Genomic DNA, 136,379 nt, shown 5'->3' on the forward strand with positions numbered 1-136,379 from the left:
CCTGTAATAGAAGAGGAAGCTTTCAGGTCAATAACCTAAGGTTCAACATCAAAAAAATAGGAGGAAAAAGAACAATCTAAATACAAAGCAAGTAAAAGAAAGAAAGTTTTAAAGATTAGAAGAGAAATCAATGAAACAGAAAACAGGAAATTTTTAAAGAAAGATCAATAAAATCCAGATTGGTTCTTCAGAAAAGATCAATAAAGTTGATAAGTATTTACCTAGACCTATGAAGAAAAAGTTCAGAAAAGATACAAATTTCCAAAATCAGGAATGAAAGAGAGGCCACCATTACTCATTCTACAGAGATTAGAAGGAAACTACAAAGCATTTTTGAGAAAAATTAAAGATCTAAACAAGTGGAGAGATATCTCATGCTCATGGATTTCAAGTCTCAATATTGTCAAGATTAAAATTCTCCTTAAATTGATCTGTAATTCTAACATAATTCCTATCAAATTCCCAGTAACTTTTTTTTTTTTTAAGATTTTATTTATTTGACAGAGAGAGATACAGCGAGAGAGGGAATACAAGCAGGGGGAGTGGGAGAGGGAGAAGCAGGCTTCCTGCCCAGCAAGCAGAGAGCCTGATATGGGGCTCCATCCCAGGACGTTGGGATCATGACCTGAGCCGAAGGCAGAGACTTAACCCATTGAGCCACCCAGGTGCCCCCCCAGTAACTTTTTTTGTAACAATTCACAAGTTGATTTTTTTTTAAATCTACATGAAAATGCAAAGGACTGGGGCACCTTGGTGGCTCAGTCAGTTAAGTGTCTGCACCCCTAGTTAAGCATCTGCACCCCCAAAACAATGTTTTTAAAAGAAGAACAAATTAAGAATTTACATTTTTTTTAAAAGATTTTATTTATTTATTTGACAGAGAGATCACAAGTAGGCAGAGAGGCAGGCAAAGAGTGAGAGGGAAAGAGGCTCCCAGCTGAGCAGAGAGCCCAATGCGGGGCTCAATCCCATGACCCTGAGATCATGACCTGAGCTGAAGGCAGAGGCTTTAACTCACTAAGCCACCCAGGCGCCCCAAGAATTTACATTTCTTAATTTAAAACTTCCTTTTGGAGTGCCTGGGTGGCTCAGTCGGTTAAACGTATGACTCTTGTTTTTGACTCAGGTCATGATCTCAGGGTCATGGGATAGAACCCCACATTGGGCTCCACGCTGGGCATGGAGCCTGCTTAAGGTTCTCTCTCTCAAAGTAAAATAAAATAAAATAAAATAAAACTTACTATAAAACCACACTAATCAAGACAATGCGGTATTAGCACAAAGAAAGACATATAGATCAATGGCAATGATTAAGGGTCCAGAAATAAGCCCTCACATGTACCATGAACTGATTTTTTACGAAGGCTCTAGACAATCCAGTTCAATGATAAAAGGGTAATACTTTCAACAAGTGTTGCTGGTCCAATTAGATATCCACATGCTAACAAAAGGAAGAACTTAGACTCTCATCTCATAGCATAAACAAAAAAATTGGCCCACAGTGGATCATTGGTATATATAAAAGCTAAAATTACTGAACGTTTGGGAGAAAATCTTTGTAAATTTAGTTTACGCTACACATTTTTATAAATGACACCAAATGCAAGATCTATAAAAGAAAAAGTTGATAAATTGGACTTCAAAATTTAAAATATTTGTACTTCAGAAAATACCATTAAGAAAATGAAAAGACAACTCAGACTGGGAGAAAATATTTGCAATAATATATTTGATAAAGAACTTCTATCCAACTGATATAAAGAACTTTCCAAACATGTTAATAAAAAAGCAAATAGTCCAATATAAAAATGGTCAAAAGATTTGAAAAGGTATTTCACCAAAGAAATTACACAAGTGGCTAATAATCTCATGAAAGATGTTCAACATCATTAGTTACTAGGGAAATGCAAATTAAAACCACAGTGAGATATCACTATATAGTCACAAGAATAGCTATAATGAAAAGGGCAATAACAAGGATAACATGGTCAGAGAGAAATGTAGCCCTCATATGTTGCCAGTGAGAATTTAGTATGGTGCAGCCACTTTGGAAAACAGCCTGGCATTTTCTTAGAAAGTTAAATTTTCCACTTGACCCAGCAATTCCACTCCTAGGAATCTACCCAAGGGAAATGAAAACATACGTCCACACAAAGACATGTATGCAGACGTTCAGAGCAGTATCACTCCTAACAGCCAAAACTAGAAATAATCCAAATATCTTAACTGGTGCATGGATAAGCAAAATGCTTCATATGCACACAACAGAATAGTATTCAACAAAAAAGGAAAAAAAACTACTGATACATCCTGTGACGTAGATGAATCTCAAAACAGGAGGCTAAAGTAGAGTGAAAGAAGTCAGACACTAAAAGCTGATTATTGTATGATTCCATTTGTATTAAATGTCCAGAAAAAGCAAATTTATAGAGACAAAAAGCAGATTGGTGTTACCTAATTAACCTAATTAATTGCAAACAGGTATGAGGAAACTTTTTGGGCTAATGGAAATATTCTAAAACTGAATTGTGGTGATAGTGACTGAACTCCATAAATTTGTTAAAAATCATTGAAACGTACCCTTAGAATGAGTGAATTTAAAGGCATATAGATTATGCCTCAATAAAGCTGCTTAAAATCTTGAAAATATGAAATATAGACACCTAAAATTCAACTACAGTCCAGTTGGCACTCCTTTGCTGTGAATCATCTCTGCTGCTGAAGTAAATTAGAATTTGGAATGATTGTGTAAATTTAATTGATAGATCTCCAAGAAGATTAATTTTATTTACCTAATGATATTTAAAGACACAAACGTTCAGTAAATTTTGTTATCTGTTTATAGCTGTCTACTATTTGTTATGCTCTCTTCAGTGCAAGCTGCTGCCCTTCTCAGGGGGCATTGCTATTCAATATAAGTAGTAATTAATTAAGAGCTCAGCTCCTACACTAGAAGCAAGCAGAAGGGCAAAAAAAGCCAAACAGATGTCCCCAAAATGAGTTCGGTTCTTCTAGCTAGTTTCCTAATTACCACTAATACACACATGTGCTAAGGATTGGAAAATACCCACTTCCTGTCAAGAATAGCAGTAAAATAATCAGCCAGAAAAAGAAAACCCTTTAATTCTTATTTATTGGCAGTTGAAATATATAAACATAAAAATCAGCTCAGACGCTGAATCAACTTTGATCATTATGACCAAGTAGGAAGGTGGTTTGGTTGATATTTAAAGAAGAATATAAGTTGGCATGTGGGGAAGGGGGAAAGATTTGCCCTATCAGACATCAGGACTTACTTTGGAACACTAGTAAAATTAGCATTGTGATAGATGAATAGACCAATGAACCCAGAGAGCCAGAAACGGAGCCAGATAATGTTCTATAATATAATGAAAACCCAAAACATTGTACTACGTTAAATGTTAAAATACCAAAAGCTGGGGCACCTGGGTGGCTCAGTGGATTAAAGCCTCTGCCTTCAGCTCAGGTCATGATCCCAGGTTCCTGGGATCGAGCCCCACATCGAGTCCCACATTGGGCTCTCTGCTCAGTGGGGAGCCTGCTTCTTCCTCTCTCTCTCTCTCTGCCTGCCTCTCTGCCTACTTGTGATCTCTGTCTGTCAAATAAATAAATAAATAAAATATTTTAAAAAGAATAAAGTAAAATACCAAAATCTAAGAAAACAATTGAAAAAAGGTTTCAGCAAACTTTTTCTATAAATAGCCAGATAGTAAACACTTCGCAGGCACATAAATCTCTGTCCCTTCTTTTCTTCCTCCCCCTCCTGCTTTTGTTCCTTCTTCAAGCCTCATTCTTGTTCAGTTCAAGGGCTTACAAAATGGGGCATAGAAAAGGGGCATAGTATTGGAAAAGATAATTTCAGTCAATATAAACAACAAAGGATTAGTAATTAAAATATAAAATGGTCTGTTACAAATCAGTAACAATATAGGTTGTTCAACAAGAAAATGAACAAATGATATGAACAGGAAATTGAATAGGTAATAAACATACAAAAACAAGCTCTTGCATGGAAAGTGGGAAATACAAATTAAAACATAATATTATGAGATAATATTGCACACCCTTCAGTTTGCAAAAAAAGGTTAGTCTAAGTATTTCAAAGGTACAGCTCAAACTGAAATTCTTTTACTTCTGGTGGGAGTGTAACTTAGTTCAACCACTTTGGAGAGCAATTCTGCACTATGTAGTGAATTTGAAGATATGCACACACTGTAATGCAATAACTCCACTAATAGTGCTAAGGAAAAAGGTGGGAAATCACTTAATATGCATTACTGGGGTAATGGATAACCAATTATGGCAAATTTATAAATATTATATTATATTATATATATTATATATTATATATTATATATTATATATTTATTATATAAATAAAATTTATAAATATATAAATATTAAATGCATATAATTTAAACATAAACAAATGGCAGTTTAAAAGAATTTTATATATATTTATTTATTTACATAGACAAACCCTATAAAATTTGTTGTACCAATAATTATATTGCAAAATGAAACAAGATGGGATCGGGAGGGAGACAAACCATAAGAGACTCTTAATTTCACAAAACAAACTGAGGGTTGCCAGGGGCGGGGGGTAGGAAGAGGGTGGTTGGGTTATGGACATTGGGGAAGATATGTGCTATGGTGAGTGCTGTGATATGTTAATAAAAAATAAGAAATTAAAAAAAATTATATTGCAAGTTAAGAACTGAGAATAGTGAAGATAACTGTGAAGAAGAAGCTAGGGATACTAGTCTCCCCAGACATCAAAACTGACAACAAATCTATGATGGTTAGGACTGTATGGAATTAGTGCAAGGATAGACAGACAAACTAATGGAATAAAAGAAACCTAGAAACACACCCATGCACATCTGGAAAAGAATACCACTGCAGATCAGTGGGAAAAGGATAGACTTCCAAATAAATGAAACCAGAGCAACTGGTTACCTATAAAGAAAAAATTGGAATTTGATCCTGACTTTACACCATAGTACAAACCTCCATTTCAGGTAGATTAGACATTTAAATATGAAAGGCAAAACTTTAAAGCCTAAGAGGAAAATGTAAGAGAACATCTTTATGACAGTATAGAGGTTTTCTTAAATAAAACCCCAGAGTGTTAACCATAAAAGGAAAAGACTGATAGCTTTGACAATGTTACATTAAAATTGAGAATGCCTCTTCATCATAAAACAGCATTTAAAATATTTTTTTTAAAGATCTTATTTATTTATTTGACAAAGATCACAAATAGGCAGAGAGGCAGGCAGAGAGAGAGAGGGGGAAGCAGGCTCCCTGCTGAGCAGGGAGCCTGATGCAGGGCTGGATCCTAGGACCCTTAGATCATGACCTGAGCCGAAGGCAGAGGCTTTAACCCACTGAGCCACCCAGGTGCCCCAAAACAGCATTTAAAAAATGGAAAGGCGGGACGCCTGGGTGGCTCAGTTGGTTAAGCAGCTGCCTTCGGCTCAGGTCATGATCCCAGCATCCTGGGATCGAGTCCCACATCGGGCTCCTTGCTCGGCGGGGAGCCTGCTTCTCTCTCTGCCTCTGCCTATACTCACTCTCTCTCTCTGACAAATAAATAAATAAAAAATCTTTAAAAAAAAAAAAAATGGAAAGGCAAGCCACAAACCAGAAGTAGATATTTGCAACATATATAACCAATAAAAGATTAAAATGCAGAGTATATTAAAAGTTCTTAGAAATCAATAAGAAAAAAGACAAACCCAATAGAAAAATGGACAATGGATGTAACAGTCACTTCACAGAAAACAACTCCAAATAAGCAATAACTGTATGAAAAGATGATAAAATGGAAATGTAAACCCTAACAAGATGTCATTTTGTCCCCAGCAGATGGATAGATGTTGAAAAGACCATGAAACATCCAGAACACTTATACACTGTTGGTCAAGGAATAAACTGCTCAAAACTTTGGGGGGGTGCATAAACTCATAGAACTATTTTGAAAAATGATAATAATAAATATAATAATAAAAGGAACCAGAAATCCAACTCTTAGGTATTTCCATAGAGAAATTCTTGCATATGTGTACAGGAAAAAAATACAATACTATTTGTAACAGCAATGTTTGTGGTAGTAAAGACTTGAAACAACCTAAATATCCAGCGGCGATACATGGTATAGTGTGTTCATCCAATGGAATACTAGGCAGCACTGGAAAAGAAATCAACATGGATGAACTGTGCAAATATATGAGATTGAAAGAAAACAGTTTTGGAAGAATACATACAACATGTATTCTGTACAAAGCTTAAACACATTCAAATCTAAATAATATGTTTTTTCAAGATTACGTATATTATAGCAAATTGTAAAGAAAGGTAAAGAAACGGGGGCGCCTGAGTGGCTCAGTGGGTTGAGCCTCTGCCTTCGGCTCTGGCCATGATATCCGGGCCCTGAGATCAAGCCCTGCCTCGGGCTCTCTGCTCAGCAGGTAGCCGTCTTCCCCCTCTCTCTCAGCCTGCCTCTCTGCCTACTTGCCATCTCTCTCTGTGTCAAATAAATAAATAAAATCTTTTAAAAAAAAATGTAAAGAAACGATAAGCACTCAGTTCAAGGAAGCAGTGGCCTCCCATGGGAGAGAGGAGGATGAAATTTGGGAGGGACACACGGGTCCTTCAGCAGTACCAGCCATAGCTCGCTTGTGAGTGGTGGGCGTACAGGTGTTGGTTTTTGTTATTATTATATATTTCTTATGGGCAACATATAAAATATTTATATCATATCTTTTATAAGTTTAAAATGAACAAATTATGTGGCAGAAAGAACGGTACAGTAAGATACCACTTATATAAATTTGTAAAGCACAAAAAAGCAAAGTAAGTATATTTTGTTTCTAGATACACACATGTGGTAAAGGCAGAAAAACACCCCCAAAACACTAAAATAATAAATAGGAAGTTTCACTGGAGGAGAATGGCAGAGTAGAGGGAACTTGGGGAAAGTTACAAAGAGATTTCAACTGTGATCTGTAACTTTCTATTTAAAACATAAAAGTAGGGGCCTCTGTGTGGCTTAGTTGGTTCAGTGTCTGCCTTTGGCTCAGGTCATGATCCCAGAGTCCTAGGATGGAGCCCTACGTCGGGCTCCCTGCTCCTCGGGGAGTCTGCTTCTCCCTCTCCCTCTGCGCCTCCCCCGCTCCTGCTCGCTCTCTCTTTCTTGCTCACTCTCTCTTTCAAATAAATAAATAAACAAAATCTTAAAAAATAAAATAAAACATAAAGATAACTGAAGCTAAGATATAAGACACTTTTAAGTCTGAGTTGAGTACTTAGGTGTTAGGTTTAAGGTTGCCAGACCGAGCACAAAGAAAAAAGACGCCCGGTTAAATTGAATTTCAAATAAACAACAATTTTTAGTATAAATAATTTTTTAAAAAGATTTTATTTATTTATTTGACAGACAGAGATCACAAGCAGGCAGAGAGGCAACCAGAGAGAGAGGAGGAAGCAGGCTCCCCACCGAGCAGAGAGCCTAATGTGGGGCTCGATCCCAGGACCCTGAGATCACTACCTGAGCCAAAGGCAGAGGCCTAACCCACTGAGCCACCCAGGCGCCCCTAGTATAAATAATTTTTAATATAAACATGTCACATAGGGACTGTCTGTGTTTTATCTGACAACCCTAGTTAGTTATATTAATCTCCATATCTGAAATATCTTATAGGAAATGTACATTTGTCCTGTATATTATATATATGTATATTATGTATATTTCATGTATATTATGAAAAATTAATCAGCAGTCACATTTTTAGTAGGCACAAAATGAGGAGAGAAGATTATACAATACCTACAGCTGGTATTCTCAAACCATTTTCTCTGATTATTTAACTCTAAAAACTGATGTACTTACTTAAAAACCATGATTACCACTTATTATATGTTAAGGTGTTAACATTCATTATCTCATTTGATCTCCATAAAAACCCAGTCCTAGTACCACTTTTCTTTGTTTTCTTATAGTTTCTGGTACTTCCCCAAGGCTCAGAAATTGGCCATGTTCTCAGAAATAATGTGTGGTTCCAAAGCCATTGTCCCTTCCACCTGATGGACACACACACACACACACACACACAGAGAACAATCTTTTCTCAGTCCTTCATGGTCTCTCCCTACCTGGACTTCTATATCATTTTGTATCTGGTTCCTCCTTTGGCAGGAGCACTTATTAGCCTTGTGTTTGTTATCTTTCCAGAAACAAACCACCCACCTACTTAGATTGCATACTTCTTTGCTGATCACTACCCAGCCCCAGCTCCAAATCTCTGACTAACTATTGTCTTGTGGGAAGAAGGTGCACAGTACATATTTGTCAGTTGACTGGTCAGCATTTTTCCTAAGGGCCTTTTGGAAGGCAGCAGTGGACTTGGCCATTTCCACCAGTCATACTTAATTTTTTTTAGTTAATTAATTGATTGATTGATTTAAAGTAAACTCCGTGCCTAGTGTGGGGCTTGAATTCACAACTTTGAGATCAGGAGTCCAATGCTCGACCAACTGAGCCAGCTAGGTGCCTCCACCGCCCTACTTTGAACACAAAGTTTCTTGGCTTTCAGTTTTCATATTAAAGTGCTCTGATTCCTTCTGGCCAGCACAGAGCATGACAGAGTCTTGAAGCCCTCTAGATAGACACCACCTGGGGAAGCTCAGAGACAGTTTTCTTGGGAATGTCCACATAAACAGCCCAAGTCCATGCCTACTACTAATTTTTAAAATGCCCCAACACAACCCCTTTTTGTTGTTTAGAAGAGCAGGCAAGAGTCCCTTCTGCCCCACAGAATAACAAAAGACCAGTTGGCTTCCTGTCAAATATGCTAATTGCCCAGCTTCCAAGTTTCAGCTCAAGGCCCATTTTTATGCCTGACTTAAAAATAAAGTCCTGACAATAAGGTCTTGAATGGAAATGCTGACAACACTAACTGGTGAGAACAAACAGCTATTCCAGGAAGGGAAACAATGCAGGGAGGCAGTGAGCACCCATTCTAAGCTCCAGCCGGCCTTGGTACTCCAGGCTGCCCAGGGACCAAGCCTGATTTCTTTACTGGGGGCTTGAGGAAATGTGATCCTATATCTTTGTTCTCTGAGTTTAAAAGTGGAATTAGCTTTGCCTTTTTCGGTTAGGTTGGAGGGACAGTTTGGACCCCTGCACTTGCGGGGAACTGATTCTGAAACTCAGGACAATCAGTGTGCAGGCCTGGAGCTGGGGTACAGGCCCCTGTGCACCTGTGTGCAGTTTCCTTGCTCCCAGGGAATGTCTGTGCAACATTCAAAACAAGAGCCACAAATAAACAGGCCTGGATGACCAAATGGACTTCACCAAGATGCTTTCCCTGGGTGGCAGTGATCTAGGTCCCAGTCCTCATTTTAAAGATTATTTATTTATTTACTTATTTGAGAGAGAGAGAGAGAGAGTACAAGACTGGGGAGGGTCAGAGGGAGAAGCAGACTCCCCGCTGAGCAGGAGCCTGTTTCAAGGCTCCATTCTGGGACTCCGGAATCATGACCTGAGCCAAAAGCAGATGCTTAACCAACTAAGCCACTCAGGTGCCCCCCACCCTTCTCCAAGTCCACATTTTAATAGCTCCATCTGAATAGCAGCCTTAACATTCTATGTCAGTGGAGGCTGCGCCTCCAATTCTAACCAAAATAGGGGAAAAGCTACTCCATGGTATCATCTCCTTTCATTTACATTCACCAGATGAGGATTTTACAGATGAGGATCCTAAGCCTCAGAAAGGGTAAACCATTAAGTAAGACCACATTGTTAACAGATGCTAGACTTGAAATGTAAACCCAAGGGTGTGAGATATGATGAAGTTCAGGACACATTACCTCAAAACATGGCACCTTGGCCTACTGGATACCTAAGCTGAAGGAATTTGAGGAAATGGCAGATGCAAAGTTGTGCTCGCTTTCCCCTGGTCCTTCTCCCCTGAAACAGGCCATAAACACTTGTGTGAGAGGTGCTCTCTCTATATCCGGAGGAAAGTAACACCCTCTGTCCAAAGGCAAAGGGACACCAAGAAGAATCCCAGCAAACAGGCCTTGCTAAATTCCCCATTTACAACACTTACCTCATACTCTTTGACCTACCATATTTCTACATGAATGCCCACTATTCATCATACCTCACATAAAAAATACTCAGGCCTGTTTCTTCAAGGCTCCCATGTCATATAAAATTTATATTAAATAAAAGTGTGTGCTTTTCTCCTATTAATTTGTCAGTTTGATTTTCAGACCCAGACAGAGACTAGAGGGTTGAGGAAAATTTTTCCTCCCCTACAGATCCCACGCTTGCTACTCAAAGAGTGGTCCATGGACCAGCAGCATCTGGCATCACCTGGGAACTTGTTAGAAATACAGAATCTGATAACTTGCCTTTTAACAAGATCTCCTGGGCTTCACATGCACAAGAAAGTTTGAGAAGTGCTGACTCATACCCCAGCCCTTCTCAAATGACCCTGCTCCACAATTGAAAGAAATGAGGATGGAACCATAAGTATCTTGGAAGATAAAACTGGGTGTGACATAAAGGTCCTAAGGAGAGTGGAGTGTCAGGTGGAAGGAAATGAAGGATTTAGGATAGCAGTTACATTATGTCTCAGAGGACTGCCTCAGATGCAGTGCAGAGAAGAATAAGGTAATCTCTATATTTAGGTATCTTCACATCCTGGGTCTGCCATTTACTAGCTATAAAACCTTGGGAAACTTGTTAAATTCCCTGAGTCTCAGTTCATCTCTCAAACGAGGATAATGCTACATATTAAGTTGTTCTGATGTTCAGTGAGAATCGTGTGTGTGTGTGTGTGCATGCACGTGTGAATATATATAATGTGACAGGAATGTCATAGGTCATCAATATGGGTACATAGTAAATATTAATATCCACATTAAATATTATGTCATCTAGAGTCTGAGGGGACTTTAAAAAGAGTTTTCCTGCAAGCAACAGAAACCACTCTGGTTAGTTCAAGGGATTCATTACCGAATATTACGTCGTTTACAAAATATCATTGTAAGGAGCTGATTCAAGTGAGAGCTTCCAGGAACAATTCCCAGGCTCAGAAGCACACTTGCACCGCACTGCAGAAAGCCTTCCCATGGAATTCATTGCCTACGCAGCAGTCCAGTGCTGGCAAAATGACTGCCTTACCCTCTGCCCTCTTCACCTTGGTTCAGGTTCAAACTGAGTCTCGTGCTTTGGTGTATCTCATTAGAGGAACCTGGATCACAACCAAAACCCTGGTTGCAGGGAAACCTGGAAAATGTAGTTGTTAGCTTTCCAGTGGCTACAGAACAAGGAGGCACTCTGGAAGAGGCTTACAATGGATGAGAGGGGACAGCCCATAATGTCCATCACTGGGGGGTTGCAAGGCTTTACTATGCCCTAAATACGATGATCTGATCTAGGGGTCAGGGCCTTATTTCGGGGCTACGTGGGGATGGGGGTAAGGATAGATCAACAGATGTGAATAATACCTACCAGTCAGGGGTGCTGCAAGAGAGATTCAGGCACTGTGTGAGTGCTGGGCCAAATGGCCTGTCAGGTGCTTATATACTCTGAAATTCAGGGCTCCCTTGAGGCACAAGGGAGGTAATGTCTTACTTCCCCAGAAGAAGCTATAATAGGAAAGAAGTATGACACACCAATAGGGAAGATTTGGACTGAGAGCTCTCTATCATGTGCAAATCTCTGTCAGAGCAGTGTCTGCCTCCCTACTTTACGTAAGGACCTGGCCGAGGGGCTTCTTAGGAGGAGGGGACAGTGCCCCATCCTTGTTAGACAATTAATGGCATTGTTCTGTATGTTACTTACCTGAAACAGTTAATGCTCTTCCTTCTGAAGGGGGCCTGCCATTGGCCCTGAAAAGATTAGAGGGAATGACTACTTTTACCAACCAATAAGAGGTGACCTATGAATAGATTCTTTCTGTAATATTGTGAATACCTGTGGACCAGAAATATTTGAAAATCTGAAAAGACAAAACGACAGAATCATGTGTTGTATGCAGCAGACAGAGTTATTATTGTTTCCCTCCTTCCTCTCCTCCTTCTTCCCTTTCTTCTTCCTCCTCCTCCTCCTTCTCCTCCTCTTCCTCCTCCTCTCCTTCTCCTCCTCCTCCTCCTTCTTCTTCTTTTGGATTTCTGCCAATATGTTTTAAAGTTCCTTTGTTGACTTCAGAATAAGGAATCATTTCTCTGGAATTAAAGGATATTTCATGAATCACTATATTAGGAAGATGCAGAGGTGTTTCTTAATTTGTCTCATTTTGTCTTTGGCTGTTAAAGGCCACCAGTGAGACTGAAGGCCCTGGGGCTGTGTAATTCCAGATCTGAACTGACAGAGCCTCAGACTCCATAGTTTACCATCTGCGTGTGGTCTCCATTTTGCTTGGTTTGGATTGATGTGCCTAGGTGAGCAGGCTGGTTTGAGGTCTTGGTATCTGTACAGCAGCAGAGAGGACAAAAGGCTCTGGGGCCTCTTCCTTTTCTACACAAGCAAAAGTATTCTTTCGGAATCCACACACTCTGGTTCTGACTTCTAGATAAAGATGGTGGGCTGAACACCTGCCTCTGACTTTGATCTCTCCTGAAACCCTACCAAACTATGATAGAGAAAGTGAGCAAGAGAGGAGGCAATGAGGTTTTGGAAGCTGGAAAGCAGGCGAAAGCCAAATCTGGCAGTGTAGAAAGCTGAGATCTACACAGTTTATAGGATGGCAGCAAGTGTTTCTGGAATTGGGGGTAAAGGAGGTCTGCTGGTGCCCCCTTCCACTCCATATCACAACTGCTTCTCCCCAACTCTGTCAGGAGACTGGAGATTTGGTCTATGGAGAGAGCACATGGGGAGACTAAGAACTGGGACTATCAGGCACAACTGAGGACAGGACCCTGTACTAAAAGGATGGGGAAAATGACGTGTTGTGCCTACTCAAAGCTGTGGTGGGCAGCCTTCTTCTCTCACACAGCTCCCAGACAAGCAGGTCTTCACCCTCTCAGAGGGTGCTGGAAACTTCTCCTCAGGGACATCAGATGGCCCAAGAAAGTACTGACATAAGGGATTCCCCAACTCATGGCCCAGGCTGGTCACCTCACTGAGAAACTAACAGTTAACAACAGCCTCCAACCCCAGTGCAAGACATCCAGTCAGCTTTTTACTTCCTTACTCAGTCATCTCCCTCTCCCACTTCACTCCTCCAATAATCTGGGACCTGTGTGTCTTTCTGCCTCAGGCTGGTGCTCCTCCTGGGCTCTAGACCCATCCTCTTTGGCCTCCCCAGTAAGGATATATTGGACCTCTTCCTGTCAGATAATAGATCCTTCTAATCAGCATTGAAACCCAATCTGGTCTCCTCCATCTTGCAGAACCCCCTTCAGTCCCAGATTGTCTCCAGTCCCCCACTCCACCTCTTCTGCCCCTCAGAGCCAAACTTCCTCACCTTCCACTGACTTCCCAACCCACTCAAGATTGTCTTAGCCTCACAACGCCACAAAATATGCCTTTCCAAGGAAGGGCATGGAAGTTGGTAAAACAACAGAGCCATCTCAGTCCTCTTCTTGACAGCAGCATTCACCAGCGTTGACTACCACCTTCTCAAAATACTCTCTCCCACAGATTTCCATGGCATCCTGTTCTCCTGATTTCTCTCCTACTTCACTGACCACTTCTCAGCCTCCTTCACTGCTTTGTCCTCCCTTACTCAACCTATAAATGGTGTTCCTCAGGGTTCAGTCCTAGGCTCTCTATTCTTCTCACTCTCTTGAGTAATCCCATTCACTTGTTCCCAAATGTGTATCTCCAGCTCAGACCTCGCCTGTATATCCAATTTCATCTTTGGAAACCTTGTAGATATCTCTGAATTAACTGTTCACACTAAACTAGCCATCCTCCCCAAAACTTGCTCCTCCTCTAAAACCCTCCCCATTTTTATTTTTATTTTTTTCAAAACCCTCCCCATTAATGGCCAACATCTGCAGAGTTGTTCATGTTGAACACCAGCAATCATGCTTGACATCCTCTTCTCCATTCTACCTCCAAAACATATCACAAATCCATCTCTTTCTCTCCCATCTCTGCAACCACTACCAGAGTCCAGGCCTCCATCATCTCTTGCTTCTAGACTACTTGCCCCACATTCATTCTTGCCCTCCAGTATCACTGCCCTGCTTCAGACCCTACAGTGGTTTTCCATTGCTTCTGGGACAGAACAAAATCCTTCTGTTAGCCTCCAAGTTTCAGGCTAATCCAGCCTCTCCTCCTGCTTCCACTTTTGCCTTTCTACCAGGGTCATTCTTTCACTTCCTGCCCCTGGACCTTTGCACCTGTTGCTCCCTCTACTTACAATACCCACCTTCTTTCCCCCCATTCTCAGTGTTATGTATTGAATGTTTGTATCCTCCCAGGATTCATTTGTTAAAGCCCCGATCCCCCAGTGTGACTAAATTTGGAGACAAGGGCTTTATGGAGGTAAATAAGGTTAAATGAAGTAACAAGAGTGGGGCCCTAGTCCAATAATATTCATATCTGTATAAAAACAAGCACAAGAGAACTCTACTTGCCCCTCCCCACCATGTGACATAGCAAGGAGATAGCCAGCTACAAGCCAGGAAGGATCCTAGCCAGAAACCGACTCAGCTGACTTTGATCTTGACTTCCCAGCCTCCAGAACTGTGAGAAATAGATTTCTGGTGTTTAAGCTGCCCAGTCCAAAAGCATTTTGTTATGGCAGTTCTACCTAGCTAATCATACTCAACTGGCCTCTACCCTTCAAGTCTCTGTCTAAACCACATTAAAAAAAAAAAAAATCAGAGTCCCCATTCCCACCCCACATTCCCATTTAAATAGGACCTTTGACATTCAATCTTAGAGCAGTTGGGTTCTCCTTTGTAGCACCTGTCACTATAGCATTAATTAATTCTGAAAGTGTTGCCTTCTCCACTAGACTATGCTTAATAAAGGTTGAGACAGTGGTCTGTGTTGTTCAGTGATGTAATGTCAGCATCTATCACAGGGTCCAGAACACAGTAGGTGCTTAGCAAAAATTTCAGTGTGTGATCATGAAAGTTATCTTTGATTTTGAGGAAATCTTGAACAGTTTTTTAAAATTCTATTTTTCACTCTATAATCTTACGGGAGAAAGGAACCAAACCTTATATTCTATATGACCCTTTTAATTTGCAGTGCTTAACTTGTCAGATCTCAAATATACATTTTTGTGTTACAGTAATCAGTGCTGCCTTACATCCTGCCTGTTTTTACTGCAGTGGAAAGGATGCCAGGAAAATCTTCCTTTTGGGACTTGGGCGTTCAGTCAAATGCTGCCTTATCACATGGCTTCTTCCCTTTAATCACCAGACTGTCCTTAAAGTAGTTCGAGCCTGTAGGCTCTAAGTTATACATAAAATAGTGTAACATGTAATTGTGTGGTAGTTTGAATGTAAGTTCAAATGCTAGATCAGAATAAAAAGTCTATGATTGTTAGTGATGCAGTCTGAGGAGACAGCAGTTCATCTATACATGTGTGGGCTAGCCCCTGAGAGCCCAGCCTGTCTCCATTAGAACCACAACTACACCCAGTGAGTCCCACAAAGGAAGCAGCTCTCAAGCCTTCGCCTGGCCTGGGCTGTTTCTATACAATGCTTAACAGCTGCTGGTGGAATTTTTCCCTGCAACGGACTAAATATCTGTGTCCCCTCAAAACTCCAATGTCGAAGCCAAATTCCCAACACAATCATATTAGAGTGAGGGTATTTGGAAGGTAATTAGGTTTATGAGGTCATGAAGATGCCCCCCCACCCACCATGATGGGATTAGAAGAAGAGACCAGAGCCCCCTCCTCTCTGCCCTATGAGGATACAGCAGGCAAATGGCTGTGTGTAAGCCAGGGAGAGAAACCTGACCAGGAACTGAATCTGTCAGCACTTTTTGAGGACTTCCTAGTCTCCACAACTGTGAGAAATAAAAGTCTGTTGTTTAAGCTACCCAGTCTGTGGTAGTTTGTTCTAGCAGCCCAAGGGGACTAAGACCTCCTCCAGTTCCCTCTCCCCATAAGTCTGAGCTCTATTCTCCCTGATGGAGTGACTGCCCACTTCCTCCCAGGGAAGGTAGCTTTTGAGTTTACCTTTGTTCAATCCCTACCTGATGGCACTCTGATGTCTGTAGAAAAGCTCACTTAGAGGGGAAATAACCTGCCCCTAGTGTTATTCTCTAGATCAGAAAATTAGTCTGTAACTAGAGAAAACGTCATTAACGTGACTTCACATGCACAGATACAGGCAGAGGTCACACTTTCCACCATTTGTAATGCCCAGCTATTATACTTATACCCTGAGTCGTTCTCTATTGTTGAGCCCTCAAGTTGTTTCCAAGTTTTCCCCTGCTACAAATAGCAGTGCTCAAAACATTTTTTACGCTGCTTGCTTTTTTTCTTTTAGAGTTTTCCTCAGAGTAAAGTTTCCTGGTTAAAGCGTCTGAGTTATTTTACAGCTCTTACATAAAGTCTTATTGCTTCATAAAAGCCACAACTCTATGTAGGCTACCAGCAATGTGCAAATGAGCCTCCTCCCTCACAGGCCTGCCCATTACTCCTTATCTTAACTAGTTTAATAGATAGATAATGAGCCTTTAGATTTATTTTATTGTTCATTTTGTTCTGTGAGAGTTGCGTATGTGCGATTAACAAAATGCTAACACTCAGAAACTCAGTTATCATTCTGCCAACAACCAGAAATCTCTGCTTGAAGGCCCACAGTTTGAACTCTGACATGGCACTTTCCCCATTCTCAAATCCACAAGGTATTGTTAATATGAGTGATACTTCAAGGGATTTATGAGGACAAATGGTGGAAGAGAAAGCAAACAAATGAACAAATAAGCAGAGAAGTATTTCCTCTTTCAATCTGGGCCTCCTCAAAGTCACTGTGTTAGTTGAAGGCCATCTAGTGGACCCAGGAGGGAAAAATGCACAGTGGTGTGGGAGGCAGGCCAGCTTCCCAGGTACACACAAATGTGGGGTGGGGGGGCTTTCAGGATGAATGCTGGCTCAGAGTCCTGTTTCTTCTTAGAAGGAAGAGCTGTAGTTTTCCCCAACTTCCATCAGCTCCCATGTACTATTATTTCACATTTCTTGAGGAAATTATAGGCCAGCTTCTTCCTGATGGAGGTGTGTGGAAACCAGATGGGAATGAAAAACAGTTGTCACATCTACTAAACTGAGTTGGGGACTCAGTTAAAGAAATGAATTTCTACTGCATGAGTGCGTGTGTGCGTGCACGCATGTGCACACGCACACGCACACACACACACACAAGCAAACCACGATTCCCATAAAGTAAGGTGCCAACATTACAGGTATCTGTTCATCCACCAAACATTAGTTGAGTTCCCAGTATATGAGCACTGCCGTGCTCATTCTATAGATGGCTCCAGCTGAGACTGATAGTCTAGAGAAAGGGAAAAGACTTAGCTGTGAAAAGTTAGTTAAGGTAGAAGGCAATGAGACTTGAAGAGCATGAGGGATCACTCCGCTCTAGAGAATCAGAGAAGCTTCCATAGAGGAGGTGGATTTTGGGTGGTTTATTTTTGCTTTCATTTAAACAAAATAATACATGCTTGTATTATTGAAAAAAATACAAAAATTGGGGGGAAAAAGTGGACTTTTTTTCTCACTCCCATGTGCTTCCATTCTTGACAGGAAATCACTGTTTAGAGTTTGTTTTGTATAATTCTGGGAGGTAGATTTTAACCTGGGCCTGAAGAATGAAAAGATCTGGTCAGTGGAAGGAAGTGGGTTAGGAATGATAGGGTAGGACTCTCTGGAATGGGAAGGGTTAACTCTAGATAGGCACCTAGCCCTGTTATCATTGTGATATTTTAATTTTCTGATAGTCTCAGGTCTCTTGAGTTTCTGGTAGTACTCATAATTTTAAAAAGAGAGAGAGAGAGAGGAAAAACGAACTAGTTAATGCATTCCAGATACCTGGCTTCCTTCAAACTCCCCAGATTTTTTTTCTTCTTCGGTTTGACCACGAAGTGAACCCGAGAGTATGAATCATAAGCCTTCACCTCATGAATGTTCTATTCTAAGACCTTTGACTTTTGGAACTTTTTATATTGCATTGAGATCCTCAGGCAACTTAATATTTCCCGCTCTTGCATTGATCTCTAAGAGTGGGGGACATTTGCTGCACAGAAACAGGTACTTAACTCCCAATGCAGTAACTAGCAGTCTAGTTCTTTGTGAACCTTGCAGACTAGTTTATGTGACTTTCTTCTGGATAACCTGGACTGAGGTCTGTAAAAGTACTTAACAATCCATATTGTAAATTGCTATTAATTATTCAGCTCTATGCAGACCATAATATTCATGAAGCCTGTCTACTCACTGTGGTAGGCTTGGTGCCTGGGATCTCAAATATTTGCAGAATGAATGTATGAATAATGACCAATGTTCCACAAGAAATTCTCTGTTCTAGGCGTGGCCCCAGAGTAAGTGCATTAGCTGCTAGACGTGTGTGATAAAATGATAACTCACCAACAGCTAAGCACCGCTTCCCACACAGGAAGTCAGAGTTATGCCTCCTTTGTGGATATCCCAACTCACTCATTTTTGAAGAGAGTGAGAACTTTCCGGGATCAAACTGCTCAGTGCATGACACACATTCTTCCGGACCCTTTTCCTGCCACCACTTCCCCCATCAGCAGAGCCTGACAGTCAGCATTTGCCACAAAATCACCATTAGCATATCTCCTGGATGGTGTCACTGCACGGCTTTACCCAGTCTGGACCTTCAGAAGGAGCCAGCCTACAGCACAGAGTGTGTAAAGTCCAACCACAGACAAGGGTCTCCCCAGACCCTCTTGCCACTTGACCTCTTGATCCACATTTCCTGTTTCTCTTTTCCAGAACTCTTCAGTCCCTTGATGTCCTCGTCGGCCTCCACATACCTGCCTCAAGTCCTCTGTGCTAGTTAGTCAGGAGAGGTGAGGTGCCCTTACAGTAACTATCTGAAAAATCTTAGTGACTTAATAATGGCAAGAGCTACTTGTCTACTATGGGTCCTTGGAGGACTTCTGCTCACTACAGTCATTTTTAGGGACCCAGGTTGCTGGAGGTTCCTGCTCCCCACACAATTTCATGATCACTGCCGATGGAAGAAGGCAACATGGTCAACTACAAGCTCCCCAAAAGCTTCTGCTCATGTTTCATTGGCCAAAGCAAGTCACATGTCCGTGCCTCATTTCAGTGGGTGCGGAGAAGTACAGTCCTTCCATGCACCAGCAGAAGAGAACTGGAATATCTGTACCTGGCTTTAGTGAGTACCAGACTCTCCTTTCATTGACAATGGAATTGGACCTGTTTGACAGCCATGCTGACCTTGGCTGTCCTGCCTGATCCACACCTTTGCTTGCTCCTTCCGTTTTAATCTACCACAGTCGCAGGGGAAAATTTCTGACTGAGGAAACCAGACCACTACTTCCTGCCAGAGGAAGGAATTGATCATCATTCATGTGAGATCAGAGTTGAAGTATTAAACAAAATTCCCAGAGAGTTTCCAAACACCTTCTTAACCAGTAGCTTGCATTCAGCCAGCCAAGTAAGCTCCACAAATATTTCTTAAACCCATAGGATGTGCCCTGGGAGATGGAGGGGTTACACCTATCAACCAGACACACTTGCTGCTATGAAAGAACAAACACGCAGGCAAGCAGATCAAAAAATGTCAGAGCAAAGCCTTGCCTCCTTTACTGTCCCTGAGGTAGTAATGGAGCCAGAAGAAGGGGAGCTGATGGGAAACTCAGCATCAGGCAGGTCAGCCTTGCTGAGGCACAAAACTGCCAGTAGTGGAAAGGGGTTGGCCTACTCTGTTGGCTTCGGCAGAGATGCTGGAAATCATGGAGCTGCCCACCCTGAGACAGGGCTAACAGGAAAAGCAAACAAACACATGAACATGTTGCTTTCAACAAATGAAGGCTTTTCTACACGTTGCCAATTAGTGACATGGCTAGTGGACTTGGCGTGGGTTCGAGTCTCAGCTTCTATATTCACAAGTGTGCCAACTCATTGGGCTGCTTCCTATCTGGAAAATGAAGATTTTGTGCGGCTTAAATGAGATAATGTCTACAAAGCACTTACCACAGTCTCCCGAATGTGGGAGACAGCCAGGAAGTGTCAGCCTCTGCTAATGTTATCTGAAGCTGGTCTAAGCACCTCAGTGGCTACCCAGGTCATGTGATCAGTTTTTATCCCTCTCCCTCTTTTGCAACAAGCTATGTTTCAGCAATAATCATGAAATGGAATAAGTAATGTTAATGGCCAGAAAAAATGCAGTAAAATTTTCTTATTGAGCTTTCTATATATAGTTGTGACAGTAAAACAAAATAAATACCCAATACAAAAAAGGAAGCACGTTTTCAGTACAACAAAGGAAAGAAACAATGGATTAGTGTTTTTAATTACAATAATTTTTTTAATATCAAGGAGAAAGATGTATACTTAAAAATTGGTCCATCACAGTAATGGACAAGAGTGCAATTTAATAGCCACAGTAAGGTAAAATATATATATATTTGAATTTTAAATACTCACATTTTCAAAAATTACTCAAATTTAATCATGCATTTTGTGTATGGAAAATTTGCATGTATCAAAAATATCATACCTTGCCCTTGGCATGGTTTCAATTTTAAATTCGAGAAGTGAAAACTCTGAATGGTCATATAGAAAGAATAGAAGTAACTCGTATTCTGTTTCTTCATCTTTGCAATCATTCTGTTATCATTGTTTATTTCTTATTTATTTCTTATTGTTATTATAGATTTATTAAATCTACTGTTTAAATGCAGGAATATGTATTTCAACAGAGAATTAGATGTGAACTTGAAGTGAACCCACTCAAAAGGAACACAAGGCAGGTTTGCTCTCGAATGAGTATAGCTGAGTCCAGGCTAACCCAGGGCCCACTGTATAATTAGAAGTTCTCTGAATTAACGTTCCCTGGTACATAAAGTTTATTAAGGACTGTGGTGGGCAGGACTCAAAGGTGACCCCATGTTCCAGCCCCTGGTGCACAGACATCTTCTCCCATTATTCAAACACTCACCTAGGCACTCTCATGAGAGACTCTGTGGATGCAGTTAAGCTCTCAAATCAGTTGAACTTGGGAGATTATCCAGTTGGCCTAATCACATGAGCCCTTTAAATCTGGTTGTGGAGGTCAGAGACATAAGAAACCCGAGATGTGAAGCAGGAAAAAATTTTGATGCTTTGTTCCTGGCTTGAGGATGGAGGGGGCCACATGGCAAAGAATGTGAGTGGCCTTAGGAACCAAAGACTCAGGCTGGCGGACAATTTGACTTCTGTCCTGGGACCTAGAGAAGCAGCTAAGCCACACTGTACGGGACCTACGTAGCTGGGAGCTAATAAGTGGGTGCTGAGTTTTTTGTTTGTTTGTTAGCTTTATTGAGGCATAATTAACAAGTAAAATTATGTATACTTAAGATGTTGAGACAGCTTGATGTTTTGATATACACGAATATACTGGGATATGATCATCACAAGCTAATTAACATATCCATCATCTCACATACATTTTGTGTGTGGCGAGAACACTTAAGATGTACCTTCTTAGCAAATTTCAAGTATACAATATGGTGTTTTTCTTTTTTAAAGATTATTTATTTATCTGACGGAGAGATAGAGAAAGAGCACAAGTAGGCAGAGTGGCAGGCAGAGGAAGAGGGAGAAGCAGGCTCTCCACCTAGCAGCAAGCCCAATGCGAGGCTTGATCCTAGGACCCTGGGATCATGACCCAAGCTGAAGGCAGCTGCGCAACCAACTGAGCCACCCAGGTGCCCCTACAATACAGTATTTTTCACTAAAAATTTTTCACTAAAAATTTTCATTAAAAATACAATACAGGGGACGCCTGGGTGGCTCAGTTGGTTAAGCAGCTGCCTTCGGCTCGGGTCGTGATCCCGGTGTCCTGGGATCGAGTCCCACATCGGGCTCCTTGCTCAGCAGGGAGCCTGCTTCTCCCTCTGCCTCTGCCTGCCTCTCTGCCTGTGCTCACTCTCTCTGACAAATAAATAAATAAAATCTTTAAAAAAAAATACAATACAGTATTTTTAATGTCACAGTGCTCTGACATTAGATCTCCAGATCTTATTCATTCTGCAGAACTGAAACTTTGAACCCTTTGACCAACATCTCTCCATTTCCTCCATCCCCCAGCCCCTGACAACAACCTTTCTATTCTGTGCTTCTGAGTTTGACTAGTTTAGATTCTATGCCTAAATGAGTTCATGCAGGGTTTGTCTTTTTTTGTGTCTGGCTGCTTTCACTTAGCATAATGTCCATGCTGTTGATAAGGCCCGTGATTCATCCGTGTTGTCACAAATGGTAGGATTTCCTTCTTTTTCATGATTGAACAATATTCCAGTGTGTCTTTCTCTTTCACATTTTCTCTATCCATTCATCCATCAAAGAATCTTAGGTTGTTCCCTTATCTTGGCTATTGTGACTAGTGACAGAGGAGTGCAGATATGTCTTCCAGATACTGATTTCATTTCCTTTGGATAGATACTAAAAGGAAATGTTTAAACCACTAAGTTTGTGGCAGTATGTTATGCAGCAATAGAAAAACTAATATAATGAGTAAGTAATACAAATATGCTAAAGTTGACATAAATATTATTAAAAAGCTATAGTAATTGCACCAATTGTTTAAAACTTAAACCAAAAAAGACGCTCAAGTGAGGACTTCTTTATCACTAATTTTGTTTAGAGTTGCTAGGGCACAGTGATGATAAAAAGCTGGCTGACTTTTAGTGGGTTTTATTATTTTAAAATTCTTTACTGCTGGTGCTTCCCCTTATTGCCTGCAGCTGAGCCGGCTGCTCCCTCTGCTCTTTTCTGGGTTAGCCCCTGGGTACTTGGAACCTAAAAAGAGGAAGAACCTTCTAGATCAAGCAGCTACTTAGCCGCTTCAACTTAGAACAGAAATCCAACCTCAGGCCCTGTGACTCCCAGTCCTGCTCCTTATTAAATTAAGGCTGTAGGTGTTCTGGGCAGAATTAGGCCAAGTCTTCTGTAAGTTTTCCGGTAAAATTCTTAGTAAGGTAACCAGCTGGGATCCATCAGTAATCACTAGCTAAAGAATGCAAACACTTGTCCTAAATGAACACCTATTTGACTTAATGCTACTTATACCAAATAGGGCTGCTTAGGTTGCCATCTGTCTCAGTCTGCTCAGGCCCCTATCACAAAATGCCGCAGGCTGGGTGGCTTAAACAACCGACATTTATTTCCCACAGTTCTGGAGGCTGGGAAATCCAAGATCAGGGTGCCAGTCGATCTGTTCCTGGTGAGAGCTCACTTCTGCCTTGCAGACATCGGTGTCTGTGTCCTCATATGACAGAGAGAGCGCTCTGGTCTCTCTTCCTCCTCTTATAAAGATGCTAATCCTGGGACGCCTGGGTGGCTCAGTTGGTTAAGCAGCTGCCTTCATTTCAGGTCATGATCCCAGCGTCCTGGGATTGAGTCCCACATCGGGCTCCTTGCTTGGCGGGGAGCCTGCTTCTCCCTCTGCCTCTGCCTGTGCTCGCTCTCTCTCTCTCTTCCTCTCTCTCTCTGACAAATAAATAAATAAAATCTTTAAAAAAAAATGCTAATCCCATCATGGGGCCTCACCTTCATGACCTTATCCAAACCTCCAAATACCATTACATTAGGGGTTAGCACTTCAACATATGGATTTTGAAGGGACACAAACATTCAGTCCATAACAACATCATATGCCTCCGTGCTGTGATTTGATTTCTTACATTTTAAAGGACAAGCTATTTCAGAATTGGACAGCTGGAAACCTTGGAGATCTTACACTCTAGGTTTCCAGTTCTGAGCCCACTCTCCCTCACCATGTTTCCTTTTAATTAGCTCATCGGTCACACTGGTCATGAGAGGGTCATATATCCCACTTAGTTTGGGGACACAGAGGAAGCCCCAGAGTGCCAGGTGTCCCAGGACATGCTAGCCATCCCTCACACAGCACATGGCTGTAACACATTTGAATTTAGAGATACCATATTGGTTTTTATGTTACAATTCATACTCAAGGGACATTTGTGGTTTGTCAGTTGTATGTACTTTGAAGATATTACCCATTTAGTATGTAGCAACATTTCTCAAATCTGTGAACCTGGTAACACCTAAGGATATATCCCTGGCTCTTAATTAGAGAAACCTTATGGTACGAATTAAGTGCCATATCTTCCAGTAAACACGGTGTGTTCCAGTAATGTACAAAGACATAGTCATTGAAATCTTTGTATAATACTTGGTTTTCCAGATAATCCGGATATGTATATTAAGTCCTTTTTGGATCACTCTTCAAAGGATAACAGATAACACTCGTGGTGTGCTCACTATTTGTTGTTGATTGTCTAATTTAATCCTCACAGCTACTGGCTGGCTTGGTAGATTTTTATTAATGTTTTCCATATGAAAGACATAAACCACAAAATGACCAGCTGTCTGTCACACAGTTAGTAAATGGCAGGGTCAGAATTTGAACCCAAGGGGAGAGCACCATTCATTATGGGAGGCAAGTGTCCACGAGTGCAAGTGGGGAGGGGATTACTCACCATCCACGGAGTCCCAAGATGATACTTGTGGGAGGAAGAATGGGGAATGGGGAAAGGCATCAAACAGTAAGAGGGAAATAAAGAAAAGGAATACCAGCATTCCACCTCAATGACCTCACAAGTTTACCAAGAGCATGCCCGAACTGTTTAAGACTAAGAGAGCGAGTCAAGAACACTATATGCCCCAGAGGAAGTATGATGGGCAGTCTAGGTGGGTGGGGATCAGGCTAAATGAACTTCACAAGTACTCCAGATTTCCAGTGTTCTTTCCAATCTTGACTCCCTTACCATAGAAAACCAACTAATACCAGTGCTTTGGCTATAAATCAGGGGCACCATGTAGATGATCCATGTGAACTGCTCTACTGGGTGCTGACAACCCCAAGATAAGTTAAATGGACAGAGGAAGCTTGTAAGTTGTGTAACACCAACCTCTCTTCTACCTCCCTCTTCGAATTCTAACCCCCTTGACACCTGAGACTCATATATCCTCCAGAAAATCCATTTTAGGATCCATTTTGAGATGATCCAGTGGGTCCAGATCCAGCCCGCACCTGGGCAGTCTCCCCTCCTAGCCTCTTGTCAGGTGGGAGTCAGATATCAGTACCCTTGGATGCACAGTCATCTCCCTGAAGCCTCTCTATCTCTTTGTTTTCCTGGCTCCCTGCACATTCAACTGTATATTGCATTGGCTGCCCCTTGAGATCCCCATTGCTGTGGCACCTTTCCCAGACTTTCCAAATAGTTTGGTGAGGATGCCTTGGGTTAATTTGTACTCTAACCTCTTTCCCCACTCAGTATCCTTCTTTTCTCAGCCTTCTCCTCTTGAATTTTCTGCTCCAGCCCTTGCCTGTGCTAGCACATCAATACCTTGATTGGCTGTCCTCTCTGTTGCCCAATACCCACACCTCCACATGCCTGCTTTTGGCATGATGCTGGGCTGCCATCCATGCTGTTGAAGTCACTTCTCCCTCTAGCTAACAGCCCTCTACCAGCAGGGTGCTCGTGTATAAGACTGTTTCTGGGACATGGGCATGTGTAGAAATGCCTGTATCTCCACTTGAGCAGAAACGCATTATTACTTCATTCCCTCTGCAACTTTGGTGAAAACTCAGTGACAGATATTTATGGAGGAGATATGGCTCCGTATTTGAGGACACCTGGGAAGGATACTTTCATAGCTGATCCACATGGTGGAGTCACTCTGGCCATTAGGAACCTTCAGATGGGTCCCTCAGATGGGCTGTGACAAGAACAAACCCTAGGAAGTATACATAAATTCACAGTCCCTAATAAATAATGGGCTCTCCTCTTGCATATCAAATTTCATCTAATTCAGGATGAGTCCCCTGCATATTCAGGCCACATCTCCTCCTCACAAATCTTGAAATGACTGAGGCAGGCAATTTCATGTAACTTTCTCTGCTTTGAGTCTTAGTCTGAAATGAATCAGTCCTGAATGCCCTTTTTATCATTTCATAATGGCTGTGGACCCTGGTGCAAACAGAACTCCTGATAGCTGCTTTAATATCTTAGGGTTTCCAAGTTGGATATGCCAAGTAGGTGTTCGTCATGATCATCATAAACAGGGATTCCACACTGGGCTTGTGGATCTTCAGAATACCCCCAGGGAATGGGGACAGAGGATTTCATATCTCCACCCCTATGACATATGGCCTCCATGGTTGTAAAAAGGAAAATTTAGAAAATTACTGTGATGGTTAATTGTTTGTGTCACCTTGACTAGACCATGGGGTGCCCAGATATTTGGTAAAATATTATTCCAGATGTGTCTGTGAGGATGTTTCTGGATGAGATTAACGTGTGCATATCTGGACTGAGTATAGTCAGTTGCCCTTCCCAATGTGGGAGAACCTCATCTAATCCTTTGGAGGTCTGAATAAAACAGAAGAATCTGAGTAAGAGAGATTCATTCTCTCTGCCTAATTGTCTTTTGAGCTGAGACATCCGTCTTTTCCTGCCTTTGGACTCAGAATCACGCTGGAGCTTTATACCATCAGCTCTCCTGGTTCTCAGGCCTTCAGACTCAGAATGGAACTATACCATCAGCTCTCCTGAATCTCCAGTGTGCTAGCTATAGATATGACGTGTATGTATATGTTATATGATATACATATAGTCCTACTATTTATAGGACTATAATATAATATATATAGATATAGTATGTAGTATATAGTGTATTATATATAGCATAGTATATAGTATGTTATATACTATATCTTTTATATGTATACTATTTATCTATATCTATATATATCTTACTGGTTCTGTTTCCCTAGGGAACCCAGACTAGCACAATTAACCAGATGATATCCATTAATATTTCCAGCTTTCAAATTGTTTGGGGGATGTTATATTAATTTTCAGTCTTTATTGAGATTATAATGATCATGGATCAATGAGTTAAAGACTGTTACAATAATTCTGAGGGACCTGTAAATTCATTGGATCAAAAGAATTTTGCTTTACTGGATCAAGAGACCTCTGTAGAAGATCTCTTGGGCTTTTGATAATAGAGGGATCTTAATTTTGATAGTATTTATAGTCATGAAATTTGACTTTCTTCCTGTGAAACAAACATTTACCCTGGGTCATTAGAAAGGATTAATGATTTCACTGCCTGTGTTGCATTTGAGACCAGACAGCCACAAGATCTTAGACTCACCTCGTTCCCAGATGGAATTTCTCTTGTTTGGATATTTCTAGGTGAAGAAAATTAGGACACGTGTTAAGGTCCCAGGTTTCAGAGAATAAGCAGTATGTAATATCAAGGAGGAAACAGGATGATGTTCAGGTGAGGAAATGATGTTATACTCAGTTTAGAAAACAAAATTCAAAAATACTTAAGTCTTTAGTAGAGTGTTATTTTAGTTTAGCTGACCAACAATTTCATTGTCTTTTTTTTTTCTTTTAAGTTCCTACAATTGAGTGTGCAAAGATTTAGGAGCCCACATGACCTAGGTTTTACATGGGTCTGACCAGAATCATGAAAAAGAGATCCATCTTATAACCTATACCAGCTGTTCTCAAGCTTTCTGGTCTCATTCTTCGAAATTATTGAGGAGCTTTTGTATATGTGAATTCTATCTTTTGGTAGTTACCCTATTAGTAATTAAAACTGAGAATTTAAAAAGATATATTTACTCATTCACTTTAATAGCAATAATAAATCCATTAAGATAAATAACAGAGTTTTGTGAAAAAAAGGCTGTAATTTTTAAAACTTCAATGGGGAAAAATTTTTAATGGGAAGAGTGGAATTGTTTTTCATTTTCCCAAATCTCTTTAGTGTCTGGCTCAGTAGAAAACAACTGGATTCTCATAGCTACTTCTGAAGTCACGACTTGAGCCCAAACCAAGAGTCAGTCACTTCACCGACTGAGCCACCCAGGGGCCCCTCTCCTCACTGCTTTGTATTCAGCCAGTCCCGATACCATATGTCTCATATCTTCTAGTAACCTTCACTGTACACTTGTGAGGGAATGAGAGTGAAAAGGCCAATTACAGCTTAATATTCTTGTGAAAATACTTTTAAACAGGCTTTGCAAGTGTCTACAGATCACTCAGCAATCCCCAGGGCACAATTTGAGAAACACCGGCCTGCATGACACCTTCTAAAACACGCTTTTCCTCCTCTCTCCTGCTAAAACTGCTCAGGAGTTCTCACCATAAGACCATCCCATATCCTCAACAGCCAGCTCTCTGGGCTTCCCTGCCCTCCACAGCCCCTGGATTGTATTGATTTAGATGTACTTAGCTTTCGTCTGGGGTTTCTGGGGCCTCTGCCATCGCTCAGATTGTCTCCCACATGGGGAGCAGGGAACACCTCTCAGAACCTACCTCCCTTTCCACCCACCTCTGCAGGCTACCATCCATGCCTTTCCTCCCATTCTTCATCACACAGTCCAGAAACTGTGACCAAAAAAGCAGTTCTTTGAACACTCCAAAGTAAAACTCCTTACACATTTAGCAGTCACTCCCCATTTGCCTTCCCCTCAGCCCCTACAACCACTAATCTACACTCTGCTCTCTAGCGATTCATCTCGTCTGGATGTATCACATAAAAGGAATCATACCATATGTGGCTTTTTGGGTCTGGTCTCTTTCGCTGAACACAATGTTTTTGAGGACATTGGCATTGCAGCACGTGTCAGAACTTCATTCCTCTTCAGGGCTGAATCTTATTCCATTGTAAGGAGAGACCACACTACTAATTCTTTATAAACCCATCCTTGGTCCTGACTGCCTACCTGCCCACCTTCCTATTTCCTATCTTTGTCTTCCCCAAGGGCAGGAACTTCACTGCCCTTTTCCCAGCAAGAATACCAAGAATACCAAGGAGATAGTGGGTACCCTTGAATATTTGTAGCCTGACTGGCCAGCTGACTTTTTTTCCATCCCTTCACACCTTTGCTGTTCTGCTTCCTTCCAGCATTTGCTCAGCAGAAAGTAAGTATCACCATCCAATCTCAGGGGCGGGCTTGGGCTGGCTCCTTTCAGGCTCCCCTCTAAATGAGCTAACAGTGCAGGGTGGGGTCACCTTTGTTTGCAAAGCCCCAGCTTCCATCCCTTGGGCTGTTAGGTATTTGGAGGCCCATCTGAAGGGCCAGAAATAGGACGGCTGTCCATGTGGGGAACAGTGCACTGCAGCCAGCCAAGCCTCATGAGCACAGAGGAGACAGACTCCTGCCATGTCCGCAGCATGGGATGGGAGTAAGCAGACCTCCCTGATTACCCCTGGGCCTTGGCAGTGTCTCCATACTTCTTTGGTGCTCCCTTACATTCTCCCTCTGTGTGCCAGGCTCTGCGCCTCTTAATGTCTCTCAGATCTGGAACATCTTTTCTTTTATAGGTCAGTTATGGGGGCAATGAAAACCTATTCTTGTTCTTGTTACTTTCCCTCTAAATTTTGTCTGTGCCCAAAGCCAGGAAACCCCTTTACCACCTGCTAACCCATCATGTTCATCAGAACAGCCTGTATTTGAAGGGAAATTTGTGCATATCTCAAAAACAATAAACTGCTTCAAGAGTCTTTTATGGATTATATTCTGGAATAAAATGGTGACTGGGATCAAATCCCTGCCATCAGGAACTATTTGAGCTGGGCTTTTTATCTCTCTTGACTACCCACCTCTCCAGCTTAGGGTAGGGCCGCTTACAGCAAGTCAGTTTACCGTCCACCTGACCAGTATTTGACTGTTTGGTTCTGATAATTGAATTAGACATGTTTTCTTCAAAGGTGACAGACAGCTTAGCCTCCCAGCTCCAACAGCTCATTTTCAAACTTCTCTCTAGAACATTATTTCAATATATGTAGCGCAGAAATGCTTAAATTGCACTTTGTAAAATGATGTGAAAGATTCTTCTATAAATTGGCTAAAAAGAAGAATTCTCTTTTTAAAAAAGCAATAGACATCCTCATATTGCCACCCACATGACACAGGAGAATGGCTTTCAGAAACATTTTCCCCAAAGCTTACAAAATACCTTGCATCATAGGTGGCTCTTTGATTTGGTAATAAAAATGGCCTATTAATTTACAGAGACTAATTCAAGCCTCGGGATACAGTCTAGAATTTTGTGGGCAGCTACTAACAGCTGCAAAAAACCCCCGTGCATCCTAGGCCAGGAGAGAATCACCATAAAAATTATAGCAATGAAATCTGCAAGGATTAAGGAGCAGCAGTGCTGCAACAGCAAAAGCCAGACTGATTTCCGCCAGAGAAAATACATCACGTAGGTGACTAGCCTTCCTGGATTTAATTTCAACTCAGGAAACCATGTGAGCCTCTATTATGTGCCAGGGATGTACATAGACCATAAATACAAAACAGCTGTGATAAACTCAATCTCAGAAAAAAACACCTTCCTTTTAGAAGCACAGTGGGAGAATGTAATCTTCACGGGGGGTTGGGAAAGTTCTTCAGAACAACTGTCACCTGTCCATCATTTGGATACAAGGCAGGGAAAGGAGAAGGGAAGAAGCCCAGATAACTCAAGGCTTCCTAGCTTGGCTATCAGGACAGGTGAGAGTGGACTAACCAAGATCTCGGGGGTAGGCTTAGAAGGTTCGGGAGCTGAGTTTGAACCTGACATTGGAGGTGCCTGAAGAATTTTCATTTGGCTCTTAGGGAATACGGCAACAACAATGACAATATAGTTTATCTTTTCAGTTCTATTTCTTTCTTTCTTTGTTTTTTAAACTACAAACACTCCATTTCACACTCTTTTAAAGACTGATTGCTAATCTTTTAATCACTGGAGTTTTTTAATTATTCTTGGCTATAGACTTGGATTTGTATGAACTTAGAGCTCTCCTTTGTTTTCTCATCCCATGCTGGGGGAACCCAGATAATTTCTGGTCACAGCTGCAGATCTGTGGTTGTAACTGATCCCCTGGAAAATAGCCGTAAAGTTGCTGAAATTATCCTTTTAAAATTTTTACTTCATTTCATGACATAAAATATTTTAGCTTTGTTCTTGTGGCTAGATCTCCATTTCTAGCATTTCCCCAACCATGCTGTATTATCAAAGAGCTTCATGCATTTTTAAACAAAATTATCCTACTTTACAGAGCCTTTCATTTCTTTTTCCAAGGACTTCAACTTTTTAAAGATCAACTACACTTGCAAAAAAGTCCAGAATGTAGCTAACTGTTGCTCCCATTAGCTACTGCATTGCATGTAGACTTTTTACTTCTCCTTAAACACAGTGATAGAAATTGTATTCAATCTTTTGTTTTTCTGGTAAGATCTTTTTTTTTCTCAGGATGTTGTTGTTTATTATTATGTAATTGATTTTTCCTTACATACCTAAATGTGTTGCTGCTTAATAATTACCTAACCTCCACAACATACAGAATATGTAACATCAGTCCCGACCTTCTAAGAAGTTATTCTTTTAAATATCAGCTGCAAAAGTACATGTATTACTTTATCTTGATACTTGAATCAGAAACTATATTTTACAAATTTTAGGATTATTTGCTCCAGCTCTTTGAAAAATACTGGTGGAATTTTGATCGGAATGGCATTAAAAGTATAGATTGCTCTGGGCAGTATAGACATTTTAACGATGTTTATTCTTCCCATCCAAGAGCATGGAATGGTCTTCCATCTTTTTGTGTCTTCTCCAATTTCTTTTAGGAGTGTTCTGTAGTTCCTCGAGTACAGATCTTTAACCTCTTTGGTTAGGTTTATTCTGAGGTATCTTATGGTTCTTGGTGCTATAGTAAATGGAATCGATTCTCTAATTTGCCTTTCTGTATTTTCATTGTTAGTGTATAAGAAAGCCACTGATTTCTGGACATTGACTTTGTATCCCGCCACATTACTGAATTGCTGTATGAGTTCTAGTAGTTTGGGGGTGGAGTCTTTTGGGTTTTCCATATAAAGAATCATGTCATCTGCGAAGAGAGAGAGTTTGACTTCTTCCTTGCCAATTTGGATACCTTTTATTTCTCTTTGTTGTCTGATTGCTGCTGCTAGGACTTCTAATACTATGTTGAACAAGAGTGGTGAGAGTGGGCATCCTTGTCGTGTTCCTGATCTCAACGGGAAGGCTGCAAGCTTTTTCCCATTGAGGATGATATTTGCTGTGGGTCTTTCATAGATAGATTTGATGAAGTTCAGGAATGTTCCCTCTATCCCTATACTTTGAAGCGTTTTAATCAGGAACGATGCTGGATTTTGTCAAAAGCTTTTTCTGCATCAATTGAGAGGATCATGTGGTTCTTCTCTCTTCTCTTATTGATTTGTTCTATCACATTGATTGATTTGCGAATGTTGAACCATCCTTGTAACCCAGGAATGAATCCCACCTGGTCATGGTGGATAATCTTTTTAATGTGCTGTTGGATCCTGTTTGCTAGGATCTTGTTGAGAATCTTAGCATCCATATTCATCAGTGATATTGGTCTGAAATTCTCCTTTTTGGTATGGTCTTTGCCTGGTTTGGGCACCAGGGTAATGCTGGCTTCATAAAAAGAGTCTGGAAGTTTTCCTTCTGCTTCAATTTTTTGAAACAGCTTCAGGAGAATAGGTGTTATTTCTTCTTTGAAAGTTTGGTAGAATTCCCCAGGGAATCCGTCAAAATGGATAAAAGACCTCAATGTAAGACAGGAATCCATCAGAATCCTCGAGGAGAACATAGGCAGTAACCTCTTTGATAACACCTACAGCAACTTCTTTCAAGATATGTCTCCAAAGGCAAAGGAAGCAAAAGCAAAAATGAACTTTTGGGACTTCATCAAGATCAAAAGCTTCTACACAGCAAAAGAAACAGTCAACAAAACAAAGAGGCAACCCACGGAATGGGAGAAGATATTTGCAAATGACAGTACAGACAAAAGGTTGATATCCAGGATCTATAAAGAACTCCTCAAACTCAACACACACAAAACAGACAATCATATTAAAAAATGGGCAGAAGATATGAACAGACACTTCTCCAATGAAGACATACAAATGGCTACCAGACACATGAAAAAATGTTCATCATCACTAACCATCAGGGAGATTCAAATCAAAACCACATTGAGATACCACCTTACACCAGTTAGAATGGCCAAAATTAGCAAGACAGGAAACAACGTGTGTTGGAGAGGATGTGGAGAAAGGGGAACCCTCTTACACTGTTGGTGGGAATGCAAGTTGGTGCAGCCACTTTGGAGAACAGTGTGGAGATTAAAAATAGAGCTTCCTTATGACCCTGCAATTGCACTACTGGGTATTTACCCCAAAGATACAGATGTAGTGAAAAGAAGGGCCATCTGTAACCCAATGTTTATAGTAGCAATGGCCACGGTCGCCAAACTGTGGAAAGAACCAAGATGCCCTTCAACGGATGAATGGATAAGGAAGATGTGGTCCATACACACTATGGAGTATTATGCCTCCATCAGAAAGGACAAATACCCAACTTTTGTAGCAACATGGACAGGACTGGAAGAGATTATGCTGAGTGAAATAAGTCAAACAGAGAGAGTCAAGTATCATATGGTTTCACTGATTTGTGGAGCATAACAAATAATATAGAGGACAAGGGTAGATGGAGAGGAGAAGGGAGTTGAGGGAAATTGGAAGGGGAGGTGAACCATGAGAGACTATGGACTCTGAAAAACAACCTGAGGGTTTTGAAGGGGCAGGGGGTGGGAGGTTGGGGGAACCAGGTGGTGGGTATTAGGGAGGGCACAGATTGCATGGAGCACTGGGTGTGGTGCAAAAACAATGAATACTGTTACGCTGAAAATAAATTAAAAATTTAATTAAAAAAAAAACAAAAAAAAACCAAACAAACAAAAAAAAGAAACTATATTTTAAAAGATCAACTACAAAAATTACAGGACTTGCACATGGTAAAAAATCCACCAAACAATAAAAAAATAAATTAGCTACTTCATAAACAAAGAAAAGGAGAGGGAAATATTTGCCAGATATCCAACTGAAATGGTTAACATCCAAATTACAACCTTTACCAAAGGAAGGGCTCTCATGAATCAATAAGAAAAAGCCAAGCACCTTAATAGAAAATCAGGTAAAGAATATAATTAATCAATTCACAAGAGAAATTCAAAAGCCATGAAACATGAAAAACAACTCTCCTAATAATCAAAGAAATAAAATTTTAAATAGAAATGAGAAAAAAATGGATTAGATTAGCAACATTTTTTTTAATTGACTTAAAAAACAAACCACAAACATCTAATGTTGACCAGCATATGAAGAAAGGGGAAGGCTTTCTCAATCACCGTGTGTTGCAGGAAAAATAGGAGGAACTTTTCTATAGAGTAACTTGACAGTATCTGTTAAAAATGTAAACATGATTTCTCCTTACCTCAATGATTCCATGTCTAGGAAAATATACTAAGAATCATCCACTTGTATAGAGAACTCTAGAATTTTATTCATTGTTGTGTTGTTTAAAATGAGGAGATGGGGCACCTGGGTGGCTCAGTCGTTAAAGTGTCAGCCTTTGGCTCAGGTCATGATCCCAGGGTCCTCAGATCAAGCCCCACATCTGGCTCCCTGCTCAGCTGGAAGCCTGCTTCTCCCTCTCCCACTCCACCTGCTTGTGTTCCTTTTCTCACTGTGTCTCTCTCTGTCAAATACATAAAAATCTTTATAGATAAATAAATAAATAAATAAATAAATAAATAAATAAATAAATAAAAAAAATGAGGGGACTTGGGGCATCTGGGTGGCTCAGTCAGTTAAGCGTCTGGCTTTTGGTTTCTGCTCAGGTCATGACATCATGGGTCATGAGATGAAGCCTTACCTCAGTCTCTGCGCTCAGCAGGGAGTCTGCCTGAGATTCTCTGTCTCCAACTCCCTTTGCCCCTCTTCCTGCTCTCTCTCTCAAATAGATAAATCTTTTTAAAAAATTAAAAAATAAAATAAAGTGAGGGGACTGGATAAAATTTCCTGTGCGATAACAAAAATATATTGCCTTAATATTAATAACAATAATAATATATTGCCTTTATGATAACAATAAAAGACATTGCTTCTTATAACAATAAGAAAGCTATTACTATCGAGAAGAAAAATAGTGTGTGAGCGAGGTTTTCCAAAAAATAAATAGAATATCATTCATTTAGGGTCTCCTGGGTGGCTCAGTCGATTAAGCATCTGCCTTCAGCTCAGATCATGATCCCAGGAGCCTGGGATTGAGCCCCATGTAGGCTCCTTGCTCATTGGGAAGCCTGTTTCTCCCTCTCCCTCTGCCCCTCCCCCTTACTCATACTCTCTCTCACTATCTCAAATAAATAAATAAATAAATAAATAATCTTAAATAAAGAGTATCATTCATTTATATACCATATACCATTTATATGTACATCATAGAGGCATTTATGTACCATAAAGAGAAGTATTCATTTGACATAGGTTGGGGAACATGGACTTGACTGGGTGCTGGGAGTGTCTTTCAAACATTAAGGGAACGTAAGAGTCCATTTAAACCAGCATACTATTGATAGCTAAGATAGTATTATGGAGTTGAGGTTCAGTCGACTCTATTATTGTCTTTTATGCCAGAATCATTTCTAAGTAGACACATGAATTGCTCGTGTGAAAATAGCTCTTACAAATTTAAACTGATACAGAAAAAGGTAATGTTAGTTGCTCAAATCCATTTTTCCCCACAGTACAACGTTTAATTTAAACCTGTGAACAAAATAATGAAAACTTAATAATTTGAATTTTATCGTGACTTTTAAAATATACACATAAATTGAAAGAGGCAATAAAATAGTTTCAATGTTATTAAATGGATTTTTACAAATAACCTAATCCAGAAGAAATTCTGTTGAAATTCTATTGCGTGAATTCACAATTTCTTCAGTTTACATGATTTAGCATTTAATTCCCTACCCTCTTGTATTTTCACTTATCTGTTTTTATGTTTTGTTGTATTTGTTACACATGTTAAAAAAGGCAAACTATGCAAAGTTGGGATTACAATACAAGGGTGACTGCATTTCCTTTCAATGTCATTTAGGGACATTGTTGAAGAGGTCAACTCAAGGATTATTTAGGGAATACAGCTTTGTTTGAGTTACTAATTACTACTGATTTGGCCTGGATTCTTAATTGTAGATTTTTATCTAGTTAGGTTTGTAAATATTCCTGTCTGGTAAAGAAAATTACCCTCAAAGTTATGGTTTTCTTGCCCTGTTAGGACATTAACTTGTTTTGTCTCTAACACAAAGTGTTAAAGTTTGTCCATAACATGAAGTGTTATGGGCTGAATTATGTCCTTCCACCCCCAAATTCATATGTTAATGTCCTAACTCCCAGTACCTTATGGTGTATTTGAAGACAAGATATTTGAAGAGGTAATTAAGCTAAAATGAGATCATGAGGAAGGGCCCTAATAATCCGGTCTGATTGGTGTCCTTATAATAAGAGATCAGGACACAGACACACAGGAAGATGGTCCTGTGAAGACACAGGGAGAAGACGGCCAGCAACAAGCCTTGGGAAAACCAACCCTGTCAACACCTTGATCTCTGACTTTTACCCCCACCATCATGAGAAAATAAATGTAAGCTACCCACCATCATGAGAAAAAATTCATCATGAGAAAATAAATTTAAGCCCCCAGTCTGTGGTATTTTGCAGTGTTAGCCTCAGTAAAAAAAATACACTTTGCAAAGCCATTTCAGTAGGCCATTCCTGACTACATGAATTCTTAAATTCCACTTTGAAACAGCTTTAATGTCATACCGAATCTCTCACTAATGTGTTAAATAAACCTATATTTGTATGAAAGTCAAGTTTTTAACATTTTGAACGTTATACTTTGACATAAGTTTTGTTAAGAAGCTCATAACATTATCTCCCCATTTTCCTAGTTGACATTTATTCCATCTGCGTATTCATCTCCAAATGTTCTATTGTTAATTCTTTTGATATCTGATAACATATTGATCAATTGGTATGGCATACACCAATATTCCCATCAGCTTTTAGTCCTTGTTTTGTTTCTAGTGTCCCGGAGGGACTTCAGCTGAACTGCCCTATGGCCAGGCTTCTTCTAGTTCATTCAGATAATTCTACTCCCTTCTTTGTACTACCTTAGGTCAGAGCGAGCTGAGAGATTGGCTCTGAAGTGCCCATGCCCTGAAAGACTTTGTAGATTAAAAAGAGCAGCAGACAAGGGAAACTGAAGCTTTTTGTGGCTTAAAAAAGCTGTTGAGGAAAAGTCAGTCTGGCCCATCACTGACACTGCTCTGCAGGGAGGGCAACATTGGATATTTTGTATCACATTTTTCATTGATGTTAGCAGACATAAAATCTAATAGAACTCTTGCCCAATTCATCTGGGACTTTATCTTTAATCTCACCAGTCAGAATCTGACACTTTATTCACAGCAAGGCATCCCTTATTTATATTACTAAAACAGCTATTCCACATCACCAGAGTGGATTAAATTGCTTCCATTTACCAAAGACAGAGACTAGGCCTTCTCTTTACAAGGAGATAGGAGATAGTCATTTAGAAAAATATTAAATAATTTTCAGTTAGAGAAACATGTATTAGCTTATTCAAAGCACTAGGAGCCAAGAAGGAAGCACTTAGCCCAGTGTGGAGAATCGTATCACAGTTTTCTTTAGGAGTAACAAAAAGGTTCCAAAGTTGATTGTTGTGACGGGTGCACAATTCCACGAATATGCTAAGAGCCATTGAATTTTACCCTTTAAAATTTCTGCTGGATTGAGTTTTCTGCCCCAAGTGGGGGATGGGGGGAGTGATCATTCAGCCAGGATTCTTTTATCTTTAACAACATGGAGTAGCAGGAACTCTCCACAGTGCTGATGGTATTGTCCATTACTATATAACTCCTTTGAAAACAGCTTCTTATTTGAATAAAATTGAAGAATTATATAACTTATGACCTAGCAGTTCCACTACTGGGTATTTTGGGGGCAACCAGAATGCTTTCATGTGTGTACCAAAAGACATTTCATAGAAGCATTATTCAAAATAGTCCCAAACTATTGGAAAGAACCTAAATATCCATCAGTAATAGAATGGATAAATAAAGTGTCATATAATGTGTATGGCAATACAATCCTATGGGATATTATATGGGAAAGAAAATGAATTAACTATAGCCATGCGGCAACATGGATGAATCTGAAAAACATAAGTAAAAAGAGTTCTGTTGCAAAAAATTAAGTGTTTTCATATATGATAATTAAAACTGGTAAAACTAACTATATTGTTTAAGGATGCATACTTAGGTGGTAAGGCTTTAAAGAAAAGCAAAGATAGAATTATCATCAAAGTCAGTATAGCAATTATATTTATGAGAAGGAATTATGATTGAGAAGGTCCAAGAAAGGCAATATGCCATTTCTTAACTCAGTTGATGGGTACAAGATTGTTTACTTATTCGTATAAACTACTAAAGAGTTAGTGAACTACAACCTGTGGGCTAAATCCTGCCTACCACTTGTATTTGTAAATAAAGTTTTATTAGAAGACAGCCACACTCATTTGTTTATATATTGTCTGTGGCTGCTTTTCACTGCAATGACAGAGTTGAGTAGTTGAAAAAGAGACTGTATGATCACAAAGTCTAAAATATCTACTAACTTGCCCTTTACAGAAAACATTTGCCAACCTCTATTTTATACTAATTTGTTAAGCTACATTTTATATTCAGTGTGTTTTATGTAGTGCCTTATATTTCACAATTAAAAACAAGATTAAAAAAGAATGTAATGTCATAAGTACAGTGATAGCACCATCATGTGGATAGGCTTTGAGGTCATATGGGCAGGGCTTGGAGTCACATGAGAAGGGCTAGGAGGATAAGGAAATACTTTGGGGAGTTGATGCCTGAATGTGTCTTAATGGATGAGTAAGAACTGGTCAGATGAAAATGGTAGACTTCTACTTCTGGAATTCAATGGGCCAGGTTACTCAGAATAATACTATTGCTAAAAATTAATGAGAATTAATATTGGAAATATTTTAACATCTTTTTTTACCCACTCCTTTTACCCAGATCCTTTCTAGAGTCTGATGAGCATTAACATTGGGCACCTTAACCCAGTGTTTGGGTCATCCCACAGTGCCAGTGCAGTTTTCCAAAAGTGGCCAACTAGGTAATCACATGCGACACCTGGCTCCATGCCAGTGTGCTAGGCTTCTTACCCATTTCAAGTCTGAGAATAGGTTCAGATTGTTTCAGCTCCAAGACTTCTGATAATTTTAAGTTCACTTTTACTGTATATTAAAATCATCAAATAGCTAACAAGATAATAAGGAATTACCAAAACGGACATCTAAGTGGAGACCTATATAATTAAGTGAAGCTCTGATGTTCTTTCTGGAGCATCTGCCAACTGGTCGGAATTGAGCTTGGGTTTTTTTTTTTTTTTTTTGCCTCATGGGACAATGGGAGAAAAGTCAGTACCTAGGGCATGCCTAGGATGGGGTTGATCTTAGGAGAGATCCTCCCTCCATAAAGCTGGGACCCAAAAATTTCTTAAGCAAACATCCACAAGAAGACTTGAGGAAAATTGAATCAGTACTGAACAGAGTATGGGAAATAAAAATTTCCCTAGAATCATAACCATAAGCTAGCCCATGTGTGGGTTTGCAGTCCATAACCATATCACCTGATGGCCCAATACAACTCTAGGACTAGTAGTTAGTGTCCCAGACTACTGGCAAAAATAAGCACAGATTCTTTTGGGGGATAGCATCTTCAGCCTCAGGCAGATAAAACTCTAAAGATAGTTTTTAAAGAAGAGTGGCCAATAGATAGCCCAAGCAAACAAGCATGAAAAGTAACTAGACATCTTGAGCAAGAACAAGTAAAATAGTAGATTAGAGAAACTAAATTTTGAACTACAAATAATTCTCAGACAGAATATAAAACAAATAGTGTATTTTTTAAAAGATTTTTTTATTTTTAAAGTAATCCCTACACCCAACATGGGGCTCAAACTCACGACCCTGAGATCCAGAGTTGCACACTTCAGTGACTAAGCTAGTTAGGCAGCCCTATGTAGTGTATTTTTTTTTAACTTTTTATTTATTTTTTTAAATTTTTTATCTTTTATTAACATATGATGTATTACTAGACCCAGGGGTACAAGTCTGTGAATCACCAGGTTTACACACTTCACAGCACTCACCATAGCACATACCTTCCCCAATATCCATAATCCAAACACCCTCTCCCTTCCCCCCCCCCGCCCCCGCTCCCCGGCAACCCTTAGTTTGTTTTGTGAGATTAAGAGTCTCTTATGGTTTGTCTCCCTCCCCATCCCATCTTGCTTCATTTTTTCCTTCCCTACCCCCCAAACCCCCCACTTTGCCTCTCAACTTCCTCGTATCAGGGAGATCATATGATAATTGTCTTTCCCTGATTGACTTATTTCGCTCAGCATAGTACTCTCTAGTTCCATCCACGTTACCGCAAATGGCAAGATTTCATTTCTTTTGATGGCTGCATAGTATTCCATTGCATAAATATATGCCATGTCTTCTTTATCCATTGATCTGTTGATGGACATCTAGGTTCTTTCCATAGTTTGGCTATTGTTGACATTGATGCTATAAACATTCGGGTGCACGTGTCCCTTTGAATCACTACATTTGTATCTTTAGGGTAAATACCCAGTAGTGCGATTGCTGGGTCATAGGGTAGCTCTATTTTCAACTTTTTGAGGAACCTCCATGCTGTTTTCCAGAGTGGCTGCACTAGCTTGCATTTCCACCAACAGGGTAGGAGGGTTCCCCTTTCTCTGCATCCTCACCAGCATCTGTCACTTCCTGACTTGTTAATTTTAGCCATTCTGACTGGCGTGAGGTGGTATCTCATTGTGGTTTTGATTTCTTTTCCCTGATGCCGAGTGATATGGAACACTTTTTCATGTGTCTGTTGGCCATCTGGATGTCTTCTTTGGAGAAATGTCTGTTCATGTCCTCTGCCTGTTTCTTGATTGGATTATTTGTTCTTTGGGTGTTGAGTTTGATAAGTTCTTTATAAGTTTTGGATACTAGCCCTTTATCTGATATGTCGTTTGCAAATATCTTCTCCCATTCTGTCAGTTGTCTTTTGGTTTTGTTGACTGTTTCCTTTGCTGTGCAAAAGCTTTTGATCTTGATGAAGTCCCAATAGTTCATTCTTGCCCTTGCTTCCCTTGCCTTTGGGAAGGCAGAAGTTGCTGTGGCTGAGGTCAAAGAGGTTGCTGCCTGTGTTCTCCTCAAGGATTTTGATGGATTCCTTTCTCACATTGAGGTCTTTCATCCATTTGGAGTCTATTTTCATGTGTGGTGTAAGGAAATGGTCCAGTTTCATTTTTCTGCATGTGGCTGTCCAATTTTCCCAACACCGTTTGTTGAAGAGGCTGTCTTTTTTCCATTGGACATTCTTTCCTGCTTTGTCAAAGATTAGTTGACCATAGAGTTGAGGGTCTATTTGGGGGCTCTCTGTTCTGTTCCACTGATCTATATGTCCGTTTTTGTGCCAGTACCACGATGACAGCTTTGTAATAGAGCTTGAAGTCTGGAATTGTGATGCCCCAACTTTGACTTTCTTTTTCAGTATTCCTCTGGCTATTCGAGGTCTTTTCTGGTTCCATATAAATTTTAGGATTATTTGTTCCATTTCTTTGAAAAAAAAATGGATGATATTTTGATAGGGATTGCATTAAACATGTAGATTGCTTTAGGTAGCATAGACATTTTCACATTTTCACATTTCACAATGATGGCAATAAATGTCAGTCAAGATTTCTAAACCCAGTGTACACACCTTTCTAGAAAGTGAGCAAAATAAGGATATTTTTAGAAATAAAACCTGAGAGAAGTTTCCAAAAGTAGATAGACCTTCAATAAAGAGAATTCTAAAAGATAATCTTTAAGTAAAAGAAAAGTGATGCCAGGTGGAAATACTATGATAAAAGAAGGAACAAAGCACAAAGCAAAAGAAAATGGAGTGTACATAGATGAGCCAACCAAACCCTGCTTGTATAAAACAAAATCTTAATGCGGGAGAGTGGCAAAAAGAATTAAAATAAATAACGGCATTTACTTAGAAGGAGATAGAAAGGGAAATGAAGTTAAATGTTTTTAACCTTCTATTGTCGAGGAGTAGGCTAAATATATTGACTAATGTAGACTCTGAGAAGTTAAATATTTATGTTGTAATTTCTAGAGTAATCTTTAAAAAAGTAGGCACAAGATATTACCTCCAAATTACTAGATGCTAAGAAATGGAATGCTAAAAATAATAAGTTAATCCAAAAGAAATCAAGAAAGGAGACAAAAAGGATTTTTAAGTTCGTCGTGGGATCAGAGGGTGCTCAACAAATAATGAAACTAGTAACAGACATCACACAGTAGGAGATTAGTATTAATGAAATGAAAGCAGGCACTGTCAGCAGTTAGCAGAAGAAGGTACAAGATGAAAACGGGGACAGAATCTCTATTGCACCATCAGCACAACCATGTGAGATTCAGTGGGCCCCCAGCTTCCTCCAAAACATCTGATGACTTCATGGTCTATTTTTAAACTTGTCTATTGTCCAAAGATGCTGTAAGTCATAGCTGTTGTCCATCTCATCCTCACAACTGAATGGGTCCACTCCTCGGTGGGATTCTGTCAGTCCCTCCTCCCTCCAGTAGTCTTTTGGGTTCACAAAAGTCCCTCACTATCAACCTGTATTGTGAATGTTCCTCTCATTCCTGGCAAAGCTGCTTTATCCAGGAAGAAGAGTTGCCTTTGTTGGATTTGAGGAGCTCTCTTCCTTGTATAAGACAAATAGTTTTTTCAGCAGTGTGAGAGCTGAGTTTGGGAGTCATTGTTTAAGCTTTCCTGTGCTGGGTTTTGTGATAAATTGAGACTTTTGTTTTGTTTTGTTTTTCTTCCTTGCAGAGGAAATCAAATGCAGCAGGCCTCCTTATGGTGGGCTGTATCTGATGTGGCAAAGGCAACAAAGTCAGGAAGTTCAAGTGATGGCTCCTAGGATGGGTCCAAGGAGAAAGGCCACCCCCACCTTATGAAATAGAAAATATTATGCTGAAGCAAACAATGCAAGAAATGGTTCTTTTTTTAAGAAACACAAAACTCAAGTTCCTTACCATCTCTTTCTAGAGGACATTTCTCATTACTTTAGTCATTCAACAAATATGTATTCTGCACTTACCAGTGTCTGTCCAGCACTGTGCTCATCAGTCCCTGCCTTAAGGAGCTCACCATATAGAGGAAGGTCAGCTGAACACACAGTGTTAGACCACAGCCTAAACAATGCTATGACAGAATTGAGCCTGGGGTGGGGGGTAGAGGAGAGCACTGGGCAACCACTCACTTAAATTGGTTGAAGGAGAGGGGTCTGGAAAGACTGCCAGGACAAGGAGAGATTAAGCTGAAATAGGCTGGGCAGAAGTTAGATGGGAGAAGATGAACAGAAGCCTAGAAATTCCAGGCAGAAAGAGTAGGTTGTGCAAAGGCACTGGGAGAGGCAAATGTGCAGGAACCACAAGTTCTGTGCTTTGGGGAGGTGAGTGAGATGAGGCTAGAGAATGAGATATTCAAACCTACATAATTTCTGTATGAATATTTGAAACTATAGGCTCATACCTATAGAGAAGGAAAATCCTCAGGTGTGTGGTTACATCACTGCAGTCATTTTTGGCAAACTGAGGATCCAGAGTATGACGGAAATGTTAATGATAGCAAAAATTTAGGCCACAAACTTAGTTGCAATACAAATTGCAACTGTACGATCTTGAGCAAACTGCTTAACTTCTCTCTAGAGAATGGGTTTTGTTTTGTTTTTACCGACATAAAAAAATATTCCATAAATGGATGGACATGAGAGTGTTTTATGAGCTTTACGAGCAAATGTGATGAAATAGTAACAACAACCATGTTAGGGATTAGCATTTTTAGTATTGTAATGCTCATCGTCGACACAAGATTTCCTTAGTCTCCCAGCCCTCCACATGATGAGAGACCAAAGAAAGGAAGGCTAGAGAAGATACAGTGGAGGGAATGGTGGAGAGGAGCAGGCTCCAGGATCTCAGAGGCGCTGGGGGCCCCTGACAGAGTAAAGGATGAGGAGGAAGGTGCGTGCAGGTGTTTGCCTGGGCAGCACAAGGGTCAGGAAGGGGAAGTGGCTAATTGTCTGGTGGGCAGACAAATAAAAAGTGAGTCTGTGAATCAACATTCTATGACTCTCAGCATATTTCTTGAGCAATTGTGATCACACTCTTTTTATTTTTATTATTTTTTTTAATAAAACTTCCAGAGCAAGGAAATGCCAAACTGATCAGTGTGTTCAGTTCTCATAGGGCTTTTCCATGCAGGGCTCAAACACAAGTTCAGGTGCTAGTGAAGAGGAAGAGCAGAGAAAATTCATTTGCATCATATCAGATGCAGAATGTATAAAACATGACTGCATGTATATTTTTAATTTCCTATGTTATCTCTCCTTGGATAGGACCTGACTTGGATCCTGCTTGCCATCAGAAAGCCTGAGCTGTGTGAATGGTGGGAGGGAAGAATAGGAGCTGAGCCTCCACCCAGAGCCCCAAGGAACCAGAATTGTTTCTCTAGCCTCCCGTTCACACCACAGCCAAAGACGCTGCTCCCCTGGGAGAGGAGTGCGATGTGCTCACGAGGCCACCCCTTTTTCTTCTCTGGGTATGTGGCCGTTGGCAGTTGGGGCCAGGGGAAGGAGAGAAGGGAGAAGAGAAGTGGACAAAGGAAGCATGAGACAAGGACACTAAACTTCCTTTTTTGCTAAAACTCTGGAAACCATTTGTTTAACAGCCGCCTACACTTCCTGGACAGCCCACATAAGATCTGACTTATTCTGTGATATAGCTCATTCCTGGACACCCCATAAGATCTGGCTTATTCTGTGATATAGCTCATACCACTGTTTCCCAAACTGAGTTCCATGCAACCAGTATCCTTCAAGATATTTATCAGTGGTAATCAGTCTTATGTGAAAACAGACAAATAAATGGGGAGGGAGTGGGAATCTGTAGACAATTAAACTTGTAAACACTAAATTAAATGAAGTTAAACAGGCATATCTACTGCAGGACTGCTCAGCTCCTTTAATATAATCTGTGACTCACCAAGACAGAAGACAGAACTACAGTGTTGGGAAGTTTCCAAAGAAGAATTTTTTGTATGCATGTACAGAACACTTAGTTGCAAGGCTGTTCTACAGAACACTAAACCAGAGTTTAAATAATTGCATATTGATAAAATACTAGTGTTAATTATACTGTTAATAATATACTATGTTTGCATATTCTACATGCTGAAGGGGGTTTTAGGCAGATCTGAAACTAGTGTGGGTGTATGTGTGTGTGTGTGTGTGTGTGTGTGTGTGTGTGTCTTTGTCTACATGTGCATCACCCCCCAGAATATAGGTTCAAATATATATACATATACATACTTTTTATTGTGAACATTTTAAAAAGATTTTATTATTTATTATTTATTAGGGAGAGAGACCACACAGGAGAGAACATGAACAGGATGGGGTGGGGCAGGGACAGAGAGTGAGGGATAAGCAGACTACGGCTGAGCAGGGATCTTAAGCCGGGACTTCATCCCAGGACCCTGGGATCATGACCCGAGCTGAAGACAGACATTTAATTGACTGAGCCACCCAGGCATCCCTATTATGAACAATTTCAAACACACGAAAGTGGAGAGAGCATATAATGAACTTCTCAACCCCATGGCCGGGCTTCCACAGTCTTCAGTACCTGCCAATCTCCCCTCTTCGTCCCACTCCTGACAACTGGGTTATTTTGAAGAAAATCTCAGATATCCTCTAATTTCATCTGTAAATATTTGAACGTGTATATCTAAAATGGATAAGGAGGGGCATCTGGGTGGCTCAGTCACTTGGGCGTCCCAGGTCATGATCCCAGAATCCTGGGATAAAGCCCTGCATCAGGCTCCCTCCTCAGTGGGGAGTCTGCTTCTCCCTCTGCTCCTAACCCCACTCTCATCCTCTCTCTCACTCAAATAAATAAAATAAGTAAGTAAAATAAAATGGTTAAGGATTCTCTTTACAAATGTAACCATAATAATATCCCCGTGCCCAAAATTTCAAAATAACAATGTCAAATAAATGACATCATTTTACCTATTTCTTTGCAAGGAAAGTTGTAAGATAGGCAACAGTAAAAAGTTTACTGAGGACTTACTATGTACCAGGCACTGTGCTAAAGGCTTTATTGACTTTCTTTCTCCCTCACAGCAACACTGGATGGTAGCTACTTCACTGCCCATTTTGTAACCAAATCAACTGCCACTTAGACGTTCCCCTGTGGAGTGGTTAAGCCTGTGCCCCAGGTGTTCTGCTACTTAGTGACTGGATGACTTTGGGACAAAGTCACTTCACGTCTCTTCTTGTTGCCTTTCCCCCTGTGAAGTGAGGCAACTACTATGCTCCTCTCATGCTCCTCTATACGTACAATCATGTAGAAGACCCTAGGGAGGACTGCTGTCTTCTGCACGTGTTAGGTACAAGGGGGGAAATCTATATTTTAGTCCAAACTGCTAAAGCGAGTCCAATGTAATGCTACAGTCTGTCCTCTGAGATCATGCCCAGTCTCTTTAGGGAAACATGATTTATCTCTGTTTCATTTCCCTCCCCTGTTTTTCCCCAAGATGGCCCCAAGCCATAGGGGGAAGAGAGGTGCCTTACTGGGTGGGAGAACCACATAACTCATGGTATAAGGCAGGGCACTCTTCAGAATGGAGAAGAGAGCAAGAAACAGTCACACAAGGGCAGCAGGTATAAACCGGCACTGTTCCAGGCAAACCCCACCCGACATGGGTCCCTTCTCAGGTCTTGTCCTCTTCCCTGGCCCCTCTCATGCGAAGCAATGCCCTTGTCTTCATGAGTGCTTCCTGCTCTGGTGGCAGCATGGCCATCATCTGTAGCTGGCCATGGTTAGGCCTCAGTCACCCTTCCTCCAGGGAGGACTTGTGCCCCCTTTTTCCTGAGGGCCTTAGGGGCCCCTGAGCTCTCGCTCCATCTTCCTATGTTCCCTGCCATGAGGCCCACCCTATGACCCTGAGTTATATGTCCGTTCTAACAAGGTCCCTAGCCAGACTTTCAACCACTATCTAATGTGTTCAATTCTGCAGACTCTTTTGGGGTTAGCCCTATTTTCATTTCTATGTCTCTGTCAGGATCAGTGATTGCTCTGGGGACCATGAGGGCAGGTACCATTGCAACATGTCCTTCCTGCCCCAGGCCCTGGCATGCATATGGTTCACATAGGTGCTTCATAAATATATATATTGAGTGAAAGGTTCAAATCTAGCCCTCCCTCTGCTTAGCCATGATATACCAAGTATACTTCAAAATGATCACCTCGAGGTTGGTGTGGGATTACCCTGCTTTTCCCAGAATCCTCACTAAAAAAAACAAAGGATAAGTATTAGAAACACATCCATTTGTGATAAGAAAAGGAAATCTGCTGACACTAACTCGTGTGAAAGGGCAGTCCATTGGAGAACACAGAGGAATCTTGCAGATTTCAGGAGGGACTGCAGAGCCACTTGGGATCTAGAAGTTGATCGGGCATCTGCCCCCTATAGGTCCCCCTGGCTCCATGGCCTCTCACCTCAGCTTCTCCTCAGTCATCTGCTTCCTCTGCAAGCTTCTAAGAAGTGTTACAAACTGAGTGGTCTGGCTGGGGAATGAGCGGAGGCAGGTGGGAGAGGTAGGGCATGGACCACTTCACTGCAGACAGGTGTGGATGAGAGGTCCTGGCCCAGCGACGGCATGTGAAGATTGTATTTGAGAACGATGAGCTCGACAACTGTTTGCACTGTGGACTAGCTCTTTGGGGTCTTCATATTAGTGGTTTTTAACCCAGATGAAAAAAAGCTTCTATTCATAAGACATTCTTTAACAATCTTTAGGCGCCTATCAGGATGTGTTTACTTTCATCCTGCAACAAAGCATATAGGCAGATGCCTTTTTTAAATTATGGCACTCTCCTTGCCTCTCTCTGCTGGGGATTCAATTCCTACTTAGCAGAAGGGGGTCACACAACCAGTTGAAAAGACACTCTGCTGTCCTTTAGCTGCTTTCAGAAAGATGTGTCAAACATGTGTTTTGATGCTTTAGTGAAATTCATTTCACGGTGGGGATATCATGAGATAATTCCATGCAGAATAGCTTGGAGCAAACAGCTATTGGAGTATGCTTTTACCAAAGAATAATATGAACTGTGAGGAAAGATGAAGGTCTGTCACACCAGAAAGTCAGCTAATGCTACCAGTGTAAAACTGCTTTTCCCAAAATAATTCCTCCGTGCTCATAAAAACCTTTAAAATAGTATTTACACAAACCCAAAATGAATTGCATTAGTGTGCCTTTATTCATTCTCTTAGAAAATTATTAAACAAATTAAGGTGTGATTTACAATTCTGTACATGATTATGATTTGAACAGGTGCCGTTTGAGGTTATGGGGCAGCTCAAATAGGATGACTTATTTAATTCCTACTGTTCCTTTGCAAAAAAGGAAGCCACTTTTTGCTTTGTGTTTGCTTGGTTTCCTCTCGGACTTGAGAAAAAGCCCACTTTTAATGTAGCAAGAGTTCAAACATATTCCTCTACAAATTATTATTCACGAGCATTCTGTGATGAATGAAGGCTGTTCCCTTCCATTCCATACATTCTCTGAGTTCCTCTGCAGATAATACTGTTTGTTATCCTTCATGTGGCCAGCTTTTCACGTGACCTGTGCAAAAGTTGGGGAGGGGAGAGACTGTGAATTGGTAGCAATTAACCTCTACAGAAATGGTTTTGTCTCCAAGGTGCTCCAAATCATGGGTTTCAGATCAAGAAATAGCAGATACGTGCTTTGTGTGGAATTTCGTTCCCAGCATATTCATGCCTGTGAATGTGGTATACCCAATCAATGTCAACTACAGCAGGAACCAGACACTCCGTAGGTGAATCTAGACCAATGAAAATTTTAACATATGATAGCAATTTAGAATCTCTCCAATGAGACTCTTTTGCTCCAGTATAGTTTGAAAGTCTCCACGGCTTAATGATTTAGAGCCCAGCGATCTTCGAAAGTCTCTTCCAGGTGACAATGAAACATGCAGTTGTCTGTTCTCCGAAATGCTCTGTCCCTGCAGATACTAACTACATTGTATATTCTTGACCAAATGCATTATACTCATTAGCTTTATTTAAAAATACATCTATTTCCTGAAGACACCTGGTACATCCACAGAAAGTGAATAATTGCAAGGATTGAATGAAATTAAGCACCCCAGATCAGAGATTGTTTTGTGCAAGGATAAGGCACAGCTGGTGCCCTTTTAGAAGGTGAAATAAGACTAATTGGATAATCTAGAAACCAATTAGACTGAAGTAGGCAGAAGTCACTGTTCAGCTGAAAGATATATTCTATGGCAGAGGGAGGAAAAGCTTTTTGTGCATAAAATATGACATGAGGAATTGGAATTCTGTTTGATATGAACTTTAAGGTTTCGGTTCCCTGTAATGGTATAGGACATTAGCCGTCTGGTGCTGAACCTGAATTAGAGGGAGACTGTACTTTTCAGGTACAAGAGAGCATATACATGGGTCTGGCTGTCTCATTAGTGAAAGCAATAAAAGGAAGTTTTTTGTTATGTCAGTTGCAATTAAACATTCTTTGAAAATAAAATGAATTTTAGACCTAATTCTACTCCATAGTCTATGTGGCTATATGTTCAACCCAAATGAAAACCTTAATTATGTTGCTAGTAAAAGAGTCACATGCAGAGGTAAATGTCTTTTGTACATTTACCACATTAGGGAGGCATATACTGTGAATAAATCTAAAAGTGTTGTTGTATTAGCACATACCTACTCAGAGTGCATCTAGAAGAGGGCTGGTCAAAGTAGGCACACCAGCTGTCACCTGTCATAGAAGAAATTAACTGGTCCTTTGGGTGGAGGGTATAAAATTGACCCCATGGCCTCATGTCTATAGTCCACTAACCAACTGGCCTCAACAGCTTTGGACCAAGGCAAAGTAATGTTTGCATTTCATTGCATCTAATATTTGATGTAGTAAACAGCAGAGACCACTGGTCAACCAGAGGGTCAAGGTGTTCCATTATATTTCCAAGATCTGTTCCAGTGCCTGGTACTGACTGGAGCAAAGTAAATATGCAAATATTACATAATCATCACAATGACATAGTAAGACCTCAAGTTGGCCCTAACAAGTTGAACCTAATAACAGGAGGCTCTTCTCTTGGTTATTTCCAGTCTCTGTAGAAATGAGTGAGCCTCTTGGGAAGTTTCTTGGGTGGCAGGGAGCTACTGCAGGACCTGCATGAAGAATGGCAGGAGCCAGACTCTCAGCGTCCACAGGCTGCTGAGAAGGACCTGCCCCCATTGCAGGAGGCCCAGGGTGTGAGCACTCAGGGCAAAGCAAACCCATTGAAGCAGCATATAGGTCCTGAGGGCTCCTGCCCGAGGTCCTGAGACACCTACCACCTCTCTAGAAACAACCAGAGAAGAAGGGCTGAACTCAAGAAAGCTTCTTTGGAGAACCTTCCATACCTTTGGTTGTTTCATCTCCCCTCCTGCTAGTTCTTCACCGTAGTTACCATTCAGCTTTCCCTGTTCAGCAGAGTCTCCTGGCACTACGAGAAACAAGCTGTTGCCAATCTGCGTGTCATTTATCGGACTGATAATCACAGCCTGGGTCGGTTTGCTGACCTGCGGAGTCTGAGTGACTGAGCCCCGGCTGCAGGCAGCGGATCAGTTGGGGCTTGCCGGGGTTTCGGACACCTGTTACCCTATGACAACTTCGTGAAGGGTTGAAGCAAGACGAGCTAGGCAGGAAGAGAGAGGCAGATAGTGTTCAACAGTCGAACCCACATGCATTCAGAAGGTGCGGAAGAGATTCTCTTCCATGGGCCGGGTGACCGGGGACAACATGTGGGCCCTGGGGCCCGAGCATCTGGCCCCTGAGTGTAGCCAGAACCGCCTTGAACCTGTCTATTCTGTCCCAGGGGCAATTCCAGCGAGCGAGCACAGCTCCCGGCAGGACTGAACGCGTGGTGTGAGCGGGAGCGCAGCCGCCACTTCCTCGGGGGTCAGATGGGAGAACGGGGCGTTCCTGGCATTGGCTTCACCGCTCTGCCCTGGGTGGACCTCGGCTCCCAGTGCCGGCCTCAGCGTGCTGGCGGTCAGGCTGAGCGCTGCTGAGGCCTTGGGGCGGGGGGGGGGGGGGTGGGGGTGGGGGTGGGGGTGGGGGGGTGGGAGTGGTGCGCAAGCCCCGCGCGCCCGGACGCTGCTCCCTCTCCAGGCCATCGTGTGACTGCCGTAGCCGCCGCGTCTGGCAGGGACCGAGCTGAGGTTGGCGCGTCGAGGTGAAGCCTTTTCCAAAGAGCCTCCTGCGTGTGGATCCCTGCGCGGCGGGGGCCGCGTCTGTGTTTCCGTCCCCCCTCTGTCTCCGCACGGCGCCGTGGCATCGCCCATGTGATCGCATCTCAGAGCCGCATTTGTGTCCTGCTCCCTCGGAGTGGCTCGCTTATGGTGACCCTGCGGCTTGCGTTTGATGTTATGTGTTCGAGGTAGGCTGTAAATTTTAATAAAATGATGCTTTCATGTGAAAAAAAAAAAAAGAAAGAAAGAAAGAAAGAAAGAAACACACCGTTGGCCTCCTATCATTGCCAGGTCATAAAGGAGTCTCTCCACATGCTCTTCCCCTTGGGTCCTGGCCTGAGAGGGGCCGATGTAATGTCAAGTGTCCCCTACTGGATGGGTTTTTAAAACCGCCAGCCCTGAATAAGGAAATTCAGCTGAAAAGATAAAAAGGGCAAACATTGGCCTCCATCACTTATTTATAAGTCCTTTCCGCTTTACTACCCACACCTACCCCCCTCCCCTGGAAAAAACACCCTCCCCAAGTTTTCAGAACCAGGCTAATTCCTGGTGCAGCTCCCCAAAGTGGAGTCAGATGCCATCTGGTGTTGGTTCCATTGACCTGGCCAAACTTCAAGGCTCAGGTGCGTTAATGAATGTCCTGTGATCTCTCCTCTGGAATTGCTTTTGGAGCTTTGTCTCTGATACCCTGATGATCGTGTCCCCACTGGAGGAAGAGTACTCTCCCTGGAGACCTCCTGATATGCCCCAACAACTACTTTGTTTTTTTTGTTTTGTTTTTTTTAATTTTTTTTTTTAAGTAGGCTCCACACCCAGCATGGAGCCCAGTGTGGGGTTTGAACTCATGACCCTGCGATCAAGACCTGAGCTGAGACCAAGAGTCAAACACCCAACAAACTAACCCACCCAGGCACCAACAGCTATTTTCTAGTGCTGTCACATGGAAGGCAGCCATTGCTGTTTTTTGAATGAATGTCAGCCCTGCTTCCAAAAGTGGTTCCCTAAATGTGTTCAGGTGGTATTAGTGGCAGGGGTGGGCATTTTTTTTTTTTTTTTTTTACTCTTTTAAAGTAATCTCTATGCCCAGTGTGGAGCCCAACGTGAGGCTCAAACTCATAGTCCTGAGATCAAGATCCAAGCTGAGATCAAGAGTCAGATGCTTAACTAACTGAGCCACCCAGGCACCCCCGGGTATCTTTTCTCTTTTCTTTCTTTCTTTTTTTTTTTTTTTTTTGAGGCAGATTTTTAAAAAATTGGTCAAATATGCATAACATAAAATTTACCACTTTAACCCGTTTTAAGTGTATAATTCAGTGGCATTAAGTACATTTACATTGTGCAACTATTGCCATTATTAATCTCCAAAAATTTTCCCTCATCCCAAACTGAAACTCTGTACTCATTAAACAACATCTCCCTATTTTTCCTCTCCCAGCCCTTGGTAATTACGATTCTCTCTGTCTCTCTGAGTTTGACTATACTAGGTACCTAATAAGTGGAATCATACTTTTGTGACTGGCTTATTTCATTTAGCATAATGTCTTCAAGGTTCATCTATATCATACCATGTAATAGACTTTCGTTCCTTTTTAAGGCTGAATAACATTCCAAAGTATATAAATACAAATACTACATCTTATTTCTCCACTCATCCATTGATAGACCTTTGGGTTGCTTCTACCTTTTGGCTATTGTAAGTAATGCTGCTATGAATGGGGAGTACAAATTACAAATATCTGTTTGAGTCTCTGCTTTCAGTTCTTTTTGGGTACTGAAGGGATTCAGTACAAGTCTCCCCAAAATGTGCCACTTAGGCATTGTGGACTGTTTTAAGCTGGAGACAATTGAGACCCTGTGGGCTCAAGAGAAACTTCACTCCTCCCTTAATTACCTAGAAGAGTCTATACTGGGGATCTTTCCCAGAATAAAATTACTACCAGAGATAAATTTTATCTAAGTGACCCATCCAAATGGCAGGGCAAATTCTAATTACCAAACATTTGCCATTTCTTATTGTCCTGTGAATTGCCCTATTCCCCTTTGAAGCCCCAGACTCCTATCCCATTCCTCAGCTCAGGATGGCATATATACCTCATCTTACCTTTCTGTCTTTACACCACTCGTGTATGTGGGGTTCCCATTCTTACAAAATTAAATCTGTTTTTCTCCTGTTAATAGTCTGATGTAAATTTAATTCTGAGGCCATCATAAGAATCTTTGAAGGGTAAAGGAAAATTTTTCTTCCCCAACAGTACATACCCAAGAAGTGGAACTGATGGATCATATGTTAATTCTATTTTTAATTTTTTGAGACACCACCTGGATTTATAGCAGCGGCACCATTTTACATTCCCAACAGCCATGAACAAGGTTCTAGTTTCTTTACATCCTCACCAACAGTTTTTATTTTCTTGTTTTTATTTCTTATTTTTAATAATGGCAACCCCAGTGAGTGTAGAGTGATATTTCATTGTGATCTGGGTTTGCATTTCACTAATGGCCAATGATGTTTAGCATCTTTCCATGTGCTCATTAGCCATTTGTATATCTTCTTTTGGAGAAGATATTCAAGTCCTTTGCCCATTTTCTAATTGGAATGTTTTGTTGTTGCTGTTGTTGAATTGTCAGCAAGTGTTAAGTGTCTTTTTAACCTAGATGAAGAAATGTTTATGAGAGAACTTTGAAGCAGTCAGCAGCCAAAGTAGCAGTTGCCTGACTGAGCTCTTCATTCCACATGCCCTGCATTTATTAGGTCACTTAATATTTACAATAACCACACAATTCCTTGGTAAACGACATTAGCTTGGGAGACAGTAAGCAGTTTGACATCACAGATCAGTGACGTGAACATACAGCTCCTGAGGGCAAGGACGGCCTGGTCCCAGCTGCAGGTTTGGGGAATCACTCCAGGGCAGCGGTTCTCAGCCCCAGTCACCACTGGAGTAATCTGGGGTCGGCCTCAAAAATCCTGATGCCAGTTCCCCTCAAAATTCCCAGGACCAGTGGTTCTCAGTGCCGGGTGTACACCAACATCATTACACTCCTGGGGAGCTTGTAAAAGCCCATTTGCCTGGGCTGCTCTCACCCCCAGACAGATTACATCAGAACCTCTGGGGTTGGCTCTTGGGCGTCAGTATTTCTGAAAACCGCTCGGGTAATTCCAAAGTGCAAGCAGGGTTGAGGACCACTGCTAGTCACCACTGCTGTGACGCGATTTGAAACTTACACATTGGTTTGTATTTGTTGCTTCCTCATTTGTTTCATGGCTTGGTAGCAAGGTGGGAAGAGCGCGTTCTGTATTTCTGTCTTTCAATCTTTTTTTTTTTTTTAAGATTGATTTTATTTATTTATTTATTTATTTATTTATTTATTTATTTGTCAGAGAGAGAGAGAGAGAGCGCGCGAGCGCACAAGCAGGCAGAGTGGCAGGCAGAGGTGGAGAGAGAAGCAGTCTCCCTGCCGAGTAAGGAGCTCATGCGGGACTCGATTCCAGGACCCGGGGATCATGACCTGAGCCGAAGGCGGAGGAGGGTTTTATCTGCTGAGCCACCCAGGCATCTCTGTCTTTCCATTTTTTGATCTAGGGACCCAGCGACCTCATCTCCCCCAGTTCCTCCCCCAACAACCTTCACCGCAGGGCTCAGGGCGCAACCCAGCAAGCAGCCTCCGCCGCGAGCCCGGGGCTCCGGCCCGGCTGTCTCGGCTGCAGTCCCCGAGCCCCTCTGCGCCCCCCGCGTGCCCCGCGCGCCCAGCTCTAAAGTAAACACCGAGCAGCGGCGGCGGCGCCCCGACGGGTGCAGAGCAGCCGCCCGCTCTCTGTCTCGGTGCGGCGGGCGCTGGTCGGAGCCATGGCTGAGGAGGTGCCGGCCTCCCCATCGGGCGGCGGGGGCACCCGGGGCCTGCACAGCGGCATCATCCAGTGGTGAGCCGCCCAGGGCGCCTTCCCACCGGGCCGGGTTTCGCGGTCAAGGCTGGGAGGCGAGGCAGTCTGGCCCGATAGATTGGAAAAGGTGGGGCAGGGAATGGGGGAAACGTCACTCCCTCTGCGGCTGTCCCCAGGACATCGGGCCAGTGCCCAGTGCGAGGAGTGACCGCCGGTGCTACAGGAGCCCTGATAAATAGCGCTAGAAGGACAGGCCTACGCACCCAGAACCAGTGCATTTTGATAGCGGATGGAGCTGGAGACACACACATGCACACGCACACACTGTAAAGGCCTCCTGGTGTGGGTTTTCCATGTGGGGGCTTCCCTGCTGGTCACACTAACAGAGGGAAGCAATCCAGACTGGCCCCACACTGGGGGGCCTGTTGCTTGGACCCACTCTTACATATACATCTGAAGGCACGTGGGCGTTGGCCAGGAGAGGAAATGTTTCCCCTCAGTATGAGATCCAGAATGGGATGTTTTCTAACTTAAAGCAAAGCAATTTTTAGCTTTAACAATGCATTCCACATTGTTTGTGAAATTCACTTCTGGCTATTTAAATAGGGGCAGAAAAACTGGAAAGAAAAATATCATTAGCCTCTGGGACTGATGAACTCATGGGTTTGTAGCTTCTCATAAATAGGAAAATAATTGAAACCAGTCCTAAAATCTAAAACCTAAGTTTTATAAGGTGTACAAATAGCAGATATCTGATTACTTTTTTTCAAAGGTTTTAAGGAATATTTCTCAGGAAAGATTTTCTGAAAAAGTTATGTGAGCAAAATAGAAAAATGAAGGGTGTGTTTGTGATTATAACATGAAAAGGCCTAAGGTTTTACTCTTTTCTTCCAAGAGAAAATTTTTGATATATTTTATCTTGCATAAGAGAAAAAAATCAAAAGAATACATATTAGAGCACACATCAAGTTTTCAGAATACTACGACAGTGCTTTCTTTCTTTTACACTCACTGACTCAGATCCCTCAGCAGAGTGGCTCTTTCTTAGAAGAAAGACCTATAAGGATGCCTTTGTCAACCATTCCAGGTCACTGTTTAGTAAATTAGAGTTTCTGGATTTGCGTTCTATTCCAGAGACTTGAAAGAATGATTGGAGATTCAAACATACCTGGACAGCCTCCTGAGGTTGTCCGGGACATAATGCAGGCCGCCCACAGTGCAGGTGCCCTAAATCACTTAGGATGGTGCAGACCATTTTAGCAGTGAGCCAAACTAATTCAAGTCCTACGCCATGAATTCCTACCCACCCCTACAGGCCTCTAAAACGCAGAGGTCAAGCTCTTCAAGTTTGGGAAGGAGGTGCAGAAATTGAGGTGAAGAGGGCATAGCTGCCTGTGGAGGACTGCTCTTTAGGTATTCAGTCTATGAGGTGAATGTTTAACAGATCATTGGTACTGGTGGTTTTAACACTGGCATTAAAAATATAGCCCAACCACTTTACACCCATTAGGATGGCCATTATCAGACAAACAAAAATAGAAAATAACAAGTTTTGTCAAAAATGTGGAGAAATTGGAGCCCTTGTGCTCTGCTGGTGGAAATGTAAAATGGTGCACCCATTATGGAAAACAATATGGCGGCACCTCAAAAAATTGAAATAGAACTACCATATGATTAGCAATTCCACTTCAGGGTATGTATCCCCAAAGAATTGGAAGCAGGGACTCAAGCAGATTTTTGCATACCTATATGTATAGCAGCATTATACGCAATAGCCAAAAGGTGGAAACAACTTTTTGTACAAAATGTGATACGTACATACAATGGACTATTACTCAGGGTTGAAAAAGGAAGGAAATTCTGATACATGCTAAATATGGATGAAGTTTGAAGACGTTATGCTAAATGAAATAAGCCAGTCATGAAAGGACAAATACTGTGATTCCAATTGTATGAGGTACATAAAGTATTCCCATTCATAGAGGCAGAAAGTAGAATGGTGGGTGCCAGGTACTCAGGGAAAGAGAAGGAAGAGTTAGTGTTTAATGGGTATAGGATTTCAGTTTTGCAAAATGAAAAGAGTTCTTATGGTTGGATGGTGGTGATGTTTGCACAACAATGTGAAGGTGCTTAATGTCACTGAACTGTACATTTTAAAATATAAATTTTGTCAGGTATATTTTATCACAATTAAAAGATAAATATATATTTAAAAAGCCACATACACACACAGTAGAGCCATTCAATTTGTAATCCAGAGCCTTGGCTTCCTGGTAGGTGTTAGAAGATGATCAAGGAGACCAGTTTCCTAGAAGAGTGGCAGTGGGTACTAGTGGGCGAGCTGTCTAGACACTCTGAGTGGAAGAGGGGGCTGGTTATTGTCACATGGAAAAAACTTTCCACTTTTAGCATTGTTTCATTTCTTCATTTTCCAGTCACTGGTTAGGTCCTCAGCATTCCTTGGAGACTTTAGTGCCGCTGTCCTAAACACGATAAATTCTCCAAGGAGAAAGGTCCTGCAAGGAGCAGGACAGTCTTCAGGAACAGAAGTAACAGACATTTTCTGTTTCACAGACAGGAAGGACTGTAGGAATGGAGAGAGAAGTGATCAGACCTTGGGGGGAACACAAAGGGATGAAGAGCAGTGATTTGACTTCCCCTGCTGGGGAGTGCAAACCTAACAGGTCTGACATGGTGGGACCCCTGGCTTCAGACCTCAGATGAAACCACAACACATCCTCTAATCCCTATGCATGCTGAGCTTGGCCATAGTCTAAAATAACTGTCTCCCACATATGACATGGCTTTTTCAAATTTCTGCAGACTGTTGAAATTAATGAAATGCAAATTTATTTTGAAAGATACAGAATTCATAGGAGCTTTTTATCAGGCTGAATCAGGATACTATAATCCCCAGCATGTGTAATTCCCAGCATTACATTTTTCTTTATCATGGAAAGGAGCGCTCAGAAAATGTGAGAATTGCAGGGCTAGGTATGTGCGCTCTGATGTGGGCTACTATCCAGTTGTCCATCGCTCAAAACAAGGAGAAGAACATCATGAATGTTTTTACAATCTTAGCAATCAACTTCATCTGACGGTGCGACCTGGTAAATACCGTTCTTAGGCAGCTAAGCAAGGAATCCAGTGATCTGATTCATCCCACAGCTTTATAATCATGGATCACCAAAACACATTTTAGTGACACAGAGTAAAATGCTTAACCAACCTCACCTGCCAGTAGTTCAGCCCAGCCTTACTGCCTACACAATCCCCCACCGCCATCAGCCTCTCCTTAGACCCACATGTAGTTGAAAGTCAGGCTCATTTACTGCAGATATTTCTTGAGGCCAGTCTACAACAGCGACGTCTTGCTCCTCTGAATATTTTGGAGGTAGACACTAAAACGACACCGAAAAGAGCTTCCGTGTGCCAAGAAGTGTACTAGGCACATCATGTGCTTTTTTTCTAGTCACCAAAGCTCTAGGAGGTATCTCAGAGTCAGAATACAAGCCTATCTGTGCGGTGCAAAATCCAGGGTAATACTTGGGATCATAATTTTGAGGGGCACCTGGAAGACTCCATTAATAAAGCACTGTGACTCTTGATCTTGGGGTTGTGAGTTTGAGCCCCACATGGGGTACAGAGATTACTTAAAATCATTTACTTAAAAAAAAATTCATAGGGGTCCCTGGGTGGCTCAGTCTATTAAGCATCTGACTCTTGATTTTGGCTCAGGTCATGATCTCAGGGTCACGAGATCTAGGCCCAAGTCAGGCTCAGTGCTCAGTAGGGAGTCTGCTTGAGATTTTCTTCCTCTTCTTCTGCCCCTCACTCCCCCCACTCATGCGTGCTCTCTCTCTCTCTCAAATAAGTAAATAAATCTTTTTTAAAAATCATAATTTCCTATGCGTGTGGAGACTAAATGCTGAACCAACTACTATTTGAGCTGAAGTAAAGGCATGACCCAGAACAGATGCTCTTACCAGACAAACTAAAACCTTCTTTCAAACCTTCCATTTTTCCCGGTTAATGTATGCTGGCTGCCCACCACAGGCCAGTCTCTGAAATCTGGCTGGGAACTTTGGGGAACCACCAAAGGCATGGCCAGAAATGATGTGCAGCCAGGATCAAAGCAGCAAAGTCACCATGTGGCGGTTCAAGACTTCAGACCAGAAGGCAGTCCTGTGTTTAGGTGTGTGTCAGAGAAAAGACTCCCATCATAGACCTTTACTGTCGTTCTTACTGATAGTATTATTTGGCCTTGTGTACCCAGATAACAGGCTGACTCAGTAATGTCATTCTGAAAGAGAAAGACAGCTCATAGAGGCCTAGAACAAATGAATTTCTGTGACAAGGAAGAAGGGTCGGCAAAAATTTAAACTAGAGTTCATTTTAAGGAGTGAGTATTTTGCATGTTTCTTTTTTAAGGAGACCATTCCATGACTAAATCAGTAGTAGCTATAAATAAACCACAGTGAGTTTGAACTTAACATCTATCACATTTTCTGGCAGCTCCCCAAGTGTAGCTATCTTTTGTAATACTTCAAGCATAGGCTTTTCATCTATCAACGAGTGGTTTCTTAACAAAATAAATATAAAAATCACCTACTTGTATGAATTTGCCTCTCCCCTCCCCACCAAGAGACATCATCCTCTTTCAATGTGGAGCCAAATAATTGGTGCCATAGCAGCTATATTTAAACCATGAAAGTATGTCAAGCGGCATGTTCTCACAACGATGTCAAGGAGACCCTTGGAAAATCCCCCCAGGCCAGGTACTGCGTTGTATAGTGTCTCCCCAAAATACACATCTTTCTGGAAGCTCAGAATGTGACCTTATTTGGAAACAGAGTCTTTGCAGATGTAATTAATTAAGAGATCATACTGGATTCAGCTGGGCTCTAAATCCAATCACTGGTGTCCTCATAAGAAGAGGAGAAAGGATGCTCAGAGAAGAGAAGCCTCGGTGGAGATGGAGGCAGACATGATGCTCAGAGAAGAGAAGCCTCGGTGGAGATGGAGGCAGACATGAGTGTGACGCACCTACAAGCCAAGGTTGTCCAGTGACCACCAGAAGCCAGGAGAAGAGCATACAACACTTTCCCCTCAGAGCCTCTGGAAAGAACCAGCTCTACCAACACCTTGATTTTGGACTCTCAGCCTCCAGAACTGTGAGAGAACCAATTTCTGTTGTTTTAAGGTGCCTGACCTGTGGTAATTGGTATACCTCAGTATACAGGGTCAAAGATTCCCCCCACCTCCCAAGTATTGGTTTTTCCTTTTACTAGGAAGTCGTTGGGGTTAACGATTGTGTCTTTAGCTCTGAGGGAAAGTAAATTTGTGCCTCCGTGTGTCTCATCCCAGAAAATAAACTGCTTATCATCAATGAGAAAGGAGATGTATTGGTAAATGTCCTACTAAAAAATTCTTCTGTGTTTATAAATTATATTGGCTTGCTCTGCATATTTCTCTAAAAGAATGAGGAGAACTCTGAGAGTCTCTCCTCAACCAGTAAAGGGAGGGTTGGGATCAGCTGTGACTGAGGACCACACTTTCTGACGTCAGTCTTCCCCACTTTTTGCCCCACACGCAAACCAGTTGCAGGAACAGGGACACGGCTGTCCCCACAGGGCTGGCTGTGGGCTGTGAGCCCCAGCCAGAACCCCTTATTGCCAAGGGACTGCCACCTCCCCCCAAGTGTGGGAGCACTTGATCAGTTGAAGACCCCACCTCGAGCAGAGGCCCAGAATGCTCCAGATCACATATAAATGCCACTCAGCTGGAGAATGAAAGTGTATTGCCTGTATCTTGGTGTCTTGCATTTTACATCTTCTTTCAGTTTAAAGAACCAAAATATTGTGGCCTGCCCTAAATGACTCAGATTTTAAAATTGTGCAAACAACTGGGGGAGGGAGACAAAGCATTGCACATGGGCCCTGGGTCACAGGCATAGAGGGACTGGCAAGCCTACAGGGATGGTATAGCTAGTAAATAATCACTTCACAGCTACAGAGATCTTGGCTGCAACCTTTACAATAGGACATAAAACAGTGTCTGCTGAGCCAATAATTTAGGCTTCGTTTTAAGATGCCTACATGCCCAAAACAAAAGCAGACCAACCAAGCAACAAACAAAACAATAATAAAAGCCCACCATGTTGATTATCTAAAGACCCAAAATCAGAATGCAAACCGGCACAGTCACTGTGGAAAACAATATGGAGATTCCTCAAAAAGTTAAAAATAGAACTATCCTATGATCTAGTAAGCACACTATTGGGTATTTACCCCAAAAAAACCCAAAAACCCTAATTCAAAGGGATACATGCACTCCTGTTTATTGCAGTATTATTTACAAGAGCCAAACTATGCAAGCAGCCCTTGTAACCATCAATAGATGAATGGATAAAGAAGATGTGGTATATATATACAAATGAAATATTATTCAGCCATAAAAAAAGAATGAAATCTTGTCATTTGCAATGACCTGGATGGAGCTAGAGGGTATAATGCTGAGCAAATAAGTCAGAGAAGGACAAATACCATATGATTTTCTCCTATGTGGAATTTAAGAAACAAAACAAATGAACAAAGGGAAAAGTAAAGAGACAACCCAAGAAGCAGACTCTTAGTTATAGAGAATAAACTGATGTTTCCCAGAGGGGAGGGGGGAGGGGCTGGATGAATTAGGTGATGGAGATGAAGAATACACTTAAATGCTGAGTAATGTATAGAATTGTTGAATCACTATATGGTACACCTGAAACTTATTATTAACAGTGTATGTTACTGATACTGGAATTAAAATTAAAGATATAATAAAAAAAAAAGACCCACAATCAATATACTTATCTCTAGGCTGAGAACAAAAGGTACCTTGTTGATGCTGGTTGGTGAGCCTTTGCATTCAGTGACTTAAACAGGTTTCATTTCCTTGGATCCCACACCTGTTGATTCTTATCAGAATTTTCCACCCTAGAGAAACTGATGCCAATTTCCTCTGCCTTTTCTTTCTCTCCCCCAGGTTGGTTGACAATTTCTGTATCTGTGAAGGGTACAGTGTGCCTCGCTGCCTGATGTATGAGATTTATGTGGAGACCTGTGGTCAAAATGCGCAGAACCAAGTCAACCCAGCCACATTTGGAAAGGTAGGTTGTGAAGAAAAAAAGTATGCAAGTGAATTGATGAGGCAATATTAAAATTGATTTGGGTCTGATGGGTTCTCAGTGGGAATAATTGGCTTCACTCTGGGAAGCCAACCAGATGGGTAATATACTCCTTCATCTTCCTTGAAAAGCCATTCTGTCCTTTGTCCACGCTTTGCAGTGAGGGGCCAGGAAAGGTAAGGAATGAGTGGTACCTAAGAAAATACAACTGTGGCAGCTCCAAATATTTCAAAACTCAGCCAGGTTTGCTGGGCCACTATTCCCTGCATAGAAATGCCAACACTTGGGGTGCCTGGGTTGTACAGTCAATTAAGTCTGACTCAATTTTGGTACAGGTCTTGGGCTCAGGTCGTGAGATGGGGCTCCATGATCAGCGGGGAGTCTGCTCTGGATTCTCTCTCCCCATCCCTCTCCCCTTCCCGCTCATGCACACTCTCTCTCTAAAATAAGTAAGTCTTAAAAAAAAAAAAAAGAAAAAAGAAAAGAAATGTCAACATTCAGCACCACACAAACTCCAAGAGCCACTTGTGGTATCAGAGAGCTTCCTACAATTTGGTTGTACTTAGAGAATTCATTGGCTATCAAATATCTCCTCTGGAGGTTCAGAGCTCTGTCAGGAACTTTGTGTAGATCATATAAGATACAGCAAACACTTATTAGCACAAGAATAGTCTGCTGAGACCCTCCACATACAGCAAATATTTATTGAACAGCTGCTCTGTGCCAGGCACTGTTACAGATGCTGGGAATACAATAATGAACAAGACAGAAAAGTTCTTGCCCTTACTAAATTTATTATAGCTGGAGGAGACAGATCCATAAGATAAAATACATAGTATATGAGAGTAGTATAAATGCTGAGGGGACTAATAGAATAGAAGGAGATAAGGAGTATGTGTGTGTGTGTAAGAGTTGTAATTTTAGGGAATGCAAACAGGGAAGGTCTCCCTCAGAAGTAACATTTGAGTCCAGACTTTGAAGAGATAATGCAGTGAGTATGTAGATATGAACAGAGTAACGCAGGCAGAGCCAGTGCAAAGGCCCTGAGGAAAGAAGGAGCACAAACAGCAAGGAAGCTGCAACTGCTGGAGGGAGGCATACAGGGAGAGAACCAGGATGGTCCTCAGGACCTTGAGGTCAAATCAGTCAAATCAGGGAGGCAAGAGGAGCCAGGTGTGCAGAGAGTGGGCAGGGAAATAGAGATCAAACTCTGGATATATTTGGGAAACAGAGCCAGTGGGATTTGTTGATGGAAATAATTAATAGAATCACAGGACTTAATCATTATTAAAGTAACAATAATAATTTCCAGTCATAGAGTTGTATTTATTTTCAAGGCACATTTCCAGCCAGTTCTTAGAAATAAACAGACAACATCTGGAAATAAGTTAAAAGGAGAATTTTTTTTTAAAGGAAAAGGGATATCTCATTAAATACTATTGTAAAAGAGATATCTCATTAAATACTATTGTAAAATACTATTGTAAAGTTTAGGCTTCATGGAGTCTAGTCCATTGCTGTTCAACAGAAATGTAATGGGAGCCACAGATATAATTTAAAACATCTTAGTATCCTCATTTTTTAAGGGTTTTAAAAGGTGAAATTAATTTTTTATTATTTTGAAATTTTATCAAAAATATTCAAAATACTATTTCAACATGGAATCAATGTTATGAAATCATTGAGTTTTTTTTTCATTCTTCATGCCAAATCTCAAAAATCTGGTGCGTATTTTACATGTAGAGCCCATCTCAGTTTGGACCAACCACATTTCAATTGTGTAGTAACCACATGTGGCTGGTGATTCCCATCTCAGACAGCTCACAACTAGATTCTAAGTCACCAGGCCATCTCCTTCCTTTCTCTCTAGTATATCCTTAAACCACTGGGTCTCTGCTTCTCTCCACTGGCCTGCCCCATGCCCCTTCCCAGAAGCCAGCTTCCTTCACTGGCTTCCTGATTTCTCATTATGGCTGCTTGGATGGTGCTTTCCATGATGTTATGCCTGACCTTCCGCCCCAGTGACAAATACTGTAACAGTCTGTGGGCAAGAGAGGCCTGCAGGAAAGACCTATGGGTGGGGAGGAAACAGTTGGCATCTTTAATGCTTTGTCTTGTGTCACAGCCATTGGCTGAAGCAGGTAGCATTAGAAGTCAAGGAAACAAACCAGGACCAGTGAAGGCTGAGGATCGCTCAACTAGTCGCAATGCTTGGGTGGTGTTTTGGGGGAAAAAAAATTTTCCTCTACTCTTGCAGATTCTTTTGTTTGGCCTCAGATTTAAATTGACAAGAGACAAATTAACAGGAGAAAATCAAATTTAATTCTGTATGCATGGGGGCTCACTATGTTCTACCTGGCAGTCAGGCAGTTGAAGCTTCTATACCATCCAGAGCCAAGGAGAAGAGGGTAGGAAAGTGGGACTTCAAAAGCGAAGGAATACAATTCATAGGAAAATGAAAAATAGTTAATGTTTGGTAAGCAAATGTTAGCTGGGCCATACAGAAACAATGAGAGGAATTTTAACAAACAGATTTTGCTAAATTCTTGTCTTCCACACCTCCTTCATATTATACTGTAGTTATCTACAGTGATACCTCCTTTAGAAGATAGCAGGTCCTCTAAATTCTTTTAGGCAATTAGGGGAAAGGTCAAAGTTTCTTCCTGAGCCTTCTCTTTCTTAAAAATAATCAGTCAAGGGGCGCCTGGGTGGCTCAGTCTTTAAGCGGCTGCCTATGGCTCGGGCCATGATTCCATGGTCCTGGGATCTAGCCCCGCATCGGGCTCCCTACTCATCGGGAAGTCTGCTTCTCTCCCTCTCCCACTCCTCCTGCTTGTGTTCCCTCTCTTGCTGTCTCTCTTTTTGAAATAAATAAATAAAATCTTTTTTTAAATTAGCCTAAAATAATCCACATGCCAAAGTGATTCATTTCTGGATGGCAAATTTTGCGCCCTTCCAGTGTCTCCTGAATTGTGGATCAGACCTCTTTCCACTTGTTATTCTCTCAAAAATATCCTTGAGTTCAAAGAGAGCTTGGAAGTCACCTGGTCCACCTCCAAACTCAGTGCAAGATCCCTTTGAAAGTACCTCTGGCTGGAAGTTTAGTGAGAACAAAATGCACTCTCTGGGCAGAGACAAGTCACGGGGTATAGAGCTGGGTGATGGGGCAGCACACTTCTGTGTTCTTCCTTTGGGCAAACACAGTCCTGCCCCAGGATCTTGCTTGGCAAGTAGAGCACAGGCTGATGAGAACCTGCTCGACTCCTCCTCAGGGACCTTGGGGCAGCTCACAATCTGCACAGCCATACTGCTTTGGGTAGCCACCTGGCTTGGGCTGAAATGATATGGGTAACCAGGAGCTTGCTGACTGGGCCACAATTATGCCAATTCAGTATCTTCCATCAGTCCCTTCAGTCTTCCTTTTTATGTGTGCCTTCTCCTTCTTTTTGGTGGCCCTCGGGTGGACAGAACTGAATTAGTTCATGACACACTGTCATCATGGGTTTATGCATGGCCTACTTCCATCTAGGTGTTTAATTCTTATCAACAATCTGGTAAACATCTGTGAGCCTACCACCCCAAATGAAGCACCACACCAGTTGCCCCATACCCCATCTCCCTGCCCTGCCCCACTGGTGAGAACCATCAAAAAAGAAGTTTTAGTGCATTTGTGTGTGTTTTTTAACCCTTTAACCACCTTTACCCCTTTTGCCCACTCCCAGTACATGCCCCTTGCCTCTGCCCACCACCAACCTGTTTTCTGTATCTGTGAGTTTGTTTTGTTACTGTTTTGTTTTTTAGGTTCATTTGTAAGATCCTATTTGACTTTCATCTAACTGATTTCATATATATATTTCTAAAAAGCATATTTTAAATTTTTGTTGCTCAGCTTTTTAAAAGGGGGTATGTTATTTGTCATCTTTGGGACTTTGTCCATTTAATATTGTATTAAGACTCATCTTAGATTCATTTGACCATTGGGTAATAGTTTCCAATTTACTCATCTGCTGTCCTACTAATATCCATTTGGGTTATTTCCAGATTTTGCTGTTGTGAATGCTCACGTGTGTATTTCCTACTATGCACATAAAGATGTTCTCTTAGGCGTTTATGTCCAGAGATGAACCTTGCAAGCGAAGGAGGTGTGAGACTGTGATGTCTGGGGATGGGGCCAAACTATTTTCCAAAGTGACTGCTCCAGATCATCCTCCCACAAGCAATTCTATGGATTCCAGTGTTGTTTCCAAAACATTTACATTTTTAGATCCACTCCTCTAGCCCAAATCTTCATCCCTGAAATGGAGTCATTGGTGGAAGTCCTGAACTTTTGGTAATAATAAAATACTTAGGAGAATTTTCTAATATAGCAGCTGCTCAAATATATTGGAACCAAGTTTTTACATCTGCTTGTCTCCCCTCTCCACACTGAATATTCCTCAGCTCCCAAATTTTTACCTTCCTGCCCACTTGTTTCATTATTACTTCAATTTACTGATGTTCTTCTTAAAATGTAGGTAGCCCCAAGGGTACAACCCGGTGCCTTAGGAGTGCTCAGATGACAGGGGTTCTTGTTTTTAGGGGGGGGGCAGGGGGCTACTATTGGCTTTTATCCTTCTACAACACTTTGTTGGTTTCATTTTAAGGTTGCGGTCAACAGAAATACCCTTAAGTATTTTTCACATGAGTTAAATACAAAGTATTTGTATGTATTTACATAAATATAAAGTATTATTCTCAGATTATTGTTGTTATGCAGGTAACTATTTGAACCTAGGAGCGGCCACTCTTATTCCTGTATTTTAGCTTCTTAGTTTCAACCTACAGTTCTGTTCACCAGTATCTTCTTGACTCTTGTAGGTCATCCAGTCTTTTCCCATATTTGAAATGCATATCTCTTATCCCTCATTCAAGAAATGAAAGCAATAGGAGTACATGCAAGACATTGAGTACACTCTGTGCTTGCAAGGTGTCCCTGAATAAGGTTTTCCAGCCAGCCAGGCAATCCCTCGGTTAGTTTATCAGTCAGCCCACACCTGGTCATTTCATCACAGGGCAGCCTGGGACACTTCCTCAAGGGGACCCAGTCCTGGGTAGCCTGGCTCTACAGCATTTTCTTTATCTATCTGCCCAGCAACTTGATCAGATGGAAATAGTGTGACTTGAGCATGACATGTTTAGTCTCTGTAAGATCTCCATTTCCTTTTCTAAGAAATCAAAGCCTATTTTTCAAAATCTTTTTCAGAGTTTCTTATAAGTTGTGTTACCTCTAGGGTAGTCTCATGGCAGAGCATTCCAAAGGAAAACTTAAAAAGAGACTCAACTGTGTAGCAATGGGGCATTTATTTAGCATTTTTCATCTGAATACTTGCCTTAGAATCCATTCTTCAAGACAACTAACTTTCAGTTCTCGCTGGGGGTTTGCCTGAAAAACAGGCCATTCAGTGGAGTCCCTGTTGGGAAGGGACCCTTACTGCCGAATTTGTGACTAATGGACTAGGGAGAGGAAGGGGAAAAGGATATGATCCCAAAGCATGTTTATAAGAGAAACAACAAAATACCCAATTCTCATTTCCTCCCTCTTCCCCTGGGAATGGAGTTGATTCCACATTCCACATCAAGTTCCTGTGCAGATGTCGGAATGTTTCTTGCCCTTTTTGGCAGCCCCTGGCATATGATGGGTAGTGTTCATTCTTGGTGCAAGTGATATCTCACATGGATTAGGGAATTTCCATAACACTGACTTCCTTTTTAAAAATAACATTTACTGATGTTTTTCTGATTGTAAAAGTATTACAGTCCCTTTATAGAAAGTGTAAAAATTAGAGAAGATTATAAAAAGAGGAAGATAAATACTGGCTATAGCCTCATTCTCCAGAGCTGTAGCCACACACATATAATTTATTTGCATGCTTGCACACACATGCACACACGTGTGACCAGCAGGAGCTAAGGGACTAATCACACAGTGATTTTGCCTTCATTTCCCATGGTCCTTTGAACCTGCTCATTGGGTGGTTCTTCCTTCACTCCTGAATGAGCACGTGAGCACGAAGTGTGACCTCTCTAGTCCTTGCATGATACAACGCCCTGTTGTCACTCTTGATTTACTATACAGTATCAGTCTGATGCTTAGTATGTCCAGTTCTGTATAATATCAAAACTGAATTAAGTTTAAAGTGTAATCTTTTTCTTATCTCCTCCAGGACAGTTTCTTGCCTGTAAAGAACTAGGCATTGGGGCTGCTTCTTCCCTCCCTACCCCTCCTCCCCAAAACATGCTGGGGAGTTTTACCCCTCTGGAAGCAGGGGAGGTAAAAGTGGCTGGAAGGTTCCTACTGCTCAACTTCACACTTTGGGGGCCAGGCAGACTGTTTCCTGGTCCCTTTGGTGGTTTCTTCAGAGCAGCCTGTGGGAATGTTCTAGTATGCATTCCTTGTATTGGTGAATGACTCTTTCTGTAGCCTGGCTGTCCCTTCTGGGGGCCTTTTGCTGGACAGAGTCTGGGCTCTCCCACATGTTAGCTCTTTCTCACATGTAGACCACTTCTGGCCATAGGAACTACTCAGCCATTCTTGGTCTAAACAGCCTGTGGTTGTGCCGGCTGAAATCAGGGTGGTAGCAGCTCTCCTCTGCCTGTCCACCAAGTGCACTGGCCAGCCTGTCTATACTCTATTAGGAGTCCTATGCCATAGCCACTAACAATGGGGGCCTCCCAAAGAGTTCAAGTGAATCTGTGAGCCTTCTTCTGCTAGACCTGAGTCACACTCTGTCTCACACACCCTTCACAAGTAAGAAGGTTGTCTTGCCATAAGAAATCCCATTAGATCTCTTCTTCTCTCTATTTCATCGTGAGCGATTTGAGTTAAGGACTTATCAGGGTTTTAAAAAATCAATTTTAGCTAATGCGTGTCTCACAATTCACTTTGCTACCTGATGTCTGTTGTGTGCATGTCTCATCCTGTTGTAAAGATACTACGTGGATGAATGGACTGAAAGATTGATGTATGGATAGGTGGGCCCAGAGGTGAATGGACAGGTGGATAGACAGAAAGACAGCACGTAATATGGTAATTTTTATGATTTTTTCATCATAATAAGTATACTCTTTAATTCCTATTCCCTTTTTCCCCAACCCCCTACCCACCTCCCCTCTGATAACCATCAGTTTGTTCTCTACAGTTAAGAGTCTGTTTCTTGTATTGTCTGTCTCTCTCTCTCTTTTTTCCTGTGCTTGTTTTGTTTCTTAAGTTTTACCTATGAGTGAAATTTGTCTTTCTCTGACTGAGTTACTTTGCTTAGCATTGTATGTTCTAGCTCCATCTAAGTCATTGCAAATGGCAAGATTTCATTCTCTTTTTTTAAATTAAAATATGATGTATTATTTGTTTCAGGGGTCACTAAATAATATTCCATTATTAGGCTGCTCCCATAGCTTGGCTATTATAAATAATGCTGCAGTAAATATAGGGGTGCATATATCCTTTTAAATTCATGGGGTCTTTTTGTTTTTGTTTTTGTTTTTTGGGTAAATACCTAGTAGTGTGATTACTGGATCATAGGCTAGTTCTATTTTTAACCTTCTGAGGAACCTCCATACTGTTTTCTGCAATGGCTGCACCAGTTTGCATTCCTACCCACAGTGCACCAGGGCTTCCTTTTCTCCACAACCTCGCCAATACTTGTTTCTTGTGTTGTTGATTTTGCAACATAGTATACTTTTTAACAACACTAAGTCTGGAATCCAGCTAATTAGGTTATAACCCTGGGCAAGTTATTTCATCTTTTTGTGCCTCGACATCATCAACTGTAAAATGAAACGATTCATAATGTTAATAACAGTACCTGCCTTATGAGATGTTTTTAAGAAATAAATGAGAGAACGCATATAAAAAGAATTGAGTGGTCCTGGCACATAGGAAACACTCAAGAAATAATTAACTTTTATAATCACATAACCATTTATCTAAACTTAGAATATCATAAACATTTTCACACTAAAATATTTTAAAGTAAATGTTGTAAAATGGTTCCAAATACTCTTTGGATGTACCAGAATTCATTTAACCATTTCCCTTATTGGAAATTTTGGTTGTTCATAATTTTTGTCTATTCTACCATAAGTCTCCATCTGTATGTGGTAACTTCCTTAGGAGGGATTCTAGACCATTGTAACCAATACTTAGCCCTCGTGGTAGTTCCCGATATTCTTTTTTTTTTTTTTTTTTAAGATTTTATCCATTTACTTAACAGACAGGGATCACACGTAGGCAGAGAGAGGGAGGGAAGCAGGCTCCCCACTGAGCAGAGAGCCGGATGTGGAGCTCGATCACAGGACCCTGGGGTCACGACCTGAGCCGAAGGCAGAGGCTTTAACCCACTGAGCCACGCAGGTGCCCCAGTTCCTGATATTCTTAACCAAATCCCTAATATTTTTAACCTAGAAAATTTGTTAGTTAAGAACTATATTTAGCTGTTTACAGTGCACTTGGGTGGCTCAGTTGTTTAAGCCACTGCCTCTGGCTCAGGTTGTGATCCTGGAGTTCTGAGATCAAGTCCCACATCAGGCTTCCTGCTCAGCGGGGAGTCTGCTTCTTCCTCTGAACTTCTCCGTTCTCATGCTCTCACTCTCTCTCTCTCTCAAATAAATAAATAAAATCTTTTTTTTTTTTAAAGAACTATATTTAGCTGTTTCCACTTGCACTTATTGGATGATTAGGGAAGGTAAGCACTTTTGCATGTGTTTTGGTCATATGCATCTTGTGTGTATACATATTATCCCCGGACTACTTTCTATTGCAATATTGTTGTTTTCCCATTAATTTCTGTGAGTTGTCCATCTATTAAATATATACATTTCTTACTTATTACATTTTTTGGAAATAATTATCTCAGTTGGTTTTTAAATTTAACTATGGTGTACCTGATCATAAAATGAAATCACAGGATAGTCTGGGGTTGGAATTACTCAATAAAATAAAATGTGCAGATTATTATACTGCCAGGCAACTAGGCAATTTCTTTCTGCTTCTCCCTCTAAAACACCAGATTATTTCCCAGGGCCTTGAATCTGAGCCTGCTGCATAATTTATAATAATTCTTTTAGGTACCTACTATTTTACAACTAGCATAGAGTGAAGGTGTTAAGTGATTTTCTTAAGAGGTGATGGAATTTTTAGAATCTGTGGTTGATAGTAGGAATTTTGGGCTTCTAATTCTGCATTTTTAGACTTGCTGACTTTTTCTTTTATCATTTATTCTTCATTTGCACATTTTGGACTTCTTCCCTGAAGGAACCTCTCAATTTGGCTGCATAACCTTGGTGTTTAATTGTACAAGAATTGCCTTTCTTGTTCCTTCATTTTTTCTTCCTCTGTACCCGGGCTTGGGTGGCTTCCCGTAGGAAGAGGTAGGGCCTAGAACCAGGTAAGAGAAACATTACATGCCACTGTCAAACCCTGCTGCTTAGAAGTTAAGAAAAAAAGAAATAGCCAGGGAGAGGGATGCCTGGGTGGCTCAGTCAGTTAAGTGTCTGCCTTCAGCTCAGGTCATGATCTCAGGGTCTATGGGATAGACCCATGCATCAGGTTCCCTGTTCAGAGGGGAGTCTGTCTCTCCCTCTCTCTGCTCCTCCCCCACTCCTGCTGTCTCTCACGCTCTCTCAAATAAATAAATAAAATCTTTAAAAAAAAAAAAAGGAAAAAAAGAAAGAGGGATGTAACAAGAAACAAGCAGAAGCAGAAGCTGAATGATTATGGAGGGAACTAGAGAAAAATAGTGGAAATCATTACTTGACTGCTTCAAACACCATGCCATCCATGCTCTGTATTTTTCTAATTCCACCATGCTCCAGGATTTCCACTTTCAACAAGACATGCACTTGGATACCATGCATGTCATGAACCTCTTCTAATTAGGAAACTGGGACAGGCTTCTATTTTTTTAAAATATAATATGTCATAAATATAATGTCAGTGCTGACAAAACACATCAAAAACATATCTGGGAGATGAGAAGTTGAGTCAGAAGTAGCTATGTTATTCGGTATTTTAATAGCGTTTGCTACCAAAACCTTTAAAACAAAAAAATTAGGTAAACAAGTAAATAATAAAAAATGAAAATGACTATCACATTGGAAAAAGAGGAAAATGGTTAAATTATGGCAGCTCACATGCTGGACTCTTATGCAGCTATTTCTTGTTTTTAGAGAATTCTTAATGACAAGGGGAAATGTTTATGGTACACTGTAGAGGGGAGGAAGTCAAAAGCAAAACTGTACACATGCTAATTGTGTGACACCAGTTGTTTCCTGTGCATACCCACAGAATCCATACACATATGGAGGCTTGGGAAAAAAAAAAAAAAAAAAAACTAGAGGAGCGCCTGGGTGGCTCAGTCTTTTAAGCCTCTGCCTTCAGCTCAGATCACGATCCCAGGGGCCTGGGATCTGCCTGCATCAGGCTTCCTGCTCAGCAGGAAGTCTGCTTCTCTCTCTCTCTCTCTGTCTCTCTCCCTCCCTCTCTCCCCCTGCCGCTCCCAACTGCTCATTCTCTCTCTCTCTCTCTCTCTCTCATTCAAATAAATAAATAAAATCTTTGAAAAGAATAAAAAGAAAAAGAAGGGGGGAAAAAAGAAAGAAAGAAAAAAAAACTGGAAAGGGACACCCGGGTGGCCCAGTCAGTTAAGAGACTGACTTTTGGTTTCAGCTCAGGTCCTCATCAGGATCCTGAGATCTAGCCCTGTGATGGGCTCCACGCTCAGTGGGGAATCTGCTTCTCTCCTTTTCCCTCTCCCTCTGCCTCTCCCCTCCCCCATGCATGTGCTCTCCCTTTAAAATAAATCTTAAAAAACTGGAAGGAACCACACAAAACCTCATTTAAACCACACTGAGGTTTAAATGGTAGTTCCCTCTGAATGATATATTTTTGTCCCTATACATGTCTGATTTTTTCCAAATTTTATTTACACGTATTTTCTTTATAAGAAAAAAGGGGAAATACAACTGAAACCTTCTAAGAGGAGGAACTGTAAGTTTTATTTCTAAGTTTTCCAATTGCAGCTTTAAGTCTGTTTTATTCTTTTAGCTTGTGCGTTTGGTTTTTCCTGATCTCGGCACCCGGAGGCTAGGCACGAGAGGAAGTGCCAGGTAGGTTTATCATTTTGTTCTATTTGAAATGTTAGAATAAACAAACATTTTGAAAAATCACAAAATGGGTGACATAAAAATGCAAAACTAAACAAAACAGAAATATCAACGCTACCAAAGAGTTCCCATAATTCACATGGAATCCTACTGCCTGGAATAATTTGAGTGATACTAGAACTAAATAATAGTCTCTACTTTCTTAGTGATTTTGTTAAAATATGAAAGTGTTCTCTTGTTTCAACACTTTAAGTGTTTAGACCTGTAGATGTCCATTGACATTTAAATAATTACACACACAGAGTTATAGAACTGTTTTAATTATTCTTTGAACTAAAATTTCTAAGTATTCACCTAATTAGCATATTTGAATTATTTTCCAGAGACCAGGTACCCAGGCTCTATGTATTTTTAAAACAAAAGGAAATTCCAGTGTTATCAGGTGCATCATGGTGTAATTGTCACTCAGTTACTATGGTTATTTCTTTTAAATCAAGAAAAATCAGGAGAAATCAGTTAGATCAGAAAATCAGTGAGAAGGGATGGAAGCCAAATTAGGAAAAGGGCCTGCTACCCACGAGGGAATAAAGACAGCTGAAGCGTTTGCCAAACTAAACATTGGGTAATAGTTCATTTGAAAAAATTGTGCTCTGCTGCTGTGAGCCTAGACAAGCAGCTGCATTTTCCCAGCTCAGCAGAGTGCCTGGGCTGCAGAGCAGGAACTGACTGCCTTCTTGGGTTTGTGAGAATCTGAGTCTAGTTCTCGGTAGAGGGAATGTGGGAGTCGCTGCCCTTCGCTTTAAAAGGTTCACAGCAGTGGCAGGAGGAGGCTTTCTCTGTCACATGTCTCTGAGATTGGAGTGTCCTAAGTTGGGAAAGCAGAGTAGAGCGTTTGTGATCCCATTTTAAAGCTAATGTGTATGAAATAGTACGAAATGGTCTACCTAACAGAGCTGATAAATGGCATTGTAGATAAAACTCAGATCTTTATTAGCTCGTCTATTCTTTGGCTTCTGTAAAGCATGCCAGTGATTTGACATAATCTTTAAGACAACCTTTATTTTTCAGGTATCATTATGATGGAATCTGTATCAAGAAAAGCTCTTTCTTCTATGCCCAGTATTGTTACCTTCTGGCTGAAAAAAGGTATCACAGGTTAGTATCTGTCATTTAAGTATTTTGGCCATAAGTCACAGTCTGATGAATATGAGAAGCATTCATATTTTAGTTGAATCTAACTGTGTTTTTGGCTCACTACTAATCCTTCTTATGGATGGAAACATACACATCATTCAACATGGCTTTGACGTGGGCAGTAAATCAGACTCCGGCAACATCACTGGCCAGAGAAAGGCATTTCCAGTTCATTTTCTTGGATACTTTTCATTATAATTATCATCTCATTTGCCAAAACCATTTTTCATTCATTCTTCCCAACTTCTTGGTAAAATATGACAGAATTGGCCCCTTCTTTCTTAAAACTTCCTATAGCTCTTAAGACTGCTTTATCCAGTTTCTTCCCAAGTGACCCCTTCTTGTCTCCTTATTGCTCCCCTCCCCTTAAGTGCAGTCGTCTTCCTGAGACTCAACCAACGGTGCTCTTCCTACCCCTTGGTCCCAAGGTATCTCATCCTTCTTTATCTTTCACCTATCACTGCACACCCACGGATAACTTCCTCCTCCTTAGTCGTTTCCCATGGCCCTTTCTCTCCCACTTCCCAGCCATTCCTCTCAGGCTGTTTGCTGGATATTTTCATTTACATGACCTATTGGCTCTTCATATTTAGTATGTAGAAATCTACATTTTTTAAGATTTTATTTATTTATTTGACAGACAGAGACCACAAGTAGGCAGAGAGGCAGAGAGAGAGGGGGGAAGCAGGCTCCCCACTTAGCAGAGGGCCTAATGCGGGGCTCGATCCCAGGACCCTGAGATCATGACCTGAGCCGAAGGCAGAGGCTTAACCCACTGAGCCACCCAGGCGCCCCAGAAATCTATATTTTTAATATCCCTCCAAATCATCTCTGCCTCTTTACTTCCTTATTTCAATATATGCTACTAACAGATAGAATCTAAACAAAGTGTCACCCCAAAGCCATCCCCAGCTAGATTGGGAAGGAGAGAGTCAGCCCAGAGATGGCTCCAAAGCTGCCATGGTCATTCTGATGAGCGCCTGAATCAAAAAAGAGGCAGATCTCAAAGACCTCTCTAAGGCAGGGTCTTCGGTTGGTTGACTCAGCCCAGCCTGTCCCACTGAAACCTCAAACTTAACCTCAAATAAAGTCATTATGTTCTTCTTCCAACCAGCTCTTCTGCTTCAATGTCTTATTCATCGATTAGTCACAAAGACGGAAAAATTACATCAACAAAAATAGAGAAGTTAAGGAAGGGAAGAAATAGGAGACTTATTTCAGTTAAGGTTAGAACTCTCCTTTGCAAATGTATTCTCTCGCTTGCTGACCCATACACTCCTGAAGGGCTAGAGCCGACATCTCTTTGTTTGCCCCAGATCACCCAGCAGGCCATTTAGAGAGTCCTGCAGCATGACCAGACTGGCACTCAGCAGCCGTGAGAGGCCATGAGTGTCCTGAGAGCTCTGGGTCCATGTCACACAGAGAGAGAGGGTCTGGAACGGGTCTTTGTGGGGGGAAAAGAACTATGTTTTATCTTCAGCAAGGAAGAGGAGGGCTGCCAGGAGACACAGATACGAACAAGGGTGACATTGGCTTATCCATAAGATAAGCCTGGGACTAGGTGCTTTTCATGCTCAACACATATTTAATAATTGATAAATGCTAAAGTCTTGACCAGTTAAGCGAGTTTTTCAAGTACTAAGATTTAAGGTAACTTCCTTACTGATTCCACATTTTTAGAAATACTAAATATATCTTAAAATACAGAAATATAATGATATACTATTGTTAATAATCTATGAAGCATACAGATGAAAATGTCTTCTGCTTTATTGTATCTTTTATACAAGGACCTGTGTGACATATTCCTCTAAAAAACCAGGTCCCAAAACAGGGGTGCCTGGGTGACTCAGTTGGTTAAGCTCAGGTCATGATGCCAGGGTCCTGGGATAGAGCCCCATATTGGGCTCCCTGCTCAGTGGGGAGTCTGTTTCTCCCTCTGCCCCTCCCCCTGCTTGTGTGTTCTCTCTCTGTCAGATAAATAAATACAATCTTTTAAAAAAATGTTTTTAAATTAGGTCTCAAAACAAAAATACTTTATTTCTTTAGTGTTTAGGTAATAAAATCTATATAACTCATCCATTCATTTATTTGTTCATTCAACAAATATTTGAGTTCCTATAGTAAGTCAGGCCCTGTTCTAGTTGATTAAGCAGTAAACAAGACAAACAGGGCCTCCCCTCTCATCAGTTTTAGTGGGGACGATATAAAACAATAAAAATGGAACAATAGCAAAATTAATCTGAAAATGATAAAATGGAGTCATGGGAAGGCCTCTTTGAGAAGATGCCTTTTGAGAGAAAGGTGAAAAAAACAGCCAGCCAAGTGAGGATCTGGGAGGACAAGTATTCCAGGCAGAGGAAAGAGCAAGTGCAAAGGGCCCGAGGCAGGGATGAGTTCAAAAAAACAGCAAGGAAATCTGAAGGTGGAGTTTGGCGAATTAACAAAAGAGTGGGAGGAGTAGAATCTGAACATACAAGTAGGACCTCTAAGTATTGGCAAGGAGGTTGGAATGTTATTCCGAGTGTGATAGGGAGCCACTGGAGAGTCTCAAGCTGGGAAGTGAAGCAATCTGATTTTTAATTTTTTTAAATTTGAGTAGGTATGCCTATTATATTTGTTTCAACTGTGCAACACAGTGATTCAACAAGTCTATACATTCTGCTACACTCACCACAAGTGTAGCTCCCATCTGTCACCATCCAGAGCTATTACAATACGTCAACTATATTTCCTATGCTGAACCTTTTATCCATGTGATTCATTCATTCCATAACTGGAAGCCTGTACCTCCCACTCTCCTTCACCCATCGTGCCCATCTCTCATCCTCCTTTTCTCTAACAATCACCAGTTTGTGCTCTGTATTTGTAGCTCTGATTCTGCTTTTTGTTTGTTTATTCATTTGTTTTGTTTTTTAGATTCCACATGCAAGTGAAATCATATGGTATTTCTTTCTCTGACTTACTTCACTTAGCATAATAACCCTTCATGTCCATCCATGTTGTGACAAATGACATGATCTCATCCTTTTTTATAGCTGAGTAATATCCATTGTGTATATATACCACATCTTCTTTATCTATTCATCTGTCAGTGGACACTTGGCTTGCTCCCATATCTTGGCTATTGTAAATAATGCTGCCATACACATAGGAGTGCATGTATCTCCTCAAATTATTGTTTTCCTTTTCTTTGTGTAAATACCCAGCAGTGGAATTACTGGATCATATGGTGTTTCTGATTTGTGTTTTAAATGAAGATCCTCCCAGCAACCATGCTAAGACTGGACTGTGCAAGAACATGGGAGAGGAGGCAGAGTGACCAGCTAGGAGACTTTTTCAGCAGCCTGGCAGAGCTGGCCCATTGAGATTTCTCACTGAAATAAATTTAATTCTCTCAAAGAGGCAGCATAGGGGCACCTGGGTGGCTCAGTGGGTTAAGCCTCTGCCTTCAAAGAGGCAGCATAATACTCTGCAATATTATACATGGATAAGGGCAGAGACTCTGAAACAGCCTGCCTGGCTCTACCACTAGTAAGCTGTGTGATCTTAGGCAGGTCATTCAACCTCTCTGTGTCTCAGTTTCCTCATCTATTAATAAACAACGAATACTGTTATGCTAAAAAGAAATTTTTTAAAAATGAAAAAAAAAAAGAATAATAACAGTGGGGTGCCTGGGTGGCTCAGTCGGTTAAATGTCCAACTCTTGATTTCGGCTCAGGTCATGATCTCACGGTTGTGAGATTGAGCCCTGATTCACTCTCTCCCTCTGCCCCTCCCACCTATGTGTGCTCTCCCTAAAAAAAAGAATGAAGAAAAAAAGAAATTTAAATAAGGAAAATGATATCTACTTCACAGGACTGTTGTAAGGATTAAATGAATTAATACAAGGAAAATGTTTGAAATAGCACCTGGCACACAGTAAGCACTTAATATGACTCTGAGCATAGCTCTTGACCTTGATGTGTACATTTTATCATATCTATCATTTTTTCCATGGTATTATGTATATGGTTGTTATTTTGGTCATTGTATTTTTCAGTTCTATCATCCCCATTTGATTCTTTGGTGTAACTTCTAGTTTTTTGTGGTTTTCTGTTTTTTCAATTTTTTTTGTTTTTTCAATTGTTTTAAGAGAACTTATAACTACTTGTTAGAGCATTTTTATAATGACCACTTGAAAATCTTTGTCAGATAATTCCAATATCTAAATCATCTCAATATTGGTGTCAGTTTGTTACCTTTTCTTATTCAAATTGTGGCTTACCTAATTCTTGTTATTAGGGGTGACTTTCTTTCCTTCTTAGCTCCCTTCCTCCCTCCCTTCCTTCCTTCTTTCCTTTCTTTCTCTACAATAGACATACAATGTCACATTAATTTCAGGCATACAACATAATGATTTGATGTTCTCATATGTTGCAAAATGATCACCACAGTAAAACCTAGTTAATATTTTAATATTAATAACTTTGTAGTTACAAAATTTTTTCTTATGATGAGGACTTAAGATCTACTCTCTTAGGGACCTCCAAATATGTACTATAATGTTATTAATATAGTCATCAAACTGTATATTATACCCCCAGGACTTATTTATTTTATAACTAGGGTCAAAAGGTACAATTTCCAATTATCCATCTCCCCCACCCCCTCTGGCAAACACCGATCTGTTCTCTGTATCTATGAGTCTGGTTTTTTGCTTTTTTTGAGTGGGGGGTTGTTTTTTGTTTTTTTTTTTTTTAGGTTCCACCTATAAGTGAGACCATGCAATATTTGTCTTTTTCTGTCTGACTTACCCCCCTTAGCATAACATCCCCAAGGTGCATTCATGTTGTCGCAAATGACAAGAGGTTATTCTCTTTTATGGCAGAATAGTATTCCATCATGAGGAATACACACACCATATTTTCTTTATCCATTCAAATGTCAATGTACATTTAGGTTGTCTCGTATCTTGTCTATTATAAGTAACACTGTGATGAACGTAGGGGTGCAGATATCTTTTTGGGTTAGTGTTTTCGTTTTCTTTGGATAAATACCCAGAAGTTGCAGGATAATATGGTGGTTCTATATTTTGTTTTTTGAGTAAATTCCATATTGTTTTCCACAGCGGCTGCACCAATTTACATTCCTACCAACAGTGCACAAGGGTTTACTTTCCCTGCGTCCTCGACAACACGTCTTTTTGGTATTAACCATTCTGACAGATGTGAAGTGATACCTCATTGTGGTTTGATTGCATTTCCCTGATTGCTGCTGATGTTGAGTATCTTTTCATGTACCTGTTGGCCATCTGTATGTCTTCTTTGGAAAAATGACTATTCAGATCTTCTGCCCACTTGTAAACAGATTTTTTTTTTTTGCTATGGAGTTGTATGTTTATATATTTTGAATATTAACCCTTTATTAGAAATATGATCTACAAATATTTTCTTCCATTAAGTAGGTTGCTTTTTATTTTGTTGATGGTTTTCTTTGCTGTGTAGAAGGTTTTTAGTTCCATGTAGTCCCACTTATTTATTTTTGCTTTTCTTGTCTTTGTTTTTGGTGTCAAATCAAAAAAAATCATTGCTAAGACTGATGTCAAGGTGCTTACTACCTATGTTTTCTTCTAAGAGTTTTATGATTTCAGGTCTTACACTCAAGTCTTTAACCCATTTTGATTTCATTTTGTAGCATAAGGAAGTTTTCTCTTTTGTTGCATATGGTTGTCCAGTTTCCCTAACATCATTTATTGAAAAGAATATTGTGTATTCTTGGCTACTTTGTTATAGTTAATTGACCATGTGTGTGGGTTTTCTACTGGCCTTCTATTTTGTTCCATTGATCTATATATTTTTCTATTGTATCCTGGGCATTTTCTGTTGATTTTCTATTGTATCCTGAACATTTGTGTTATGACATTATATTTTTTATCCTATTTAAATCTTCTCCTTTAGCAGGCAGTCACCCGGTTTATGTGGAACATATAGGTTCTGGCCTACTTTTGTGTACTGTTGTCCCAACGACAGTTTAGTTTTCAGAGCCCTTGCACCCTGTTCCGGTCTGCTTCATTCTTCTGACATTGGATGGACTTATGATCAATTCCTTACTGGTGCTACCTATAGGAGCTGAACCTGCTTCCCTGGTCCACTTTCTGTGTGGAATGCAGACGGCCAGAGTGGCTGAGCCTGGGTTCTTTTATGGTTGGTGTCAGGCAGGGAAATACCATTTTTTGCTGGCATTGTTCCTGTGGATAGCATGCCTACCCTTCTGTGTTCTATTGAGTTGGCTAAAGGATTCAGTATTGTCTATGCAGGTGGATTAGCCCACCTGTCAGTGCCCTGGATGTGGAGTTGGAGGGTGGGTCAGCTCCCCACGATGTTGAGGCTGCCACTGTGGTCCGACTGCGTTGCCAGCCCATACTCCAGAAGCAAGGTTAGCAGCCCACTCTAGGTTTCTGTTAAGCTTCCTTCTCCTATGTTCAGGGAGTGCAGATTTTTCTTGGGATTTATGTCTATGCCTATTGACAGTTCGGGGCTACAGTTCTCTCCAATATCCAGTCCAGCTACATATAGGACATAGAAAAAAAGCCTAGGACACTCACCACACTGTGGCGAGAAGACTCTAGCAGTTCACCTTCTTCTTTCCAGGCTTTGGAGCCTTTTTATCATGACCCACCATAAAAGTTCCAGGGTATTTATTTGTATTAGAGAGAGGCAGAAAGGAAAAATGAAACTATACTACTTGTTCCCTGTACATCATCCTAGCTGCCTCAGAAACCTTCTGAAAGTAGACCGTGTACATATTATAAATTAATGTTACCAATAGTTGGAATGCTTGATTATATGATTGTGCCTAACAAATTAAAATATGATGAGTTAAAATATGATGATGTAGGGACTTTTGGTTGGAAAAAGATGGCATAGATACATTTCTTTCTGCCTCTCCCTGCTAAATACAACTATAAACACTGGAAATAATGCAGGAAGCAAAGGAAAACTCTGAAAGGTGGTAAGAAGAAAATGAGCTGGTTGGGAACCCCAAGGACTGCACAACCAGCACAGTGATAGGGCACCCTCTATCTTCCCCCAATCACCCAGACCCACTGTTTCCCAACCCCCTCCCTAGCAAGACAAGGCATCTGGGTAGACTCATTTCTTCTCTAGTTCCTCTAATAATATTAAGCAAGGGGCAGCAACAGGGAGTTCCACCAAAAATAAATAGCCAGAGAAAGCCTTCTCATTATTTGCTGGGTCTGAGACACCTTTTTTTCACCGAGAGATACACTAAAGAGTGTGAGCTAATCTGTCAAGGAGACCCAGCTATAGCAAGTGGCCTAGTCCAGAAGCCTCTGTCCCCACTGCACCCAGAGGCAGCTGGGGAGCATCAGTGGAGGGAACCCTTGACCCACAGAGAGAGATCCCCCACGCAATCTTGGAAAAGCCCTCCAGCTCCCTCAGGCTGCACCAGCTGGGAGCCTGGGTGGCACAAGATAAATCAGGCAAACCAAAATAATATATTCATACTTATGGCTAAATATACTACAGAGACATAGTAAGGATATACACTTGGAGCATAAGGGGAAAAGAGGCAGAGGTCTGGAGGAATCTATGTGCAGGCTTCCATATGCTCTTGCTCTCCCACGAGGGGCCACAAAGAGCACACTCCTCTGTGTAACAAAAATACAGCAGCACATATATATGGGTCTGCTCAGGTAGGCCCATTAGGAGACTACACACTCAAAGTTTTTATTGGGGGCTGGTCATAAGGACATTCTTCCTAGCATGCACCAAAATGACAGTTTCCCAAAAAGAAAGTATGTTATTCTACATAAACTGTATTGTTTGCACAAACAGTCTAGGCACAGGGAACTACTCTTATCAGTTAACTGTTGACTGGGAACACTCTGGGAACCAAGTTCCCAGACTCTAGCCAAGGGCCAATCTTAGCAGCAGGCCTTTCTAAGGAGAGCAGTCTCAATACCACTATGTTATCTCTTTTCTGCACATTTGTATGACCCTGTGAATATGTGAAGAAAACATTGAATTGCACTCTTTAAATGGGTGAATTGTATGGTATGTGAATTATCTCTCAGTGAAGTTGTTTAAAAAAAAAAAAATCCCAGCGAGGTTTTTTGTGGACATAGACAAGCTTATTCTAAAAGTTCTATGGAAAGGCAAGGCCCTAAAATAGTTCAAACAACCTTGACAAAGAAGATTAAGTGGGAGGAAACACTACTGTAATGTAGCTACAGTAATCAAGACAGCAGTGTGGTTTTGGTGGAGACACAGACACAGATCAATGGAACAGAGTAGAAAATCCAGAAATAGATCCACTCAAATATGCTCAACTGGCTTTTCACAAAGGTGCAAAGGTAATTCAATGGAAGGAGACTAGATTTTCAACAAATGCTGCTAGAAAAACTAGATATCCACATGTGGGGGGGGGGGAAACCACTCACAACTAAGCTTTATAACTTACACAAAAATTAACTCAAATTGGATCATAGACTTACTTTCAAACCAAAAAATATTAAACTTAAAAAAAAAATAGAAAATCTTGGGACCTCGGGTTAGGCAAAAATTCTGAGACTTGACAACAGAATAACAGTCCATAAAAGGAAAAGCTAATAAGTTGGACCTTATCAAAATTAAAAATTTTGTTCTCTGAAAGACTATGAAGGGGATGGAAAGACAATTTACAAATTGGGAGAAAGTATTTGAAGTTACCATATCTATCAAAGGACTAGTACCTAGTATATATAAAGAATTCTCAGACCTCAGCAATAAAAAAAAAATCCATTTAGAAAATGGGCAAAAGACACAAATATTCATCTCACTGAAGAGGATATACACACGTGGCAGATAAACACATAAAAGAATGACCAGCATCATTAATCATTATGGAAATGCAAATTAACATCACAATGGAATATCACTGCATACCTGTCAGATTGACTAAAATGAAAAAACAGCAACAACCACCAAATGCTGATGAGGATTCAGAGATGCTGCATCACTCATACACACATTGATGGTAGGAATGCAAAATAGTTTGGCAGGTTTTTTTCTTTTTTTAAGATTTATTTAAGAGAAAGAGAAAAAGCACAAGCAGGGGGAGCAGTAGGGGGAGCTCCCCACTGAGCAGGGAGCCCAACACAGGGCTCAGTCCCAGGACCCTGGGACCCCTGAGCCAAAGGCAGACGCTTAACCACTGAGCCACCTGGGCAGCCCGGTTTGACAGTTTTCACACAACTAAACATACAATTAACATCCAAACCATCAGTTGTACTCTTGGACATTTATCCCACACAAATGAAAAATTACGTCCACATAATAACCTGTACAGGGGTGCTACATGGTTTTGGGTCAGGTCATGATCTCACAGTTGTGAGATGGAGTCCCTTGTCAGGCTCCATGCTCAGTGTGGAGTCTGCTTGAGAGTGTCTCTCCTCTGTGCTCCTCCTATTTGTGTTCTCTCTCTAAAATAAGAAATCTTTTTAAAAATAACAAAAAAATTAAAACCCATACATAGATTTTCATAACAGCTTTCTTTACAACAGCCAAAAATTAGAATCAGCCCTGATTTGCTTCACTGGGTGAATGGTTAAACAAACTCTGGTACAGCCATACCACGGAATACTACTCAACAACAAAGAGGAATAAACTATTGTTATAACAGCTTGGCTAGATCTCTAAATGCTGAGTGAAAAAACTCCTGTCTCTAAAGATTCTGTATCTTTTGATTCCATTTATAAAACATTTTGAAATGACAGTTTTTAAAATAGAGGACAATTGGGGAGGGTATGTGCTATGGTGAGGGCTGTGAAATGTGTAAGCCTGATGATTCACACACCTGTACCCCTGGGGCAAATAATACATTATATGTTAATAAAAATAATAAAATAAAGTAGAGGACAAGTTAGTGGTTGCCAGAGACCTGGAGGTGGAGAAGAAAGAGGTGGCTCTGGTGACAGACGGGCAACACAAGGATCCTTGTGATCATGAGTTCTCTATGTTGTCTGTGGTGGGATGGATACACAAATCTCTACAGGTGATAAAATTGTAGAGCACTAAATACACACAAAAATGAGTTTAAGTAAAACTTGGGAAATTTGGGTAAGATCAGTGAATTGTATCACTGTCAGTATCCAGGTTGTGATATTGTACTATAGTTCTGCAAAATGTTAGCATTGGGGGGAATCGGGCAGAGTGTAAAAGGAAGCTCTCCAAATCATCATATGTCAATCTACAGTTATATCAATTAAAAATTTCAATTTCAAATAATAAATGAGGCCTATTCCTACACGAGGACAGCTCCCATGAAGTCTCCCCACAGTGCTCCCCTGCCTATTTCTCAAGGCCATATCTGCTAATGTCTTATTTCTCCTTCTGCTCACACCCATTCTCTCTTCTCACAGAGTTCAGGTCTTTCCTTTCTTTCAAAGCATTTTCCAGCACGTTCCTCTGTGTGGAATTTGCAGTGGCAGCCCAGTTGTTTTTCTTCTGGAGACCTTAAATATTCTCATTAGTCTAACCAAGCAGGACTCCTTAGAGTCAAGAGGTGCACAACAAGAGGGGTCCGCACAGGCCTTGCACTCTTGGAAGTCTTCAACCCCAGTGGGCAGCAGGCAGTTGTGTCGGCTCAAGTGTGTTCTTACATTCACCTACAAGAGCATGATCTCCCCAGTGTTTAAAACACAGAGGGGGAAACCCCAGCAAACCACAGATGAGTTTATTTGTAGTTCCCTAAAGTTGAATGCCCTGGTGAAGCAGGCACTTCTCTATGTGTGGTCTAATTTTTAAAACTTTGTTATGAAACTTTCTTAAGAGAAGAATAGGACTCTGAATTTAGGTTTTGTTGTTGTTGGGTTGTTTTGTTTTTTAAGAGCATGGCTTGTTAGGGGTGTCTTAGAGTGGAATATATTTCATTCCCAGCAACAACCCTCTGAGTTATTGAGCGGTGTGCTTGCTGTTCAAGGGTATTCTGTTTGTCTTTTGCTCCCCTAGGACCTTGTGTTAAGGAAAGACATGGCAACACCAATAAGAGCATCAGCATTAGAGATTTGGCAAGGAACCAGGTTTGGTAGAAAAGGGGTGGTTTTGGGGGACTTTGCTGCCTCTTCACCACCACCGCCAAGCACTACAAAGAAGAATGTAATCTAATTAAAATAAATCTAGTCTCAATATGAGCCCCTATCTCCTCCATCTTTCTTCCATATTGCTTTTCCAATATGGCTCCAATAAAGCTCATCAGTATAGAAGTTCTGATGCCCAGGTCTCTGATATGATCCATCCCACCCTACCCTTCACTCAAGCAGAAGCAGCAGGAAGACAGGATCCAGAGCCAGGGACAGCAGCACTGATGATCCCCTTCACCCGCCACCTGAACAGGTGGCAAAGGAGTGAATCAGGAGTGCCACATCTCAATGCCATTTGCTTGCACTGGGCTGCAGTGGGGGTGGTGCTGAATTTCTCTCAAAATTGCTGAGGCAGCGTCTACCCTGAACCAAGGAGAGACCGAGGTTTGATTTTCAAAGCAAATGAAAAGTTTGAGGCTTTTTTTTTTTGAAAAAAAAAAAAAAAACTATAAATAAGCAGTGTGCACCATATGAAAAGAACCCCTTCACAAAATCCAGAACGTTTTCCCTTCTGCTCCCCTCTCCGGGGTAACATAATTTTACAGGCAATAGGCCTCCTCAGATTCCAGTCCTGTTTAGCTGGCAACCAGATTGAGACTTGGACCTGGGTATAATTGCTGACCTAGAAACTCACTGAAGAATTGAGGCCAGAGTATAAAATGCTTTATTATTGTCTGGGGAGAAGCGGGGAATGGAGGGAGAGTGTGTGTATTATCGTGCCTAATTCACAGTTATATGCTGCCTTTGAGGCAAAATCCCCCTTACTGTGTTCCAAGGAAAATTTTTTTGTCATTTTGCAAATAGATGAATCCCCATTCTACCTAATGTAAGTTCTGAAATCAATTGTAGAGAGTCTCATGTTTCTCTCAGGAAATATGGAAACTAACCCTTGCCCTCATTCCTCCCCCAACAACAATCTCCCTCTCTCCACCTCTTTCTCTCTCTCCCACCCAGCTTTTCCAACTTAGGATATTAAAAGCCTTTAAAAAGCGTCTAAAATTGTGCCTTCAACATTCCATGCCTTTGTTCTTCAGTCCTTTGTTCTTCTGCCAGCTCATGAGCTCAGGGGGCTGCCTCGGTGGGCCCTGAGCCTACCGAATCTGGGGCTGTGGGTCCACAGCTGGCTAGTTGTGCCGACAAAGCAGAAAGGCAAAGGGTTCATCTTTCAGACCACACCCCCCTTAAGGAGAATGAGTTCACAGGGAGCTGTCAGCCTGGCAATTGTGGGCGCCACAGACCTAATGATGTCAGAGGGAACACCAACAGTTCCTTCAGAGTCTTTCTCCAGACCCAGGAAGGGCGTCTTCTCCTTCTGTTTGTGGAGCCATGGCACCCGGCAGGGGCTGAGCCCTCCTGGTTCTGAGGAGCCCAGAGGGCCTAACTCTCAGGCACTAATAAGGTGTCCAAGTTGCAACCCGCTTTTTGGCCCTGTCCACCCTGTAGTTTTCAAGGCTGGTTAGAACTTGTTAAGGTTAAAAAAATACACATTACCTGGTTGCTGTCTAGCAGCTCAAGAAACATACATGTGGAGAATTATACCCTAGACTGCACCCTTGTTTGGAAAAGATTTTAAAAACAGGTAATGCTCCTAAGCTCACGAATACTGGACGATCCAATTTGGTCAAAGCCTCCCTCACTCACCCAGCTCCAGCTAGTACCAGCCACTATAAGGCAACGTGCTATTTGCTGTCTGCCGGTGAAGCTTGACTTCTGGTTGCTGAGTTTTACTTCAAGAGGATGAACGTGAATGAGTTAGTCTCTCAGCATTTCCCAGGGTGTTCCCTGCAGTCATCATTTTGCAATTAAGTTGTTCATAAAATCTAATGGGTCAGGGTACAGTTAAGCAGTATAAAAAGCAGCAGCCCCCAATGTAGAATATGACTAATCCACAAACAACACTCAGCAAACCAGTTTTAAAAATAAGGTACTTCTTTTCTATCTTAAATTTCAATACCTTATGTCTTACTTTGTCCTTCTCAAGTATGCTATTTTTTATCCTACACATACATCTCGCAAGATAGAATAGTAGAATGAGTAATAGAGATGAGGCTCTGAGTCAGAGCTGGATCTCTAGATCTTTGAGTTGTTTCTCTTTTCCAATATATAAAGTGGGGATAATAATTATTATCTACCTACCTCATGGATTGTTGGAAGAATTTAGGTAATACAAAGTAAAGCAGTTAGCAACAAATAAATGCTCAGTGGATTGTAGTGATTAATATCATTAGTAGGAGCAAAATTATACCAAAGAAAGCTTCTTTTGCAATCTTAATGACACACATCCTTATATGACTACATACATTTATGATTTTAATTTCAGTTATAAAATTATTCATCAAGTTAAGTTCATCTTCTCCTAATCAAACTGAAACATAATTATTCATGTGCTTTGAGTAAAAATTGAAATTAGGTCCCTTAATGATTGGAAGATGAAGCACCTTTGCTCTGCAATTGGACACCAAACAAGTATGGTCCACAAATTAGGTTTTATTACATTTTTATCCTCTTACCTTTGTAATTGCTTCAAGTTGTTTCACTGCTGTTGGTTGATTTGAGAGGACAAATTAAGAGGCCGAAATGATGTAAATGAAAGCCTGGATTAATGACAAATGATGTCAAAACCTAAGAATGTGAATGCAAATTGTAGTTAGACTAAAAGAAAGTCAAATGCCAAAAAGCATATTAAGCTAACAGTGCATTTGAAAGATTTTATGGAAGAAAAAAAAAAAAGACGAGTTATGTGCCATATAATCACGTCTCAGTCCTGTTCATACCGGATCCTTCTTTAGCCAAATTGATCATAAAATCTAACTAAAGAAATGGGGTGCCTGGGTGGCTCAGTTAAGTGCCTGACTCTTGATTTCAGCTCAGGTCATGATCTGAAGGTTGTGAGATGGAGCCTACATCCAGCTCTGTGCTCAGCATGGCATCTGCTTGAGATTCTCTATTGTACTGTGTGAATTCTGAGCCTTATCTTCATCCCAGGTCTCTCTCCCTCCATTTCCAGGGGACTCTTGGCAGTACCTCCTGGCCCCTCCCAATTCCTAGTGGTTAAATCCTGACATCCTGGGCCTGGGCTGGCTTGTACCCTGTGGAGCAGGAGCTGAGAAGACAGTTTACCAGGAACACAAGTGACTTCACTGGGCAGACTTGACTTGGGGTCCTTTCTGAATCATGGGCTTCCCCCATGATTTGGCACCATTGAAGCATCTGAGGCCTCAGGGAATGGTGGAAGGAGACCTCTTGGACTGGAAGCCCTTCATTCATGGCAAGGCTGGCTCTGGATGTTGGTGTGGTTTTATTAGAACCATATTTCAGCAATGACTATGCTTTTGACCACAATCTAATAAATGTCGCAAAGGACTGAGTCAGAAACGCACACAGGAAGTGATGCAGTGGCAGTGACCCCTAGAACACGAGGCCATCCTGACTGGTACCCCAAGAGCTGGACCATCACCTCCAATGCTGCTTTGGCCTCCTTACCCTTGTTGCCCCTCCTCTTGAGTGGTAGACCCCATATGTCTACCATAGTCTCCCTTTCTAGCTCAGCCCAGCCTTGTCTTAAAATTAAAGCATGGGGCCAAGGCAGTGTCCATTTGGCCTATTTGGCCAGATCCTCTGGGTGCCAGTGCCCCTGACCTGGGCCTCCATGGAGCCCTCTCTTGCCACAAGTCTGGTCTCCATCACTGATCTTCTGCTCACCTGCTTTGTAGCCTGGCTGTGATACTGCCTCTTTCTCTTTCACTAACTGGTGCATACTTTCATGCATCTTTGCTTGAAGGGGGCCTTGGAGACTAGGTAATTTTTTAATAAATAGATAGGATTGCACTGAGCCCAGGCCCATGTTATGAGCCATTGACCTGAATTAAGCGATCCCAAAGGTTAGAAGAGGCAGCCTTGCCATTCTTTTGAACAAGTGAGGTGTCACTCTATGACCAGAAGGAGATAGACACTTTTGTTAACATCTGTCTTTGAAGAGGAGATTTTATTTTTCCTGTCACTATTGTTTCAAAGAACAAAATCCCCCAATTTATATGCTATAAAAAGAGGGGCGCCTGGGTGGCTCAGTGGGTTAAACCTCTGCCTTCGGCTCAGGTCATGATCTCAGGATCTTGGGATTGAGCCCCACATTGGACTCTCTGCTCAGCGGGGAGCCTGCTCCCCTCCCCCCCCCCACTGCTTGCCTCTCTGACTACTTGTGATCTCTGTCAAATAAATAAATGCTATAAAAATAAAATAACATCCCAGTGAGAATAGTGGGATTGTGTCCCCTAGTCTGACACACAAAGACCTCTATGTGGCATGGGGTTCGCTTTCAGCCTCCTTTTAACAGTGAGGAGGGTAACCCCCACCCTCCTTTCAATGGCTGTTGAATTAAACTCATATACCACATTGAACACGTGGTAGGCACTTGGGAGTTGCAATTACAAATCCTAAATAATTGAGAGCATTGCCCTCAACTGATTGGCTTGCAAAGCTACCAGAATCAGGGTTGGGGCAGAGGGGCTGAACAATAAGGCAGAGGGTTTCCTTTGTTCTTTTAAGTCAGAAACCAAACCTCATAGCTCCTAGACTTCTGTTTCTAAGTACCTAAAGGAATATCCCATGAAGATTACTGTCATCATCAAAAGAGTTTAGTAGGTGCTTACCCAAGTATAGTCTTGTAATAAGTACCAACCAGAGGGGCTAACTAATCACAAGTGACACCCTCCTGAGTTTATCAAGCTGTTGATATACGGGCATGTAAACTGTCAAACTAACAAGGGGATAGCCTGCCCCCCAACATATATTCCCTAACACCCTATACTTCAACTGTCTTAACTCCCATCCAATGTCTTTGCAGTTATTTATGAGACATCTTTTTTATGGATTGTCATCTCTGTGAGAACAGACTGTCCATCATGATCACAGTTATATCCCCCAAGGCCTAGTGCAATGCCTGACATAGTAGGCATGCAGTAAATATTTGATGAGGCAATGGCAGATGGATGGATGGATGGATGGATGGATGGATGGATGGGGCTGAATATACTCATACCATGGTCTTGCATTCGTTTCCCAAAGAAAATGTATTAGGAGTAGCATATTAACACAATATAGAATTGTAGAGAAATTGCTCTTCTTCCAATTTAGTTGAGAAAAGGCCTCACAAGTGATTTTTAGGACATCTCTTAAAGGCTGATGACTATATATTTTTATTTAAATTCCTCTTCTATCAGCCCTTTACTCAGTGAACTTTCATTTCTGACATTTTCTTCTGTCTTTTTTCTTTTTTTTTTAAAGATATTTTATTTTATTTTATTTTATTTTATTTGAGGGAGAGTGAGACAGGGGCCAGAGGGAGAAGCAGACTCCCCATTGAGGAGGGAGCCTGATGCAGGGCTCAACCCTAGGACTCTCAGATCATGACCTGAGCCGAAGGCAGATGCTTAACTGACTGAGCCACCCAGGTGCCCCTCTTCTGTCTTCTTTCACTCTAGGTTTTATCCAGTGTTTCATTTATTGTTTGTTGGTCTTGAGACAATGTCCCAGAACCTGTGTGGCAATGGATGCCTTACAAATTTTACCTGGAGAAACCATCATTGTCCACACCTACCCAAGAAATCATTGAGATATGACAAGTGGAATTCCAAGACATCTCAAATTCTTCACCTACGGGTCTCCTTGCATCATCCATTAATCCATCATGCTATGTGGAGGGGAGGTTGACCAGATCCTATGTTCTGAAACTCTCTTGTCATTGAGCACTCCAAAGTGCAATTCCCATTGTGATAATAACTCTTAATGGAAGGTGAAGAGGGTGGTTTTCTCGTAGTTTCATATCCAGACCCTAAATCTATTTGCCCTATTTTGAAATAGAATATTATGTGGAAATGTTGTGAAGTAGTCTGCCCAGTTTCCCAAAACTTGGTTTGGAGACTGGACAGAGACAAACCTTTAGGAGAGCTTCTGGAGATTTGGAGAAAATGGGAGGGGCTGTAGTCTCTGCCTGCGTGAGATGAAAGCCATTGATCTCCATCTCCCCTGTGCCCCTGGACTCTGACCTCCTCCCAGGTCTTCCTACCTTGAAGACCATTGCCTTGCTTCCAGAAGCAGAGCACTAGTCTACTGCCTTCCTCTTTGTATGTTTATGTGAGTTGAAACAATCAGGTGTAAAGATACATTTTGACTTAGAGTGGACAGAGCAGCTACAGCTCTGGGGATGGTGGGAGAACTGGGAAGAAGATGCCACCTCTTCTGGCATCCAGAAAATACACATTTCCTGTGCAAAGAGGGTCGTCCCTGGGCTCCTAGTGTCTCAAATACCCAGCATTAAAGGGAAATTATCCCACACCACATGGAGAGGACTGAATGTTCTCCATGACATACAACTGTCTTCACTATAAGGTATGAATCTGAGAAATGCAATGTACATCTCATTATTCTCCATTTCCTTGTTCTGTGAGGGTGCTGTGTTACATACACCAGAGGATATTATCTTTTCTGAATTGATCATTTTAAAAACCCCAAATCAGAAAGTGTAAGATCTAATTTCCATGATAATTTTTCTTTTCTCTCAGGAGCAAGTTCTACCCATGGTGACATCATAACTTTACTTCTAAGGGAAATAAACCCTTCAAAAGAAATATATGGTTACAGTTACAGAAATTGATATTTTTTTAAACTCCAAGCAGGTGCTAATCACCAGTTGTGTATAGAAACCTGGAGGAGAGTATTGAAATAAAAGTTATACCCCATGTACGTAAACTTGCTGCAAAAAAAAAAAAAAAAGAAGAAGAAGAAGAAAAAAGAAAGAAAGAAAAGAAAAGAAAAAAAGAAAAGGAACACTTCATATTTGTGCTCAGAAACAGGTGGCTTACTAAAATTATTTCTCTGTTATCTGTTCTGTCACAGTGGAGACATCATTGGTTTTGAAAAATCTACTAATTATAACAGCATTATCCAACAAGAAGGAACAGTGAGTATGGAATAAAATAGATTTACTATAATAGACCCTGCAATATTCAATAATTGCTTGATCAAATACAACTGTTTTCCTGTGCTTAATGTTCTTATTATGTATGATCCTTAACCACTCACTCTTTTGACCAGGGTTGTTCATTATCCACAGTGTGCCACACATAATGCTGGGACAGATGTCCTCAAGGAGCTTACTGTTTGCTGTACAGCAGCTGTTTGTGTTTCTTTTGCTATAATTAAGAATGATGTATAGGTTGTTAGGAATGAATTTGTGTGAAAATGTCTCCATATTACAATTATAGCTCTTTGAATTAGGACACCAGAACTATCAATAGCTAATCTATGACATCACACATTGAATTTCACTTAAGTTGGCCTAGATGACATGATAGTACTTTGACACTGTCTTGTTGATAGGTGTCATTGAATGAATGACTTTTCGAAACCTTTTTTTGTGACCAGCACTCCTGGGGACTGAATGAGGTGTGAAAGAAACGTAAAAACAAAAAATTCTACTCTCTGTACTTGAATAGAATACAGTTTCAGGGTTGAGAAACTAAGATAAACATGAAATAACTAGTGTGCTGTGGAATGGGCAGGGTAGGCTGTAGGTAGATTGAGAAGTCCAAAGTGTGATTGGAGGAGAAAGGTTGTAGTGGGTCAGAGTGATTAGGGAAGGTTTCATGGAAGAGGTAGCCTGTGTTCATTTACTATTGCTACTATAAAGAATTAACACAAATTTAGTGGCTTAAAACACAAACTTATTTTCTTACAGTTCTGGAAGTCACAGTCTGGCATGGCTCTCACCAGGCAAAGATCAAAGTGCTGCCTACAGTCTTTCTGGGGGATGTAGGGGAGAGTCCATTTCTTATCTCATAGCTTTCATGGCTGCCACTGTTCCTTGGCCCATAGACCCTTCCTCAGTCTTCAAAGCCAGCAAAGGCAGGCTGAGTCTTTCTCACACCACCACCCCTTAGGTTCTTTGCAGCTGGGAAGGGCTCCCCACTGTTAAGCACCCTTGTGATTACATGGGGGCTACCTGGATGATCCAGATAATCTCCCCATCTCAAGGTCCTTAACCTTAATCACATGTGCAACGTCCTTCTCACCATCTAAGGTTCCAGGGGTTAGGATGTGGACATCTTTGGTGGTCATTATTCTGCCTGCCACAATGTACTTTAGCTGATCCTGGAGGGGTCACTTGGATCTTCTTTTAGGACGCATTCTTCTTAAGGGCATAGTTTACATTCATGCTGGGAGGTGTGCAGGCAGTGAGGAGGAAGAGGTGAGGATTTGGGGGAGCCATAGATTCCAGGTGGTTAGAGAGCCTGTCTATGCCAGGTTGAGAATTTATATTTCACCTATACAGAAGACTGGTAGGCCACCATTGAGGCATGTTTAGCAGGAGAGTGGCAGGATACATTTGTTTTGGGGGTGATAACTGAGGGACCAGTGTCATCAAGGATGCAGGAAGGACCAATAGCATTCAGGAGAATTGATAGGGGAGGTAGATAATGCCTAGAGGGTCAGATATTGACAGGAAGGTCCCCCATTATATCTCTAGGGTGTGACACACAGTACGTTCTCACTGAAGATTACAATGTCATTATTTGGAACTATTGAAAATCCCAAACTGCATTTGATATACCTAAGAAATCTAATGAATTTCCCACTTTTTTCTTTGTCATTTTGCTGAATTACTTCTTCAGAATGGGAATCCCTCTGATTCTTTCCTGAATGCCTTCTGCAGAAATTCCAACTTCAGTGTTTCTATAACATACTTCACTTTAGAGTTCTGATTGTTTATATTGTAAAGGAAAGATTTCAATTTGTGATTTTAAAACAATTTTTTTTTCTGAAAGAAAAAATCTTTTCATAGGAAGAGCCTGGAAAGAATTAACTCCAGGAACACATAACTTTGCTTTCTATTATTATTTTTTTAGTAATTGATTACTTTCACATTTTCCTTGTAATGATTTCTTATATTACTACAATAGTATGTAATGTATAGTAGTACATTACTATGATAGTACATAGTACATTGAACAGGTAGAACTGTGATTTTTTTGCCATGTTGAAATGTAGATATTTCTGCAGCAAGACAAAGAACAGTCTTCCTGGAACTCTGGCTCTTGACTGGATTGTCCATAAGGCTCACTTGGGAGGCTGATTAAAATGACAGATTTCTGCCCTCGTGTGATCTACTAGGGCCCTAGGGATATGAACCCCAAGTGCTCCCAGGGATTCTGATGTAGGTGGTTTCAGGACCACACTTGAGAAACACTGGCTTTGATCATAGCAACATCAGTCTCAGGAGCATTGATGAATACAGGAGGTCAGGGTGTGCTATGGAGAAAAGGGATGTAGTTAGGGTAAGATGTGGTAGGTAAGAGAAGCTAGCCAAATTGGACTGGATGATTCCTTAGTGCTTCTCTAATAGAAGATGGATGGTCAGGCCAGTGAACTCCACGAAACTGCCCCATCCTTCCTGATGACTCACACCCACATACTACAAGGGTTGCCATCCCATGATTCTAAATGAAGCCAGTGTTCCAAAACAGGAGGAATAGGGGTTGAATAGCACCCAGTGCAAACCCAGTAGGAACCAAACAGCACCCACTGGAAATGGCATCCTTTGAGATGTCACCTTTCTGTGCAACTACTTTATGTATTTATTTAGACACCCATGCTTCTATTTATTCTAAAAATATCAAAAGGGGAAATTCAACTTGGTATCTTCACAATATTAAGTGCATAGTGTGCATTTTTCCAAGGAGAGGGCCAATTGCTTTCATCAGATTCTCAAAGGGGTTCAGGACCACAAAGAGTTAAGTAGTACAGATTTCAGGACACTGAAAAGACTATTTGTTGACCATGCCTCCTAAGTTCCCCTGATCCTCATTGTGATATGGGCTGATAACAAGGGAGCATGAGAGAATGAGGAAGCTGGCAGTGTCTGTTCTCGATTGTGTGTAGTGGCTTGTGGGGTGGTGGCTGAGGGCCACTCCTATCCATAAGGCTGGGTGCAGGAGGTCCAGAAGGCCACTCTGCCCTCACCTGGCTTATAGATAGGAACATACTGCAAACCCGCATAGCAATCTACTAAGCAAGATATAAGTGAGTAGCTCAGTGAGGCTCTAAGTATATGAGATCTGAGGATATAAGACCAAAGGATGAAATACTAATCTTGGAACTGTACTGTCACAAAGCAAACCATTGGGCTGGAGAGAGAATGAAGAGAACACTCATGCGTGTGGCAATCCAACGTGGCAGGCTTCACGAGCTCAATTTCCAACTCCTAGGAATGATTTCTACCTACTCCGCTGAGATGGATATTATTCCAAAGTAATTCTGGAAAACCTTGAAGAAGTCATTTCAAATAAAATCAAGGTCCTGCAATCAACCAGGAGTGATCCTGCCTTCCCTTGCTCAAAGGGGACAGCAGGAAGGAATGCTGAATTCACTTTCTGCCATGTTACCTTTTTCCTCCTTGATGAAAACGTTTTATCATTCTGTAATTTGTCCTCCTGAAGTCTGTGCTCTTCATTTTCCTTGGTAGTCAGGCCCTGGGATTTCTGATATAACTAACCATTTTTATAATACAGGCATCATGACCTAGGTAGGATATGGTTTTATTTCAGAGGGACAGTTATATAGACAAGGATTGTATAAATGTATTTGTGTTATTAAATTGTTCAAAGATAGTATTTTTATCACATGTTACTATACAGCATATACAATACATGACCACATGAGTGACACATTTGGGTAATATATTCTGTCCTAACAGCTTCCTGATGACCAGAGTTTATAGAATATAGGGGAAAGTTAATATCCTTTAGAATGAAGTAAGGGGGAAAAGTTGCTTGGATCAATATGTCCAGAGATGTGGGTAGATGGTTATGTAGAACATTAACCTGTAATAGTAATGTGATTATTACATGGTTTATATGCAAGAAAATGCATTTTATTTTCAAGAGATAATCCATGTGTAAATGGTTTCTAGTGTGAAAATCATTCTCCGATAAGGACAGACCCAGTTGGATCCCCTTTGTCTGAATTCAGGAGATGTCCATTCTGGGAGCAAGAACTGGCAAAGAAGTATTCCTACAAAATGGTAGGCTTGCACATATGGGAGAAACTAACTTTTCATGCCTCTGATGCCTGGAGGAGTAGTTGTCTTCTTATTTTGCCTGTGATCATTTGAACCAGAGGGAGTAATATTTGCCTTCTCCCAGAACTGTGAGCGCCAACATTCCCTCCTGGGGTTGGTGGCAGTCAGGAAATTCAGGTCTTCCCCTCACATCCTATAGAAAGGCTCTACCTGGGACCACTGTGTCATCTAGAATGAGGGCTTCCCTATGACAGAGGAGAGAACAGATAGGCAGATTTTCTAGAAACTGGGACTGGGGAATATGAAGGGGGAAATTGGGGTTTAGGGAGAAAGATGTCAGAGATTGGTGGCCTCCTTAGTGGGTGGTACAGATCCTGGACTTATGACATCAAAATTGAAGCTATGTCCGTGTTAGGCCAATGATGTGTATGCATTGCGCCACATAAGTAAACAACACTGTTAGAGCTCAGCTGTTCTCAGAGCAGAACAACATAAGCAGAAGCCACTAAGGGCTTAGAGAGGTCTTTGAGGATCAGTTCATTCTTGAAGTGACCTTAAAATTGAAATCATTTTCCATATCTTCCTAGATGGCCTTTCTTGCCGATGAATACAGCAACTATTGCCAAGATATTTTACAAAACGTGAGGAACCAAGAACTTGAGAGGGTAGGGTTTTATCTATAAAATACAAATATTTATCACTCATTATTAATCATTTTACTTGAAAAGACCCCCTCAAGGGATGTCAAGGGGGAATTCATTGCACTGTAGTCCTTAGAAGTCACCTATTTATAGATACTGAGGTGACATCTGAGGTGATATTTTTATTCAGTTTAATCATTTGAAAATTTTCCAAGGTGCTAATATAACCTTATGCTTCAAATATAGTTCAGCTGTTTTTTGAGATCTAATTCCTGCTGATTTTGAATAAAATACTGGTAATATTATTTACCTTAGAATTTTCAGTAATGCTAAAGAGCCATTTTATTGATGCATGTTAACTAAAAAAGAAGCAAGGCTTTGAAGCAGGGTCGTCTGTGTTGTAATGACTGGGTTTTTGTTGTTGTTTTTTTTTTTTTTTTAATTTCTTTTCAGTGTAACAGTATTCATTGTTTTTGCACCACACCCAGTGCTCCATGCAATAAGTGCCCTCCTTAATACCCACCACCTGGCTCCCCCAACCTCCCATCCCAGCCCCTTCAAAACCCTCAGGTTGTTTTTCAGAGTCCATAGTCTCTCATGGACTTCCAATTTCCCTCAACTCCCTTCTCCTCTCCATCTCCCCTTGTCCTCCATGTTATTTGTTATGCTCCACAAATAAGTGAAACCATATGATACTTGACTTTCTCTGCTTGACTTACTTCACTCAGCATAATCTCTTCCAGTCCCGTCCATGTTGATGCAAAAGTTGGGTATTCATCCTTTCTAGAGGTATAATACTCCATAGTGTATATGGACCACATCTTCCTTATCCATTCATCCGTTGAAGGGCATCTTGATTCTTTCCATGGTTTGGCGACCGTGGCCATTACTGCCATAAACATTGGGGTACAGATGGCCCTTCTTTTCACTACATCTGTATCTTTGGGGTAAATACCCAGTAGTGCAATTGCAGGGTCATAGGGAAGCTCTATTTTTAATTTCTTGAGGAATCTCCACACTGTTCTCCAAAGTGGCTGCACCAACTTGCATTCCCACCAACAGTGTAAGAGGGTTCCCCTTTCTCCACATCCTCTCCAACACACGTTGTTTCCTGTCTTGCTAATTTTGGCCATTCTAACTGGTGTAAGGTGGTATCTCAATGTGGTTTTAATTTGAATCTCCCTAATGGCTAGTGATGATGAACATTTTTTAATGTGTCTGGTAGCCATTTGTATGTCTTCATTGGAGAAGTGTCTGTTCATATCTTCTGCCCATTTTTTGATATGATTATCTGTTTTGTGTGTGTTGAGCTTGAGAAGTTCTTTATAGATCCTGGATATCAACATTTTGTCTGTACTGTCATTTGCAAATATCTTCTCCCATTCCGTGGCTTGCCTCTGCATTTTGTTGACTTTCCTTTGCTGTGCAGAAGCTTTTCATCTTGATGAAGTCCCAAAAGTTCATTTTCGCTTTTGTTTCCTTTGCCTTTGGAGACAAAGCCTTCTTGAAAGGAGTTGCTGTAGGTGATATCGAAGAGGTTACTGCCTATGTTCTCCTCTAGGATTCTGATGGATTCCTGTCTCACGTTGAGGTCTTTTGTCCATTTTGAGTTGATCTTTGTGTACGGTGTAAGAGAATGGTCGAGTTTCATTCTTCTACATATAGCTGTCCAATTTTCCCAGCACCATTTATTGAAGAGACTATCCTTTTTCCACTATATATTTTCTCCCGCTTTGTCGAAGATTATTTGACCATAGAGTTGAGGGTCCATATCTGGGCTCTCTACTCTGTTCCACTGGTCTATGTGTCTATTTTTATGCCAGGACCATGCTGTCTTGGTGATCACAGCTTTATAGTAAAGCTTGAAATCAGGTAATGTGATGCTTCCAGTTTTATTTTTGTTTTTCAACATTTCCTTAGCAATTCGAGGTCTCTTCTGATTCCATACAAATTTTAGGATTATTTGCTCCAGCTCTTTGAAGAATACCAGTGGAATTTTGATCAGAATGGCATTAAACGTATAGATTGCTATAGGCAGTATAGACATTTTAACAATGTTTATTCTTCCGATCCAAGAGCATGGAATGGTCTTCTATCTTTTTGTGTCTTATTCTATTTCTTTCTTGAGTGTTCTATAGTTCCTCGAGTTCAGATCCTTTACCTCTTTTGTTACGTTTAGTCCCAGGAATCTTATGGTTCTTGGTGCTATAGTAAATGGAATTGATTCTCTAATTTCCCTTTCTGTATTTTCATTGTTAGTGTATAAGAAAGCCACTGATTTCTGGACATTGACTTTGAATCCTGCCACATTACTGAATTGCTCTATGAGTTCTAGTAGTTTGGGGGTGGAGTCTTTTGGGTTTTCCATATAAAGAATCATGTCATCTGCGAAGAGAGAGTTTGACTTCTTCATTGCCAATTTGGATACCTTTTATTTCTCTTTGTTGTCTGATTGCTGCTGCTAGGACTTCTAATACTATGTTGAACAAGAGTGGTGAGAGTGGGCATCCTTGTCATGTTCCTGATCTCAATGGGAAAGCTATGAGCTTTTTCCCATTGAGGTTGATATTTGCTGTGGGTCTTTCATAGATAGATTTTATGAAGTTCAGGAATGTTCCCTCTATCCCTATACTTTGAAGCGTTTTAATCAGGAACAGATGCTGGATTTTGTCAAATGCTTTTTCTGCATCAATTGAAAGGACCATGTGGTTCTTCTATCTTCTCTTGTTGATTTGTTCTATCACATTGATTGATTTGCGAATGTTGAACCATCCTTGTAACCCAGGGATGAATCCCACCTGGTCATGGTGGATAATCTTTTTAATGTGCTGTTGGATCCTGTTTGCTAGGATCTTGTTGAGAATCTTAGCATCCATATTCATCAGTGATATTGGTCTGAAATTCTCCTTTTTGGTGTGGTCTTTGCCTGGTTTGGGGATCAGGGTAATGCTGGCTTCATAAAAAGAGTCTGGAAGTTTTCCTTCTGCTTCAATTTTTTGAAACAGCTTCAGGAGAATAGGTATTATTTCTTCTTTGAAAGTTTGGTAGAATTCCCCAGGGAATCCGTCAGGTCCTGGGCTCTTGTTTTTTGGGAGGTTTTTGATCACTGCTTCAATCTCGTTACTAGATATCGGTCTATTCAGGTTGTCAATTTCTTCCTGGTTCAATTTTGGGAGTTTATAGCTTTCCAGGAATGCATCCATTTCCTCTAGGTTGCTTAACTTATTGGCATATAACTGTTGATAATAACTTCTGATGATTGCTTCTACTTCCTTGGTATTAGTTGTGATCTCTCCCTTTTCATTCATAATTTTATTAATTTGAGCTTTCTCTCTTTTCTTTTGGATTAGTGTGGCCAATGGTTTATCGATCTTATTGATTCTTTCAAAAAACCAGCTTCTAATTTCATTGATACGTTCTACTGTATCTCTAGTTTCTACCTCATTGATCTCTGTTCTAATCTTGATTATTTCCCTTCTTATGTTTGGAGTTGGTTTGATTTGTTTTTGATTCTCCAGTCCTTTGAGGTGTAGAGACAGCTGGTGTATTCTGGATTTTTCAATTTTTTTGAGGGAGGCTTGGATGGCTATGTATTTCCCCCTTAGTACTGCCTTTGCTGTATCCCATAGGTTTTGGAGTGAAGTGTCTTCATTCTCATTGGTTTCCATGAATTGTTTAAGTTCTTCTTTGATCTCCTGATTGATCCAAGCATTCTTTTTTTTTTTTTTTAAGATCTTATTTATTGGACACAGAGAGAGAGAGCACAAGTAGGCAGAGAGGCAGGCAGAGAGAGAGGAGGAAGCAGGCTCCCCGCTGAGCAGAGAGCCCGACGTGGGGCTCGATCCCAGGACCCCAAGACCATGACCCGAGCCAAAGGCAGAGGCTCAACCCACTGAGCCACCCAGGTGCCCCTGATCCAAGCATTCTTAAGCAAGGTGGTCTTTAGCTTCCAGGTGTTTGTGTTCCTTCCAAACTTTTCCTTGTGACTGAGCTCCAGTTTCAAAGCATTGTGATCTGAGAATATGCAGGGAATAATCTCAGTCTTTTGGTATTGGTTGAGTCCTGATTTGTGACCCAGTATGTGGTCTATTCTGGAGAAGGTTCCATGTGCACTTGAGAAGAATGAGTATTCTGTTGTTTTAGGGTGGAATGTTCTGTATATACCTATGAGGTCCATCTGGTCCAATGTGTCATTCAATGCTCGTGTTTCTTTATTGATTTTCTGCTTGAATGATCTGTCTATTACTGAGAGCGGCGTGTTAAGATCTCCTACTATTAATGTATTCATATCAATATGACTCTTTATCTTGATTAATAGTTTTCTTATGTAATTGGCTGCTCCCATATTGGGGGCATAGATATTTACAATTGTTAGATCATCTTGGTGGATAGTCCCTTTAAGAACTATGTAGTGTCCTTCTGTATCTCTGTCTTCAGTTTAAAATCTAATTTATCTGATATGAGAATCGCTACCCTGGCCTTCTTTTGAGGCCCATTGGCATGAAAGATGCTTCTCCATTACCAGTGCCCTTTTGCTCACACAGTCCTTAGGTGAATTCTAACTTATCAAGGAGGTCTCTTTGATTACATACTGTTACATGTCCTTCTGTGCTGACAAATAATTGAGGGAATCAGTCAGTCAATGAACATTTGTTCTAATCTGTGGTCTGTGCCCTGTGGCCAGATCCTCATCCTATTACAAATCAACAGGAGCCCCCTTGTGGTCAGAAGCAGCCTTCATTCTAGAAAACTCGAAAATGCCATTTCACATCCTCCCACCCGAACAGCAGTTCTCACTGGATTACTGGAAAGAACACTTCTAAAACTCAGCTTGGAAAAGCTGATAGGCTGAACTATACATTAACTGGACTGATATTCACCCCATTATCATTTGGGGCTGATTAAGTATATAACTGCAGATCGGTCTCGCCTGGTGCAAAATGAGTTCTTGAAGGTGGGTTCTGTTCCCTCATCAGGTGGAGGACTTGCTCACTTCCTTCTGGAAATCTCTGCAGCAAGACACAGTCATGCTTATGACATTGCCCGATGTGTGCCAGCTCTTTAAATGTTACGATGTGCAGCTATACAAGGTAGGAAGACCTTTGCTTGCCTTGCCGGTTTGTGTTCTTTCCAGAAACTGTTACCAGATGTTGGGGTTAGAACTGCAGCCCTCCTGTTCTGGAGGCTCCGGGGACTTCAGGACCCCTGGAGTAAATCATGATGTTGATGGATCCTTTTGATCTTTCCCTAAAACTCAGCTTTTCTTTATGAATTCAGCAAGAGTCACCTTATGGAAAGAAAAAGCCAGTACACCTGGTGACCTATGGTTCCAGGGATTAGTGAGCCCTGCACTGAGTCAAAGTTCTTTCTCTGGTAACTTCAACAAAAGAAATCTTTAAAATGAGTAACTGGAATAATTGTTTTGGAATTTACAGAAGTGCCAGGTTTTCTCATTGCTTTTTTTTTTTTAAGATTTTATTTATTTATTTGACAGACAGAGATCACAAGTAGGCAGAGAGGCAGGCAGAGAGGGGGGGGGAAGCAGGCTCCCTGCTGAGCAGAGAGCCCGATGTGGGGCTCCATCCCAGGACCCTGAGATCATGACCTGAGCCGAAGGCAGAGGCTTAACCCACTGAGCCACCCAGGCGCCCCTCTCATTGCTTTTTGTTAAACGCTCGACCTCCAGAGCAATTATTGTTATTTGGAAGATCATTTATATATAATTTCTGTGGTTCTGAATCTGGTCACGAACCTTTACCTCTTGCTTTATTATTTTTTAGGAAACAACCTAGTGCTTCAACATGTTTAACACAAAGGTTGAAGACTGGAGTCTGGGTTCAGCCCTTATGTAGTTGGGTTTGATCTGCCTCCTATTGGCTAAAATAGTGTTTCTGAAAATTTGGAATCAATTATCAATATTTGAAGATCTTTGAAAAGAAAATTCCATTCTGGCTGCACACCCCGCACACTGAGCAGTGGCAAGGGCTGCATGGTAGCTTTCTCTCTGAGTTTGTGGCATGGCTGAGTGTTACCACTTACAACTAGAGGTCTACTGTGGTCGGCAGTCACAGCCTCTTGACAATTCTGTTGCAGGGAATTGAGGATGTTCTCCTTCATGACTTTTTGGAAGATGTTTCTATTCAGTACCTGAAGTCTGTCCGGTTATTCAGTAAGAAATTTAAGCTGTGGCTACTTAATGCCTTGGAAGGTTTTCCAGCCCTTGTACAGATCTCTAAACTCAACGGTAGGTTTCAATGAAAAAAATCAATTCTGTGAGTGTAGATGAAGGATCTAACTTTCATACGGAGGCAGGACACCTCAGCTGTGGCTTAACTCTTTTCCTCCTGTGCTACACTGCAGTCCACAAGGTCTGACTGGTTCGAATCTGCTGGCCTTTTCTTGAGTGCAGTGTTGGGTCCTTCTGCTAATCCATCCATTGTCCCTTATAAATACTAACATGGGCTTCTGGCAGGCCCAGGGGGTTAGAGGTGCAGAAAGGTGCTGCTGACTGTGGCCCAGGCAGGGGAGTGGCTGGCATTGCATCCATCCAGTGGCTAAAGCCCGCCTTCTCAAACCAGCCCCCTGAGGGCCACCTACAGTCCTTGGGCTCGGTGGCCCTGTAAGCAGGACTGACCAGGGCTCTGGCTCCAATATTCTTCTGCTTCTTTGTATCTGTGTGGCTTCCCAGCAAGGCTTCTAAGAATATTACTCCCTCCTTAGAAATTCCCCCTTGTCCTTAACTTCTTCACACCTCTTGGGCCACTGGGGCATTCACATTTCTGTGGTCTCAGTCTCCACACTGACTTTCTAGAACATGTTCCCTTTCATCCTCCTGCCCGGTGATAGCCTCTGGAGACTACATCCCCAGGCTGCTTGTTGCTTCAAGGCCTACAGCAGCTTAAATGCCAGCACTCTCCCGTGTGCACGAGACATGGTTTATGGTCCTGGAAATACCTCTTTCCCCCTCCTGCTTCTGTGAGGTTTTCCATCACTGCCTGTAGCTGCCTTCAGTGTCCTCCCCGCCCACGCCCTCGTCTTCCTGGGCCAGCTTGCTCAGGGCTGAGTCTTGCTTTCTTTGCACGCTGTTTGCTGTCTTCTCAGAGTGCCCGCAGATCAGGACCAGCTCTTATTTTAACCCTCCAGCCCTGCACCCCTTACTGTGTTCAGTACTCATGCTGGGAATCTTCCCATGGCCAGGCAGGGACCATGGGCTATGGGACTGCCAGCCAAGAATCAGCAGAAAGAGGGTGCTGCAGGGAGCGTGAGGTCTGGAACTTGCTGTGGCAGAGGATCCATGAAGTGAGGAGACAAAGCCCCACTCCAGCCTTCCTGTGGAGACTTCACCACTCAAGCCTGGTCTCCCTCCGTCCCTTCCCGAGACTACTTCAGAGCTTCCTAGTTGATCATCGTGCCTCCAGCCTCACCCCCTCGGTCACAGTTCCCTCCACCCCTAGTGTTGGCTCTACACAGTGATCTGACCCATTAAAACCTTCCATGGCCCCTGCTGCCTGGTTGATCCATGGGCTTTCACTCACTATACAGAATCATTTATAGCTTGGCCTCTGGCCTCATCCTTGTCCCCAACCCCCACCCCCTGCACTGGTGCTCCCCAGCAACACAAGATGGGTTGTCTCCAAAAAGACCCTTATTCCTGCTCCTGTCTCTGCCTAGACTGCCAGTCCCATCCCCAACCCCCATTCCCCTCCACCGCCAAGCCCTCACCCCTCCCTAACTCCTAACTTGCACATTCTAAATGAAGCCACACCTAACACCTTCTTCCAAACAGACCTCTCCCTCCCCTCTGCACCCCCACGCATCCCTTCCTTCCTTCTTCCCCAGGTGGCTCTCACTGCCAGGTGGGTGCACTTACCCTGCTCTGGGGAAGGCGTCTGCACGTCTGGTGACCCATCCTCAGAGGGTGAGCCCCTAGAGGGTAGCAGCTGCCCTCCTTTGTCCAACAATCCGGGGAACACTCCGCACACATTTATGGAGCAAACACTGCACGAGTGTCCCTCATAAATATTTGTCAGATGAATAAATGCACACACTCCCTTTATGTTTCCTCTTTTCACCCTTTCCTTTTCTTGGGTCACTTTTCTTTTTTATAGGTTTATTTATTTATTTGAGGGAGAGCAAGCAAGCATGGGGGAGGAATAGAAGGAGAGAGAAAATCCTGAAGCAGTCTCCCCATTGAGCACAGAGTCCAATGTGGGGCTGATCCCAGGACCCTGAGCTCATGACCTGAGCTGAAATCGAGAGTTGGGTACTCAACTGACTGAGCCACCTGGGCACCTCTCCTTGGGTCAGTTGCTGAGGAGAGTACTGGAAAGATGACCTTGTTGGGGGAACTCAGAATTCCTGGGCAAAATTCCTAAACTCCTTTGAGCAGGCACAGCAGAGGCTGGGAGTACATCACATTCCAGCGTGGAGGGGTGGGGGGAGTGGTTTTAGTCAAGTGGCCCCTGCCAGCATCTCCTAGTCATTCGGGAAAGAGTCTGTGGGTGGTGGGAAGACCAGGACGCATGGAGGCCTCCCTGTGTGGAAGACAGTTTAGGCAGCTGTACCTTCCTAGGCAAAAGTGTGGGCCTCATGTCTATGCCGTGCATCCCCTCCCCCACTGTATACAGAAGAACTTGAAGCTACAGGGACACCTGGGTGGCTCAGTCAGTTTAAGCAACTGCCTTCTGCTCAGGTCATGCATGATCCCAGGGTCCCGAGATCCAGCCCCACATTGGGCTCCCTACTCAGTGGGGAGCCTGCTTCTCCCTCTCCCTCTGCCCCTCGCCCTGCTTGTGCTCTCTCTCTGTCAAATAAATAAATAAAGATATTTATTTAAAAAACTTGAAGCTACAGTATTAATAATGGCCACGTTATTGTTCTTAACAGAAGTGACTGTGTTTGTCAAAAGACTAAGAAGGAAGACATACCTTTCCAACATGGCAAAGGTAGGTTTCAGCCTAAAGGACAGGAGGGAGCAAAGCAGTTTCCTAAAGCAAAAAGTGAAAGCTGCAAGTATGCCCTAAGAGCAGATGGTAGCTTCCTCTGTAGGGAGCCCGTGTCTATCCCTTTATAGAGCAGAGGGCAGACAGGAGGACCTTGTTGGCCACTAACTGGGAAGGCATAGTGTGCCCAAACCTCTCAGCTTGAAGCCCACCCCACTGCTCCCCTGCTCAGAAAGGTTTTCCCTGCAGGAGGAAAAAGCAGAACAAGCAGGTCAGTGTTCTAAAGTTACAGAAGAAGACCCCACATAAGAGCTGACCAGGACCAGCCAGTGTCAGAGGTGAAAGGACATCATGGCAGAGCCTAGAACAGACAGACACAGCCCTTCAACCTGAGCGTGGCCCCATGGACTGGCCTGCCAGGTTTCTCAGCTCTGACCTTTTCCCTCCTGGGTTGTTTAGTAGCTTCAGTGCTCGAGGAAGGCAGAGAAGGGCTGAAAGAAAGATTCCGTAATTCTGAAATCCTGTGGCCACCAGATCAGGACAGCACTTAAACTGCTATCTGTTCCAAATCGGTCCCAGCTCGGGAGGAGCGCTGCTGGGCCCTCCACTTCACCATCTCTGTTCTCCCAGCACAAAACTCTCCTTGACTTCATGTTTCCCAGGCTTGTGTCCTGCCTATGCTCACAGCCCATCCCAATCTCCAGCACTTTTTCATTCCTGATTGGGTCTACTGGAGATGGCCAGCCCATGCACCAAGCTCAGGTTCTAGAGCCATGCTGCTTTGAATCTTCTCTTTCTGAACACGATGGCTTGCAAAAGTTTGCTCAGCACCCTAGGTGCCCTCAGGCTCCTCCCCCGTCAGATGGAGGAGCCAGCATCAGCGTCTGCTCCTGAGACTGAGGTTGAGGACTACCGACTGCTCAGTCCATGGATCCCAGAAATGGAGGGGGTTGGGTGTCCCTGTTGGATGGCTGAGGAAGTCAGCTCCCAGGGGCTGAATTTATGGCCTGAGTCTGCAAGCGGGCAGGACAGAGATGGTGTCTGAGTGCCCACAGTCCCCCTCCGGAGCTGGTCAACACTGGCATCCAGGGAGCCTCACTCTCCTTGCAGAGTTTTAGGAAGAGCCACCATACTGCTCTCTAGAGTAGCTCAGGCTCATGGACTGAGGTGCAGAGAACGAGAATCAGGGAGAGGAAGAGCCACAGAGCCCCGAGAGCCCTGTCCACATCTGCCTCTGAGCAAAAGCATTCCAAATGGTGATTTTCAAAAAGGCCATCCTAGAATGTGTGCAATTTGCCCATTCCAGGGTCAGTGTTCTAATCCTACAGTGACCATGTAGGATTCAGTTTTAGTGGATAATACCCAAATCTACTTCTCTTTCTTCTCAAAAATTTAAAAAAAAAATCTTAGTCGTTTGGAAAGGGGGGATTAGGCAAAAGTAAAAGGACAAGATTTAATGAAGTATCATGCATTATGTATGAAGTATTATGCTTCTCCATTATTTTTAGACTATGAGAATGGTGTTGAAAAATAACAGGAGAGTCAACGTTTTGAAGTCAGATATACGTGCCATCATCAGTCGAGGCGCTTTGGACATGTCCAATAAAGCCCTGCCAAGTAATCCAAGTAGCACCATCCTGGAGACACACGCGGAGATGAAATGTAATCTTCCCTCCGCACCTTGAGCTGTTGGGATGTTTGGGATACAGTTGGGGTTGCCACGGCCATCACTGGTTTGTGAATTCTTAATAGAGGTAGAACCTACTTTCCTCTTTGATATTTTCATTTATCTGCTCACACATCTCTGCCTGCAGGGGTGAGGAAGGGTCTGCCAGGCCACCAGTGCTAAGGCACATTTGTTGAATGAATGAACAGAGGAGGGTGGTTGTTGCTTCCCAGTATTTCTTCCTGAAAACCAACCTGGAGTGTTTCCTTTGGAGAAAACATTTCTGCATTGTACACGCAGATTCAACAGCGCCTTTCCTAACTATCCAAAATGGATTGAGTTAGCTCCCTGCCTTGCCAGATTCTGCTGTCACTATTGTTAGCATCACCAAGTATTATTTTTAACAAGGTGGAGTTTAGCCATGGTGCTCTTACCATATTTCACTATTTTCCAAACAAGTGATATTAAATATGTAGATATTCCTGCCCTTTGCTATCTGATAGTTGTAAATATTTTTCAGGGGAAAAATCTCCCTTCCACAAAGAGCTCGGCAAGCAGGCTGACAGTATTGTTTCATCTCTGGGAAGCGAAAGTAGTGAGAGAAAGAGCTGTCTGCACTCAGGGGGTTGAACCTGGGTGCTGTTTCAGTAGGAGAGCTGTGGAAGGTGTATGACCTCCTTCCCCAGACTACTGGTGAATCTCTAGGCCTTTGTAGGAGAGTCACCAGGAGGGGCCATGAGGGCTGTGCTCCATTCATACGCGTTCAGACTCTCCACCAGGATGGCCTGGGAAGGTCCAGCAGCCTCACCCTCCGTGAGCCTGGCCCTGTCCTGATACACTTACCTATGTGGAGAGCTGCCTCCCCAGAACCTGTGGGCTTCCTCAGGTGTCAGCTATGGCTTATTCATCTTGGTCCACCCAACATAGCGCTGGCACAAGGTAGCACTCACGTACCTTCGTAACCAGATGAATACACGGATTCAGTAGTGCATAAATGCACCGCGAGTTACCCTGGCTTATTTCATTAACTTTGAAGTAGGGCTGACTTTGGTAGGATTATACCGGTTATTAAAATACTTAAATAGATCCATACTTGTTGGCAGGTCACTCCTGCCCCTATTGCCTGGATGTCCCAAATCCCAGCTCCTCCCCTCCCAAACCAGTAATGAGAAGGTAAACCCCTAACCTAGCAAACTTCAGCGATGTGGACAAGCAGGGCTCAGTAGGAGCCCAAAAGGCCCCCCTTCCCAGGCTACTGGCTCTCCCCCAAGCTCCAGGTGGTCCCCCAAAGCATGCTCTTGCCCCTAGCCAGAGTCCAGGGAGCCCCAGGAGGGCACGAGGCCAGTTCTCCTGTGCTCCTACTGGCATTCTTGTGACTAGAACTTCCAAGAGGGCACAGAGCCAGCAGGAGACAGTATTCTGGTTGCCCCTGCTGGCATCTACTAGGTAAATGCTTGAGGTGTCCCTGGAGGATCCTCCAGATGAGATCTGGCCAAGCCTCAGTCAAGGCCATGGCAACCTCCTCGGGTTTCTAAACTCTGCTTGATGCACAGCCGCATTCCAAAAGTTGGAAGAGCCCAAGGCTGTTCTTTGCTCGGTGCTGCCTGTACAGGTAAGGACCCAAGTCCTGACGTCACGCACGCTTGGGGCTCCACCCTTCAGGTCTGTACTAACTGAGTTTATAGCCCCAGGCAAGGCACAACCCTCATTGGCTTTGATGTCCACCTTGGGTTTAAAGGACAGTAATAAACCACCCCTTTTGTGAAACAGCAAGGGTAGGTGAGCTCACGTCTGTATCGTGTGATGAGCTCATCTGTAGCTGAGTTCTGTATAATTATAAGGTATAGTTATTATTATTTCAAAATATTTTTTTCCATTTCAATCAGTGACAGAGGTGGTTCCTAAGAGGCAAGACCATGTATCTCTGAACCAGCTGACAGCAGAGGTGACAAATCCAGCTTTAGAATTCATCCTTTGTGTGCAAAAGGAGTGTGAGGCCCCAGGGAATTCCTTTGAACTACCATTCCAGTGTTGTCCCCTAGGTCACCTAGTACACAAATACGTACAGTAAAATCCTGCTACTTCGCTCGCAATCTTTTTGTTTCTTTTGTTTACAGGTTTAAGCAGTTTGGTTTCTTTGCTGGGGACATCCACAGATCTCAGCATATTCCTGAATTGTCTGTCTTCAAATCTCCAAACATTTGTCTTCCAGGTACAAAAGGGTGCTTTTTTTAAAAAAGGGAAGAAGGGGCTGTTGAACATTCTAGCTATGTTTTAGCACCAGTGCCCATGCCCTGAAGAAGTGAAAAAGTTTTCTCTGGCCAGAAATGTGTCAAGGCTGGTGCGGGTATTAAAGATAGGGAAGTGGTGTCCCACTCCCTTCTGCAGCAAGGCAGGAGTCAAGGCTGGCACATACAGGTGTGTGTTTGTGGGTGAGTTCATGCGCTTGGGTGAGCATGTGTGGCCTCAGGTGTGTGTACAAGTGCGCTTGTATGTGCAGGTGAGTGCAGGTGACAGTGGATAAGCATGGGTGAGTGCAAGTGAGCACTAGTGTGGGGTGAACATCGGTATGCCAGTGAGTGTGTGTGAGGGTGGGTGAGCATGTGCACGCACGTGAGCGAGGATGAGTGCCAGAGTGTCTAGAAGGAAGAGGGATTTTGTCCTTTTGCAGAAAACAGTGTTGGTCTGGATATTTTGCAGAACCATCCAAATGGCAGTCTTGATTTCACAAAATCAGAGATGTATCGTTTTAGATACAAATGGGCTTGGTCCTTCTTGTCGCCTTGAAACTCGGGTGTTATTTGAATAGGGCGGTGCTCTGGCTTGGTTGTCCCCATCCTCAGCCTCGGCAGATGCACCGTAAGAGCTGAGAGTACTGTCGGAGAAAACCACAGCACCCTTGCCCAGTGGTGCCTTGGGGGGTGGTAGGTGAGGAGCTGGGGGCTGTGCATTAACACCTAGACCCAAATAAGGCAGCCCAAGGCTGCCCCACCTTGAGGCATTGTCCCCCAAAGGCTGAGGCAGTCAGGAAAGGCCTTGATGAGGGAGGTGGGATTTAAACACGATGTAGAAGGTGAATAGGATTAAAACAATCTAAGAAAGGGAACAATGTTTACACGAGACTGGCAAGAGCAGAATGAACATATGGAAAAATGGAGGACCATTTATGGAAGAAGCAGACGTCTCTGGAGCAAAGAGCTAAGGCTTGGAGGGCCTGTGCTGGAAGTGCGACTTTAGGCTTTCTCTGTTAAGCCTCCAGTCACATTTCCTTCTCTCCTTCCTGCCCTGCCTGTTCCTGTCTGCATGCCTGTCCTCCCCATCAGAGAAAAGGCACAGGTAAACCTAAGGCCACAAAGACTGCAGGTGACAGTAGGGTCACACACTTTAGAGATAAACCAGAAAACTTTGCAGGAGGGAGCTTGAAAGTCAGTTCCAGCCCTTGGCAGGTGTCTGTTTCCATCCTTTGCTTCTGGGTGATAATCCTTCCAGATGCTATATGGCTTTGATCTCTCCTTGTTGGGCTTTGGCAAAGCCCACTGGCAACAGTGTAAGTGTGTCTCAGGTTGTGTTGCTGTGGAGACAGGTGTTCATTTGACAGCTTCACCCATAGACGCTTCCAAGCCCCTGTTTCTTGTTTTGGGTATTCTCCCCACCTCTGACTTGAACCAAGATGAGCCCAGTAATGCCAATCCTGCCTCGAAGCAGCCGAAGAGGCTCGCCCTATTTTAGACCATGTAACCCTCAGTGTTTCCCCAGACTCCACCCCCATATCTTCAGCCTTCACAATTGAGGCATGTGGAAAAATGGTATTTTTGTAATCATGCCTTTGAAGGGCTTGTTTTTGTACGACAGCTTGGCTGACAAAAAACAGACTATTGTCAATAAAATACTCAGACTGTGAAAATGTAAGCCCTGAGGCATGTCGGAGATGACTAATGGCTCCAGTGGCCAGCATCTGGCAGTGCCAGCAGAGGAAGCCAGCCCGCTGGGTCACGTGTAGGCTCTCCCAGTTCTCAGGGCGGTTGCGGCCCAGCAGCAGTTTCTGAACAGGGGAGCCTGAAGTGCCACGTGGGTGGCGAGCGGAGGAATGCGCCACAGCATTCAGGGTTTACGTTTGAACCGTTGTGCAGAGTGCGGGTCACCCAGGGCTACTTCTCTCCAGGCTTTTCAAAAGTGTCCTTGTGTGTGTTGAGTGGGGCTTCTCCCGGGGGCCCTGAGTTAGGTGGGCAGAAGCACCAACAGGGGGACCAGGAGCCCACAGGGGGAGGGTGCCACTCCTGGACGGGGTCCACCAGCTCCCAGAGCCCGGGGCACTCACAGTGGGCAAAGGGAGGAGCAGCAGAGATGAAAAAGTGTGCTCCCTCATTTCTCACCAGTCTCAACATCTCCTCCTCAGAGACTTGCGGTCGAGCCCCACGTGTGGTCCACATACACGATGAGACTTAGGAAGGCTTTAGGGGCATTCGTTCCAACACATACCCGCAAGATTCGTAGGATCCTGTGGGTTTGTAATCCAGGGCAAGTGCGGCCCAAGGCGACTCTCGGTCTACGTGGAGTTCACAGCCTGCACGTGGAGGCATCTCACCGGTCCCCAGTTTAGTGCCACTCAGGCTGTCCGCTGGCCTGGGCTCCGCCGGCTGCCTGGGTGGAACCTTCCGGGCCTCAGGGCGTGCGCGCGGTGTGGTGGCCAGCTTCTTGCTTTCCAAAATCAGCACCCTCACTTTCCTTAGTGTGGGTTCCCGAGCCGCATTTGCACGCTCTCGGACTTGGCAAGCACACAGCGGCCAGCAGCCCTCTTGGTGGCAACTGCCAGGTGGGCCCAACGAGGCTGCCTGCGGTAGTCCTCTACTGGGCTTCACAAATGACCACTTTTGAAAAACTGTGTGGGATCCAAACAAAAAATGTAGGGCAGTTTCCCACCCCTTTCCTTCTCTCCACCAACTTCAAAGGGTTCTGCCCTGGAATCATCTCTGCAGGAGATGCAGGGAGATCAGAATTAGGCCAGTGTGCCTCTGCCTCCCTTCCCACCTGAGCCCCGTGGGAGCATCTGTGCGTGGCAACTGTGCGCACATGATCTTCCTGATTTTGTCATAAACCCCAGCATTTTTTCCCTCACAAAAACGGAATAGCCAAGCAGAAGCAAAGGAGAGTTTATCAAATTGGCCGCCAGCTTCCAGCTAAGATGGAATTTCCTTCTCACAGCCGTGAGCAAAGCCATGACTCTGTGCCACAGAGATAGTTTCGGTAAGTCAGAGAATACAAGACATTTTGAAATTAAAAATATTATTACAGCATAGCTATTATCTGTGTTCTACATAGCCAGTCACCTTCTTTTCACCTTTTTAAAAAAGATTTTATTTATTTATTTTTGCAAGAGGGAAGAGAGAGAGAGCACAAAGGGGGAGAAGCAAGCTCCCCGCTGAGCAGGGCTTGATCCCAGGAACCTGGGATCATGACCTGAGCCGAAGGCAGGCACTCAATGGACTAAGCCACCCAGCCTCCCCTCTTTTCACCTTTTTTGGTAAAATACAACATAGACATAGAAAGCCACGATAATTGTTTTTTAATGGCATCATGATAGTCCATCAAACAGTCTAACCAAGCTTCCCTTTCCCACTCCATCATGGTTGGATGCATAAGAATCCTCCTCTTGTTTTTGAATTGTGTGCTTGGGTGTTTTTAGAAAAGCACCCAGGGAGCCAACTGAGATGGGGGGGAAAATGGGTTCTTTGGGGCACCCAAATTTAAATTTCATGAATAGCGATTGATACAGTCACCATTGTATGGAGAGAGCGGAAAGAGCGAAGTGTAGCATCCATTGCAAACTATCTGGTCAAATAGGCAGACCAGTATTGCCAATGCTCTGGAACTCTTTCGAGGGTGACTGCTGTCAGCTGCCATGTAGGTGACACCCACACTAATGAGACTTCCCCCATTTCATGGAATCCAAAATGATTCTACTTTATGCTAATGCTCTCCCAGAGCAAAGTGATGGAGCAGAGCTCATGTGCTGAGCTCGTGATAAGAAACCCAGCCCTGAAGCTGTTGCCCCCGACCCTACCACTCACCCTCTTCAGACCTCCGTATGGTGTCCAAAAAAGTATTCACACGGGTTTTTCCTCTTCACACAGTTAAGTGGGCCAGGGATTTTTTTTTTTAAGTAATTTTTCAAAAGCCATTCTTTTCTGTAGTTTTATTTATTTACTTATTTATTTCTTAAAGATTTTATTTATTTATTTGACAGACAGAGATCACAAGTAGGCAGAGAGGCAGGCAGAGAGAGAAGGGGAAGCAGGCTCCCTGCTGAGCAGAGAGCCCGACATGGGGCTCGATCCCAGGACCCCAGGATCATGACCTGAGTGGAAGGCAGCTTAACCCACTGAGCCACCCAGGTGCCCCGGGCCAGGGATTATTGATCAGGCTTATTCCAGACCAGGTCGGGACATCCCATCCCACCCAGATCCACCAGGCAAAAACAAACATTGTATAAGGCTTTGAAATGGACAAAGGTTTGTTGGAAATGGACCAAAAAGCCTTTGAAATAGGCAGAAGTTTCAGCACACCCTTCTGAGTTATCTCCGACCTTTCATTGTGTTTGAGTTATTTTACAGCTCTCTATATTGTATCAATAATAATGCAAATGATTCTCCCCAAGGGAAGTGCAAACTAACGTGTCAGGTGGATCTATGGATTGCGGCCTTGAGGACAGATCTGTGGGGCATCTTTGTGTAAATTCTTTACTGTCTATTCATGTTCAGTGCTTAGAATTCTCCTTTGAACCAGTTGGCAACATTTTACCAGCTTCCTCTTTAATAAATGACTTACACGAGATCTTTGACACATGTTCATTTTATATCTGTAGAGAGTCCTGGTTTTACCTTCATTAAACAAGTATCTTTTAATGATAACCATAAGCCAGATACCCCTCCCCCCAACCCTGCCTCGCTTTTCAGCTGAACATTAATTATCCTTCTATCCTGGAAGACAAAAGACCTTGGGATTTGGATCGTTCAGCTGAGTCACGTGCCCTCCCGTCTCTCCTACACGATCTCCCTGATAGCTGCCCTTGCAGGCCTGCCAGGCTCTCTTACTCGCTTCCCTCGGCAGGAGGTTGCAACGAGGGGAAAGGCAGAGCTACATGTCCAGCCTCCCACCCGCAGCTGGCTCCCTCCCGTACTCTGCCTCCACGTCTCCTCCCAGCCTATCCCTTACTGCCCCATATGCCAACCACAGGGGGCTGAGGGGCACATTCTCCAGCTCTGGAGATTTGTTTTTCTCCCACCTCACACTAGATGGGCTCTAAGTTCCCTCTCAAGGCTCAGGCTATTTAGCAATGTGTGCTTTCAGTCCAAAAGCCACCTTGCTGGGTGGGGTTCATGGGTTTGGAACGCCTGCCCAGGACCCCCCGGGATCTGCTACAAGTGTGAGAAGGCCCCAGTACACAGGAATGAAAAGCCTCAGAGAAGTTGGTAGTTTCAGAGTAATCTGCTTATTTGTCCATCTGTCTATCTAATTATTCATTTGGAATTATTTCAATGTAGGCTCCTGGCATCTGTTCCATTTGCTGCTTTTGGAATTTGTGACTCATCTACTTCAGTCATGCATAGAAGAGGAAGAGGAAGACGACGACATGGGAAATCTCAAGGAAATGCTACCAGATGACCAGTCTCTCGTCCAGCCAGACCAGGCCCCTTTCCACCCTCCAGATTCTTCACCGACTCAGGAGTATGAAAGCCCAAGTGTGGATCCACACTGGGTGTCCCTGAAACACATGGGCCAGAGCCGATGTCCCGTGGGTGTGAGCAGTGTGGTTCTCAGGGTCCTGGGCTTCCTGGTGGACACTGACACGGGCAATAAGGTACAGACACAGGGGCCCCCAGCTTCTGCAGTCTTTGCAAACAAAGTAAGAACTATAACATGGTTAGGAAGCCCATAAAGATCACTTTGTACAGACAACAATGCACAATACTAGATTTGTCTTTGCTTTGGGAGATTTTGCCAGAGGTGATTATGGTAGCTTATCTGTTGATCACTGGTCAGCTCAGGTTCATGGTGCATAGATAGGTCCCCGGCACATTCAGGGGTATGGAATATTTGAATGGCCTGGGTCTTGCCTTCCCACAGCTTACTAGGCGTGGTTAGACTAACTGAGCTAACCAAACTAAGAGAGAAGCACTGAAAACACCTCTAGTGTTTTGGATTTTGAAAAGATGGAATTGGGGTACATCCTGAAAGATATAAAAATGAGCATTGCTGGGGAGCCTAAGTGGCTGAGTCTGTTAAGTGGCCAACTCTTGATTTCAGCTCAGGCCATGATCTCAGGGTCATGAGATCAAGCCCCGTGTCCAGTTCCATGCCAGGCATGGAGGCTGCTTAAGATTCTCTCTCTCTCTCTGCCCTTCCCTCCTCTAAAAAAAAAAAAAAAGATTCTCTCTGCCTCTCCCCCTTCTCAAAAAAAAAAAAAATTGCTACTTATCTAATACAAACTATACACCCTTTATATACATTATCTCAAAGTCTTACAATCCTGCAGAGTATCTGCTCTTATCATTTTCATACCATGCTGAGGTCACTGAGGCTCAGAGAAGCTAAGTGACTTGCACAAAGACACAGCAAGTAAATAGTGGAACAGAGATCAGAGCCCTGGCCTGCCTGATCTCCGGTCCATTCTTCTCCCACAATATGAAATCAGAGGAGGGTGATCCATGCCCCGAGGAGAATAGGGCACAGATTGCAGGGGTCAGAGAGGGGGTCCTCTCTGAGTGCCAGAAAGAGGAGCCAAACTGATGGAATAAGCAACTGAAACTCCTCTGTTGACCAAGGAAGCTGGGGGGGTAGGAGGGGATGGTATACCTGGAATTAAAAAAAAAAAAAAGTGGCCTTAGTACTAATTTCTAAAACTTCCATAGACATGTTTGGAAGTTTAGCCACTTTGCATAGTGTTTCTTCTGCACCCTCAAGTTTGGTCCTCTTTTGAGAAGATGAGGAGTTGAGTTGGGCAGGAGATCCAGACAGAGGCGTTGCCCTTCACTGGAGTTAACAGTGGTCTTGCTCATGGAAATGAGTCACAGCCTGAAACTGTCCATGCCCTACAGTCCTCACAATAACCAGACCCTCCCAAGAACCTTTCCTTCCTGAACAAACTCTCATTCCAAATACTGCAGTATGCAGAGAACCCCGTTAATTTTTTTTTAAATGAAGATTCATTTATTTTTTGAGAGAGAGTGTGAGCAAGGGGAGGGGCTGAGGGAGAGGGAGAGAATCCACAAGCAGACTCCCCACTGAGTAGGGAGCTTGATATGGGGCTCAATCCCAGGACCCTAAGATCATGACCTGAACTGAAACCAAGAGTTGGACACTTATCCTACTGAGCCACCCAGACGCCCCCAGAGAATCTGTTACAGAGCACTACTTAGATGGAACACCAAAAATTATGTGAGCAGGAGCAAAAGAAATGCCTCTCAGGTTTACAAATTCTCTGTCTTTGGTTTTTGTTTTCTTGGGGATTTATAAGAATCTTTAATCTGCTAACAAATATTGTGATAGAGAATCAGATAGAGTATGTGGTGTTTCCCAAACCTCTTTGATCATGGAAGTGTATTTAAGCATTCTGTAGAGTTAGTGGTCTTTAAAGATTTTATTCATTTATTTGACAGAAGGAGAAAGACAACGAGAGAGGGAATACAAGCAGGGGGAGTGGGAGAGGCAGAAGCAGGCTTTCCTCTGAGCAGAGAGCCTGATGCGGGGCTTGATCCCAGGACCCTGGGATCATGACCTGAGCCCAAGGCAGATGCTTAATGACTGAGCCACCCAGAAGCCCATGGTTTTTGTTTTCTTACAATAGTAAGTTCATATATCCAGCGGCCATTGATGCTGTTGGTGGAGTAGATTCAGATGTGTGTCCATAAGTAAGAAACTCACCTCCCCTGAGAGTGTGTATGTGAAGCAGACATGATAGGCATGAAATAGGGATATAGTGACATACCGGTCTCAAATCAGGGACCCAGTGGCAGGGGCAGAAAAGCGGGGCCCCCTCAGGAGAGCAACAGCTTGGAGACAGGACATCATTCACAAGCTGGTACTTCAGGGCTGTTGGCAGAGAGAAGGCCCAGTTAGACCCAGCTTGCCAGGCGGTGCCCAGCAGAATGTTTCTCTGGGCACCCTGACCCTCTGGACAATGTACCCTGTCCTCACAACAGGGTCCCACAAGGGCTGGCCTATACACTCTGGAGCATTCTATGGAACACTGCCAGGACAAGCGATTGTGCTGGGTGCTCAGCTGCAAGTGTGTATATCTCTCCACTCACTGGTTGGGGAGATAGCTAAGACTGTAGACAATTTGACATGCCCCTTGGTCACCAAGGTAACTGGGAGTAAACTTTTACTTCTTTGGCCACAGTTGAAAGCTGGTGGAGAACAGACACTGTCAGCTCCTTGTGCTGGACATTTAAATGCACCCTTTCAGCAACCCAGTGAGATGTACCACCATTGCCCCCATTTCACAGATAACATACTGAGGCTCATGAAGGGTTGATTAATATTTCCAGGGTCACCTTGCTAGTAATTGACAGAGCAGGGATTCAAACATTCATAGATCTCTGTCCCTTCCTAGCACCCTCTCTCTCCCCAGAAGGTGCTACCATGTGCTTTAATTCCAAAAGCAGTAACTTGGGAATAAATTAAAAATACCTTTGACTCTGATGATTTGGGAATGTAAGTGGGCAATTCTAGTACATAAATTCCTGGGTTCAAATGCCCTAACCTACATTCTTAGTTGACAACCTTGATTAGGTTGCTTAATTTATCTGTTCCTCAGCTTCCTTATCTACAAAATGGGAATAATAATATCTAATTCCATAGGACTATAAATGAAGTTTAAATAAGTCAATCATTGCAAAATTCTTAGAACATAGTAAGACCCCATAATCATTAGTCATCATTATTATTTCTCCAAAGAAACTTAATCTGAACCCCTTTCCATGACACTCCACCCAATCCCCTAGCAACTCCGAAGTTTATTGCAGTGGGGTTTGACCTATATTTAATTGGTGGAAAGAATAGAGAAAGACATTAAATACTTAATTGAACTACATAATAAAGCAATATGGGCAGATGAATGTCAGATAACCCAAAGTAATATGCATTAGAGATTAATTAAACCTGCTTCTGTTTGTGCATGCCTGCTGAATTAGCTATAATGACTTAAACACTCTAACACCAAAAAGTTACGCTCATCTAATTTTTATTGCATTCATCATTCAGCATTTGCACTCCTCATCAACAAAAAAGTACACCCTCTGTGTCCCATCTGCATTCATCTGTCACAAGTTAACACCCCATTCAGCTGCACATCTGTGGCTTCCTCATTCTTTGAACAATTTAGTGCTGCCCTGCACCTATGAAAACATCCAGAGTCAGCATTCTGGACTGCCATATCCATCTGTCACTCTTCTATACGCCAGCAACATTCAACATAGGAAGGTGCCCAGGAGTGTTTAAGAATAAAGTAAAAAATCACAGATACTAAATAAAGAATATTCTTTTAAAAACATACCACACCGGGGGCGGGGGGGGTCACCTTGCTGGCTCAGTCTGTAGAGCACGTGAATCTTGATCTCAGGCTTTTGAGCTTGAACCCCACAATGGGTGTAGAGGTCACTTAAAAAAATATTTAGAAATAAAAAATAAAAACATACTATGCATTTTTCACTTTAGGGCATGTACTCAAGAATTAAAACATGGCAAAGATATTTAAAAACAAGGGACTCTTTAGCTATAGGACAAAAGTAAAGACCACTTTTTTTTAAAGATTTTATTTATTTATTTGACAGACAGAGATCACAACTAGGCAGAGAGGCAGGCAGAGAGAGAAGAAGGCAAGCAGGCTCCCCGCTGAGCAGAGAGCCCGATGCGGGGCTCGATCCCAGGACCCTGGGATCATGACCTGAGCTGAAGGCAGAGGCTTTAACCCACTGAGCCACTCAGGTGCCCCAAGACCACTTTTTTGAGAGAGAAGAAACACATCCTCTCATTGGGTGGTGGTGGTTATTGTCAAATTTAGGGGGAAAGAGTGAGAAATACTTTCACTAACCTTGCATTTGAAGTTGTCTTGTGTACATCTTTGTAAAATATATTCACTTATGGAGGGTGGAGGGGGTTATCTATGAAACCAGACCAAGAAAATACTTCTCTATCCGTTTGAAAGTAATTATGTCCAAGGATATGCTAATCTGAGTACCATCGGAACTAAGGGAAAGAAAGCATAGTATCCTTGTTTCTCTGATAGGAAGCCTTGCTCAGGCAAGTTAGATGGCTTATCCAAGAGCAGGCACTAAGCTAACATTAGAATCGGTGAATCTCTCAAATCTATCACTACCCAACTGAATGTTAACTTAACCAATGATTGTTTTCATGGTTCCCCCACCCCCCGGCCCTTATCTACTGGTATATTTGATGAATAGTAGAGGGAGAGTTTATGTGGGAATTTGAGCCAAGAATGCAGGGATTGGTATCCATCTGGAAGACAGCCAAAGTGAATGAGCATTGCAACCACATGGAGCCCCTTGGACATTTCACAGGTTCCTTCTTGATTTTCACAATGAATCCACGTTCTCTCATGTCTTTAATGGAAGAGTGCTGGACTGATCTTAACAACTCACAAACAACAGGCCCATTCTTTTTCCTAAAGAGAGCCCACCTGCCTCACCCTCCATGGGCCCTCTTTCTTGCACCATCTCAGGTTTGAGATTCCTTCCTTGAAGTCTTCACCAGGCCCAGAGCATTCCTTAAAGAAATTAAGATCTCCCATAATATGAACAAATAAAGACAGAAGCTTCCACTTGAGGTCCCACGGGTGGGGCGGGGGCATGGTAGAAGAGTATAAATGGTGGGTCCTGCAACAGGAAATAACTTTTCTTTCTATCTTTGCCTTTTAAAACATTTCCCCCTTGCAGCTCATCCAGCTATTACTGGAGGACAAGGCCACAGAAAGCACAGTCAGACTCAGCCTTCCTGTGGGACAAGAAGCCCTGGTAACCCTAAAAGATGGACAAAAATTTGTAATTCACATATCAGATGTACCCCCAAAGCTCTGAAAATATTTTTTTCTGGAAAAGCAATGCTAATATATAAGATTATTTATTTGAACAGGACGTAAGAAAACGTAGATTTTCCCTCTTAAAAATACATTAAATGCTAAAGTTTTTGTATTGATAAGAAGATTTTATGTACATAATAGAGGTAGCATTGTCTATGTTGTGTTTATATGTATTTCAAGGAGTTCATTTTGATGAATCAGATAAACTGATTTGGAGAAAAACTTTTGCCTCTATCGCTTTTCTTCAGGGCCTTTCAGGTGTGTTTATCAGGAACTTAACAGAAGAGACATTTGAGGAATCTTGTTGGGAGTAGAGAAATAGATCTCTAGAGAAAGGTAAAGTCTGAAGAATACAAACTGATACAAGGAGTAGAAGGCCAGTGGTCACAGTTTTCTTCCCCTTGGTAGTGTCTTGATTGAAATAGAATTTGCAGAAAGATCCCCTCAGGCAGTGAGGAACAGACAAAATGCAATTTGATACCGACTGTTAGGCTTACACATTGGTCCATTAAGAACATTCTTAAAGGGAGGTCAAATTTTGAACCCAACAGTGTCTGCAGTAAATGGTGATGTCCTGCTTTGAATCAGTTTTTATTCCTCGCTTTGTTGCAAAATCCTAAGAAATGCTGAAACTAAGAATAGATCCTTGTTAAAACCAGACCGATTTTTATGTAACCGATTATAATATTTAGAAGGAATTTATTTAACAATTCATGCTTAACACAATTTCTGGCATAAGTGGAGATAATAGAGAATATTTTATTGAGCTCATGTTATTTAAGAAACGAATTAAATTTCCCTAAATGCTTGGAAATTTTAAAGAAACACAAGAACTTTATGTTTCTAGATTCATTAAGAATTATTCATCTTTCTGGTTAAAGAAGTATCATTTTTCAAGGCCCTCTACTCCTACACTTAATATATTGCCTCATCACTTAAGCTCTCTGAGAGTTGTTTGTCAAAGACTAACTCAAAGATAGTCCTTTGCTCACTGTTCAGTGACGCTGCATATCATTTGTTTGCTCACATGTAAGTGGAGGGGTGGGAGACTGAGTCAAGATGTATCCGTCTGGGAACAGTGAATTTTGTTTGCATATTTGGGGGTAAACTGATTAGCTGAGAGCCAGCAGAGGACATAACGTCCTTGAAAAAGCCAACCAGGTTTATCAAAGGCACTAATCTGAATTCTTTCTCTCTGGGGTTAGAAGTTAGGGTAGAGATGAGGATGAGTAGTAAGAAAGAGGAGTGAAAGGGGCTACTGGGACCCTCATAGTGTTTCCAGTTCTTGGCTAGGGGGTGGCCATACAAGTGCGTTCACCTTGTGAAAATGCGTCACAAACGTTATGATTTGATTTACTTTTCTGATTTATGTTATGTGTGAAAATGTATTTTTAAAAATAGAAGGCTTTGCACACATAATGGGGATTGTGTTAGAGGTTCCTGGTGGGAGAATGGCGAAGAAGCTCGCAAGATTTCAAGAGATAGTGAGCCAGGCTGGAAAGCCTCTGAGGCCAGCGAGCACCGATGTGAAAATGGGACTGCCCCGCCATGTACATCTTTGTTTTTCCCTCTCAATCCACCTCCCTGATGAGCTGAGGCAGGAGACCGAGCAAGGAGACCAAGAATCTAACCACATCCTCCTCCCTCACTTCAGGCCTCAAGACCCAACACGGTTCTCAGCCAGGAGAGAGAAGAAACGTTTATCCTTAATAGAGTTTGACATTTGGATTATTACTCTGGATCAGACATTCTAATTACTCAACAGAGATGGGTCCTGTTTCATTCATGGAAAATTATACTCAGAGACTGAGATTGTCTTTGCCAATAATTTATTTAACAAAAATTCACTGAGGGAATTATAATTTATAATAATAATATGTCACAAGCCAGTAGCATCCAGGATAATGTCTCTTCAGAAGCCAATAAAGAAAGAACATACTCAAAACCAGTGATAGGTTAATTACACTACTGTTCCACTCAAAGGGGAGATGAAAGAAAGAAAGTCCAAATTTAACTTAGGTGTACCTTTCCACAAGTTTGTTCTCAGAAGAGTTGGCTGAGCCAACCAAGAGCCTATGTCCAGTGGCCAGCCCAGACTGAAAGCATTTTGTTGCTAGAACACAATGCTAGCAGAGCCGAGGTGCTGGTGTTGGCGGGGAAGAGGCTCCCCTTCGTGGGGCCCCTGCATGTTGCTCTACTCCCAACAGGGAGTAGCCTCGCCACAGCAGGAGCTAATGTCCCAAGGTCTTCAAAGAGCTCTTTAGATCACCAAAGAGTAGCCTTGCCCAGATGGAACATTCTTGGTAAGTCTTCGCAAATTCTTAGTATTAAGGGTTTCCTCTCTATAAGCACTCAACACAGCAGCTTTGGGGACATGCTTTTGACATGGCCACCCAACGTAAACCAAGTCACCGTTAGATCAAGACAACGTCACTTAAACCATGAAGTAGATGTGAAATCTACAGTTCTTATGATTGAAAGTTACTGGTAATCTATTATGTGAACATGAACATGAGCATAAATTAGGAGCACCCTCTGGCCCCTTTCCCAAACTTGGGTTTTTATCCAAGAGCCAGAAATAATTCACAAAGCTAGTGGCAAAGATTGTTTTCTGCTTGTACCATCTATCACTTCAGAATCTAGGCATGACAAACTAATCCTTAATGGCTTAAAACAGCCATACTGTGTGTATTATTCCTCACTGGTCCTCAGGTCGCTTAGACAGCTATGCTGATCTGGGCTGGACCTCGTGAACCTCAGCTGGGCTCACTCAGCCATCTGCCACAGAAGCAATAGTATTTTCTGAAATAGTCATTTGAAATAGAAATACTAATGACACCGTGTACAAACAGAAACCTGCCCAGGGCCCATCACTAGTGTCAGTATAGTGCTTGCAGAAAGAGAAGCACATGAAATAGCACATAGATCTTGGAACATAAAATTGCACCCGTGATGATGTTGAATTTGAATCCACTAACCCTCTGGCAGCAGACAGATCTTGCAAACACAGGTATTTGATCTACAATGTATGGTGATGTATTCTGAAATTAAATATTTGTCATGTATATTCTTTTACCAGGTACACTTTAAGCATTTAGGATCATCATGGAACTAAACAGGCAAATCCCTGCCCCTTGGGCCTTTATATTCCTGGTAGAAGACCAACACGGAACTAATTAACGGAAGTCTGATGTCTTAGGTAGTGATTGCTATTACTAAGTGTAATACTAAAAATAACATACGATAATGGGGACAGTGATGGGGAGACAGGTGTTACTTCTTATAGGGTTCTCAAACAAGGTTTCCTTTACAAGGTATAATTTGAAAAGAGATCTGAAGAAAGTAGAAAAAAGAAATTGTGATGATCTTCTAGAAGTGTGGGACAATGAATCAGAGTCACTGAGTAACCCATGGCAGGGAGTCTAGTAGCAGACCTCACAAATCAGAGCATCCAAAGGTTTATACACTCCAGGGAAGGGTGAGTCAGAAGTAAACGTGCCTCTGCCCTCCCCACCCTAACCCCTCTCCACACCCAGGAGGTGACAAAGAAGGTTGCTGTGTGTATCAGGTTGGGGGCAAAACTGTCACTCTTCTTGCTTTCTCCCAGCCCCTAGCACCCATTCCTTTTATTGACAAATGGTATTCTGTTGTATGGATATATCATATTTCATTTATCCATTCATCATCTGATGGACGTCTTGGTTGTTTTCCCTGAATGGAAATGTAAATAATGACACTTCCACTTGAATAATGCCTCTACAAACATTGGTATACAAGTTTTTGTGTGGACATGGTTTTCATTTATCTTGGGTATATATACCTAGGAATGAAATTGCTTGTTCATATGCTAACTCTGTGTTTAACATTTTCAAAAACAGCCAAACTGTTTTCCAAAGTGACTGCACCATTTTATATTCCCATCGGAAATGGTAATGGTTTGACATTTTCACCAATATCTATCCCCTGCCTTTTTTATTATAGGCATCTTAGTGGGTGTGAGGTGGTATCTCATTGTGGTTTTGATTTGTGTTTCCCTAATGACTAATGATGTTGAGCATTTTCTCATGTACTTATTGGCCATTTGTGTATCTTCTTTGGAGAAATGTCTGTTCAAATCCTTTGCACATTTGTATGTATGTATGTATGTATTGATTGATTGATTTTTAAAGATTTTATGTATATATTTATTTGAGAGAGAAGAGAGCATTTGAGTAGCAGGAGGGGCAGAGGGAGAGAGAGTATCTTAAGCAGACTCTGAGCTTGGAGCCCAATACACGGCTCAATCTCACCCAATCTCACCTGAGCCAAAAACAAGAGTTGAACACTTGACACAATGATCCACCCAGGCACCCCATTTGCATATTTTTAGATAGGCTTGTTTTCTTGTTATTGAGTTGTAGATGTTCTTTGGATATTCTGGATACAAGTCCCTTGTCAGATACATGATTTGCAAATATTGTAACAGTAAATACTGCAGGATATCTCTGTAACAGAATGTTTTACCTAACAAAAAATCCATTCTTTCATATCATCTAATACTTAGCCCACATCCAGATTTCTCAACTTACCTCAGTAATAGATTATGATATATATATTATATATAATAATAGATTAAACTTCATCTTATGTCTCCTAAATCTTTTTGTACCTATAACCATACATCCGTAATTTTTCATGCCATTTATTTGTTGAAGAAACTGAGTTCTTCATACTGTAGAGTGTTCCACATTTTGAATTATATAACTTGTTCTATTGCAGTCTATTTTGCCAATATCTAGAAGTTAAAATAAAAACTTGGGCAGATTCAGGCCAAAATTTCTGTTTGTTTCAAGTTTTTATCTAAATTCTAGTTAGTTAATAGGAAAAAAAAACAAACCCTAAGGGTTGCTAGAGGAGAGGTAGGTGGAGGGATGGTGTAACTGGGTGACAGGCATTAAGGAGGACACATGATGTAATGAGCACTGGGTGTTATATGCAACTGATGAATCACTGACCTCTACCTCTGAAACTAATAATACACTGTATGTTCATTGAATTTAAATAAAATTAAATTAAAAAATAAAAAATAAAAATTCTATGGAAAATAACAAAAAAAATAAATTCTAGTTAGTTATCACATAGTGTAATATGGGTTTCAAGAGTAGAATCTAGTGGGGGCGCCTGGGTGGTTCAGTGGGTTAAAGCCTCTGCCTTCAGCTCAGGTCATGATCCCAGGGTCCTGGGATCGAGCCCCGCATCGGGCTCTCTGCTCCTTGGAGAGCCTACTTTCTCTTCTCTCTCTGCCTGCCTCTCTGCCTACTTGTGATCTCTGTCTGTCAAATAAATAAATAAAATCTTTAAAAAAAAAAAAGAGTAGAATCTAGTGATTCATCACTTACATCATTACTTACACAGCACCCAGTGTCCTCCCAAGTGTCCTCCTTAATCCCCATCACCCATTTAGCCCATCCCTCCACCCACCTCCCCTGCAGCAAACTCAGTTGTTCTCTATAGTTAAGACTCTCTTATGGTTTGCTTCTCTCTCTCTCTTTTTTTTTCTTTCCCCTATGTTCATCTCTTTTGTTTCTTAAATTCTACATATGAGTGAAATCATATGATATTTGTCTTTCTCTGGTTGACTTATTTCATGTAGCATAATATGCTCTATCTCCATCTCCATCTTTGCGAATGACAAGAATTCTTTCTTCTTGATGGCTAAGTAATCTTCCAGTGTTTATATATAAACCACATCTTCTTTATCCATTCATCAGTCAGTGGTTCTTTCCATAATTTGGCTAGTGTTGATAATGCCACTATAAACATCAGGGTGCATGTGCCCCTTCGAATCTGTATTTTTGGATCCTTTGGGTAAATACATGGTAGTACAATTGCTGGGTCACAGGGTAGCTCTATTTTTAACTTTTTGAGGAGCCTCCATACTGTTCTCCAGAGTGGCTGCACCAGCTTGCATGCCCACCAACAGTGCAAGAGTGTTCTCCTTTCTCTGCATCCTTGCCAACATCTGTTGTTTCCTGACTTGTTAATTTTAGCCTTCCAACAGGTGTGAGGTGGTATCTCATCATAGTTTTGATTTGTATTTCCCTGATAATGAGTGATATTGAGCATCTTTTCATGTATCTGTTAGCCATCTGGATGTCTTCCTTGGAAAAATGTCTATTTATGTCTTCTGCCCATTTCTTAACTGGATTATTCATTTTTTGGCTGTTGAATTTGGTAAATTCTTTATGGATTTCAGATACTAACCTTTTATCAGATATGTCATTTGCGCATATCTTCTCCCATTTCGTAGGTCAGGCCAAAATTTTTAAAACACTTCATAGACAACCCTGTGCAATTCCTACTTGTGCATACACTAGTAATACTCCATGCCACTGTAATGGGCTGAATGTTTGTGTTCCTCCAAAATTCATATGTTGAAGCCCTAGACCCCAGTGTTTTAAGATGTGGACTTTGGGAGGCAACTAGGATTAGATGCTCATGAGGGTGGGGCACTTGTGATGGGTTTAGTGCCCTTATAAAAAGAGAAAAAGAAGAAAGGCCATGTGAGAACACAGTGAGGTGGCCATCTATAAGCCAGGAAGAGACCCCTCACTGGACATCAAGTCTGCCAGCACCTTGATCTTGGCCTTCTCAGCCTCCAGAACTGTGAGAAATAAATGTGTGTTGTTTAAACCACTTAGTCTATGGTATTTTGGTACAGCAGCCCAAACAGACTAAGACAGTCCTCTGTCCCACATTTGGTGAAATTAAGGCTTGAGATTGATCACGGGGCTCACGTATCACCAGGCTGGTATATCCACTATGAGATTCCACTCAAAATTTCACTTAGTAGTTTATATATTGATTACTGTTGTCTATCTTGATTGCTTCATTAGGGGTTGAAAAATGATTTTTTTCCTAATTTCCTAATTCCTTCTAGATGTAGTAGATGGAATTTATCTAGAAAGAAAATCTTTCCCTCATCAACAAATTGGTTACCTTGAAATATAATTGAAATGTAAGAGGAAAAATGGGATAAATGCTTGGATTATTTTTACTTTAGAAAAAATGGAATAAATCAGATGCCCTGATAACTTTCAGTGATGACTACTGAGAGTCTGTCTTTACCTCTACTTATACCTTACACAACTATAGTACAACATCAAAAGCAGGAACGGAACGTTGGTGCTGTTTGTGTACGGTTCTGTGACATTTTGTCACGTGTAGATATATGTCACGAGCACCACAATCAAGATGCAGAACTCTTCCACCATCACAAAGACCTCCCTCGGGCTACCCTCTTATGGTTACACAACACCCCCCATGTACCATCACTAACCCTTAGCAACCATTAGTCCATTTTCCATCTCTATAACTTTGTCATTTTGAGAATGTTATATAAATGAAATCACATGATGTGCGACCTTTTGAGCCTGAGACTTTATTTTTTCCCTCAGCATAATGTTTGTAAGACCCACGCAAGTTGTTGTGTGTATCAGTTTTTATTGCCGAGTAGTATTCCGTAGTATGGATATGCCCATTTGTTTAGCCATTCACATATTGAGGGACATTTGGGTTGCTTCCATTTTGGGGCTGTTACAAATAAAGTTGCTATGAACACTGATGTATATAGGTTTTTGTGGGAGACATACAGTTTTAGTTCTCTGGGGAAATGCCCAGGAGAGCAATTGCCAGGGAGTACAGTAAATAAATGTACGTTTAGTTTTTAAAATAACTTCCACCATTATTCTTTCTGATGCTTAAATTATTCCATCTTTTCCCAGTGGAAGAACTTTTGAGTTGCCTCCTGTGTTTTTCTGACATGACCCATTAATCTTTTCTAGCTCTGTTTCTTTTCTGACTCAAGAAGGCATCGCTGGCTTATCTTGTACATTTCCAACCCCAAACTTTAAACCATGCTTTGTTACCTTGAACCACTTGCCTCTCATTGTTCTTTACAAAGTATTTATGAGCACGAAGTAATGAGTGAGCAGTAGATCTGCAATCTGTTCTCTCCCATTACTAGTCAAATCTTCTTGCAAGGATACTGAGGACCAGTCTCCTACAACCAAACCTGAGATTATTGCTAGTGGTAGAGTCCTTTGGGAATACCCGGTGGTTCTGGATTGCTTACAGTAAACAAACCTAAAATCTTTGGAAAATGTTAGTAAGCCAATTAACTGAGTTCCAACTCAAAATAGCTCCTTCTGGGTAAATACTATGACTACACACACCATCTAGAGACCTCATGTGGTAGTCATACACTGCTAGTAGGACTATAAGATGGTAAAAATCATATTGGAAAAAGTTTGGCTGTGTTCCTGTCTGTTTGGGCTATCATAACAAAATATCATAAATCGGGTGGCTTAAAATACAAACACTTATTTTCTCACAATTCTGGAGGCTAGAAATGCAAGATCAAGATACCAGGTGACCCGGTTCCCGGTGAGAGCTCTCTCCCTGGTTTCAACTATCTATCTACTTGCTGTGTCCCTACACAGCTTTCCTTGGGGCAGGAAGGTGGGTGGAAGAACTCTCTCATTTCCTCTTCTTATAAGGCCATCAATCCCATCACGGGACCTCACCCTTAGGACCTAATCTAACCCTAATTACCTCCCAAAGGCCCCATCTCTAAGTACCATCACAATGAGGGTAGAGCTTCAACATAGGAAGGTAGAGCTTCAACATAGGGGCCACAAACATTCAGTCCATAACACAGTTTTGTATAAACATATACCTAATATATCAGCCAATGATTTTATTCCTACATAATTAACCAAAAGAAAGAAAACATATATTCACAAAAAGACTTGTACAAGAGTACTTATAGAAGCTTTATTTATAATAGACAATAGCTGGTAACGAGACTAATATCCATCAATAGGATAAGAGACAAATCCATTTCAGAAGATTCCTTGTATTCATGTGTTTGAGCTGCCATAACAAAACCACAGGCTGGGAGCTTAAAGAACAGAAATTTCTTTTCTTGCAGTTCTGGAGTCTGGGAAATCCAAGATCAGGTTTCCAGTTGATTCAGTTTCTGGTAAGAGTTCTCTTTCCACTTGTAAATGGCCACCTTTTCACTTCGTCATCACATGGCTTTTCCTTGGTGCTCATATATAGGGAGAAAGAGAGTTCTCTGGTATCCCTACCAGGGCATTAATTCTATCAGATCAGTGCCCACCTTTACAATTTCACTTAACTTCAATTATTTCCTTCGAGGCCCTATCCCCAGATCTAGCCACCCCCAAACATAAGAACAAGATGGGAGATAGACAAAAACATAACAATAACAATAAATTATTGAAAGTGTAGTACAAAGATAAAGAGACAACAGGTATGAAAGACAGGTTAGAAACCAGGGAGGTCTAAAATGTTTCTAATGAAAGAAGGAAGGAAAGAAAGGAGGAAGGAAGCAACCCATACCTAGGTGCATACCAAAGACATCGAGAAGAGGTTTTAAAACCACAGGAGAAATAAAGAGCAGTCATCTTCAAAGGAGTGGCCATGAAGCTGAAGTCTGATTTCTCAGCAGCAACATGGAAACCAAAAGTGGAATGATAACTTCCTTGTGTTGAAGACATGCCTACTGCTAGAATTCTATACTCGGAGGAAATAATTGCTGTGAGTGAAAGAGAAATAAACTTTAGACAAACAAAAGAGAGTTTGCCACTAGTAGACCCTCATTAAAGGAATTCTAAAGGATATGCTTCAGGAACAAAGAAAATGTTCACAGATGGAAGATCTGAGATACCAGAACAAAGAAGAGTGAGGAAATTGGAGAATATGTAGCTAAATCAAAATAAACGTGGACTGGGGTGCCTGGGTGGCTCAGTCAAGTGTTCAACTCCTGATTTCAGCACAGGTCATGATCTCAGGGTTTTGAGATCAAGTCCAGAGCTGGGCTCTGCACTCAGCAGGGAGTCTGCTTGAGATTCTCACCCTCAGCAACACCTCCCCACCCCCGCCAAGTGCACCTGTGCTCACTCTCTCCAATAAATAACATCTTTAAAAATAAATAAATGTGGACTGGATAAAAGAATAATAACAATGTCTCATTGTATTAAGAGAAATACAGCATTAAAACAATAATAACGTGTAAGTCAGGAGAAGGAACAGTCTCTTTAACGAAGAGTGATGGATCAATTTGATCTCTTTAGGGACAAAATGAACTTCACCCATACACAGAAAACATCTTTAAATGGATTATAGATGTAAATGTAAGAGATAAAACTACTAAGCTTCTAGAATAAAACATCAAAGATATTTTTCATGGGCTTAGGTCAGGAAAAGATTTCTTTTTTTTTTTTAAGATTTTGTTTATTTATTTGACAGATAGAGATCACAAGTAGGCAGAGAGGCAGGCAGAGAGAGAGAGAGGAGGAAGCAGGCTCCCTGCTGAGCAGAGAGCCCAATGCGGGGCTCGATCCCAGGACCCTGAGATCATAACCCAAGCTGAAGGCAAAGGCTTTAACCCACTGAGCCACCCAGGCATGCCCAGGAAAAGATTTCTTAGAAAGGATACAGAAAGCACAAACTATGAAAAAAAATTGATACATGTCATCAAAATTTTAAATGTTTGTTCTTCAAAAGACACTGGAAAGAAAATGGAAATACAGGTCACAAACTGGGAGAAAATATTGGCAAAACATATACTGGGTTGGACGGGTATGGAGAATATATAAAATAACTCTCACCAACTCAAAAATGGGAAGACACAACCAGATTTTTAAACCAGTAAAGAGTTAAACAGATGCTTCACCAAAGAAGATAGACAAAAGTAAGTACGCACATAAAAAGCTGCCCAATAATTTTTTTTGTGAGAATACACATTTTTATTGAGCAGTTGGGCATGAGGCTTAACTTATTCATGAGATTTGCTCAGTTTTATTTATTTTTTCAAGCTACCCAATATTAACAATCATTGGACAAATCTAAATTCAAACTGCAGTGAAATATCACTACATACCTAGTAGAATGGCTAAAATTAAAAGCCACCCAATAGCAAGTGTTGCCAAGGATGTGAAGCAACTGGAACTGTTGTGTAGTGTCAGTGGGAAAGCAAAATGATAGACACTTGAGGGGAAAAAGCTTGACAATTTATTATAAAGGTAAACCTGTAATTACCATATAGCCCAGCAATCCTGTTCTTAAGTACCTACTCAAGAGAAACTAAAACATGTGTCCCCACATAGACTTGTATATGAATGTTTTTAGCACCTTTATGCATAATAGCCAAAAAAAAAAAAAAAGGAAATAACACAAGTATCCATCAACTGTTGAATGAATCAACAAAGTGGTATATCCACACAAGAGAATCTTAGTCACCAACAAAAAAGAAATCACTGCTAATACGTAGAACAACATAGATTAGGTCATGTGATTATGGAGCAAGAAATCCCAGATCTGCACCATTGTAAGCTGCAGGCCCAGGAAAGCCAGTGGTGTAGTCCCAGTCCAAACCCAAAGCTCTGAGAAGAAGGGTGTTAATGGAGTCAATTCCAGCCAGAATCTGAAAACTTGGGAACCAAGAGTGCTGATGTCCAAGGGCAGGAGAAGATGGGTATCTCGGCTCTATTCAGACCCTCAAGGACCAGGTGATGCCACCCCTATTGTTGAGACCCATCTTCTTTCCTCATCTACTGACTCACATGCTAATGTCTTCCTAAAACACCCTTATTGGCACACCCAGAAATGATGTTTCAGCAGCTGTCTGGGCCTCCATCAGCCCCATGAAGTTGATGCATAAAAACATTAGCATTAACAATTACTCAAAGACAAGCTGTGACACCAAAAGACTGGAGTACAGAAAATAAAATTAATTTTTACAAATCAATACCAAAAAACCCACAGGGTAACCCAATAAAAATGGAAAAAAGATATTAACAGGCATTTCCCAAAGGAGGATATCCAGTTAGCCAATAAAAAATGAAAAGGTGACCAACCAGTCACATTAGTCATTAAAATAAAAGTTATTCATTACCATTTCTTATCCTCCAGTCTGGGAAGAGGAGAAAAAAAAAACAAAACAAAAAATCTAACAATAATCTGTGTGGATGAGAATGCAGAGCCACAGGAACCTCATACCTTGATAGTAGCAAAGTGAGTTGGTACAATCATTCTGGAAATCAGTTTCACATTACATAATAAAATTAAGCATACTTACACCCCACAAGCAACAATCCTACAACAAGGTATATACTCTAGAGAAACTCATGAATGTGTGCACCAATGTCTTAACTTAGGTCCCACCTAAGGTCTAGACCAGAACGTGGCACTCAGGTAGTTTATCTTGGGATAGTCTTAAAGAACAGGAGTGGTGCGCTAGAATGATTAGACCAGGGAGAAAAGAAAGCCGTTCGAAGGGGGTGTCATTGAGAGTCAGTGGAAGCAACTGGGGCTCAATCTTGCTGGACAGCCTCTGAGAAACTGTATAAAGTGAATTGCCCACCTCTGACCTGGAAATGGGGAATATTTATCCATTGGCTCCTGTCCCCATTGCCCAAAGATCCCTTTTCTTGGGATCTATCAGTAGAATAAATCACCTTTGCCATGGCATTTATCTCTTGATCTGCTGGCCCCGCCTGATCTGCATAAGAGAACCTATTAACACATCTACTGACAATACTTGAATAAATGATCGTATAGCTACACAATGCAATACTATACAGCCATATACATCCACAAACAACAAAACAAGGATGATTCCCATAATCAGAATTTTGACTGAATGTACAAAGACACAAAAAAATACATCAAGCATGATTTCATTTACATAAAGTCCAAAATAGGGAAAAGGGAATCTATAGCATGGAGCGATGCATACGTAGGAAGTCAAACTGTAAAGAAAAGCAAAGAAATATGTATCACAAATGTCAAGATAGTAATTACCTCCAGGAGAGGAGGCAAGGGATTGTGATTTGGGGAGAGGGGCAGATGATGGAGAGCTTCTGGGGAACTGGTAATGGTCATGGTAATATTTTCTCACTGAGTGATTTTAACAGATTTTCTTTTTAGTGATTCTTTAAATTGTACATATGTATTTTATGCATTTGCTGCATACGTCCTAACTCTTAATCAAAATATTTTAAAATGGTTATCATGTGGCTTGATGAATGAGCAGAGGAGTAAAGAGTGAGGAGGCAAATGGATCAAAATGTTAATTGTATTATCTACCCAGTGCCAAGCGCAGGTGCTTGCTGACTGTAGCACCACAAAGAGGCTGGTATGGCTGCTGCAGAGTCTGGGAGGGACATGCAGTGGGGACAGACACACAGGCAGGGACCAGGCTACAGGGGACCTATATACTGGATTAAGGAGCTTGGACTTCTGGCTGGCAATGAACAGTAAGAACCAGGCATTCATTCTTTACATCATGTGCTGGGGCTGGCGGAGGAAAACGCCCCCTTTCACCAGAGCCTCAGAGGAAGAGGGAGTCCCTCCTGGTCAAGAGCAAGAGCCTTGGGGGAAGGTGGCAGCCATCAGGCTTGCCCAGCTGCCTGCGGAGCACGTGAAGAGCAAGCTGCTGAGCTGAGCGTTTCTGGCTGGTCAGCTCTGTGCTCCTCCTGGCCCACTGGGTTAGATGTGACTGTCCTTATTTTGCAGACACAGCCAGTAGGTCATAGAGCAAGATTTGAATTCATTTGAAGTCATTTGAGGCAGCCCATGTTTTTAACGACTTGCTCCACTGTCTCTGCAAGACATCATCCTGGGGGCGAAGGACAGAGGTGGGCAAGTCAGCAGTAAATAAGGATGGCAGAGCCACAGGAGGAGACAAGATACCTGGGAGAAGAATACCAGAAGTCCCCCTGAGACCACCAACAGAAAGAGGGCATCCTGGAAAAAAGAGTGGTTGGGGTGGGATGGGAGGAGGCCACCCTGATGTACACTGAGGAGATTAAGTGGACTTTTCCTAAATATTTTATTAATTTTTTTGACAGAAAGGGGCACAGCAAGAGAGGGAATACAAGCAGAGGGAGTAGGAGAGGGAGAAGCAGGCTTCTCGAGGAGCAGGGAGCCTGATGTGGGGCTCGATCCCAGGACCCTGGGATTGTGACCTGAGCTGAAGGCAGACTCTTAATGACTGAGCCATCCTGGTGCCCAATTAAATAGACTTTTTAAAGAATAATGGCTTTGAAGAGAAGTGAAAAGGAGGAGGTAGATGGGGGCGGGTTCAGGATAGAAAATGGATCCTCTGGTTACTGCCCAGTGGTACATTTGCCAAAATATCTAAAAAAAATCTGGTGCTAGTTCTTGTTACTTTGATCGATAAAAAACTGGAAGTAGGACTATTAGATTTGGGATAGAAAATCCAGAGCAGAATATGTCTCCTTATGGGCAGATAAGGGAATGTTATAAGCAAAAATGTAAATGATTTTGAATTATGTTGATATCTATAAAACTACTATCAGAAATAGCCCAAATTTCCACCAGTAAAAGAATGTTTTAAAACTGTGGTGCATTCATACAGTTCTCTGCCTCGTCCATCCCAGGCACTTTGTCTCTGGGTGTCTGCTCCCTTTTACTTTAGTTGATATGTAAACATTTGATTTTGCTTTCAGATGAACCGACGACAATGCGTTCCTGCCTGAGCAAAGCGTTAAGACGGTCATTGTCCTTACAGAGCAAGGGAATCGGCTTTGGCATCAGATTGACTCCGTGCTGATCTTACCTTCACCGTTAACTCCTCTACAAAATGATATCAATCTCTACCTTGGTCTATTACCAAAATATAACGCCCGCTCCATGCCACGCACCGTTCTGAGCCTTTGCAGATGTTAACTCAATCCTCCCATCCAACACCCCTATGAGCTAGTTACTCT

General features: G+C 41.9%; 1 protein-coding gene across 1 annotated transcript; it reads left to right on the forward strand.

Moving 5' to 3' along the window:
• Positions 1 to 55,501: 55,501 nt before the first annotated feature.
• RFX8 (regulatory factor X8) lies at positions 55,502 to 121,576 on the forward strand (the record flags this gene model as incomplete). The annotated part of the gene is made up of 15 exons (XM_080812775.1): positions 55,502 to 55,575; positions 62,563 to 62,686; positions 73,785 to 73,846; positions 74,912 to 74,998; positions 93,054 to 93,117; positions 97,126 to 97,236; positions 97,821 to 97,898; positions 102,851 to 102,964; positions 103,968 to 104,118; positions 106,761 to 106,819; positions 108,325 to 108,478; positions 110,600 to 110,694; positions 113,612 to 113,726; positions 116,024 to 116,340; positions 121,436 to 121,576. 15 exons carry the CDS (start codon positions 55,502 to 55,504, stop codon positions 121,574 to 121,576), a joined length of 1,746 nt encoding a protein of 581 aa, XP_080668901.1.
• Between the last annotated feature and the right edge of the window lie 14,803 nt (positions 121,577 to 136,379).

The sequence above is a fragment of the Martes martes genome (assembly GCF_963455335.1).
Source record: "Martes martes genome assembly, chromosome: 9".
NCBI lineage: Eukaryota > Metazoa > Chordata > Mammalia > Carnivora > Mustelidae > Martes > Martes martes.